The sequence below is a fragment of the Carya illinoinensis genome, chromosome 11 (genome assembly GCF_018687715.1).
Source record: "Carya illinoinensis cultivar Pawnee chromosome 11, C.illinoinensisPawnee_v1, whole genome shotgun sequence".
In the NCBI taxonomy this organism is placed as follows: domain Eukaryota; kingdom Viridiplantae; phylum Streptophyta; class Magnoliopsida; order Fagales; family Juglandaceae; genus Carya; species Carya illinoinensis.
Genome location: NC_056762.1, coordinates 34,133,126 through 34,252,428, shown reverse-complemented (window position 1 = coordinate 34,252,428; position 119,303 = coordinate 34,133,126). Strand labels below are relative to the sequence as shown.

Below are 119,303 nucleotides of genomic sequence, written 5' to 3'. Positions count from 1 at the left end.
TCATACGCTATGTGGGATAACATGTTTACATATATTATGACATGCGTGGTACATAAAAAGTGATTGTGAAATAATTGACTTTAATAATAATTTATATAAGATGCATAATGATCGTAATTCCTTATCAAATTACTTACCTTGATGTACTAATTCTTGAATCTAATTTTGTAATTCGTCACCTACATGAAGTATTAAACACCACTAAATATGTCTAGAAAATGTGTCCTAATATCCAACGTAATTAAATTTATATTATAGAGAATAATCAAATAAATATCCAGTTTAATACAAAAAAAAATGAATATTGATATTTTAAATACTAATAACCTATTCTCACTTTCAAATTATAATTAAGTAAAATATATAATCTTTATACAAATCCATTAAAACAAGTGTGAAATCTCAATTGATCAAACGGCTAAATTTTCTTATGAATAGCATAAATATCCAATTTTACAAGAAATTTAATAAATAATAATGTCATTTAATTATGCTGAACATACTTCTTTATTTTCTAATTATAACTATAATAAAATAATTTTATCAAAACTAACAAAATAACAACGAAAAATATTTTTGATATTTGATTTACTCATATTTAAAATTCAAATCCAGGAAAAACTATTAATATAATCTAATAATAATTTAAGACTAAAATCATATTACAATTTAGTAGGAAATTATATCTTATTTAAATCTATTAAATAATACTGGAGATTATTTTTATGGACTAATAATTTTTATGGTTTTTGATAGTGGTGTTAAATAGTGTTAATGGGTTATATTTAGGGTTGTTCATCCGGATTTCGGACTGGGTATATGGGTGTACCCAGTCCGAAATCCGGATTTCAAATCCGGACCGGGTTTCGGCCCGGGTACACCCGGTTATGATCCGGTCTGAAACCCGGGTGCATCCGGGTTTTTTAAAACCCGAAAATTCGGGTTCCGGGTTGTACCCGATTTTCTTCTTCTTCCTTTTTTTTTTTTTGAACTATAAAGTTACAGTCGCTGACTCGCTGGTATGCTTGTTCTTCTTCTATTTTTTTTTTTAACTTATAGCCGCTGGAAATCACGCTGGTGTGAGTAAATCCGCTACACTAGACCATCGGAGCACCGATTGAGGGCCACCGACACGACAAGCAGAAAACCACCGGAAGAAACCTCCACTGCCGCCAGTCTTCCACACCCACAACGTTACTGCACCCACAATATAGAATCTCTATTTTTAAGCATGAAAACAGAGCAACTTTGGACTCCACCGTTGCCCAGCCACCGGAAACTGCCAGGTTAGTGCTCTGTTCTGTTACACCCAAACCAAAATCCTTCTACCCTGAAAACCATCCGCCACTGCATCTTGGAAGCCACCGTACGTCCAGCAGCCCTCCACGTTTCCTTCCTCAGCCGCAGATAACGCCGGTCACCACTTCTCCCTTTTCAGGTCGTCACCGCCAGCAGAAGACGTCGGGGAATGAGCCTCCATCGTCTGACGCCGATCAGTTGAAGGTTAGCACCTTCGGATCAACCCCCCCTAACCCGCGGCTCCCACACGTTGCATGGGCCATCTCTCTCTCTCTCTCTCTCTCTCTCTCTCTCTCTCTCTCTCTCTCTCTCTCTCTCTCTCTCTCTCTCTCTCTCTCTCTCTCTCTCTCTCTCTCTCTCTCTCTCTCTCTCTCAGTATCATTCCGTTGCCTCTCTCTCAGACTAAGAGTCTCAGTGTCGTTCCACCGGAGTCTGGACGTTATGTCAATTCACTGAGCCCGGTTCCGTTGCCCTCTCATTTTAAAAGAACCCGGATATTGGGTTTAAACCCGGGTTTCGGATTTAAAATCCGGAACCCGGTCCGGATTCACCCGGATTTTAAAATGAGGGTTTCAGCCCGGACTTAACCCGGGCCGAAACCCATAACCGAATACCCGGTTATCCAGGTTCCGGTCCGGATCGGATAAAATCCGGTCTGGATGAACAGTCCTAATCATATTCGTATCGTGCCAAGGCATGTATACTATACCATATGGATAAATCCAAATCCGATATGTTAAGCTTATCGTATTAAAATATCAAACCCTAATACGACCCATTAACATAACGAGTCGTATTGTATCAACCCTGTTGAACCCAAGATTTTAAGTTTCATGTGATTATAAATCTACACATGGATTTTGATGATAACAAATGAATTCAAAGAATAAAGGAGTTTCAAACTCAAGTTGTTCACACAATGGAATCAAGCAGAACCAAGCATGAGCAAGAAGGAAACAAGTTCACATTAAAGTCATAGAGTAATGTTGTAAATCTCTTAAAATTCGAAATTAAGATTAATGCTCAAAATTAATATTTTATCATAAAGCATTAAAATACATTTTCCACATGTGCATGAATATTTTTGAAAATTAAATTTGAAAATTTTGAAAGATGATTGATTGTCATCTTTTGCATGTGTATGCCTTGATTAAAGGGTTGAACTTTGAAAATATTAAAAATGATTGATTGTCATCTTTCACATGTGCATGTTTTATTTGAATATTTTCAAAAGTGATTGATGCTTTTTTAGACTTATACAAAAGGTAGATGATTTTGTTTGAAAATTTTGAAAAGTAAAGTGTGCTCATTTTGTCATATGCAAAAAGTAAAAGATTAGGTTTGAATTTTTTGAAAAGGAAAGTGTGCTCATTTTGTCATATGTCAAAAGTAAAAGATTAGGTTTGATTTTTTTGAAAAAGTGAATGATGTTGTCTTTGACAATTGAAAAAGAAGAACCTTTTATTTGAATTTTTTGAAAAAGTGAATGATGTTGTCTTTGACATATGAATCTTTTTAAATTTGAATATGAAATCTCATATGCCTATAAATAGATCATTTGAGAGTTTCACATTCACAACACTAAGAGCATACAATATTCATTCAAAGCTTTCATTCTCTCTTCTTTAACCATTGAGCCTTAATCCTTATTCATTTTGAGAGATATAGTTTGCGCTGTACTATTCTTATTTCACTCATTGAGGAGTGTTTTCTGATAACCTACCCACTATCAGCTTTTGTATCAGAAAAAGGGTGTGTATAACCCTTGTGCGTGTAGAAAATATTCTACATGGGGAATAGTTGAATCACCACGTGTAAGGTGATTGCAAGTGTAGAGGGTGTTCTACACAGATCCTTTGTAGCGGTATTGTTCAAAGGTGTAATAGGTTTCTATCTCCACCTGAATGAGGTTGAATAGTGAATTTGGGAATCCTCAAGGGGTAGCTTGAGGCAAGGACGTAGGCAGTGGGGCTGAACCTCGTTAACATACTGAGTTTGCTTCTCTCTTACCCTTACTCTTTATATTTATTGTTATTTCATATTTTGTTTATATTTTATATTATATATTTGATTTATAATTGTTATTTTTTTAATACAACTCAATTCACCCCCCCTCTTGTGTTAGTCATCTGGGCAACAAACCCATTTATCTAAATGGATTGAATAGATCCAAAATTAATTGGTTTGACCTGATTAAATTTAGTATAATTTTATATAAATGTTAAAATCACAATATCTATAAAAATTATACTACTAACTACAAGTCTAAAATTACAATTAAAACAATACAAATATTGAAATTAAAATTCTAAAAATTTTAGGTATAAGGGTGTAATAACTTTAATTTTCTTAACTGGTCATAACAGGTTATAATGTGTCAAAATGGATTGATCCGTTATCAACCCATTAAATAATCGTATCTTAACGAGTCAACCCGTTTTGACCCGAACCAATTAAGACTAAACCAAAACTTGTTATTATCGTGTCGTGTTCATGTCAAGTTGACGAACATGTCACATATTGTCACTCTTAACTTTTACCATCTAGGCCCCTTTTGTCTAACTCCATAGCTGGTTGGGTGCTACTATGGTCACGTCTTGATAGGGAAGCCACTTGAAATTTGAAAAAAAAAATATATTACTTATTAGATGATCTAATTTTTTTAAAATTTGGTCATTTTGAAAAAAAAAAAACATTTTCTTAAAATATTATTATTAAAAAATTACATATTTTAAAAACCATTATCTTATGCAATAGATAAATAGTTTAGAGTTTGTTTTTTTAAATCGTTAGAGATGAATTGTTGAAGGCACAAGGAAGACAAATAACCGAGTAATTAAAAAATGTGAAAATAAATATTATTTGAATAAAGTAGAGAAATAATAGGGTGTGCGATATATGAAGTTTTAGAAATGTGAGGTATATAAAAAGGATGATGAATAAATTTAAAATTCCTAGAAGTATTTATCTGATCTTTTATTTAATAAAATTACCCTAACGTCCATAATTTTAGGTGATAATTAAACAAGTTGTGACATAAAGAGTGATCTAATTAACACATTATAGTTTTTATCCAAATACTGAACGCTAAAAATCATTGAAAAGACCTATATGAGATCATGCAATCTATTTTGACAATATATTGCTAGTATTTTAAGTCCGCTGATGAAGTTAACTCCCTTCTAAAGTCATACAAACTATTAAAGAAAAATCTAGATGCTGGTGATTCCGATCGGGATGCTCTTTCGCCTAAGTCAAAAGGAAAAATATGGATATAAACGATTCTGTGTATTAATATGTACATTCATCTAACGTAATTGATAAGAAAATTAGATTTTAATGAAAATTTTGATAATTTAAATTTTGAATATAAAGGTAGCAATATTAATACGCAAATTACGCAAATTCACATATACGTATCAAAATTCAAAATGAAAAATAGTGATTTATATTTTAGAAAACTATGCGCATACACTCTTTTCACAATTATTTACACAACTATATTTTAAGTAAGTGATATTTTTGTATAATAACTTATAGAAATAATATGGTTTTATAGAAATATCCTCAATTTAATAGATGATTGTATAAAGAGTTGTATATATTATGATTATTATTATTGCATTTTAGAGTGGAAAACACTACTCTGCCCCTTGCATTGTACCGCTCAAATGCACAGCTCAGTATTTTTAATTTTTTTACTTAATGATTAATTAAGTATTTTTAATGTATTTATGTATTTTTTTTATTTTTTTAATATTTAAATATGTTAAAAAATATGAAAAGAAAAAAGAAAAAAAATTGAATTTAGCCTAGGATGGTACACCCAGCATAATCGTAAGTTCTAATTTATAATAACATTATTTTATATGACATATTAAATATACTTTATAATAAAAATAAATTTACAGCTTTAAATGTGATCGGTTAAAAAATAAATTTTATTAAAAATAATGTTAATTTAAATTTTAAATATGAAACTATCAACATTAATAGACAGATTATTACGTAAGTTCGTTTGTACATAACAGAACAAAATCAACTTTGGTGGCAGTCAAGAGCTGTAAACCTTGGCACAAACAATTTGACTATAAAAAGGCAATCAAGATATATAAAAGTGTCGAGTATGACCTCATTAGATAGACTGTATCCAACAATATTACTCATCGTTCCCATTATATCCAACAATTAGATTTATGATCTATGATTTTGTTCTTTATTCATGTTGTTTTTCGTTTGTCCATTACAAAGAACAAAATCCAAAGTTTAGACTTTGTGTTAATTGTTTAGCCATTTACATTTATATTGCATTGAGAATTTCCCTTTAACAATATACAGTCTATTGTGTCATTATTCTCGAACATGACGATAATCATCGTATCAATTGAAAATGAGAATTGTAAAATATACAAAAAAATTACATAAAAATAAACTTACAAACTGACGTAATTTCACGTAATGCCTTAAATCTATTTTACATTAAAAATAATTTTATAATCTAACGTATTATATCAAATCACGTCAATTTATAAATTTACTTTTATATAATTTTTTTTTATAATTAAAGTATTTATCATTGAAAATAAAAAAAAATTATTCAGTTCACGAATATATCTTACAAAAATAAAATTTATAAGTTGATGTAATTAAATGTAATGTGTTAGATTTATTTTAAAGTAAAATAAATTTTATAATCTAATATACTATAACATACCGCACCAGTTTGTGAGTTACACGATAAAAAAATCTCTTTATACATCAAATGTTCATATAATATAGAAGGGGCTAAAAAGAGTTGGCGAGCATTGCAATTTGTATACCATTCTAGGATTGTCATTCATGGAAGGGCATGGAACGACCGCCGTATTAAGGGGGTCGTAAAAGTTAAAACTAATAAAAATCGTATTTCATGTAGGAAAGTACTAGGCGAGTGGGAACACCATACCACAGATGAATGGCCGAGATCGTCCCAACAAGAGACCTAATCCCATTGGCCGGGTGAATACATCCTCGAAACGTGATTGGTCCACGTCACCTAGAATGACATGTTCTCACAAATAGCCTTGGCTTTGCGTAAGAGACGGGAGCAGATCGGTAGAAGAAAGCGGAGGAGTCTAGACGCAGAAGCCACTCTATAAAAACGCTCAGGCCTCTCAAGCCCGGTTTCACTCAGACCAAGCAAAGGCAAATAAGCATAAGAACAACCCGCCTTGAACACCCCTTTTCTCGAGAGAGTTCCATTTGGATCGCAACAGGCTTAAGAAAGAGTAGAGAGATAGAGAGAGAGAAAGAGGCTACTTATGGCTGGCTCTTGGAGAGCGCGCGGCTCTTTGGTCGTACTGGCAATTGTTTTCTTCGGTAATTGATGCTTCTCATGGCTCAGATCTGATTTGGTTTTTTGCTTCTTCTTTCTTTCCCTTTCTGATTTTTGGCATGCTATTTGAGTTTGGTTGGAATGTAGTGGAGCCGAGTTGATTTGATAGTTTTTTTTATTCACTTTAATGTCTCGGAAAAGGTTGAAGAACCGATCGTGGCGTTAGATCTGATCAGATTTGGTGTTTTCAGTGGATCTTGATGAGGTGTTTGATAGGAAATTGGTAACTTAAGAGATCTTAGAAGCGTAGCATTGATAAATATGTGAGATGGTTGGCTAAGTCTGTAGCTGGGACTTGTTGGTTTATTCCTATTCAGTTTATTGTGTATCTGTGCTTCACGTTCTTAGAGTTTGCTGTTGAAGTGATTATATCTTATAATTTCGATCTGCTTAATGTGAATATTGGTCGTTACGTTGTTCTGATTTTTAATGAAGGGAAAGCATACATTGTTCTGAAATTGTAGATCACATGCGTAATTGCTTGAATTTTTATAATAATATGTTTCGTAGCGAAGACACTTCTGTTCCGTGTATTATGGTTGTCAATCAATTCATCAGGTTCTCGTAGGTGTCGGCACCTATCAGAATCGTGTAAACTATTGATGATCACAATCATGTAACCGGGATGGGCAAACATATATTACATTTTAGGTGGTAGTGTTCAAAATGCAGTAAACCTGGTTCGCATATTACTTATATGCAACTACTTATAAAAAAAAAAAATACTTATATACAACTTTGCGTTTGATTTTGTGCTTGTGTTTGTCTCGCACCAGGATAAACGTGGCATTAAAACCTAGACGTCGAGCAGTCTATATCCCTTTAAGTTTGAATATATTTATGATGATTTTTCTTTGCTTCAATTCCCTCCTAGACTGAATATTTTCGGAATGCACTTTTACTAGTAACTAACATGGAAAACGGTAAATGACAGGATGTCTGTTTGCAATTTCCATTGCGAAAGAGGAAGCTACCAAATTGGGAACAGTCATTGGCATTGATCTTGGGACAACGTATTCTTGTGTTGGTGTTTACAAGAACGGTCATGTTGAAATCATAGCCAATGACCAAGGAAACCGTATCACCCCTTCATGGGTTGCTTTCACTGACAGTGAGAGACTGATCGGTGAGGCTGCAAAGAACCAGGCAGCCGTCAACCCTGAAAGGACCATCTTTGACGTCAAGAGGCTTATCGGAAGAAAGTAATTCATCCTTCTCAACTTTTTGATTTCCGATTATATCCATTTGTTTGGAAATAGTACTGACAGGCTTTTCTATTGACAGATTTGATGACAAGGAGGTTCAGAAAGACATGAAGCTTGTTCCATACAAGATTGTGAACAAGGATGGAAAGCCTTACATTCAAGTGAAGATTAAGGATGGTGAGACCAAGGTTTTCAGCCCTGAGGAGATCAGTGCCATGATTCTGACCAAGATGAAGGAAACAGCTGAAGCATTCCTTGGGAAGAAAATCAAGGATGCCGTTGTGACAGTTCCTGGTGAGTAAAGAAAGTAACAACTGTGTACCTAATACTTTTACTCAATTGGTATAGAGTAATTTCTAGTTTCTTAAATCCTGTCGTTAATTTCAGTTATACTCAGTTATATTTGTTCCAACATGCAGCGTACTTTAATGATGCCCAGAGGCAGGCTACCAAGGATGCGGGTGTCATTGCTGGACTGAATGTTGCCAGAATTATCAATGAACCAACTGCTGCTGCCATCGCTTATGGTCTAGACAAGAAGGGTGGTGAAAAGAACATCCTTGTTTTTGACCTTGGTGGTGGGACATTTGATGTCAGTATCTTAACAATTGATAATGGTGTTTTTGAGGTTCTTGCCACTAATGGAGACACTCATCTTGGAGGTTAGAACATATATTCTTAGCCACTGTTTTATTGTTGTTAAGTTTTCTTTAAGAGAAGGCATGGACTAAAAGGAGCGGTATATTATATCTGTTCTTAGATGCCTATTTAAAATTTTGATTCCATCTAAAAGTTTATCCTGTCTCCTATGATTTATTCGGGTGATTTGACTACTTTGACCGCAACAAACCATAGAAGGTTTGAGATTGTGTATGAAACACTGTTGACTGATTCAGTATCTTTTATTTATCAAAAGAAAGGCAGATGGAGTATTTTGCAGGCAGCGTAAATGCCAAGTATCTGTCTTTTATGAGATGGAAGTGTTTCTATTAAGCTCCCCTATAAGTTAAAATTTAGTGCTCTAAGGAAGGTCTATTTCCTTGCAGGTGAGGATTTTGATCATAGAATTATGGACTATTTCATCAAATTGATTAAGAAAAAGTATGGCAAGGATATCAGCAAGGATAACAGAGCTCTTGGGAAGCTGAGGAGGGAAAGTGAGCGTGCCAAGAGAGCTCTTAGCAGTCAACACCAAGTCCGTGTCGAGATTGAATCACTTTTCGATGGTGTTGACTTCTCTGAACCACTGACCCGAGCTAGATTTGAGGAGCTGAACAATGATTTGTTCAGAAAGACCATGGGACCTGTTAAGAAGGCTATGGAAGATGCCGGTTTGGAGAAGAACCAAATTGATGAAATTGTGCTTGTTGGTGGAAGCACTAGGATTCCAAAGGTTCAACAGCTTCTTAAGGACTATTTTGATGGAAAGGAACCGAATAAGGGTGTGAACCCAGATGAGGCAGTTGCTTATGGTGCTGCTGTACAAGGAAGCATATTGAGTGGAGAGGGGGGTGAAGAAACTAAAGGTACTACTTTTCTTTTCATATTATATGTTTGCAATTATGTTATCCATGAGGTGGTGCTACCATAATGTAGCTGAACTATATGGGCAGCACTGACAATGTGCCTTGTGGGATTCTTGATGCAGATATCCTTCTCCTGGATGTGGCTCCACTGACCCTTGGAATTGAAACTGTTGGTGGAGTGATGACCAAGTTGATCCCAAGAAATACTGTTATCCCAACAAAGAAATCTCAGGTTTTCACTACTTATCAGGATCAGCAGACTACCGTGTCCATTCAGGTATGGTACTGGCATGTTTATTTTTTTTCCAGCGCATGAAGCATGGACAAATATTTTCCTAGTAATGTGTTAGCTTGCTTGAACAGTTAATCTAAAAGTTGGATGCTCCTATTATGATACCAGGTCTTTGAAGGTGAAAGGAGTCTTACAAAGGATTGCAGGAATCTCGGGAAATTTGATCTAAATGGAATTCCTCCAGCTCCAAGGTTTGCTTTCTGCCTTTGTAAAATGTTTATCAATAGGGTTTGCATCAACTGCTAGCTGGGACTTAATATTAATTCATTCCTCGATTCAACAGGGGAACCCCACAAATTGAAGTGACATTTGAAGTTGACGCAAATGGTATTCTAAACGTTAAGGCAGAAGACAAGGGCACTGGTAAATCAGAGAAGATTACCATCACAAATGACAAGGGTCGCCTGAGCCAGGAAGAGATTGACCGAATGGTTCGTGAGGCAGAAGAGTTTGCGGAGGAAGACAAGAAGGTGAAGGAAAAGATTGATGCCCGTAACAGCCTCGAGACCTATGTCTACAACATGAAGAATCAGATCAACGACAAGGACAAGCTTGCTGACAAGCTCGAGTCTGATGAGAAGGACAAAATTGAAACTGCAGTGAAGGATGCCCTAGAATGGCTGGATGACAACCAGAGTGCCGAGAAAGAGGACTACGATGAGAAGCTCAAAGAGGTGGAAGCCATTTGCAACCCGATCATCACTGCTGTATATCAGAGGTCAGGGGGTGCCCCCGGTGGTGGATCAGGAGAGGAGGATGAGGAGTCACATGACGAGCTGTAGACGTCTTGTTATTTCATTGAGCACTGCTGAGAAAGCAGGAATAGCTAAGTGGGGGATGAGGATACAGACTTTTTAGGCAACGAGACTGTAATATTTTTCATGATGGTTGGAAGTTACGGGAGAAGAAATTCCCTTGCTTCGCATGCGTATTTTTGGGAGTGAAGCGATACTTTTCCAGGTCTTTTATTATTTACTAGTATTATGTTCCTGTTTATGTTAAAATTTAAAGCAAACACTTTTGTTTTTTTCCCGAAAGTCTGCTTGTGAATCTATCCTGCCTGGTTGCTTGAATTCCTTCGTGGATATGCATGCGGTCTCTCTGCGCATACGTGCGGTGAATGGTCCTGAAACTTTTCTATTTCACGTGTGGATCATTCATTTCTTCAATTTTTAAGCGATTATTCATTCTAATATAAAAGTCCCTTCAAATTTTAAAACAATTTTCGGGATTTACTTAAATGGTAAAATATGGCATAAAAGATGAAGATTTTTTTCTTTTCCGATGACAACATATAGATGATTCATGATTGTGACGTCAATAGTGTGATGCGGAGATTATAGTTGAAGTGTTAGAATTAACACGATTTTTTTAAAAATTCTTGGCTTTACAGTTTGGGACATCGGTAATATTACGTGTTTTGAGGATTGTAGTCACGGTACAACTAGTTCCTTCTTTAAATGTTTAGAACCGATAAGGTCTCCTAGTAGCAAGGTAAGAACTAAGGGAAAGTTTTAGGAGATGATACGGAAATGAAATGAGATAAAACTTTTTTAGTAACTATGCCAGAAAATTTAGAGAATGTTTAAAAAATGAGATGAGATGAACATTTTATAAATAGTAATAAAATGACATGTGAATAGTAATAAAATAATTTAAATTAATATATTTTATTCAGTTTTGAAAAAAGAGAAAAAAGATGAATAAAAAGATTAAAGTTAAAATATTATCAAAATATAATTTTTGTTTTGAAATTTTAAAAAATTGTATTATTTTTTATGTTTTATTTGAAATTTTGAGAAATTTGTAATGATTATTAGATAATAATTAGATGAAAAATTGTATATTTAAAATAAAAAAATATTTATATTTAAGTGAAATTTGTGAATGAAATTATAAGAAGTTATAATATGAGATTCTATTTCATTTCCCAAACAAGCTCTTTAACGAGAGTCAATCCCACCGTCGTTCAATATTTTTGATTCGAACTTCTTGGCTGCAATGAAGAAGAGTTCTCTGGTCTATCTTTATTACCACCTTTTTTTTTTTCCCTTATAAGCTGTCTTTTTCTCCAATTTTTAAAAATGTCTCATTTTTATTTTCTTTTCTTTCTTTTTCTTTTGTGTGTACGTGTGTTCCGAGAGTTGAAAAAGAGAAAAACAAAGAATAGAACCTGATATAGAGGCAACTAGATCCCCATTCACTTGTTATTAACTACATAAACTAGAACCATGATATGTTAGCTTTAAGATGCATGAGAATGGGTTGAATGTTTTTTATTTGAATTATTGAAAGAATGCAGAGTAGCCTATACATTAGGCAATATTGATAAAGAGTGTTGGGGGTGACAATCATCCATGAAATATGGTTTTGGGAGGTACACAATTTAATTACTTAACCCATCTTGATGAGGAATAAATTAAACATAAGGTTGTTTTTATGTCAATTAAAGACCAACATTTGGGTTGCCTGCGCCTGCTGCAGCAACTCCCAGACCTCCACCATGTGACATAGGTCCCAACTTTTCATGGTCACTTGATTCTATGATGGAAACTTGGTCACCATCTAATTCTCCCACGAGTTCATCAATCTTCCGGAATTGATATGGCCATCTTGTATTGTAGAGAAATTGGCGAAGATCAAACCTATTATCCTCTGGTGAATAACTCTGCATATAGTTCAGAATAGTTTCAGCTCTTACTGGATTTAGATATATAGAATACAAGATTTTTAAGAAAATCATGCTCTACCGACCCTTCAAACTATCACTCCTTTTCCCCTACAAACTACCCCTTCACTTGTAATTTGCCCTCTCCTTTAAAATCTAACCATAAGATTGTGTTACGTCACCTATTTTTTATACAACGGTTAGATCTTAAAGAGAGTAAATTAAAACTTACGATAACTTGGTAGTTTAGTGCTCAAATTGCAAAAAAAGTTGTAGTTTGGTGGAAAAAGTGTAATGTTCCCAAGATTGTTACTAGTAGTTTCCTAGCTGCACAAATATATGATTCTGGTGTTGGCTTTTTGAGTTCAACTTACCTCAGCATGATAGGAAGGTGTCAATACAGTCATTTTATGTCGATTGATGGAATAATACTTGAAGAAGTGTTTTACTTTATCAGCCACCTCCGATGGAGTTAGTCTTGTGCCCCATCTGTAGCAGAGATTCTACAAGGAAAACAGTATGGAAAATAGAGAGGAGTTCTTAATTCTTATCACTAAATGAGCAACAAAAATGCGATAGGATTGAAGCACCAAATACATTAGTAATGCAACAAGTCATCTGTCCTCTAAAAGTGCATGTAAAGAAAATGAAAACATACCGACACTATTACTCCAATAAGTTTGTTCTATGCTTTCTTTAACAGGTAAATGTATAGAAAGATGATAAGGAGGCACAACCCAAGTATACAGGTATTGTATAGTGGATAAACACCTCAGAGAAAAGCCAAAACTAACAATAAAATTAAAAAAAATTAAAAATGAGGCAGTCTCGAGTTTACCATCTATGTGAAAAGACTTCATCATCTAAACACGTGAGCTGAAGAATGAAAAACACAACCCTTCATAGGCGTCAATTTATTTATTTATTTACTTTTCATGCCAAGGCACCAAAACAAGTATAAAGGAGGGTTTCTGCAAACGGCCAATAACAATTTTCAGAAGTCTCTGGCCCCGTTTGTAAACACCTAAAGAGACAAACTATTGATGGTAGAACATTAAAAACTCAAATGAGATTTAACCAGTCAATCTCAAACTGCACGTTCCGGGTAACATGCCCCTGCAACAATTTTTAAGACGCTTAACTTATATGCTCCATTCTTTTATCTATTGCCATGATGTTTTAGTGAAGATCCATTCTTTTGATATTGCAGATTGGATGAAGTTTAATAATTTCTGCTTTCCCTACAGATCACCATCAAGATCTGTTTAAAGACAAAACTCAAATAATAGGCACTCCAGAAAGAGTATTTCTTGATCTTCTGAAGCAAGCAAGAATAAAAAGACATAAAAGAGACCTTGAACATAGATACTGGACCACATCGGAAGATTTTCCGCAACCTTCCATAGGCTGAGAGCTCCTCATATGTCATTCCCATGTCCACTTCATCCAGCTGTTTTACACAACAAACAATTAGGCTTCCAAGCAAAAACATAACATTGACACAACTTATGATTTGACCCAAAAATAAAAGATAGATAAATGCCAAGGATATGAATGAAAATTTGAATGAAGAATGTTAACGAGTAGCACACTCAAAAGCACACCATCAACTAGGTGATGATACAAAGAGTATTGATAATAATAATAATAATAGTAAAATTTGATAATAATACTATTATTATTATTATTATTATTAACAAAAACTACAAAGATTTTGCAACAACGAAGTTCACAGTCTATATAATCTAATATTGGCGTATTGGGAGATGAAAAATCTAGAAAACTAATTATAAGACAGACGCATCCTGACAATCTAGAAAACATTCTACGATGGAACAAAGAATGTTTTGTGGTTATTCCTATCATGCTACTCTATTTACCAGGAAACAAAGGTATGCAAAAGAAAGAAAATTCATTACCTGACTGTAGTCAGAACGTATAGGCTCCAGTTCGGCAGTCGGTGGAGCTGATTCAATATCTGCCAAGGATGAGTAACCAAGATGGGTGGCAGCCCATTGCAGAAACGCCCGGAGATCCTGCTTACTAATACTTCCGATTGGATTAATATCGGCTGAGCTGCAATCATACTGCGTGAAAGTGAAACACAGGAGCTCTAACTTAATTAAAATATAACAGAATAAGATCAAAGATAAACATGAGTATCAATATAGTTAGCTATAACATTATATATATGAATTAGAGAAAATCCCCTGCAACGAACTCAGTTTTAAATACAGGCAACAAGTTGAAATTAAAACTTAAAGAACTTGAGGGGAATTATTTTTAAAAGCAAATCATATACACGCTTCATAGACATGGATCACCATTGAAAATATAGAAAAAAATATTATTATACAGTACCTTTGTTAGATAACCACGCAATCCTTCATCCACATTGGAGCTACCCAAAACAAGATAAAATCCGGGTTTGTTATGCACCCAAGGCAAGAGTGATGCTAACATAAAAGCTAGCACCATTCTGATTCGAGCTTGAATGTTCTGCAAACCTAAGTTCTCGATGTTAGATCCACCATCTACCTGTGGAAATAAAAACCAGATTGCAGAGTTACTTGAACATTATTCCTTACTCCTCTGAATCTTGTTACTTTAGGTAAAGTAAAACCCAAGGTACCGCGTGAAAAACATAAAACACGAGCTCAGATAATTGTCTACTTCCCCAACAAAAAAAGTACTAATTTAAAAGGAGAAAAGAAAACACAAGCCCTCTATAGGATTAGATCATATTTGATCAAGGAACCAAAATCATTTTGCATAAAACAAATAATATACTTGGGAGGAACCACAGCATGCCATGAACACCATCTTTTACCTTATAGCGTGGTCGCTTTCCTGTAAGCGTTTGAAACAAAGATAGAAGAGAAGAAATAACCCCATCGATGGAAACATCAAGATGCCACGAGCCAATCTCATCTGCTAGTACCTTTGCTCGTGATTTTGTGGCTTCAGAACTGCAAGGAATAGAAAGACCCTGTTAGCATTATAGTGGATGAATCTTGAAATGTGACATGTGCCGCAACAAACAAGGGAAACTAAGAAGTTAGATCAAAATTAATTGTTGTTTTGACTAAACAGTTATGGATGACATGACAACAATTAATTTAAATTGAATTGAACTACAACAATCTCAGTGTTTTGACACATATATTACTGCAAATAACTTTTGTGGTCTGGAGGTGAAAGCCCATTACTATCACAATCTTTTCCGTGTCATCATTTATAAGAAATAAATCCCAGTTGCCCATCCTTGGAGATCTCATGCAGCCTTATCACGACCTGTGGTTTTAGACAGCATGCATATGCACTCCTCGATGGGCCTCATAAGGTAACATGTTTCATGGACCAGCCAATGATAATCTGGTTTTCTTGTGATATATTTGGATGGCATTTGAGAAATATAAGCCAAAAATAAGATTATCAAGAGCTACGAAACACAATGATTTCAAATATAAGCAACACGAGAAGTTTCTGGGACTTCTCTTCAAATGTTTTTTATTTTTTATTTTTTTTTATAAGTAAAAAAGAATTTCCCTTCAAAAATGTTTTTTTGTCAAATGTATCGTCTGCAAATAATTTAAAATATTTATAGTAAGAACTCATGAATGATAAAGTTGTTAATTATGTCCTTAACGTGGAATGCTTAATGTGAAAGTTAACATAATTACAACAGCATATGAAAACTATAAGAGCATTGGTTTTGTGTACATGGACCCACCTGTTCTCAGATCCCATAAATACTGTATAAAATATGCGTTTAGCAAATTCTCTGCTGTCGGTAGGAAACTGTCCATCAGTGTAATTTCCAATTCGTATTGCATCAGCTTTGACTTGTTCATCTCCTTTTGCAATTTCTGCATGCAAATGTGCATCACATTTAATGATTTATAATCAAACCTTATGACACTAGATTCTGGGTTGTAAGATATGTCTAGCTTTCTTCCTGCCTCTGCTGCACCCATCAGCAGTTAAGGCAGTAGGCAAGGAAGTGACCACCTGGAACCCCTCATAAGTTAAACTTTCTCAGCCCTAGAACAATGGTTTCAAGCTCTGGAGAAAGTTGGAAATTGACTCAAATCAATTCAACACAAATTCTCTCAATAAAATGGGATGGTTAAAATAAGCATACAATTATTATCTTTCATATACACCCTTTGTAAAATATTTATAAGCTTCACTTCCTTACGCACCTAGTTGAGTTCTGAAGTTTGCACTCAGTCATCTATGGGTATTAAATAGCCCTGGCCACTGATTGGCTCATTGAAACTCTTTTTGGTGTTTTAACTTTTGATGAATTTAGGTATGATTAACTGTAACACAGTATTATAAGAAATGAAATTGGAAGGCTAACCAATAATAGATCTAATCTCTAACAAAAGCATATTAACAGTCACCTGCCCCAGCGGCCCAGCCACTCATCTTGAAATAATGGCCCTTTTTAACATCTAACACAGCATATAGACCATCTATTTTTTTAAATGAAAGTTGATCAAGAAGAGAAATAAGTAATGTACAATACAAGATTACAGCATCAATATGCTATGTATACTACCACTGACCTTTGACAACCAGCTGGCACATGCAGCCAACGATAGCAGCCACAGAGGAGCTATCTGCTCCACCAGAAAGAGGAAGCAAAAAACCAGAAGCTCCACTTCTTCTTAAATAATCCCATAACCAGCAACTGGGTCCAAAGGCTATTTCTTCCTCTGGACAGTGATACTTGATCTGAATCATGTAAATTTTAGCAGGAGCTTGGTGGTTAGAACAGCCATACAATGACATTTTTTATTCTTGTTAACAGAATGCTGCCCATAAACTACATAATCACCTATAAAACCAAATTAAACTCATTTCTAGAAAATCTCCTAGTCAAAACAAGCTACTAAATACTTGCTGTTCACTCAATTCTAGTAAATCCTTGATCCCATGAGCATTGAATTGGTTAAAGACCCCTTTCTGGACCAGCAACCAACCTCAAGTGGACTGGAAGGACACATCTTCAGGTTAAAAGGTTGAGAAAGCTTGTATGGTACTGCCACTGAAGGAACTTTAGTTTTGCAGCTTGCTTGCTCTTGAAAACTACTAATAGATCCTCTAAGACTAGCAACCTGCCATTAAGCAAACAGGTTAATGAATCAAGTCAATTACTTATATTTACAGCAAAGAGTTAAAATCACAAGAAATGCCATGAATTTGAACTGATAGAATGAATAACAGACTAACGGCATGAGTATCCAAGATGCCAAAGCAGACCAGTTAAGTTGTTTGCATTGGAAAACTTGCTAATAAACCATTTATTAAAAGGGTGGTCGGTAGTTATAAAAGTTCTTTAATAGTGTTGAGGCAATGCAATACATAATTGCCATTAATTCACTTTCCAAGCGACAAATTAAGTGATCAACCCAAATTGCACATTCATGCACAAGTGGAAACTTATTTTTGTGCATCAATTAGAGTAGTTTAGAAACTACATAGACACAAGGACCTGTACACATAGAGACATGCACCTGTATATGCAATACAAGGAGTGCAAGATGTTTCATACCGCATCTAGATCTACTTGAGCAACCACAATCTCAATATCCTTCAAAGAAAATTGTGAGCCTTGAGCCACCACATCTCCATTTACAGCAATGCAAGAACATCCATCTATGAGAGTTATATGTTAAATAAATTAGATAGAAGAAAATTTTCACATAAGAGAAGATGAATTTCACATAAGAGGAGAAAAGATAAACTATATCGAATAGTGGGATTAGCAGAAGAGGCAAACCAATTAAAGCACAAAGCATAAGGAAAGGTGTCTATAGATTGGAAAAATGGAAAGCTAGAGGTATTCCATGCTAAATAGAGAAACAGCAACATAAAAGTACAAGTGAAATTTCCAGAATAGATAGTATGTACCATAGTAAAGGCGGGCACCATCACATCCCTGCTGATTGCTGTACATGTAAACCCCTCCGCGAGTATGAGTAGCACCTTTAATAGCACGGAGTCGAATATCAAGCTTTCTTAGTTGGTGGTGACTTCCACTTGCATTCATGAACACCTCAACTCCATTCAATGCAAGTTCAGCATGAGGAGGAAGAGGAGTAAAAAGCTCTTCACAAACTTCGGCCGCAACAGCCCTAACAATTGGAAAAATGCTTGACATTTAACATTTCATCAAGTGTCTGATAAAGTGAGAAATCCACAAAAATGATCAATTTATTCATGCATCCTAACATGCATAAAAGCATACAACAGTGGCAGATATAATGTGGAAACTACGGCAGTTTGCATCCCCACCAAAACTTCTTTGATAATGTCCATGGGTTTTGCAGTTAGGTGATGATTTGGTGCCTAAAGGATTTTTTTTACATATATAGAAGTGCATCGTGTGTCTGAAGGAATTATCTGCAAGAAAAATTTCATCTGAAGAATGAGGATTGAAATCTTCAATCTACTATCACGATATGAAAAAAAAAATTAAGGGCGATGTGCACTGACACAATTTCCTATATCTACACTCGCACATGCCACTCTAAACTTGCACAAGTGCACAATTTCCTATATCTACACTCGCACATGCCACTCTAAACTTGCACTGCATGTAACTACAAAAGGAACAGGTGGTAGAAGTTCCTAGAAAGACCACACCTAGTAATCTTGTTACTTACGTGTCTAAAAACTGAATGAATCCATAGCCAAAAGGCGCTGTTTGCTGTGATATATGCTCTGAAATTTCAATTGGGAGCTGAAAGTCCACAAGTTGGTCTTGCTTCCATGCTGTGAACCATCGAAGCTCCCTGTAATTTCCATCATTTGCAAGCCACATCTTCGGGCGTATCATAACAATTTTTCTGTTAAAACACAGAACTTGACAATTGTAACGCTCGGACCCTTTTATAATGGGCATACCAATGCTGCAAAGGATGCCATCAGTCCAATCACCAAGTAATATATCTTTCAAACATTCCCATCTGCAAGCACATCAAACACTGCAATCAGGAAGTAATCAAAATATCCTCTTATTAAAACAAAGCGTTTTTCGTATTTCAGTTTGCCAAACAATAAGCGATTCCACAATTTCAAGATTCTAAATAAACCGAATCAGAAAAATAAGCTTTATAGCATCAGAACACAGCTATTGTGGTGTCATTCGTTCAATCATTCATCCATAAAATTCAATAACGCCCTCTTCTATTTATGTTTCTTCAAGTAATATAACCACTTGCAAACATAAAAATTCTGATATAAATTCAGTAGAAGCTTTTGTTTTTCCCTCTCTTACCACACCAATGAATATATCCATTTCCTTTGAAAAATTAAAACAAAACAATATCTGTAATCAAAATTTTATCATATACCCAAAAAAAAAAAAAAAAAAAAAGTCACAGAAAACTTACGCATGAGTAACGGTATCCAGCTCCAAAAAATGGTCATCGCAGCTATAACCGGTGACCTCGAGCTCGGGGCCTAGCCGAATCACTGCCCCGGCTTCCTTAGCCATTACTATGGACTCTTTAATGTGCTTCAAGTTGGAATCAAAATCCATAGCCCACTGGTTCAGGTTACACGTGGCCACCTTCAACAGCCTCATCTCGAATCTGCCTTCTTCTCTGAACTCAAAATCAAACAACTAAAGAAGGAAGAAAGAAGGAAGAATTCAGAACCAGCGTTGGCGAGTTGAATTGCGTGTAACAGGCCGAACTTTCTTTCACGCTCTGTTTGGTTGCTAAGAAGAGATTAGGACTTTTGTTCAACTTGACGATGTTTGTGATGAAATCGTGCAATGTGGAATTGGATTCAGCTCGAAGTTTTATAGCCTTTGAGCGACGAGTACTTGGTATTGGTAAGCAGAGTGCCTGACGGGCTAGATTCCTGGACCCTTTTACGGGTAAAACATAGAACTAGCTATAGAGCCGATATTTTGGAGTTATGACGACAAAACAGTCGATAACCCAAAACGCTGTTGCTAATGAACTCGAAACTAGCGTTACGGGAGTTGTTATTGTAGCGAAGTTCTTATTTCAACGGCGACATTTAGCGCCTCTATAAGCCTCGACGGAGTCGACTTTCTTTCCGTAAAGAAATTGTCACGCAACTTTCTACGTCTAGTTGGGAGATTTGACTTTACAAGATTGGAAAATCAAACAATTTATTTTATATAATTTTGACCGCGTCATATTTACTATTAGTCACGTTATATATAATCTTAAGGAAAATTCTTCTTGTCATCCTCACACTTCACATACTATATTTATTTTAATTTTTTTTTTTCATTTTTTCTATAATAAATATATAGTGTGTTGATGATAAATAGAATAATTTAATTAGTTTAATAAGAATAAAATAAAATAAAAAATAAAAAAAATAAAAAATAATATTTTAATATATAAAGTGTGTGGTGTGGGATGATGTGTAACATTTCTCTAATCTTAAAGCGTGTAAATCACGTACTCTCTATTTAAAAAAATTATGCCAGATTAAAAAACTTATTTTTTTAGAAATGCTCTATACACAAAAAGATTTTATAAAAATAAATGTATAAATTAACGTAGATTCATGTAATATGTTAAATTTATTTTACAATAAACGTAAATCTATAATATAACAAATTATATCAAATCACGTCAGTTTATAAATAAATTTTTATAAAATACCTTTACATTTAAAATATTTATTATTTTATGTGAATTCTAAATTTATCATTATTTTAAAATTGCGCTGAGCTAGCAAATTCTGTTTGTAATCAAACTTACAAAGGGGTAACTACAGGGATAATCGCTTTAGTTTATGTTAGGCTTTTTCTTCAACTTTTCTGTGTAATGAAAAAGAAATTGCAAAGATGGATCATATGTGCTTGTGTTAAATTTCCATATAATTCATGAACTAATATGGGAGAAAGAATACACAACTTCTACAAAGGGATAATGATTCCAATTACACATGCTGGTATCAATAAAGTCGTCTCTTCGCATTCTGCCTTACAAGAACAAGGACTGTGGTTTTGATATGAGACTTCACGTTTGCTCAAGACACACATGGGCGGAGGAAATGTCGAGATCCCAAATGGTACAAAAATTGATGCCCCCACTCATACCATAAAGTATAAACCAAATCGCTATAAAAGGCAACTCTAAAGGACCAAAATAGTAAAATAATTCGAGGTATTTTTTTCTTTTTTTTTTTTTAAAATAGAACATTTTTCAATAAACCGAAATTATAAGTGTAACTTATCAATACAGAAAAATCTAGACTATAAGCCAACCTACGCATCAGCTCTGAAGCATCCCCGTACTCGTAGTATCGGACATTGTCTTAACTTCTAAATCTTTCCTAAACGAGAGATAGAGCACTCTGTATTAACTGAGAGGAAAGACCTCCTCCATCCTCCCAAAAAGGTGGAGTACAACACGCTGTTACTATGAACCCCAAGTCCAACTGCCTAAAACTACAATATTACTAACTAAAAAGCAAACTCCCATGTAAAACAAACATAAACTAGAACTCCAAGCACAGGCCTGAACCGCGACAGCATACCTACCGCAGGCATCAGCTGCACGAGCCCAGAACGGCACGAGCACCCAGCTCGCGTATACACCCTATAGAGACCGTCCATACGACCACCAGCCATAACATCGCCCGCCACTCTCGATCAGCTCTTACTCTAGATTGTGACCAATGAAGCAGCTCATCACCTCACTTGAGTATAACACTACTGGCCCACCCAACGTGGACTTTTAAAATACTTTATCTAATATTCCATCCACTACCACTCATGACCACATGACACATGTCCTGTATTCTCCGACAGCTCATCTGCATTTTCTCTAAGCAATGCACGTTTTGCCCCCCACTGCCAACCATTTTGCAACCTGTATATGTCGTCGGTCATGCCCTGCCAATCGTTTCATCTGAGCAGCAGCCTGTATCCACTAGCTAGCCCATCTGTACAACTGTGTTTCACCTCCACTCTGAAACACTGCTGCACGCAAGCTGAGCCACCCTGGAACCACTGCTGCAGGGTAGATGGTACTCCTCCCGTTTGTCCACTGCCGTCGAGGCCTTATTTACAACCAACCAAAACAGAGTCTAAAATAGAAACTAAACACTGAAAATAGCAAAATACAATCCGTCTATAACAAAACCAGCAAACAGAAATGACAAAATAGCAAAAATGAAAAGCGAACGGAAATGAGAAAATAGCAAAAATGAAAAACCAGCGTCACCCCCAGTCCGACCACCTTCCAAGAGAAAACTTCATCACGAGTTCTGCATAACTTCACCCCTAGAAACCTCCTTAAAACCCCATGTATTCCAGCGTGCCTCCCAAACTACCTCTGTTTTCCATGGATAAAATAGAGTCAAAGAAATCCACGGGAGTACACCCTAAACCACTTGAAAATCGTAGCTTCTGAGCTCATGAAACCATGAGTCTACTCACATTGAAGCCCCTCTCCATTTCCACCACGCCCAGCTACGTGGATTCCATAATAGACCTCTTTGCATCAAAAATGCACTTCACAGCCAAACAAGTCAATCGAAACCCTCCACCTCCATCGTGTACCAAACGCCTTCATCACGTTCGAGTGAAGTAAAAATGGTAGACGGCCAAACCTTCCACCTTCATCACGTAAAAACCATCATCTCATACGAGTGAAAAAAGTGGTAGACAGATTCAAAATCCTTGACCGTGTAATGAAACTTTCGGCCACCATGGTCACTGCCAACCAACACTTATTTAATAAAGGAAAAAACATAAACAAACAAAAGGAATAGAGGGGATGAAGGGAGGGAGGAAGCCGTAGCTTCCCCCCCTTTGGATGATTTACACCTTTTTTCTTTAGAAAGAAGGAGGAGTTTCTCTCACTAGAACTTGTTCTCACTTGTTGTAACCAAGTTGAGGTATTTTATTCTTGAATCAGCATATAATATAGAATATATTAATCATATAATTTAAATAATAAAGTTTCATTTATATAATTCAAATTTTAAAATTTATTTTTTCAAATAAAATTAAATTGTACAAGCAGTTTACCATATATATACTCTTCAAGACTGCAACGTCGAAATGAAAATGGATTTTTTTAATAATTACATGAATAATATATGCGCCGGATGCGTAAATTCTAAAAATAAAATTCTATACATCATATTATATAAGATATAATATATTTATTATTATTAAATAATTTTTTATTATTTAATATATATACTATATCTTATATATATATACTATATATAATGATAATATATATACTATATCTTATATAATAAGATGAAAATAAAATATTTATATGGTGTTTATCATTATTTATCCGGAAAATTAACATAGGTAGATTGTATAACCCAGCAAACAAACAGTCCCCTTTGATCGAACGTCGTCGTTCGCACACCGTCCGTCTACACCTAGGTCTAGAGAGAGAAGCTTGCGGATAGCAAAAGCCGAGCTTTCTTCTTGCTCCGAAACTTTGCTAAGTAAAAGAAATCCACCTACGTATTCTTCATATATCTATCTATTGGAACCGTCATCTGGGAGGTCGAGCCAATGACGGAAGTCGCGAGCTCAGTGGTGCACGAGGTATTGGGCCGGAGGGCCCAGGACGTGGATGAGCCAATCATCGACTACATCATCAACGTCCTCGCGGACGAAGACTTCGATTTTGGCGTCGACGGTGAGGGCGCCTTCGACGCCATCGGAGAGATCCTCGTCAGCGCCGAATGTGTCACCGACTTCACCGAGTGTCGATCGGTGAGAGTTTTTTTTTTCGTTTTTTGTTTTTTTTTTTTTTTTTCTCTTGAAGCTTTTCGCTTTCGTCCCCGTTTGGTTGCTCGGAAAGTGTATTAAGATGCAAGAAACTCTTAGGTTTTGTGAATACTGGATTTCACATTGTTTGCGCAGCTAAAACATTGTTTTTTTTTTCCGCTTTTGGCGCCCGTCTGGTTACTCATGAAGATTTGAGATTTCAGGCTCTATGCTTTATTTTGTTGATAGGTAAAAATATTATATATATCAATAGGAGTAATCACTGGACGTATACAATAAAACACCTAAACCATACTAGAGAATATAAGAAAACATCTAGACCATACTAGAGAGTCCCTAATGACCCAAAAAGCTCGTGAAAACTACCCAAAATACACCAAGCCCGAATTGGAATGTAACACACCTCCCCAATCCCGGCCCCTTGTTTCCTGTAAAACTAATCCTCTACCCAAAAATCCCAGTACAAGAACGTCTTCATGATGCCCTCTGCTCTATGTTGTTAGATAAGTTAAAAATTTTGGATTCTAAGTTATTTCTCAGTGTCTCCATTTTTTTAAAACTTTCATTAAAATCTAATTTGTTGCACAATTGCTTTGCCGAGGCCCTGAAACAAGCTCTATTTTTTTCTTTGCCTTATTGTAATGTCTGTGGAAGTCTATGATAGGTTTGCAGCAAATTGTCTGAAAAGTTTGGAAAGCATGGGTTGGTTAAAGCTAAACCAACTGTGCGGAGCCTGGCAACTCCATTCCGAATGAATGAGGGAATGGATGAGGAGGAAGTCCCGAAGAAGAAACCTGAGGTGATGGATGGTCCTGTGCTATCTGAACGTGAGCGAGCAAAGCTAGCAAGAGACAAGAGGAAGGAGGAACGTCAAAGAGAGGTGAAATTATTATAATAAGAGGTTTTTTTGATCTAGTATGCCTGGCTCCAGCTCTTATTGGTAATGCATGAGTTTGGTGTCGTAAAGGCAGTATTTTTTCCTCATCATTTAGCCTTCTTGAGTGCTGATAATTTTAGATCGAGGCTGTGATTGGGCTGAGCCTATTCAGTGATGACATACATTGACCAACAAATTGGGTATTTAGTTTTGCTTTTGTTCTGAGTATTATCTCCTAATTATCCAGGCACAATACCAAATGCATTTGGCAGAGATGGAAGCTGCAAGAGCAGGGATGCCTGTTATATGTGTAAATCATGATAATAGAGGTGGACCAACTGTCAAGGATATCCATTTGGAGAACTTTGATATCTCTGTGGGTGGTCGCGATCTAATTGTGGAGGGTTCAGTCACACTATCATTTGGAAGGCACTATGGTGAGTTCTCTTTCTGTTACTCACAACTTTAGTGTCCCAATAAGAAAGAAGAAGGAAACTGAAATTGAGGAAGAAGAATAAACAAGTATGCATATTTTCAGTGGTGTGTTTAAACTAAAATTTATTCTAGCATCTACATTGTGGATTAACTTTTTCATTCTGCTAGTTGACACTTGACAGCATGTGTAGAGAATCGTATAAAATGTTTGTTTGAGTTGGTGATTTCCTTTTTGTCTCTTGCTACCATCGAACCCACAATAATGATTAGTCCCATTTAAGTGATTTGTGTTGTCCACGACACACCTCCTGCCAAGCCCCTGTGCCTACCCATCCAATTGGTGAAGTTTCCGTAGGGATATGAATTTAGGCTTAAACCTGAAGCTTGTGAATTTGTGATTGAATTGTGTGTTTACGTTTGGTTTCCCTTCCCATCTAATTTATCTTTGAATTAAAACCCTTATTATCAGATTTATCAACACATGGATGCCTTAAAAGGATGAAATTCACATGAGAACATGCTTATCAAAAAACAATTCACTTGAGAACATGCACCTTATAATCCACTTCAATATTTTTAGACAAATTTGCTTATCATAGAGACAAAAATATTTTGAGACATTCCAAAATCTTCAAACTCAACCTATATAGAGCTTTTATCTGTGCTTTTACACACTGCGATTTGGATGTAGGCCTTGTAGGAAGAAATGGTACAGGGAAAACAACCTTCCTTAGGTACATGGCTTTGCATGCCATTGATGGTATTCCTAACAACTGTCAGATACTGCATGTTGAGCAAGAAGTGGTTGGTGATGATACTACAGCATTGCAGTGTGTTCTTAACTCTGATGTTGAGAGAACCCAGCTTTTAGAAGAAGAAGCTAGACTGGTTGCCCAACAGGTTGAATACATGCTGTTTCATCTTGAGAACTGCATAAGTGCTGAGATTTAACTTTCTAACTGCCTCCTCTTTGTTGTTCTGCTTGTGTTGAGGTTTATGTTTTTTAGTGGACCCTGCTGACAATTTTTGTGGTTTTCCTGAAGAGAGAGTTGGAGTTTGAAGATGAAACTGTAAAGGAAAATGGGGATCTGGATAAGGTGATTGACAAAGATGCCATCTCACAAAGGCTTGAGGAGATATACAAAAGGCTCGACTTAATTGATGCTGATTCTGCAGAGTCACGTGCTGCTTCTATTCTTGCGGTCAGTTCATAACTCTTTTGCGTTATTGGTGGCTTTTTAAATATGCTTGCTTAACTTTAGCTTGAACCGGTATATAAAGTGTTGGAGCTGCAAATCAGAACTAAATTCAGCTTTTCCTTAACTTATCCGAGGATTGAACACTGAAACCAAATTAATAAAGTTGGTTTACTGTGTGGGTTGTTGACGGATAAGAAAAAGAAGTGGGATGTGGTGTTTTGCGTGTATGTTTTGTGTGAGAGAGGGTAAGGTGGGGCGCACCAAGTGGTTGTTGCTTATTTGTGGTGACCGGATGGTTCACTTGAAGTTTTCATCTTTTCGGTTTAATTATGTTGGTTGTCCAATCAGCCGATTCATGGTAAGATTGTGCTTGTTGGTAAATGAAACTTGATTAATATAATTGGGAGACTGGTTAAAAAAAAAACAATAATACATGTGTATTTATGTCACGGGGTCCATTTCTGGTGTGTGTTGATTCACAAATTTTCCTCTTATACAAGATTTATTTACTACAACCTCTTTTTAGCTTTAATATCACAGTATCAGCTCTTTTAGGAGGTATTATCATTCTGATTTCTACCATTTTCAGGGCCTGAGTTTCTCTTCAGATATGCAGAAGAAGGCCACCAAAACATTTTCTGGAGGATGGCGAATGAGAATAGCTCTTGCTCGTGCATTGTTTATAGAGCCCGATTTACTGCTACTTGATGAACCCACAGTGCGTTCTGTTTTATGTGTTCCCTTCCAGATTTTTCATTCTGCTCTATAGGATTTGGTACATACTTTTTTACTTTTAATTGTTGAAATTCAGAACCATCTCGATCTTCATGCGGTCCTATGGTTGGAATCCTACCTGGTGAAATGGCCAAAGACAGTCATAGTTGTTTCTCATGCGAGAGAATTCTTGAACACGGTAGTACCCATCGCACCTTGCTGTAGTGATTGAAGAAATTAGAATTACTAATTAATCTGGTTACTTTCCTGTGACGTGTCAAAACATTGTTTGAGGTGTCTTTTCAACTTCACGGCATTCTCAGGTAGTCACAGACATTCTTCATTTACATGGGCAAAAACTGACTGCGTACAAGGGGAATTATGATATATTTGAGAGGACGCGGGAGGAACAACTTAAGAACCAGCAGAAAGCAATTGAGGCAAATGAACGTTCCAGAGCTCATATGCAGGTGTTTTTTCCTCTATAATGATATTAAAGTATGAGTTTATGTTTGTGGGCTAATGCGTTCACTGTTATTTTAGTTATATTGTCAGAATCCATTGCATCAATCTCTGTATGTGTGTGTCGCTCCCTCCATTCCCCCCAAGGTGTTTCCAAACCATATTAACTTGTATTTGCATGCAAATATTTGTTCTTTGCTATTGCAGGCATTTATTGATAAGTTCCGCTACAATGCAAAGAGGGCATCTCTAGTCCAGTCTAGAATCAAGGTACTTATTGTTATGATTATTTTTTTCTGTCTTTAAATAAAATGCTGGAGACTTATGACAGCTGTGAATCCTTGATGCATTTTGTTTGGCCTGGTGTAGATCAGTCAAAACAATTTCAAAATTAGTGTTAAAAAGTTTGTTCTTATGTCCTTTAACTATATAGCTTGGTTTTATGCATCTTGTGTCTGAAGAGAACTCATATGGATATGCATTTCATGTTGCTTTCCACAGGCATTGGATCGGTTGGGTCACATGGATGAAATTGTCAATGACCCCGAGTATGCACAGATCTCCTTTTATGGTTAAATTACAATGGCAGAATTAATACTTTCCATGAGTTTGCTCCATGGTTCCTTTTTACCTACATATAGTTAAACTTATTTGACATTTTTTTTCAGCTACAAATTTGAGTTCCCAACTCCAGATGACAGACCAGGTCCCCCTGTGATAAGTTTCAGGTGTGCTGAGCTCAATTAGGAAAAGAGATTTTTTCAAAACTCTATGGGTTATAGGCCACTCTTGTTATTTGAAATCCTATGCTTTAATATTATTGAAGTGAAGATATTCGCTGCTGATTACTGATTACTGAATACTCTTTAACTAACTTCTAATTATGTAGAGAATTGGTATTATTATTATTATTATTTTTGCCTCTGCACACTGTACTGTAGGGCCTAGAGTGGTAGAGAGATTGACACATGAAATGGACTCTAGAACATTTATAGTTGCCCGAGTGAATTTCTCGGGCAGCATTAAATGCCTAATAATGCTATGGGGCCCTCTTCATAGGTCTATCTTTCTCTCATTCTAAATCCTAGAGTTCTTGACCGAACTCTAGGGAGTCTCTCTCCATTAGATAATGTGCTTCTTGAATTGTTTTGATGTTTCTTAAATGTGATTGCAGCGATGCATCATTTGGCTATCCTGGGGGGCCCTTATTGTTTCATAATTTGAATTTTGGAATCGATTTAGACAGCCGTGTTGCAAGTAAGTATGTTCGTCCCAAAGAATGTTCGTGTTCCTACCCTTTATCTCATAGATACCTGCCTTTTTTGGTTTATACTTTAATGCATGGAATGTTCTGTATTTCTGGTGGAAAGTGGAGATGCCATTGCATTGTTTCTCTGTTACTCATTTTGAATTTTTGGGACAATTGTTATAACAGCAAATATAAGCATTACTCGTAATTGTATAAGAAATAAGCCTCTTCAGAGCATTGCTAAGCACTCTTTAATTAGGTATACTGTTATTCCTCATTTCACATTCGGTATTTCCTTTTTCAATTCGTTATGCAGTGGTTGGCCCCAATGGCATTGGCAAATCAACTATACTCAAACTAATTGCAGGGGAACTACAACCAAGCTCGGGGACTGTTTTCCGTTCTGCTAAGGTACCTTACATCTGTCTTTGTATGACCAGTATTAAAGAACAATCTTACATTTTACTAATTTCAGATTACAAACATGTAACTGCATTCTTCTCATCTATTTACCTTCTTTGTAAGAACACAGAATGCCTATTGTTCATCTCCTCAACTAATTGCAAATTGCAAGATTGCAGTTGGTTTTATCTGCTTTGATCTGATCGGACTTTTGTTCTTGTCCACAGGTCCGAATTGCTGTTTTTAGTCAGCACCATGTTGATGGGCTTGACTTATCTTCAAATCCCCTTTTGTATATGATGCGCTGCTATCCGGTAAGTTCTCCAAGTACTCTATTTTTTTCTCCTTCCTGGATGAGTTTGAATCCACTTTCGGGTAAGGAAAGATTTACATCCTGACATATTTACATGTCATTACATGCTAATTGTAAACCTAGATGATTGGCAAGAAAATTATGATATTAGATTTTAACCTTGGTGAGAGAGAGAGAGAGAGAGCCTCAAGTGTAGTTCACCATTTCCAACCGATAGATCTTATTTGCAATGATCCCATGAGTGTGTAGTTATGTTTTGGATGCTTCAAAGGGTGTAGTTAGTGAAATGCTTTGGGTAGTTGAGACTTGAGAGTAAGTGTAGATGTATAGAAAGGGAATATGACCGAGTTGGGTGGTTTGTGATGGCGGGTTTATGGCCGAGTTTTGAGGTGTTGGAGTGATTAGGATGGGGTTCTCTAAATATTTATTGATAGAGTCGAAATTTTTTTCACTTGAGAAAGATGGAGGTTTCTTGCTTATCACAAAGGGAAGCTGGAAGGTGATGACTAAGGTGTTGTTTGGATAGTGAGTTGAGACGAGATGAGATGAATTTAGATGAAAGTTAAAAGTTGACTAAAATATTGTTAGGATATTTTTTTAATAATATTATTGTATTGAGATTTGAAAAAGTTGAATTGTTTATTATATTTGGTGTGGTAATTTGGAAAAATTGGAATGATGAGATAAGATGAGATGAAATACTTATAGCATACAAACAGAGCCTAAGTTGACACTGGGGTTCTCTACGATGCAATGGTTGGCTAAGGTAGTGGAAGATTGTCTAAAGGGAGAAAAGAAGGATTTTCACACCACTGGCAGCATCATAGTTCAGTGGTGCACCAATATCGAGGCCGTTACATGGTGTTGTTGGAATACGGTAGTTGTGGTAGGCGAAACTTTATCTTCATACCTGAAGAAAAGGAGGGTTGTGGATGGAGAAGTATTGGGGAGGCCTTGTGGGAGTTTATTTACAAATGGAGAAGCACCTACAAAAGACCATTGGTGGTGGTGATTTAGCTACCTACCTTGATAAAGAGTACATTATCTAACCTACCTACTTATTTTTTTTCTCTATTCCCAATACCAGCAAGTGTGGCAGCCCATATTGAGAAGCTCTAGCGTGATTTTTTGTGGGGGGTTTGGGGGATGAGTTCAAGTTCCACTTGGTTAAGTGGAAGCAGGTTTGTCGTTCTATCCCGGGGGGAGGTTTGAGGGTTAGAAATCTAAGGGTATTCAATCGAGCATTATTAGGCAAATGGTCAGGGAATTACTTCCACATCAAAGGAGGGGGAGAGTTGGTAGATCATCTCCTCTTGCATTGTGACATAACAAGGGTTCTCTAGAATGAGGTATTCGCTCTCTGGATATGGCCTGGGTAGTTGGCCAATCATAAGAGGCAAGCAACCGATTAAAGCGATGTGGAAGATGATCCCTCTTTGCATTATGTGGAGTTTGTGGCAGGAGCGCAGTGAGCGGACTTTGAAGACTTGGAAACATCGTTGGAGGAGCTTAAAATATTATTTTTTAGAACTCTCTGTGGCTATTGCTATGGACTTTAATGGCATGGCCCTTCATGATTTTCTCGTCTCTAATGTGCCTACCTAGTTAGGGCATCAAAGTTGTAATTCAGCCTTTGCCATTTTTTGATCAATAAAATTGTTTATTTATCCAAAAAAAAAAAAAAAATTGAAAAAGTTGTAATGATGAGATGAGATGGGTTGAGTTTTCTCAATCCAAGCAGTCTCTTAGTTGGAGTACGTAGCTGGTGGCACCTTCCATGGTGCAAAGAATGGGAAATGCATTATCCAGGTGCATAGGTAGTGATTTTAATGTTATAAGGTTCCCAAGCGACATTCTGGAGACAGTAGGTTGCGATCAGCATTCACAAAATTTTCAGTGTATTTTCGACCTAAATATGTTGGATTTTCCTCTCATGGGGGTTACTTTCATGTGGTTTAATACTCAGACTTGGTCTCAATTAGACAGATTCTTAGTCTCACTGGAATGGTAAATGCATTATTCGGATGCATAGGTGGTGATTTTAATGTTATAAGGTTCCCAAGCGAATATTCTGGAGATAGTAGGTTGCGACCAGCAATGACAGAATTTTCAGAGTGTATTTTCAGCATGAATCTAGTGGATCTTCCTCTCATGGGGGTTACTTTCACATTGTCTAATACTCAGACTTGGTCTCGATTAGACAGAATCTTAGTCTAACCAGAGTGGGAAATGCATTATCCGAATGTTTGTCAAAAGAGGTTGCCTTGCATTTGTTCGGACCATTTCCCCATCTTGCTGGATTTTGGTGGTATCCAAGGAGGGCATCAGTATTTTAAGTTCGAAAATATGTGGCTGAAAATTAACGCTTTGTCGATAGGGTAAGACAATGGTGGTCCTCATACCAGATTCATGGCACCCACAGTTTCATCCTTGCAGGTAAATTAAAAGTTTTAAAGTACGATTTAAAGCTTTGGAATACTCAATCCTTTGGAGACAGGGGAACACACGAAAACCATGTTGGAGGAGATATAGGAGTTAGAGAGGATACACGAGGTTAGGGTTCTTTCACCAAAAGAGATATCTCGGAAGACGGAGTTGGTTTCAGAATAGAGAGGGTAATATCTTTTGAGATCTCTTGGCGCCAAAAATCAAGAGCATTGTGGTTGAAAGAAGGGGACCCAAGTATGAAATTCTTTCATAGAGTAGCTAACTCTCTCATAGGAGAACTAATATCATTGAGATGCTAGATATCAATGGTGTGGATTGTATGGAGGCTCCTGTGATTCGTGGACATGTTGCTAATTTTTTTAACATTTGCTTACAAGGGTAGAGGCCAAAGCTTGATGGACTAGCTTTTGAGTCTATTGAGCCGCTAAATGCCTCTTGGTTGGAGAGGCCTTTGAAGAGGCGGAGGTTTATGGTGTGGAAAGAAGAATGGTCAAAGACAAAGCACTAGGTTCAGATGGCTTTTCTATGGGATTTTTCCAAACATGTTGGGAGGAAGTGAAGGAGGATCTAATGAAGGTGTTCCAAGAGTTGTTTTCAGTTGGAAAATTTGAGAAAAGTCTAAATGTTACTTTTATTGCATTGATTCCTAAGAAGATTGGGGCATCATAGGTAAAGGATCATAGGCCCATTAGCCTTGTCAATGGGGTGTACAAGTTCATCTCCAAGGTGCTTGCAAACGCTTAGGGGAGGTATTGGGGAAGATCATTACGAAATCACAAAATGCATTTGTACGGGGTAGGCAAATTCTGGACTCTGTTTTTATCGCCAATGAATGTTTGGATAGCAGACAATAATCTGGTTCTACAGGGATTCTAAGTAAGCTGGATATGGAGAAGGCCTATAATCACGTAAATTGGGACTTTCTACTTACTGGGGATGTGTGGATTTGGGGAAAGATGGTGTTTGTGGATCAGATAGTACATTTCAACGGCGAGATTTTCAGTTTTGATAAATGGTAGTCCAATTGGCGTTTTTAGCAGTTCGCGAGGCCTAAGACAAGGTAATCTGTTGTCCCCACTCCTTTTCGTCATTATTATGGAGGCACATAACAGGATGATATCTGCTTTGGTTATGAATGGCTTTGTGGTAGGCTTCTCGGTTGGTGACCCCCATAGGGTTATTATTAACATCTCTCACTTATTGTTTGCAGTTGACACTAGTATTTTGTGAGGCAGACCAAAACCAGCTCTGGACACTGAAGGCACTTCGGCTATGTTTTGAAGCAGCCTCAGTTTTGAAAATGAACTTTGATAAATTAGAGTTAGTGCCAATTGGTAGTGTTAGAAACATTTGGCAATTGGCCAGTATGCTTGGATGTAAGGTTTCCTCCCTTCCCATGGATTACCTTGGACTTTTGTTGGAGGCTGCCTCGAGGGCTATATCAATATGGTACATAGTGATCAAGAAGATAGAATGTAGATTAGTAGGGTGGAAGTGGCTGTACTTGTCAAAAGGTAGTTGGATTACCTTAATCAAGAGTTCTCTTTCTAACTTAACAACATATTTTGGATTGAAAAACTTCACCATGAATTCTTATGGAGTGGTGTGGGGGATGAATTCAAATTCCATCTAGTCAGTTTGGACAAAGTATGCACTCCAATCTCCTCTGATGGGTTAGGAATTAGAAATATGAGAATTTTCAATTGGGCCTTACTTGAGAAATGGTTGTGGAGATATAATATGGAACCGGAAGCTCTATGGAAGTTGGTAGTTGATTGCAAATATGGTAGTTTGTTTTTTTTTTTTTTTTTGGGGGGGGGGGGGGGGGGGCTAGTGTACTAGAGAAGTGAGTGGGGCTTATGGAGTGGGAGTTGGAAGCACATTAGACGAGGGTGGGGGGTTTTTATTCGCCATACCAAACTGATGTTGGGAGTGGGATCTAGAAAAAAATTTTGGAGTGACATATGGTGTGGAAATAATGTCCTAAAGGACTCATTTCCTTCAGTTTTCTGGTTGCATGTGATCAAAGCTTCAGTGGCGGATCTCATGGTGTTATTGGGAGATCAGGTCCAATGGGAATATCACTTCTAGTAGGGTGGCACAAGATTGGAAGGTTGGCAGCTTCGAGGATTTTTTTAGCCTAATGTATTATGCAAAATCGAGTAGACAATGATGTCAAGTTTTTATTCGCCATACCAAACTGATGTTGGAAGTGGGCTCTAGAATAAAATTTTGGAGTGACATATGGTGTGGAAATAATGTCCTAAAGGACTCATTTCCTTCAGTTTTCCGGGTTGCATGTGATCAAAGCTTCAGTGGCGGATCTCATGGTGTTATCGGGAGATCAGGTCCAATGGAATATCACTTCTAGTAGGGTGGCACAAGATTGGAAGGTTGGCAGCTTTGAGGATTTTTTTAGCCTAATGTATTCTGCAAAATCGAGTAGACAATGAGTTGACATGTTGTGGTGGGTACCTGCATGTAAGGGTACTTCTCGGTTCAATCCTTGTACAAGTCCCTCACACACTCGCCAAATAATCATTTTCCATGGCGAAGGATTTGGCTGGATGAGACGCCTCCCAAAGCGGCATTTCTTTACTTGGATAGCTTCCATGGGTAAGATTTTGACAATAGATAACCTAAGGAAACACAAGCTGTCAAGGTGATTATACTAGATTGATGTTGCATGTATAAGAAATCAAGCGAGACTGTGGATTGTCTCTTACTAAATTGTGAGATTCCTAGAGCATTGTGGAATGAAGTGTTCGGCCAAGTAGAGTTAGCTTGATAAATGCTTGCCACAATGGTTGAGTTTTTGGCCAGCTGGACGCATTCATAAGGCATTCCACAGATCAAAGCCATGAGGAAGATGGTACCTATATGTATTATTTGGTGCATGTGGCAAGAGCAAAATGACAGGACGTTTGAAGATAATGAGCGTTTACTAGTGGAACTTAATCTTTATTTTTTAGAACTCAATTCCTATTGGCCATAGCTGTAGACTTTAATGACCTTGATTTTCATGACTTTCTTGTTTTTATTGCTACGACCTAGATAGGTCTTGTCTCTTGTATATCATCTTGTGTACTTGGGCTATGCCTATCATCATTAATACAATCGTTCACTTATTAAAAAAAATATATATATTTTAACCTTGCGCCCAAAATATTCAATCTAAAAGAGAGATCAAATTGCTTTCCTCCTCTAGTGTCTATGGTATTGTTAACAGGATACTTGAAATTAAGAACATGGGTAAATTTTCTCTTATTACTGTTATTTAATTAATTATAGGTCCTTTTTAAAATTCTTAGATTCAGTCCCACCCCCAAGTTCAACATTGAGTTTGACTCAGTCTGGTGGATTGTGGCCAACCCTTATATGCTCCAGAGTTCTTATCCATAACATATTTTGGTGGTTATCTTGCTCTTCAGAATAGCAATGATTGCAATTAAAAGTCGATATTCTTATTTGAAGGTTCATTCTTGCAGGGTGTGCCTGAACAGAAGCTCCGAGCTCATTTGGGTTCGTTTGGTGTAACTGGAAATCTTGCACTTCAACCAATGTACACTTTGTCAGGTATCTTTCATTTACTATTTATGTTTAAGAATAAAAGAAGATACTTCAGTAGAGATCTTAATTGTTCTTCTAGATCTAGAACTTGACATGGACCTCAAGTATTGAGTGCTGGTTGGACTTATCAAAAAAGTATTGAGTACTGGTTGGTTATTAGGAAAAAGAAAAACTGGTTGGTTGAGTTGCATGGTTGCAAAATGACACGTGAACTTAAATACTGATTATGGATGTTAGTCACAGGGCCAATCTAAATTATGTGCTAATGAGTTCTAGCTCAATTGGGTGTTACGTAACTTATCGATCACATAAAAGAGAGCCACTATCAATTATGATCTATATCTTAATTTCTAAATACTAAACTCTTTATTTCCAGTAAGCTCTTGAAATACTAACCTCTCTAATTGCACCGAATGAAATATTAGGTGGTCAGAAAAGCAGGGTTGCATTCGCAAAGATAACATTTAAGAAACCTCACATAATATTGCTTGATGAGCCGTCCAATCATCTAGTAAGTTTTCAGCTTTTTCTCTTGACTTGATTATTTTTTTGGGCAGGGGTTGTTATTTAATTGATATCACTTGTAGTTGTAATTGATATTTGAAATTTTCAGCCCATTGCTTTTTCCTAGAAATGAAAGTTGCTTCTTGCTGAAATTTTCTAATTTTTTATTATTAATATTGCTATCCTTGCAATCTTTTTTCTTTTCAATGGGGCAATTAATTAAAAATATCTTATGATGATGCAATTCATTATAAGATCTTTTTAAATTTTTTTTATACGTCATTTTGTATATCATTGTGCAAGCTTTACCGTCATGATTAGTCACAGTTACGACTGAAGCAAATCTCCCTCCTATCCCAATTCATCACCTTCTGTATTTATATCTAGGGCGTTGCATTTTGGCCAAAATCTAAAGGCAATAGCAGTATTCCCCATCTTTCCAGACTGCATCCTTAAGATCTAGACTAGTCCTACCATTCCATGAGTCTTAATTTGCAGTCTGGATCATCTCATGATGCAGTTTTGCTTGTCATGCCTAATGTTGCGATAGACTGGTATACCATGGGATTCTCAATGTAGACTCCATTTTGTCCACTTATGCTTCTTTTTTAACATACTTTGAAACTACATTAGAGAAGTCCAGAATTTTATGATTCCATTTTGGGAGCACAATGTTATGATCACACACTCTCTCTCTCTCTCTCTCTCTCTCTCTCTCTCTCTCTCCCCTCTCTCTCTCTCTCTCTCTCTCTCGTAGTGGGTGTTTTGGATATGCTGTCTTTCTTATTCATCACAAATTATGTACTTAGCTAGACATGATGAAGTGGTTGGTTATTACGCATGTCTACATTATGAAACCTTTGTTTCCAAAAACTCGTTTTTCTCTGATATAAATTGAATTTTATTGATATGTTTTCTTGAGGGGAAACTTCAATTTAGAAGCAGAAAAAAAAAAAAAAACCTTCATTTTAGAAGCAAGTCCTGAAAGTTCTACTCTAGGATTTTGCAGCAAATGGAGGTTGATACTTTAGGGAATAAAATTTGCAAGATTTTTTCTGGTTTATTTTGTGAAACCTGACTACTTGAGGATTTGTTTTATGGCTACTAAGCTGGCTACAAATCTCTTGTTCATATACGGCAAATGATAAATAATTTCCAACATACCAGTGGCTTTTTTTTTTTTTTTTTTTTCAATCAGGAACATTCCAATGGTATTATTACACCTCACCAAACAGAACATTTTGCATTATTTCCTTTTGATTTGTATTTCTGATGTAAGACGTTAGATCTGATTGATTTAATTGATGCCTTGTAAAAGAAATATTCTTGATTGCAACTTTTGTCTCAAATGAAAATGTCAACAACTGACTGAGGATTCGTTTTCTTCATGCAACGTATAGGATTTGGATGCTGTGGAGGCACTAATTCAGGGCCTTGCTTTGTTTCAAGGAGGCATACTCATGGTATACATTACCTATGCTTTGCATGATTCCCATTCACGACAGCCCAATTTATGGAACATAAATAAGACCGCTTAAATTGTATTGTGTTTTCCTTGATTTCAGGTTAGCCACGACGAGCATCTAATATCTGGTAGTGTAGACGAACTATGGGTGGTATCCAAAGGAAAGATTTCACCATTCCATGGCAGCTTCAATGATTATAAGAAGATACTGCAGTCTTCATAGAAAAGCTGGTCAAATTCATTCTCCTCTGAGGTGTAAGTACCTTGATTGCAGTAAAATTATTGGGATGTGAGCAGAAGACTATAGAAACAAACATAGCCAATATATATATTGGGAGAAACTTCTGCTGAAAGGGTGAGTGAGGGATGGTTTCTTGGAACATATATTTCGATTTTACAATATATTTTTTTAATATTATAGTTCGATATTTAACGGGCTAGAATTTTGATAAACAGGTCCTCAATGAGCAGTCTTTATCATTACATAAGGCAAAAGTGAGAATAAATCAAGAAAGTGTGTGCATGTAATCTTTGTCCAAGCAAAAAGAAACGCTACGGCATCTATATCTCAGAAATTAGATAATTTTCACTCTTAACGTGTGAGTTCTTCTGAGTCACTCATTTATGCAAACTGGGTTTTGATATTTTTTAAGGTTTTGTTGATGTTATACCTTGTGTAATTTATTTAGTTTATCAATTCAAATTAAAGAATTATGAAATCACCACGTCGAAAGTTTGATTTTTAAACATACAACTTGTATTCTATGAATCTATTAAAGGAAAGGGAAGTAAAGTAATTGGTTCACAAAGAAGTTTCACGTAATATAACTAAAAAACAAACTCACGTGATTTCTTGTAATGCATTTTAGAAAAGATATTTGGTCTTATGAGTTTGTTAATTTAAAGTTATCGTTTAGGTATTTTATTTTATTTTATTTTTTAATTTAAAGTTATCATTTGATTCTGTTTTGAAAATGATAATTGATAAATTTTAGATGCTATGAAATCATAACCGAAAGACATTTATTCCATCCAAACTGGATTTTGCGCCGCTTAAAATCAGGGTTCTGCAGAAATATTTCGTCAGGAAATCAAGGTTTTGGATTTTATGCATTCTTTTTCGAAAATGAAAACATTCGACTTCATGTTGACCTGAACCATCTTCAAGTTATCCATTTAAATATATTAATTGAATATATATATATAAATATATATATATATAGAGAGAGAGAGAGAGAGAGAGAGAGAGAGAAATTCAAGTTTATACAAAATTACACATAGTAAAAATATTTTTTCATTTTCCAGATAATAAATATTTTTATTTTTTGGAATTTCCATAGAGAAGTCGTATACGGTATACTTATTAAGATTTAAAAAGAGGAGAGGAATAGAATTTGCAAAAGCGCGCCGCGGTTTCGGATTCCCAAAATGGAGAATAACAACAACAATACGGTATCCAGAGAGACGCTGGACCTGGTGGCGGGCTGGTTTGGTTCCACCGTTGTCTCCGCCTTCTTCTCCTCCCTCGAGCGCTTCTCTTGCCTCAATCTCTCCACCACCGACCCCGAAGATGATTACGACGACTACGACCAAGACGACCAGAACGACGTCGCCAAGAACCCCCCCGTCTGATTCTCTCTCCCTCTCCGGCCGTCGGTATTCTCCCTCTATGTTGTTGTGGAACTTGGTTTCTTCTTTAACGTATTATCGTCGTTGATGTGCCCTGTGATATTCTCTCTTGCGCGCGAATAATTGAATTATAGCTTCTTGTTGGTGGACTCCAGATCATGGTCATGATCAGATTGTTGCTTATATAAGTTTTCTTTTTTCTTTTTCCTTTTGATTCTTGATTGACGATGACTAAAGCTTGATTGAACAAATTAAGAAGCAAAAGCTGAAGACCACCTCTCTCTCCTCTCTCTCTCTCTGTTTTTTTTTTTTTTTACTCGTAAGGCTCAGATATGGGGATTTTGGTTTGTGATCTATCCCACCAGCAAAGGGGAAGTTCGCTGCCTTTTTTGTTCTTTGTTTCGGAGTCTTTTACTCGTTATTGTCGAGAAATAAACATGTTTGTTTTGCTTCTTCAACTTGAATACATTAGTTATTAGAATATAAAGCCGATACATTCTAAGCTTGGAAAGATTTTATATTCTATTATGTTATACTATATTGAGCTATATATATATATATGGCACGTTTTGTATGTATGTGATTATCATATTTGTTATGTAAAGAGTTATGTGTTGATTTCCCCACTTCATGTAATGTCAGTGTTGGAGAGGAATGCGTACATCTCAATATTTTTTTTATGAACAGATTAGGAAAACTAATTGAATTTCTCTTTTATGTACGCCGGTAATAATGGCCAAGTTCATTTGGTTCGCCACCTCATGCTTGTATCCTGCTGATTTCATGAGTTTCGTGTTCAAATTGCCGACCAGGAGAAATATTTTGCATTGATTAGGAAGCTTCAGCCCCCATCCTTTTTGTTTCTGATAAAGAGAAAGAAATTGACAAGATAAAAACATGAATAGAAGAGAAGAAAAGAGTTCAACCGTTTTTGGGGTGATAATATTAATGTTCCATTGGCCTAATTAGCTAGGTTTGCAGTACATCTCAACCATTATATTTCTTCTAATGGCACCTGAAAGTTTCTACGGTTGCTTTCACCTTATTCATTATTCTTCCCAGAAAGCAAACTTGAAATTCTGCGCTTGCGAAAGGGGAAGAAATAAAAGTGCTGCTTTCCAGAATCTGTATCACGCTGATCGTTCTGTATAGAAGAAGAGTATGCACTACTTATGGCAGTAGTTTGTTGCAAAGAGCATATTCAATCTGGTGAGTTGTAGTCATTCTTATATCAAATGCACTCTTAGTTCAAATAAGCTATCATTGAAGACAAGTTCAATTTCCAACTTCTCTGTCTAAGTAGCATTGCTGGAAAAGAGCTCCAATGTGAAATGCTTTCTTTATGGCAAGGACTAATGGCTGAAAACATTCTGATTCCTAAAACACTCAGAGTCGAGAAAATGGTAGCTACAATTTTTCCTTCTCATATATGTATTGCTCTTGAAAATCTTTAAGAGAACGTAGAAAACGAGTCAAGAGAAAATAATTGATGCATCTACAGATTTGCAAGGTGTAGAAATTTGAATTTTTCATTGCCTTCAAAATTTTACATTACTGCACCTCTCTCTCTCTCTCTCTCTCTCTCTCTCTCTCTCTCTCTCATGGAGATGTATACACTTCAGAATTGCTAGTTGCATTTATTACAATTGCTACTTATTATTAGTCTAGAAGGACCATATATAGAACGGGGAACATGCACATGAAGTGCTCAACTTTACCAGCGTTGTTAATCTTCGTTCTCTTTCCAACAAAGCAGCATGGCTATGCAACGTCGGATTATGTACAACTTTGCTCTCTTCTCCTTGAAGGTTTTCGCCTTTGGCACTCGAACCTTGGTTTGCCTTTGCTGTGAAGTAGAAAATTCCATGAACTTGGTTCTGAGACAACCCCTTGGAACCTCGTTTGTCCTAGATTGTTAGCTAGGACTTTTGAGTGTTCTTCCCTCTAGGAATCTTTTTATGTATAGGAGTTACTGTAGTTTCTTTCAGTTTTTGTCTTTTACAAAGTCAAAAAACAAAATAATTGGTAAACCTAAAAAAAGGTCTGAAAAAGCAACTCTACTGTTCTACTAAAAGTTAAGCCTGGAGTTCAATTTCTTCTCCCATATGCTGCATTAATTTACTTCTCTGTTCATAATCCGGAATTTCGGGTTAATTGTATTTGAACACCCAAATTACAGTTTTTTTTTTTTTGGTCCAGATAATTTAATAGCAAAATGACAAATTGAGCACATTAACCTTCTAGTTCTAGAAAATATTAATTAGGAATTGTGCGGCTACGAAGACAATAATTAATCAACTAACTGAATCACAACTACCGACCGCATCAGAGGTCGGTGGAGATGGCTTCACCAGTCTTATGGTTTTATTTTTCAGTTTTCTTTGTAGATATTGATAAGCTGCCATAGCCTTATTTGAAAGTATGGAATGAATCGAAATTGTCTGGTTTGGTTATATATTTTAGATGAAATGATATGAGATGTTTTATTGAAAATTAAATAAAATATTATTATAATATAATTTTTTAATATTAGTTTTGTTTTAAAATTTGAAAATATTGAATTGTTTATTATATTTTGTATAGAGATTTGAAAAAATTGTAATGATGAGATGTGATAAAATGGTTTAAATTTGAATAAATTAATGATATAGATACTGCCAGTAATCAGTTTTATTTAGGACCTCAATTTTAGATATTTTTAAAAGTTTTATTACATACAAGCACAGTCGCGCACTAATTTGTGTACCAATACTGATTTATTCATACTTAAAATTTAAACTAATATTGTTTTAAATAAAATTTACTTTTTGACCAATCACATCACATTGGTGTATAGATTAGTGCACAATTATGTTTACAACTATATTTTTTCTATTTCTAAACTAAGAGGGTATATATATAGGAGGCCTGCTACTCTGCAGTATGGAGCTTACCTCTAGTCCAAATCTAATTATCAATTTTTTTCAAATTTTATTTTTATATATTTTTATCATTTTTAAATATTTTTTAAAAATATAAAAAAATATCAATACACTAAAAATTACTTTATTAATTATTAAATAAAAATAAAAAATATATATATATTTTTGTTGAGCGGTCAAATAGGGACGACAATCTAGCTTTATTCTATAATAGTTCGGCATGTTCTTTTGGGGCAGGGCTCCAATCTCCCACCCTCCTTATTTCCTTGCCCTACCGGAAAAAATACCACTTTAGCAGTGTTCTTTAAAAGTTATTATTTTTAATTATTAAATAAAAAAACATAAAATAAAATAAAATATGCATCGACAACTTTTGTATTGCTCCATCCACCGTTTTCCAAAAGGATAATTTAACCACAAAAGGACAAATTTGGATGGCTGACACAATAATTTTTTGCATGTCCCTAAGACCCGAAGATTGACTGCTGACGGCTCCATTCCTAGTACACCTTCATGAGTAAAAAAGATTCGCATCTACTGCAGCTAAAGATATCAGATAACAAGGCTCGAGGAGAAACAGTACTTTGTGTCTCTTTGAAGTCATCATGTAGTTTGCCTTGCGATATCCATGTGCCAGCAACTTGAGTTCCTTTATGATACTAATGGCTACGTTATATTCAACTTTTTCGAGTTAGATGATCTAAAACTTTTATTTGAATTCAAGAATTTAATGCGGGAGGGATACATTTAAGCTAAGTTTGAATATTAAATTGAGTTGAGATAAATTAAATTTTTTTTATAAATAATAATAAATTAGGATAATAGAGTGAGTTTTATGAAGTTTACTTAAAATGAGTTCAGATATTAAAATGAGTTTATATGTATTTATGAGAAATTGAAAAAGATTGTGGGTCTTTTATGTAAAAGAAGTCTTGAATTGAAAAAAATTATGGGTTCCGTGTATAAAGAAGTTTTGAGTTGAATGATGTTTATGGATTTGTGAATTATATATTTAGATGTTAGGTTAAGTTAACTCGGCTGCTTCCATATTCCAAACATAGCCTTACAATTATAATGTGGATCTTATCACATTTATGATACGTTTAGATATTAATAGTATCTCAGATTATCTATCAATAATTTATAACTAGTGGTTTACTGTTTGTGAATAGTAATGAATATGTATGAATAGTAATCTATTGTTTATGAATAGTAATAAACATATTAATAATAATGAAATAGTTTGAGATGGACTCAACAGCCAAACACAACTTTAAGCTATCCAAATAAATTTATTGAGTAGCATTAAATAGTCAACTAATATTATAACTTACTTCGTAGGTTTATTTCTTTCCACTTTAAAACCTAAAATTAGTAAGAGATTCCGATCTAACTTTTTTATTGATTCAAACCTAGAGTTGAGACAAAAATAAAATTATTTAGGACGAGAAATCTTTCAAACTGATATGTAGTCAGTTTTCTTTTATATTGGATTCTTTAATTAACTTTTTTTTTTAGCATACTTTTTTTTAATTATTGGAGAATTGCCACGTTTATTTAAACTTTTTATATAATGAACAATAATTCAAACACGTTACTTTTCATAACACATCACACAATCGTATTTTAAAATAAAAGATATTTTATAAAATACCTTATAAAAATAACATCATTTTACAAAAATCTAATATAAATGATCCGTCAGGATTGATGATAAGTCTTAAAATTAGCTTTTTTTTTCCTCATATCAATAGCACGTGGTAACATAAAAAAAAAAAAAAAAAAAAAAAATGGAAACCATGCTCTCTGGTTTAACAGTAAGAAAACCACAATGACTACTCACGACGTCTACATCGTATATTCCCCATTTGCTTTGAGTTTTTTGAGCCATAGGTCTCTTTGTTTGCTTGTTTTGAATCTACAACAACTATGTTAGAGTATATATTGACTTAGTCAATGATCAGTTGCGAGAATCAAGTGATCAATTATAAGAATCAAGACAGTTTAGCAAATATGCAGCTGGCAATGATTATGAAGCAATACCTGAACCACCTGAACCATCTGCATATTCTTCTCATTTTGTTAAACCATAATCTGATTGTATTCCTTAAAATTCTCCAATTTGTTGTATGTAATCTTCTATATATTACGATTGAATATAAAGTGAAAAGTAAGCCAATAGTTCATAATATCTGGTTTCTGTTTGACTTCCTTCATTTATAATTCTTACATGGTATCAGCTGGTAAAAAGGCAAATGTCTGATCCTGCTAATATGTTTCCGCTTTCCCCAACATATTTCTTAAACAATGGCCTCAAATTCTACTCCCTCCAATGACCATACCCTTCTTCCCTATCCTACTGTTCAGGCCAATTCCCAACCTGTTTTTCAAAAATTGGTCGGCCCCAACTACTTGCTTTGGAGTGTCCAATTCATGGTTCTCCTCAGGAGTCATGATCTTGTAGATGGAGCTGTCTCTCCTCCACCACAAACTCTTTCTGATGGAACATCTAATCCAGCCTACACAGCGTAGTTAAAGAAAGACACCTGTGTCTTGAGCTGGCTGCTTGCTTCTATTACAGAGAAGCTAGTCTCCATTGTTTATGATATGAAAACTTCTCGACAAGTGTGGGATGCTCTTCACACTCAGTTTTCATCAACTTCACGGTCTAGGATTGCTTTGTTAAAGAGACAACTTCAGACCATTACTCAAGGCCATCGATCTTGTAGTGATTATATGGAGGAAGCAAAGGGCTTGGTTGATCAATTAGCAGCTGCAGGAAAAACTACTGATAATTAGGATCTTATTAGCTTTTTATTGGGAGGACTTCAACCAATCTTCAACCCTTTTGTCACTTCTTTCAATTTTGCAAGCTGTGACAAAGACCTCTCTTTTGATGACTTCCAAGCTGAGCTCTTGAGTTTTGAAACTCTCATTGACACCCAAGCCAACCCTGCCACTGATCAGCACTATGCTTTTGCAGCACACCAATAAGGAAGATCATCAAACTTTCCCAAGAAGCCAAAGTTGCAAACGCCTCTAAGATTGGACATATGGGGTTTTATAATTTATGATCTACTTTTACAATGCCTAAATCATCCAATGGAATGGCTTCATAATAAGTAAGGTTTTAGTGGTAACACTTGAATCATCTAATGGAACAAAATTTATTTATAAAAGATAATAATGTAGGGAGTTAGAAACTGATTTCGATAATTTTTAGAATGACGTTGCTACGTCCACAGATAATTTTTACAAATAACTTTTACTGATCACTTCAATACTTTTTTTTTATAGTCTTTTTTTCTTTCACCATTTTTTAAAATTATTTCGATATTTTTTAAAAATAAAAAAATTTATATATTCATTTAAAAATGTTTACTTAATCACTAAGTAAAAATAAAAAATTAAAAAAAAATTCGGTAAATGATTTGGGTATTGTGTATCTAGTGTTTTCCTTTTTTGAAGTCCAAAGACATCAACATTTCATAGCTGCTTTTGGGTATTATCAATCTTAATGAGACGTCATCTTATTATAATGAAAAATGATATATACAATTCTACGATAAGCAAATTTTGTATATTTATATTAAAAAAGTAAATAAATCTAAGATTCACATAATTTTTTTTAATTGATCACACTTTTTTCAAAATGAATACGTAAAATTTGTACACTCTAAAACTGTATGGTTGAAAATAAGTTCACACCAATTGTAATGGTTGAAAATAAGGGATGCCAACCAAGCCTTCATTGAAATTCACTCATAAATTATAACGAATTCTTATCGGGTTGTGTCATCAAATCGAATCATCACAAGACAAAATTAGACTCTACACAAAAAAATCTAATATTTATATACTGTTAAATTATATTTAATATTACTTGATCATTATTTCTTAAAATTTAGAAAAATAATCTAAAATGTCTTTGTTGAGAAAAACGTAAAAGATTTCAATCTTTTGTTATGAAGAGAAAAAACAGTATTATTATTATTTTTTTTTTGCCTATTTTACTTTATTTACAGTAGTTCAAAATCTTCAGATTTTGATTAACGTGCACTTGTTAGTCTAATTAGTTTAATTTACTTTGTTTTATTGGCGACTGAGCATTCATTAATCATGACCGTTGTACTGGTCAGGAAGAAAAAATGAAAGAAAAACTCAAGAAGAATTGATTATTGACGGTTGACTCCAAAGCAGTGCATCAGTTGACTCCAAGGAATGTGGCGGATAAACGCCAATGGTTCTAACCGTCCATCCTCGGAACCTTTTTCATTACCAAAATGCTCGCCTTTCCCAAATGCGAAATAGTCTTCCTCCTCGTCCTCACATTCAGCCATGTCTGCTCCTCTTTCCTCTCGCTGGCATCGTAATCCTTCGATCTTCTCTTACCATGGCAGGCTTTCAAGCTCTTAGCTTTAGAAACTTCTGTTCGATATCTTTTGCAATATTTTTCGGAGTACTTACAACCATGAGTGTCACAGAATCTTTGAAAGATTGCAGTTCCAACACAGCAGGCCTTGTGATCCCCACAACCCCATTGGTATACTTCCTTGAGCGTGTCCAAGAAACGGCTCTGAGCACCTTCGGAGAATCACAGTTTGACCCTGTTGAGACTATTATACCCTCTGTCTCACTACAATACCACTCACAGCAAGCTTCTAGAATAGATGAGAATATTCAAGAAGAATCAATCTGTAAATAGAAATAATGATGTGGCACAATTATGTTATGATTTACTTTCTATATATACTCTGCACTGTGCAATGTAAAAGGCAAGAAAGGTAGTGGCTAGTCATACGGATTCTGTTATTCAATTCAATAGAAACTTTTCATCAGACATGTCTTGTGCCTTTTAACTTCTTCAACACGGTATCACGAGCCTAAACAGGACTGGCATCCCTTCTTTTTTTTATCTTCTCTTTTCTGTTTTCCCATGGCACCATCCAACAAATCAAATACCACTAATATTCTGAATGCAACTTCTCATTTCATCACAATCAAACTTACCATAGATAACTATCTTCTATAGAAAGCTCAAATTGTACCTTTTTTAGAGGGTTATCAGTTATTCGGGCATGTGGATGGCTCAATTCGTATGCCTCCTTTGTCAAAAACTGACACTCCCAGTACTGAGCATACTAAGTGGGTTCTTCAAGATAAATTGATTATGTCCACTCTTAATGCTTCCCTCTCTGAGTCGGTGCTAGCACAAGTTCTTGATTGCACTACTTCCTTTGCAATCTGGAACACGCTTCAAAGCCTCTTTGCTGCCAAATGGTCCGCTCATATCGTCCACACTAAATTTCAGTTAGCTTCTTTAAAGAAAGGCCCAAAATCTGCTTCCGATTACTATAATCGGGCGAAAACTCTTGCTGCTTCGTTAAGTGCTGCAAGACATCCATTGAGTGATTCTGAATTTTCCATTGCCCTTTTTACTAGACTTGGTTCTGAGTATGAATCGTTGGTAACTTCACTTACCACACGACCAGATCATATTTCCTCTCATCATCTCTATAGTTATCTTTTGAATCATGAAGCTCGTATCTCTCATCAAACTCAAAACCTACTTCCCAACACCACTCTTGTTGTGCATAATACCACCCGTTTCTCTCCTACTCAAGTCCACACTCGTGGTCGATCTCAATCTTGTGGAGGACGACGAGGTCATTTTTCACCTCGTGGTTTCTACTCGGGACAGAGAAATTTTTCTCCTAATAATATGTCTCTTTCTCCAACTGATTCACGCCCTCAGTGTTAAGTATGCCAGAAATTTGGTCACACAACTTTGTCTTGTTATCATCGACTCACTACTCCTTTCCCAACTTCTCCTTCCTCACCTCATACAGCCAACTATAACTCTCTTTCTCAGTCTCCTTCACCAGCCACTACCTGGTTTCCGGACATTGTTGCTTCCCATCATTTTACATCTGAGTTCAATAATCTCAACTTGGAGTCGACACCGTATCAAGGACCTGACCAAGTTTGCATCGGAGATGGCTCATCATTGCCCATTCATCATTTTGGCACAGCTCAATTGCCGACCTCTTCTAGCAATTTTCTCTTAAATAATCTTCTTCACGTCCCCTCCATTTCAAATAATCTACTGTCTGTGCATCAATTTTGTAGTGATGATAGTGTATTTTTTGAATTTCACTCTACTTTATTTTTTGTGAAGGATTCACGCTCTCGGAAAGTACTCCTTTAGGGTCACGTTAAAGATGGTCTGTACGTCTTGTCACCCTCTGCTGCATTTTCTATTTCCTCTCCACAAGCTTTCTTAGGCGTTCGAACTTCAGCTTAACTGTGGCATTCGAGGCTGGGCCATCCCTCTCCATGCACCACTTCACTTATCTTGCATCATTTCAATCTTCCTCTTTCTATTACTGCTTCAATAAGTCACTGTCTTGCTTGTTCCAGTGCTAAAGCGCATGCTCTGCCTCATCCGCCTTCTTCCTCATGCTCAAATAGACCCTTTCAACTTTTGTTTCTAGATGTGTGGGGCCCTGCCCCTATGCCTTCCATGCATGGCATGTGTTATTATCTTTCTTTAGTTGATGATTTTTCGAAGTTTGTCTGGTATTTTCCTATGCAAGTTAAATCTAATGTAACAGCCTTAGTTGTGGCTTTTCTTCATTATGTGAGTAACACTTTTAATACTACAGTTGTTTTCGTTCAAACTGATTGGGGAAGTAAATTTCGCCCTCTTAAAAATATTTCTCAGTCTTGTGGTATAACTCATCGTGTCACGTGTCCTCACTCCCATCAACAAAATGGGAGTGTGGAACGTCGACATCGTCATATAGTTGAGACCGGTTTATCCCTTTTGTCTCATGCATCAGTTCCTCAAATTTATTGGGCTCAAGCATTTCAAACAGCTACTTTCTTAATAAATTTCATGCCCACTACTCTACTCCAAAATAGATCTCCCTTTGAAGTATTAATGGGGCAACTCCCTAATTATAAATCTTTTAAAGTGATTGGGTCCTCCTGTTGGCCCAATCTCAGGCCATTTAATCAACATAAATTGGACTATCGATCCAAATCCTGTTTGTTCATGGGCTATAGCCCTGATCACAAAAGCTACATTTGTCTTCATCTTCCCACGGGCCGAACATACATCTCCAGGGATGTAATCTTTGATGAGACTCATTTTCTTTTTGCCTCTCAGCCCAACTCCTCTTCCTCAAAATTTGATTCCCATTCTTGGCCTAATAACTCCTCTTAGGCCATATCTCAACCTCTCATTAGTTTTTCTTCAAACAGCCCTACTCACTCTCTCGGCCCATAACCCAGCCCACGCACACGACCCAGCCCATGCCCATGACTCAACCCACACCACCTAGGGTCCCTTCATCGTCTGTTCTTCATTCATTCTCTTCAGAATCCCAACTCGCCGTTTCTACTACAGTTCCTCCATAGAACTCTGCATCTATTCCTTCCATTGACTGCATTTCTTCCTCTCAAAATCAACTTGCATCTTCCTCCAGTCATCCGATGCTCACAAGATCAAAAACAAATATTTTCTGTCCTCTACGCCGAAATGATGGTACCATTTCTTGGCCTTCTTGCAAACCGACCATGTCTCTCACCACCTCCTCTGTTTCTACTTCTCCCCTCATTCCTGAAGAACCCACTTCATTTATAGAGGTCTCTAAATTTGTTGAGTGGCACACTGCTATGGCAACTGAGATCGATGCCCTTCTCAGCAATAAAACTTGGGATCTTGTCCCGTTTTCTCCCTCATATAACCTTCTTGGCTCCAAATGGGTTCTGAAAACTAAACGAAAATCTGATGGATCACTTGAGTGTTGCAAGGTGCGTCTAGTGGCTCAAGGGTTTCACCAACAACCCGGTTTGGACTACCATGAAACTTTCAGTTCGGTTGTCAAACCAGTTACTATACGTCTCTTGCTTTCTCTTGCTGTCACATTTAATTGGCCATTGCATCAACTCGACATACAGAATGCATTTTTGCACGGTGACCTTGAGGAGTCGGTCTACATGAGTCAACCTCTCGGTTTTGTGAATCCAGATTTTCCAGCTTATGTCTATAAGTTAAGAAAGTCTATTTATGGTTTGAAATAAGCTCCTAGAGCTTGGTTTGCTAAACTTAGTGATCGACTACTGCATCTCGGCTTCACTTGTTCTAGCTCTGATTCCTCTCTCTTTATTATGCGCACATCTACTGGTTGTCTCTATATATTGATATGTGTAGATGATATTCCGGTCATGGGTTCAAAATCTGCAATTATTTCTGAATTTATCTCTTCCTTGAAATAATACTTTCCTGTTAAAGATTTAGAGTTACTTCATTATTTTCTTGGTATAGAGGTTTGCCAAAATCAGTCTGGTTTATACTTGTTACAAACTAAGTATGTTACTGATTTGCTATTACGTACTAGTATGATCAACTCCAAGGCCGTGGCTATACCTATGTTAGTTTCTGAAAAATTAACTGCATTAGATGGGTCAACTTTTTACTGGTATCATAGTGTTGTGGGAAGTTTTCAATACCTTGCTTTCACTAGACCAGATATCACATTTGTTGTCAACCATGTGTGTCAATTTATGCACTGCCCACGTCTTCCCCAATCGGTTGCTGTCAAACGTATTCTCAGATATCTGAATAATACTTGCAACTTTGGTTTATGTTTTACTCCATCTTCTACTCATACTCTTGCTACCTTTTCTGATGTCGACTGGGTTGGTTGTCCTGATGATCGTCGTTCCACTGGAGGTTTTTGTATTTACTTTGGTTCTCATTAATTTCCTGGGGTTCTAAGAAACAACCTACTGTTGCTCGGTCTTCTACTGAAGCTGAGTATAAATCTGTTGCTAACACTGCATGTGAAGTTATTTGGTTGCAGTCTCTTTTAAAAGAACTCAACATTCAACCCTCTCATCCACCAACACTTTGGTGTGACAACCTTGGAGCCACTTATCTTACTCTTAATCCAGTTTTGCACTCAAGGACAAAGCATGTGGAGTTAGATTATCATTTTGTTTAGAAAAAAGTTGCTGCAAAATCCTTACAAGTATCCTTCATTTCAAGCAAAGATCAAATTGCTGACATCATGACTAAGCTCCTTTCTTTTCCTTGGTTTACACAGCTTCGATCCAGCCTCGCCATTGTTCCAGTGATGCATGGATCACGGGGGATATTGAGACTATTATACCCTCTGCCTCACCGCAATACCACTCACAACAAGCTTCTAGAATAGATGTGGATATTCAAGAAGAATTAATCTATAAATAGAAATAATGATGTGGCACAATTCTGTTATGATTTACTTTCTATATATACTCTGCACTGTGCAATGTAAAAGGCAAGAAAGGTAGTGGCTAGTCATACGTACTCTGTTATTCAATTCAATAGAAACTTTTCATCAAACATGTCTTGTGCTTTTTAGCTTCTTCAACAGACCCCAAGCCTTACGTTGCCATGTCACTGAAGTTCGACTTGTCAACGGCCGAGTCTGCTTTTAATAAGCTTCCAAAGTCCGAAAATGGGTCAATTTCGGTCGAGGATCTAAAAGTGTTTATGGAAAAGTACCTTGAGGGTGCAGGGGATGATATGGTGTACGTTGAGCCAGTTGATTTTGTGCCGGAGCCGGAGGGTTTCTTGCCAAAGGTGGAGAATGCGGAGGTGAGAACCTGGGCTCTGGAGGTGCATGCTTTGTGGAAGAATCTCAGTAGGAAAGTCTCCGATGAGGTCCTGAAGCGGCCGGAGTTGCATACTCTACTCCCTCTGCCAAAGCCGGTCGTGATTCCTGGTTCACGATTTAGAGAGGTCTATTACTGGGATTCTTACTGGATCATCAGGTTAGCTTTATTTTTGTTTTTTGTTTTTTGTTTTTTTTTTCCTGTGTCTTTTTTTTTTTAATTTCCAACCAACATTCCATACGTAATTGATTTTTGGCTGGCTTTTGAGTTTTTGCTATCTGAGGTAGGTAGTGCTTCTCGTGATTCAGATTATAAACCTTAGTAATTATAGATAGCTTCTGCATTTTTTTCTTCAAATCGCATGCTCAATCAAGCTCCTTTAAGTGCTAATGCTGATACCAACTTAGAAGCAAGAGTCGTTTTCTCACTCTTTTTTTCACCTGGTTCTGTCCAATTTGGAAACTACATGATCTTTTCTTCTTTATTTGCTAGTTTTTTTCAATCTCCATCCAACTTGCAACTTGTTGGGTCATAAATTATCTCTATAGAGCATTCCCAAATGGGGTTAAGGTTGATTTATGTCAGTGGTGCAGGGGATTGCTGGCAAGTAAGATGTATGAGACTGCAAAAGCAATTGTGACTAATCTTATTCACTTAATAGAAGAATATGGCCATGTCCTTAATGGGACTAGGGCTTATTGCACTAATAGAAGGTGATTATTCTTTCACTTTATGCTACTGTTGCTTCACTGTATTTTGGTGGTGCTGTAGCCTGTATTCCGCATTGATGATACTTATTCTTTTCCTCATTGAATATATAACGTTTTTATCAGCTTCTACTAAATATTTTGGTATTTATTATCGTTAGCTTTTGCTACTTAGAGCATCTCAATTGGTTAAAAGATCTCTCCCTTCTCTGGTCAAAGAGCATCACTTTTGGAGTTCAGGTACTATCTGGTATTGTTACTTAGAGGGGCCTCACTGTTGCCTTTCTTTATTGTTCAGATTACAATCATGTTTAAATTTATTTCTTAGCTTTAATTTTCTTGGCCTAAGGTTCTTTAAGTCCCTACTTTTCTGTTATTGTAGAAATACATAAGGTGACCATTCAAGATGCCCAATCTTACAATCACACTTTAAATCGATACTATGCAATGTGGAACCAACCCAGGCCTGAATCTTCAACCATTGTGTGTCCTTCTCTTCAGCTTACTTGCCTTGGCATAAGATATATTGGATATATAAATCTGGGGATAACACTAGAGGTGTGTTCTGTGACCTATTTTTATCTCACAGGACAAGCAATCTGCTTCCAAGATCACAAATATTTCTGAAAAGCAGAATTTTTACCGTGAAGTTGCCTCAACCGCTGAATCTGGCTGGGACTTCAGCACAAGGTGGATGAGGTAGATCCTTGAGAATTTTCCTGTCCAATAATCCGCCATCCTGATTGGTTTAAATCTTTTCCAGATCAATGCAAATCCTTAGAGTTTCAGCTCAAGTTTTATCGGTCAAAGTTCAAGCCACTTTCCAATCAATATCTATACAAGACTTCGATTATCGGGAATAAAAATGACCATCCAATAAGGGGAGCTTTTGAAAGCAATGACTATCCTAATTTGTGGAAAGGTTTAGTCTATTTGGGATGTTCTGAAAGCAATGGGTAAAGAAAAGAGGGTTCACGAGTGGGTTCTCATTCATGGTTGCAAGCATGAATTCTAGCCAGCAATTATTTATCAATGAAGAGAAGAAAAAGTGAGGGAAATACTTGCAAATAATGAGCTTGCAAACGAGGTCACCTAAACTCAGTTGAAAGACATGGTCTGTCCCGGTCTCATGAGATTCAAATATCAAAACTATAATGTTCCACTGACCACATGCTTGGCTTGTCTAATTCGACTTTTAAGATATTTGGAAATTGATTGATTGAAGCTGTAATCAACTAGTTTTCTTGTTGCAGTAATCACTCGGATCTGACAACATTGGCTACGGCATCAGTTTTACCTGTTGATTTAAATGCATTCATACTCAGGGTATTACTCAGAACACTTTGACATAGAATCCTTGGGATTTCTCACTTATCAAAAAAAAAAGAATCCTTGGGATTTCTTTACCAGTTAACATGACTATCTATGGTACTTGTTGATTCAAATCGAACTAGACATTGCCTTCTTGGCAAAAGTTACTGGAGATGAGAGTACTGCAGAGCACTTCTTGAAAGGTTCTCAAGCCAGAATGAAGGCATTCAAATCTATTTTCTGGAATTCAGAGATGGGGCAATGGCTTGATTATTGGCTTAATGATAGCACATGCCAGGTAGTCCTGATCAAAATTTTGTGGAACAGGATTAAATGCGAAGTGCAAAACTTGGGGGTGTTTGTAGTGTCTGACAGTTACTTGTTCTTAAACAGTTCTCCTGATTCTTCATTTTGATACTTTTAGGAACCTCAAAATTGGGAAGCTTGTAACCAGAATCAGAATGTATACGCTTCAAATTTCATTCCTTAATGGATTGAATCATTTTATTCAGGTTTGTCTTTTAATGTCCACGGGAAAACCAGGGCTAGGCTCACAAAGGGACCAAAGAATGCAACTGGCTGTACAAGCACAGCTAATAGGCTTGGGTTGAGGACTTGGTTGATTTGCTCAGCCGAATCATCTTTTTGGAGTTAATATAGATAAGGCAACATGATAGGATAATTGAACACACTAATGAAAACTATTACGGACTGTTCCTAATAGTGTATTTCTTGGATATAACTACATTGGGGACTATCAATTGCAGATTACTTTTGCAACATGTACTACAGCACTAGGTCGTGCTGCACATTGATAATACTTGCTTTTCTTGTGTAATATATATTTGAAGATACTGCCCTGGTGAAGAAAGTCATGAAAAGCTTCCAAAGTTCTGGCCTGCTTTTTCCTGCGGGCATAGCAACTTCTTTGGCCAATTCAGGACAACAATGGTTAGTAACCAGCTTTAAATTCCACGTGATTGGATCTTATGCTGGAAGAAATTTAGATACATTATAAAAGGAAGAAGTAGGGAGGGGCCGGGATTCTATGAAGGGGAGGAAGCATTTGCATGTTCGTGTTCTTCTTTGTTTAATTTGCCTACGGTCTTAGAAGATTTGCATTACAGGGACTTTCCAAATGGTTGGGCCCCGCTTCAACACATGATAGCTGAAGGTCTGGCAAGATCTGGATCAAAAGAAGCAAGGTCAGTGGCTGAAGACATTGCTGTGAGGTGGCTCAGAACCAACTATGTTGCCTACAAGAAAACGGGCACAATGCATGAAAAATATGATGTGGAAAAGTGTGGAGAATTTGGAGGTGGTGGTGAATATGCACCCCAGGTACTATGCCTTAAAAACTTTTTCTTGGAAGAATGTGTTTTCATTGATGTGGATTGTTTGCTATCTTGAATATTTCTCTTACATAAGAAATGCTCAAAAAGTGTGTTTTTTCTTTTCTCCTCCTGATCTAAATTCTTGTTGGGTATGTTGCAATATAGACTGGGTTTGGCTGGTCAAATGGAGTCGTTTTGGCTTTTCTGGAGGAGTTTGGATGGCCTCAAGACCGGAAGATACATTGCTAATCATCCATATGGCAAGCTAGCCAGCAGATAAAAGCCTTTAAAGCTACAAATACCAGTGATTTTGTTTCATAATCTTGAAATTGAAAGTGGTTGCTTAAAGAATTTTTATTTGGAAAAACTCATTTCTGGTTAACTAAACCAAGATCTCGCATGTTAGCACATATATTATCTACCGGAGCCACAAGCATGGTTTCATACGGACTCCATTAATGATTTGACATTAGAATTAATCACAACTCAACATTTAATGCCACAAGTCTATGCTCCTAAGAACTTAAAATTAGTGACCAAGACAAGTTTGGGTTTAGAAAAATGGCATTTTTCATTTAAATGTATTATCCTTAAATTATACTTTTACAATGCCTAAACCATCCAATGGAATGGCTTCATAATAAGTAAGGTTTTAGTAGTAACACTTGAACCATCTACTGGAACAAAATTTATTTATAAAAGATAATAATGTAGAAACTAATTTAGACAATTTTTGGAAGTCCAAAGATATCAACATTTCATAGCTACGTTTGGGTATTATCAATCTTGATGAGACGGCATCCTATTATAATGAAAAATGATATTTGCAATTCTACGAAATGCAAATCTTGCATATTTATATTAAAAAATAATAACAAATCTAGGATTCACAAGAAATATTATTTTTTAATAATTGATTCCATTTTTTTCCAAAATGAGTACGTAAGGTTTGCACACCCAAAAATATATTTAACATAATTCAATATTTTTCTTTTACAAGTTCAAAATGAAAATAATTAATTAATTTGCTTGTAAACAAAAGATTCACTTGGGTATCTTGTTCTCCTAAATACAGTTTTAGGATGTGTATGCCATGCGTACTTCCTTTGAAAAAAAAGATAGGTTTATCATTAAAAAAATGATTTTTTTCATGTAGATTTTAAATTTACCCATTTTCTTTAAAGGGATTGTGTTAGGGTTTCACACACTAGGACTGTAAATATTATTGTTTTGATAGAAATTACGCATGGACACAAGATTTACATGGTTTGATAATGTGTATATGTCCGAAGAGTTGTAAAGGATTTTCTTTTCTTGAATGTCGAATGCATAGTGCAGCGGTATGAAAAATACAATATATATGGCAAAACCCTAATTATGATAATTAGTGCAAAAACCTTAATTAGGAGTCGGACTGGTTCAATAGATAAACTTGATCAAAAAGTTATTTTTTTTTTCCAAGGGCCAAACTTTTATGCATTATCATTGCATGCATTCTTCTTCGTGTCTATCTGTATCGCAAAGATGGTTGATGCTAATTGTAACGGTTGATTTTTTTTTTAGAGGGGAGAATTTATTAAAAATCTATTTAAAAATTATAATAAATTCTTATCGGATTGAGTCATCAAATCGGACCATCATAAAATAAAATTAGGCTCCTTAAAAAAAATCCAACACTTGCACACCTTAAAAATATATCTAACATTACTTAATTCTTATATCTTAAAATTTAGACAAAAACTCTAAGAATTCTTTCTTGAGACATATGGAAAGATTTTGATCTTTTGTTTTGAAGAGAGAAAATACTATTATTTGCTTATTGTGCCTATTTTACTATTATTTATCGGAATTCAATATCTTCAAATTTTAATATAGAAAATCTATTTAGCTGCCGGTTTCTTTCTCTTACACTGCACAAGGTACCTTATGTGTCGAATTTAGATTAATACGAAAATTAATTCACGACTTTAGCAAAATTCTGATAAATTTAAAAGGGTAATGATACACTTACCACTCTTTTACCACTATTTTACCGCTTGTAGTGGTAAGGCTATCCTTATTCAATTTAAAATGGGCGAAATTTGTCTCTCTCTTCCCTTCCCTGTGAAAAATTCTAAGTTCCCTCCCGAGCTCTGGTCTCTCTTCCTCTCTCCCGCCTCGATTTCATCCTCTCTATCGTTGTTCTCGTGATAAAAATCGATCTCCCGTGCGTCGTCTCTCTTTTCCCTCTCCTATGAAATTTTCTAACTTCCCTCCCGAGCTCCTCTATCTTCCTCTTTCCCGTCTCGATTTCATCTTCTCTCTCGGCGTCCCGTGATCCTCTCTCTTGCGTTTGTACACCAAAATCCAGGATAACGTCAAAGAGACACCTCACCTAATTCTTGATCTGCAGCCACATCACGGTAAGCTTCCAGCGAAATCCAACTTTATGGTTCCATCCAAGACACTGAAAATGACAATGTAAGCTAGTATTTCTGGTATATATATTTACACTGATCTTGGTTGGTTAGGCATGATTGTTAACTAGTGTTGAGTGTAATTTTTTGTATGGAAGTTGCTTTGTGTTAATGTTTGCATGAACTTTTTAATATATTTTTTGTGCCCATCAATTGTTTGATGGAATTACTAAGCTAAAAGGATATTGCGTGTGTCCAAAATTTTCAGTCTACGTGAGATTGATAATAAAATTATATGAAATTGATAAGAAATTATTTTAAATTGATCAGAAATTACTTTATCTTAAAGAAAAGAAACAGATGAAAAAATCTTAATTGGTTAGAATTAAAAAAGAAACAAAATACTTTAGAAAGTATGACAAATCTAAGACTCTGAGTATTTTAACTCAATACCTATCCCAAAGTGAGTACTGACTTCATAATACCTGAGAATTAAGTAAAATCGACACTGAATCATTAGGAAAGTAATTATGAAGTTGCAAAAAAAAAAAAAAAAAAAAAAAAAAAAAAAAAAAAAAAAAAAAAGAAATACAGGAATTATGGGTGCAATTGCAACCGTGGTAATCTTTCTTTCAAGCTCTCTACCGTAACATCAGCCATAAGTTATATAGGGAGTAGATTATGTGTTGTTTCTTTCCCTTTGGCGTCTATATATTCCAAGGCATACAAAAATCTTAGAAAATTTGTATAATCTATTTTTTAGAATATGAATTTTATTCCAATGGAATGTGGCTATATATGTATAATGGTGTTGCCCACTGGTGAGCACTAGCGGACAGCACCAATCATTCACATTGATTCCATGATGAAATGCTTTACGCTTTATACTTGCAAGAACCACCAATTCATTCATTTTTTTTTTTCTTTTGCAATTGTAGTTGTTAAGATTGTTGTATTCAGCTGTGTTTGCATGTATCTGTGTTTAATGATCAAGTACTTCAGTTAGCATTAAATCTCATTGAGTTGGTTCTTCATGAAATTCAATGCTATAATAGCCACCATTTAAATCTTACTGAGATGGTTTATTCATTATTCCATTTTATCAACATGTGGTTTTTTATCATACAGTTTGACCTTTCCTATGGGTAGGGAAAACAATATATTCGATTGTGTTGGTCATAATTAATTGGTTTATAAGGTTTTTATATTCTGATAAGTTTATAAAAAGAATGAAGAAATGCAACTAGTTTATAAGATTGGTTTTTTTTTTTTTTTTTTTTTAAATTGTCCTTGGACTAAAACTTATATAATTGGTCATTTTGCTTGCTTTCATAATTACATAATTAGTACATACTTGGTTTATAATTGGTACAGACTAGTTTTAAATTCTTGAGTTGTATGCAGGGAGAAGCAAGATGTGAATTCTTCATATGGGCAAAAATACTTCAAGTTGATAGATGAGAAAATTATCACAAGGGAATATACAATTCAGAAGAGGGAGGATGATGTATTATTGCACGAGTAAACTGAGAGAGAGAGAGAGAGAGAGAGAGAGAGAGAGAGAGAGAGAGAGAGAGATATCTTTGCAAGCTTGATAGTGAATTTCGAAAGCCAATCATTGTAAATAGATATGCACATATATTATTGTATCTGTACTGGAATTTGGTTTGGATCAACAATATAGAGCATATGTCAATAGTTAGTCCACGACTCTATAGACTATAGATGGAAGGTGCTAATGTAAAATGTAGGGGTGAGAATCGGCCGGTCCGGACTGGCCAAACCGATTGGATCGGCCATTTTTGGACCAGACTAAATTCGGTTCGATCCAATTTTAGGAGGACCAACCTCGGACCGGACCGGACCGAATGAAAAAAAATTAAAAAAAATATATAATTTATATAAATAATTTTATAAATTAATTATATAATTTTTTACTAATACTAATATTTATAATTATATACTAATACTAATATCTATACTAATACTAATAATCTAATATTATAATATACTATAGTTATACTTATACTAATATAGACTATATAGTTATATTAATTACTATAAGTAATACTAATATATAGCCAAATCACTATAAGTATAACTGTATAACTATAATATATAGTACTACTATATATTAATGTATTAACATATTATAAGAGTTATCGTATAAATTATAATATAGAAATTATAAGATACTAAATTACTATAACAATATAACTAATACTAATATATAACTATACTATTAGTCTACTAATAATACTATTATATAGTTATACTTTTCATTATAATTAGTATTAATATATAGATATATAGTTGTACTAATACTACTAGTCTATTATATAGTCTAAGACTCTTAAGTCTAATATAGGCTATATGACTATAACTAATACTAATATGATTAATACTAATAATGTAGAAAATAGTTATACTAACTGATTGATTTAACATAACTAATATTACTAATACTAGTATAAGTCTATAACTGTATATATTACTAATAGTTATAGACTATTGGTATAGTCTATAAATTCTTATAGACTATACCAATAGTCTATACTAATCGTAAATTATAATACTAATACTATAAGTAATACTATACTAATTTATACCATAACTCTTATAATAAGTTAATATATTAATATATACTAGTACTATATATTATAGTTAATAGTTATACATTAAATAGTATAATAATGCATTGATACTAAATAAATATATATAGTTATAGACTTATAATGATTTAGTTATTATGAACTAACTAATCGTAAATTCATAATAACTAAATCATTATAAGTCTATAACTATATATATTTATTTAGTATCAATGCATTATTATACTATTTAATGTATAACTATTAACTATAATATATAGTACTAGTATATATTAATATATTAACATATTATAAGAGTTATGGTATAAATTATAATATATCATATATGTATAAATTTGTAATGTATTAATATAGTTAATTTAATATGCAATATGCTAGTATTAAATCGCTATAACTATATAGAGTATTAGTAATATAGTATTTAATATAACTACATAGAGTATTAGTAATAAGAGTATTAGTATTATTTAATATAGAATGACATAGAGTATTAAAAAATGTGTGGTGTTTGAAGAAATATAGTAATACTAATATATTACATATAGTATTACTATTATTACATATAGTTATTAGTTATAGTATTAGTACTAGTGTATTATTAGTTATAACAAATAAGTTGATAACTATTACTAATTTACTATATACTAATAGACTAATAGTATTAACATATTACTAATATATATAATAGTATACTATATATATTAAATATATCACAATATAATTACATAAGTATTAAACAAAATGTCATAGGATTAAAAAAAAAAAAAAAAAAAGTCAATCGTGGACCAATCGGACTGAATGGGACCGGACCGTCCAGACCCTTAGGGAGTTCGGTCCGGTCCAGGGTTTCCCACCCTGGACCGGACCGAACTCACCCCTAGTAAAATGGCTGTTAATGTATGAAGGGTAGATGTATGGTGTTAGTATAATTATATTCTCATTTCTCAGCATGGGTTCTTGTTTGTATTAAAAAGTTTTGGCCACAATATCCTACTTACTATTATGTTACTTCTCTGTATGCGAAGCGAGTCTCCCATCAAGCTCTATATTCAACTAAGTGCTACTCTTTTTTGACAAGATAACTCATGCAAGTCTAAATTGTCCACTCATGGGACGACCAGCTGCTGAAGTCTTGAATCTAAAGTATGCTATTAACATTTTACAAAATTCCTGTAAAAATAGGATCAGGGTTGTGGACTTATGTACAAATGGCTAGAAAAATCCCTCGTCCAAAAAAACCATGAGCGCAAACCAGCCCCTATAAGCGCAGGTCTATTACTATTGGACATGCCCCCAATTTTGCAACTTTCACTCCCAATAATCTTTGACCCGCCAAGTTCTTATAATAATCCAAAAGCTCAAATTGTAGTGCACCCACAAGTCTTTAAATATTGAGAATCTACTAAAATTTAGTAAACTAGACAAAATAATGCAGGACCAATAAATTTAAGAAGTGTGCAATTACAAGTGTGAATTTAAAAGAGTTACACTTGAGTTACAATTAATTTAAAAGAGTTACACTTGTATTTAATGACTGCTACACTTGAGTCCACACAGCTATTGTTGACTGCTACATTTGAGTTACAACATCCAATGGCTATAGTCCATTCATTGCCATGCCCTTCCTACATCCAACTGGCCCCTGCCCGTCCACTCCTATCTGCTATTGTTGACTGCTACACTTTAGTTACACGGTTATAAGGCTTTGATAGCTGCAGACAAAAAAAAAAAAAAAAAAAAAAAAAATGAAATCAAATGTTTGAAAACTACAACACATCCAAGTAATACTTAACCCCCAAGAATCAAAAGGCATTGCTGAGATTTTACTTTTCTTGCGAAAAGGCAATATCAACTAGCCAAATGCAGATTATCCAATCAAAGGAGTACAGTTGCTATAGAATATCCAATCCAAGTTACCGGAAAACCACTATCTTTCAATAGAGGAACAAAAACCATCGAAAGAAAGACTATCAACATACAGTTACAAAATCATTTCACACATGAAAAAATGATATATTGAAAGTACAAAACTTAAAGAAAAACCTTACAGCTTGAAGTTTCTTAACCTCTTCTCATTGTTCATATGGAACTGCATGTGAGGACGGAGATCACACCAGCCAAGTTCAGGTGAGGGAAAGAAGGTTTTTCTTGTTTATTTTTTATTTTTTTTAAATATTCTTTCTCCTGCATCAACTTTTTCCATTCATTTTTCTTCCTGGCTAATTCATCCTAAACCAGAATTCTAGCAATAATCTTGGGCAAGTCTCCTAGTTACCTACTTATATACGCAATTTTTTTTTTTTGATAAATAAACAATTTTATTGATTAAAGAATGGTAAAGCCTAAAATACAACTCTACTGCCCCACTTAGGTAGGCACACTAGAGGCAAGAAAGTCTTGAAGGGCCATGCCATTAAAATCTACAGCTATGGCCCATCTACAAAGAGTTCTAAAAAATAAGAGTTTAAGCTCCTCCAACGATCTTTCCTGGTTTTCAAGAGTCCGATCATTTCGCTCTTGCCACAAACACCACATAATGTAAATAGGGATCATCTTCCACAAAGCTTTGATCTGTTGTCTACCTCTTATACTTGGCCAACTAGCCAACGTTGCTTCCATGGTTTTAGGCATCATCTAGGCCATTGCCAAACGGGCAAAGACCTCATTCCATAGCACCCTTGCTAAGTCACAATGCAATAGAAGATGATCTACCGATTCTCCCCCACTTTTACACATGCAACATCAATCTGCAATGATGATCCTTCTTTTCCTTAGATTGTCAGTGGTGAGGATCTTACCCAGGGAAGCGGTCCATACAAAGAACGAGGCTTTGGGCGGTGCCTAGTTTTTCCAAATCCTTCTCCAAGGAAACTGATTATTGGAATCTGGGTTGAGGGCCTTATAGAAGGAGCAGACTAAAAAAATACCTTTTCTTGTTTGAGTCCACCACATGACATCCTCTTGTTGACTATCCAGTCTTATGGAGTATATGACGTTGTAAAAATGTGCAATGCTACTTATCTCCCAGTCTTGTGCCGCCCTACCGAAATTAATGTTTCAAATAATCCGTCCCCTTGATATTTCCATAACATCCGCCATTGAGACTTCCTTTGCACTCGCCAATTGGAATAGAGAAGGCTACACATCTTTTAGAGTCCTGTTTCCACACCACATGTCGCTCCAGAATTTTATCCTGGACCCTACACCCACTTGAAGCTTAGTAAGACGGTTAAACACCCCCCAACCTCTTCTAATGTGTTTCCATAACCCAACTCCACCTCTAACTTCTTTAGTACACCATTCCCCCCATAATCCACCATATTTATTCACAATAACCAACTTCCATAGAGAGTCCGGTTCCCTGGCAAATCTCCAAAACTATTTGCCTAATAATGCTCGATTGAATACCCTTAAATTCCAAACCCCCAAACCTCCCCCCGAAATAGTGCGGCACACCTGATCCCACTTAACCAGGTGGAATTTAAACTCGTCCCCCAGACCTCCCCACAAGAAATCACGTTGGAGCTTCTCAATACGGGCTGCCACACTTGTTGGAATTGGGATTACCAGTTACCAGCAAGTTCATTGGGATTACTTGTAGTTGATAGCTGGTGCAAGGTTTTAGTCATTAGTATTGTTGGGAACATTAAAAGTCTAGCAAGGATTTGCTCCAAATAAAATTAGATTCCAACAAATTTTAATGTCAATTATTTGTAAGGTATATGGGCGAGATATACAGGGGATCATAGAGTTTTTTGCAATGATTTTCATCTTGATTATCTTGGTCAGAGGGAGAAAATCAACTTAAACCATATGAATTATGATAGAATCCGTATTAGTTAATACTAATATATCTTATGTCTAGGCTACAACTGCATTGTGTATAGTTTATAAACATTTCCAACTTCATAATGGTCTGCTATGATATGTTCTTTAAGGAATTAATCATTGCTTGAAAGTCTGCTTTCTGAAATATCAAGCATGGTTGTTGATTTGGTTAGATTGTAAAATATACTGCTATTAAAAGATCAAAGTTTTTCTATTGAACCGGGCTTGAAATCGTAAGCTTATCAAATCACACAAGTGTTAAACATGTGAATTTGTGAAGTATTGCAGATCATCATTTTCTTTAATTACATATGTTCATTTATATCAATCTGTCTCGCAAATTAAAATGTTATATTTCCTTTTGCAGGAAGGAGTGGCACGGCATGCTCTTTCTCACTCCCGACAATGATTTTGCTGGCAAGGAACAGGTAGTTATTTACATTTCAAACTTATTTTCCTTTTGCTAGCAAGTTCTATAGTGATATTTTTTTTCAACTATTTACATTTTAAACTTATTTTCTTGATACAAACTCTTTATTTTGTCTCACGTTAGGTATAGGAACCGAAAAATGTCCAAAATTAGCAACCAATCAGGACCAACCATAGATCCAAGAAACAGAAAAATCAGCAACCAAAAACACATTCAAAAACTACATAAACACATAACAGAAACACAAAAACACACAACGGAGAAAAATTTAGAGATATTTACCTGGGAAATGAAATAGAGAGAGATGGTAGTTTTCATCGGCGGTAGAGGGAAAGAAGATGAAGAAAACAAACTGCTAGACCGATCTTGCTTCCGGTCAGTCGTTTTCCTAGACAGCCCTAGACGATGGCAGACATAGAAGACTCAGGTGAGATTGGTGGAGGGGAAAATGCAGAAGGATGGGCGAAGGGGAGAACGTCGGAGAAGGGGGGAAAAACTAAAAAGGGTTTTGCTACACAACCTCCCAACATCCCAACACCCCATTTTTTTTAATTTTTTAATATTTTTTTAATATTTGTTTTTGAATTTATTCTTTTTAAATTAATTTAATTAATTAATTTATTATTTATATATTAAATATTTGATAAAAAATAAAATAATAAAAATTAAAATAAAAAATAAAGTGTTGGGATGTTGAGAGGCTGTGAAGATTTTTTCAACTAAAAAGAGCTCAAAATCGAATAAGGTCTTGCGTTTTAGTGTATATATATATATATTAAAATAATAACAATAATAATACTAATAAAATGCCACGTAACGTTTGCAGGATGAAAAACTCCGACTGAGCATTCATTAATCTTGACCATTGTACTTACCAAGAAGAAATAAAAAAAGAATTGACCATTGACGGTTGACTCCAAGTCCAAAGCAATGCATCAGTTGGTTCCAAAGCGATGCGGCAGATAAACGCCAACACTTCCAACCGTCCAACGTCGGTACCTTTTTTATTATCAAAATGCCTGCCTTTCCCAAATGCCAACTAGTCTTGTTCCTCTTCCACATACTCAGCCATGTCTCCTCGTCTTTCCTCTCGCTCGCGTCGTCATCCTTCGATCTTCTCCTACCAGGGCGGGCTTTCAAGCTCTTAGCTTTAGAAACTTCTGTTCTATATCTTTTGCAATATTTTTCGGGGTACTAACAACCATGAGTGTCACAGAATCTCTGAAAGCTTGCAGTTCCAACAGTGCAGGCCTTGTGATCCCCACAACCCCTTTGGTGCACTTCCTTGAGCGTGTCCAAGAAACGGCTCTGAGCACCTTCGGAGAATCACAGTTTGACCCTAAGCCTTACGTTGACATGTCACTGAAGTTCGACTTGTCAACGTCTGAGGCTGCTTTTGATAAGCTTCCAAAGTCCGAAAATGGGTCAATTTCGGTCGAGCATCTAAAAGGGTTTATGGAAAAGTACCTTGAGGGTGCAGGCGATGATATGGTGTACGTTGAGCCAGTTGATTTTGAACCGGAGCCGGAGGGTTTCTTGCCAAAGGTGGAGAATGCGGAGGTGAGGGCCTGGGCTCTGGAGGTGCATGCGTTGTGGAAGAATCTTAGTAGGAAAGTCTCCGATGAGGTCCTGAAGCGGCCGGAGTTGCATACTCTACTCCCTCTGCCAAAGCCGGTCGTGATTCCTGGTTCACGATTTAGAGAGGTCAATTACTGGGATTCTTACTGGATCATCAGGTTAGCTTTATTTTTGTTTCTTTCTTGTTTTTTTTTTCTTTTTTCGTGCTTCGTTTTTAATTTCCAACCAACATTCTATACATAATTGATTTTTAGCGGGCTTTTGAGTTTTTACTATCAGGGGTAGGTAGTGCTTTTCGTAATTCAGATCACAATCCTTAGCAACTATAGAAAGCTTCTGCATTTTTTTCAAATCGCATGCTCGTCAAGCTCCTTTAAGTACTAATGCTGGTACCAAATTAGAAGCAAGAGTCGTTTTCTCTCTCTCTCTCTCTTTTTCACCTGGTTCTGTCAAATTTGGAAACTACATGATCTTTTCTTCTTTATTTGGTAGTTATTTTTAGTCTCCATCCAACTTGTTGGGTCATAAATTATCTCTATAGAGCATTCCCAAATGGGGTCAAGGTTGATTTATATCTGTGGTGCAGGGGATTGCTGGCAAGTAAGATGTATGAGACTGCAAAAGCAATTGTGACTAATCTTATTCACTTAATAGAAGAATATGGCCATGTCCTTAATGGTGCAAGGTCTTATTACACTAATAGAAGGTGATTATTCTTTCACTTTTTGCTACTGTTGCTTTACTGTATTTTGGTGGCGCTGTAGCCTGTATTCCGCATTGATGATACTTATTCTTTTCCTCATTGAATATAAAATATTTTTATCAACTTCTACTAAATATTTTGGTTTTCGTTAGCTTTTGCTCTTTTACATGAATTAACAAAGGTTGAAAAGATAGTTCTTTGTCATGCAGTTTCTTAATAGGCAACAAAGGTTGATGCATGATGCACTTCATGTCTCGTAACTATTCTAATGCAAACAGTAGTGCAATCAGATTGTTATACTTGAGGATGTGATGCCTAACAGCTTACAAAGTCATCTATATGTTATATTCCTGCATGGTTATCAACATTCTACATTTTCCTAGTCCATTATAGTTCAAAACTGAAATTGAACTATTTTTTGCTCTGTTTATGGTAAATCAAACTGTAATTGAAAGATACGAGGACACAATATGATTTTCATTCTTGCTTAATAATCTGACTCTCAAGTTTTCTGTTGTGATCTTCTTCACTATTTTGCTGTTCCCTTTCGCCGAGCGCGTGTGCGGGCGGCGGGGGGTGAGTAAATCATTTACAAAAATGTATAATCTCATTCAAGCAAATTTATTTCTCATATGCTGTTCTGCTTTTTAATTACTTCTATAATTGGAATTAAACAACAAACTTGGTGGGGTACCTTTCACAGCCAGCCTCCTCTCCTGAGTGCTATGATTCATGAAATCTACCATCAGACTGGAGATGTTCAATTGGTTAAAAAATCTCTCCCTTCTCTGGTCCAAGAGCATCACTTTTGGAGTTCAGGTACTATCTGGTATTGTTACTTAGAGGGGCCTCACTATTGCCTTTTTTTATTTTTCAGATTACAATCATGTTTAAATTTATTTCTTAGCTTTAATTTTCTTGGCCTAAGGTTCTTTAAATCGTTAGTTTTTTGTTTTTGTAGAAATACATAAGGTGACCATTCAAGATGCACAATCTTACAATCACACTTTAAATCGATACTATGCAATGTGGAACCAACCCAGGCCTGAATCTTCAACCATTGTGTGTCCTTCTCTTCAGCTTACTTGCCTTGGCATAAGATATGTCGGATATATAAATCTTGGATAGACCTAGAGGTGTGTTCTGAGACCTATTTTTATCTCACAGGACAAGCAATTTGCTTCCAAGATCACAAACATTTCCGAAAAACAGAAATTTTACCATGAAGTGGCCTCTACTGCTGAATCTGGCTGGGACTTCAGCACAAGGTGGATGAGGTAGTACTTAGTCCTTGAGAATTTGCCTATCCAATAATCCGCCATCCTGATTAGTTTAATTCTTTTCCACATCAATGCAAATGCTTTGAGTTTCAGCACAAGTTTTATCAGTCAAAATTCAAGCCACATTCCAATCACTATCCATACAAGACTTTGATTATTGGGAATAAAAATGGCCATCCAATAAGGGGAGCTTCTGAAAGCAATGACTATCCTAATTTGTGGAAAGGAGTTAGTCTATTGGGGATGGTTCTGAAAGCAATGGGTAAAGAAAAGAGGGTTCATGAGTGGGTTCTCATTCATGGTTGTAAGCATGAATTCTAGCCAGCAATTATTTATCAATGAAAAGAAGAAAAAGTGAGGGAAATACTTGCAAATAATGTGTTTGCAAATGAGGTCACCTAAACTCAGTTGGAAGACATGGTCTGGCCCAGTCTCATGAGATTCAAATATCAAAACTATAATGTTCCACTGACCACATGCTTGGCTTGTCTAATTCGACTTTTAAGGTATTTGGAAATCGATTGATTGTAAACAACTAGTTTTCTTGTTGCAGGAATCACTCGGATCTGACAACATTGGCTACAACATCAGTTTTACCTGTTGATTTAAATGCATTCATACTCAGAGTATTACTCGGAACACTTTGACATAGAATCCTTGGGATTTTTTTACCAGTTAACAAGATTATCTATGGTACTTGTTGATTCAGATGGAACTAGACATTGCCTTCTTGGCAAAAGTTACTGGAGATGAGAGTACTGCAGAGCACTTCTTGAAAGCTTCTCAAGCCAGAGTGAAGGCATTCAAATCTATTTTCTGGAATTCAGAGATGGGGCAATGGCTTGATTATTGGCTTAATGATAGCGCATGCCAGGTAGTCCTGATCAAAATTTTGTGGAACAGGATTAAATGCAAAGCGCAAAATTTGGGGGTGTTTGTAGTGTCTGACAGTTGCTTGTTGTTAAACAGTTCTCCTGATTCTTCATTTTGATACTTCTAGGAACCTCAAAATTGGGAAGCTTGTAACCAGAATCAGAATGTATACGCTTCAAACTTCATTCCTTTATGGATTGAATCATTTTATTCAGGTTTGTCTTTTAATGTCCACCGGACCACCAGGGCTAGGCTCACAAAGGGACCAAAGAGTGCAACTGGCTGTACAAGCACGGCTGATAGGCTTGGGTTGAGGACTTGGTTGAACATTTATATGCGAGCCTGAGCTCCAAATAATCTCAGCTGTCCTAGTCCACACTGGGATCATGTTGCTCAGCTGAATCTTCTTTTTGTAGTTAATATAGATAAGGCAACATGATAGGATAATTGAACACACTAATGAAAACTAACGGACTGTTCCTAATTGTGTATTTCTTGGATGCAACTACATTTGGAACCTCAATTGCATATTGGTTTTGCAAAATGTACTACAGTACTAGGTCGTGCTGCGCATTGATAATACTAAGATTGCTTTTCTTGTGTAATATATATTTGAAGATACTGCCCTGGTGAAGAAAGTCATGAAAAGCTTCCAAAGTTCGGGCCTGCTTTTTCCTGCGGGCATAGCAACTTCTTTGGCCAATTCAGGACAACAATGGTTAGTAACCAGCTTTAAATTCCACGTGATTGGATCTTATGCTGGAAGAAATTTAGATACATTATAAAAGGAAGAAGTAGGGAGGGGCCGGGATTCTATGAAGGGGAGGAAACATTTGCATGTTCGTGTTCTTCTTTGTTTAATTTGCCTACGGTCTTAGAAGATTTGCATTACAGGGACTTTCCAAATGGTTGGGCCCCGCTTCAACACATGATAGCTGAAGGTCTGGCAAGATCTGGATCAAAAGAAGCAAGGTCAGTGGCTGAAGACATTGCTGTGAGGTGGCTCAGAACCAACTATGTTGCCTACAAGAAGACGGGCACAATGCATGAAAAATATGATGTGGAAAAGTGTGGAGAATTTGGAGGTGGTGGTGAATATGCACCCCAGGTACCATGCCTTAAAAACTTTTTCTTGGAAGAATGTGTTTTCATTGATGTGGATTGTTTGCTACCATGAATATTTCTCTTACATAAGAAATGCTCAAAAAGTGTGTTTTTTCTCCTTCTGATCTAAATGCTTGTTGGGTTTGTTTCAATATAGACTGGTTTTGGCTGGTCAAATGGAGTCGTTTTGGCTTTTCTGGAGGAGTTCGGATGGCCTCATGACCGGAAGATACATTGCTAATCATCCATATAGCAAGCTAGCCAGCAGATAAAAGCCTTCAAAGCAACAAATACCAGTGATTTTGTTTCATAATCTTGAAATTGAATATATATTTATATATGCTTATTGTGAAGACTGAATAAATTAGTTCTCAAAACTTATTCATGAAATTCCACTGGAGCTTCCGTACTCACAGTGGAGAATTCAAGTTCGCGATTGCTAAGTAGGATCTCTAAAATATCTAGTAACTTTAGAAGATATAAATCTTCAAATTGTTAATTCTCCTACTGATCAATTTAGCGACTAAAGTTCATGGTTGTTGCTCATTACTCCTCCCAATAATTACCTGATTTTGTAACGGATTTTATTTGGGTGTGACATCTCTGAGGGACTACGTACCCGGATCGATTAGAATTCACGATCTCACCCTCTCCTTAACTAGAAATATGGGACTTTTAATTGGTGCATAAGATGATTCAAAGATGGTCAATTTTCTTAAATGACCTTTGTATATATATATATATATATGAGCTCTCTAATACATATAAATGTTTTACTTATAAAGAGATCGCATAAAAGTAAATTCACAAACCGACGTGATTTTATATAATACATTAAGATGTAAAGTTATATTTATTGTAAAGTAGATCTAATGTATCATCTGAAACCATATGATTGGTTTGTAGGTTTTCTCTTGTGTGATCTCTTTATGATTGGAACACTTCACATACACATATATATACATAGATCAGTAATTCTAATTATTATTAAAATTGTGATGCAAGAATTAGGATTCCTTTAGGAGAGAAAAATATTGGATTAACTACGTACGTATGTACAGAAAAATTAAGAAGAGGTATTGATTATCAAGACTTGATTAATGGAGCTGCGATTGCACAATAATGGCTAGAAATGGTGGGAGTTAGTTGCCGAATACTTAATTAATTTTGATGTCAACATCCACACTAATGAACTGACAAATTAAAGAGATAATCATAATGAATTAAGACCAGATTTTCAAATTAGCTATTCATAATCCAATAGATTGGCATCTTTATAGATTCATTACCTCACAAAAAGATTTCATTTCTTGTTAATTAGTGGGTAGTGGTTGGTGGGTCAGCTCACTAGTACTGATAGATCCCTTTATTTTTGCTAAGCAATTGACACTGCTAGTCGACCCTCTTTCCGATGATTGAGATCATTCTGATCTTAAAAAGCCTAATTATACGCAGCGACCTGATTGCACCAATTCCATGCTGTGATACTACTAATTTCTCTTTAATTACAGATATTTAAGAGGCTTCTTCGTTCATTGTATGCTAATATATATATTTTTTAGTTCATATAAACAATTGGGTATATATATATATATAACGAGAATGCTTTCTTTTGGAACTAAAGGGTGATAACGCGAGGTTCATGACAACCTTTTTCTACAAGAAATTAAAGTACTAAAAAATGGCACACCACTATGCATTAAATTTAGAGATATTCAAATTATCAAGGAGTTGGAAAGATGATTATTAATATCATTAGCGCAATATTAGTTTAGATCACCAAGGTATTGGAATCCCTAAACCCAACCTAATTGAATGGAAAAGGATGGCCCCACTTTAGGACTTGTGGGGCTCCCATAAAAAATAGTGGCAATCATTGAAGAACCTTAGTATTCAAATCGCACCCCTTTTTAAAATATTAACAAAATGTATTTTTTTATAAATAGATCTGCAAATGGGTTGTGGAAAGTATGACTAGCTAGTTATTCTTAATATTCTTAATAGTCAAAGAGAGTTGGCGAACCAAACACCCAAATGCGAGCAAAAGAGAGTGTCGTTTGATTAAGATAATGGCGAACAAAATCCAAGATTTGATACGGTGGGGGGGTGTACCATATATTGGAGACAAATTAAAATGAGACAACTTTAGGCTACAAATTAATGAATTAAGCTAGCTAGCTCTATCTATCTATCTTATAAGGAGTAAGGATGTCTTTATTCGAGTTATATTTTTAACTTACACTGATACCAACTTTGGTTGTTGCTTAATTTAAATTCTAAAAGGACTAACTCTACTGATCTTTTGTGCTCGAGTAATTTTTCACGCACTTAGGTGCATATATATAATATGGCACAACACGTGTTGCACGCATGCATGGTTTATATGATGTGGGACTGACTCGACCTAAGCTTGCTTACTTGCTAATTAACGTGGATCAAACATGTTCTTTTCTTTGAATATTGATTGTATATATATTATTATATATATTTCTTGTTTCTTATTCTCAACTAATGATGATAACGATTATTTTTTGTGCGTATAATTGAACTTAAAAGGAAAATCAAATATCTTTGATCAACCATGCGAAAGCTGTACTCAACAATATTGCTAGATTCATGTCCCGGACAACTCTTTTATCTTTACCGAGCCGTGTGCCAATGGCAAGTTAAAGATTAATGGTGGTTGGAGAATCTAGCTGGAGACGATCGATGATCTGCAGAGGTTGGAGAATCCATTACTAAGGATATTATATGATTACAAAATTTCCAACCTCTCTCTCTCTTACAAGCTGGTGGAGAGGGAGGAGAATGAGTGAAGATGTAAAGGAAGAAGCCGCTTTCTCCTGCATGCTTCTTTTTCTCCTTTATTATACAAGAAGTTGCTCAATATTGAGTGTGATCATTTTTTTTTTCCTTTTATTGTGTTTTCATGCACTGTGTATGAAAAACATGAGTATCCTATGTGTGTAATGAGACGAAAATAGCTTTTGTTGCTGGCACATGTCTTATCTTGTCGAATGAAAAAGAGCCTGAATATATTTTTCTTTTACAAAAATATTTTCTTTCCCCAAGCAGATCATGATGATCAAAAGGTTAAAAAATTTGGGTGAACTGAATATATTTTTTCATTTTTGTTTTCTTAATTATGTATCTGGGCTACAATGGGCAAGTGGCATGTATCATCTAAATAAAAGTTCTCGTTCTTTATAGAATGATCCCAAGCAACAAGATAAACAACAGATATTAAAACAAAAGTCTGTCAAAGCTAGTGTCAGTGTGAGAAGGCTAAGAACATTTTTTTCGTGCCGTAGCGGCCTACAATACTGGGGAAGGCTAAAGAACAAAATAGAAGATGACCAGAGCAGGGAGACAGAGAAATTTGGAGGGCCAAGGACTTTCTGATAATTATAGATGGCCAGAGATAAACGTCCTTTAAAGTTTAAAGTAATAGAACCCTATAAAGTCCACATGATCTTTCTCTTTTGATATGTGAGGGATTTGATGAACTACTGGGATTGCCTGGCGGAATCTTATGGGTAGGTCTATATGTTTCCCATGCGTGTGCTAACTAAGAGGAAAATATTCGTGGCATCCATGCATATAATCCAAACAAGATCTCATACATCAATGTCTGAAAAATAGATATAAACGGATATATGATAGGTGTGAAATTATAAAAGCCAAGAAAACAATTAGAAGTATGGAATCAAACTAACAACTGGAGCTGGTACTGTGAAAATGCTGTTTGATCTGGAAATCATGCGTGTTAAAAAGCATATCCAAAATACCAAAACGTGGGGACATTTAATATTTGATTAGCAAGAAAGTATAGAACTAGCAGGGCTGTGGAGAAACCATCAAAGTACGTAATGGGATCAAACATACATATATCCCCATAAAATATGCAGTCGTGGAAGAAGGAATATGATGTCACAGCCTCACAGGGTCCCTCTTTTGGGGCACGGCTACTCTCCAAGTGCTCCAAAAAGCTGAAACTTCGTGACTTCTTTTCTCCTTTATATACAAATCAAATACCTTTTGGCTCGTCCGGTAATAAAAGGCCCTCCTTCACCATTTCCTAAACCAAATTTAGATGTTGAGGTGATTTTAAATAATTTATAAATAGTAATAAAAAATAATGAATAATTTGTGAATAATGATGAATAATAATGATGTAATTTGAGAAGATTTCCAGCTCACTGACCAAACATAACCCACAGCCAAGATGGTATGTGAACTCATATCCCCCAGCTCCTAAAACTGCATGATTACAATTAACATATTTAAATAATTCAGTTCAGATTTATGATAATTAACATGCTCAATATTTTTCATTTAACAGATCCAATCTAATAATTTAACTTTGAGATAAAGAGACATAACATGAAGGGGTGGTTTGTTTTCAAAACAAAGTCAACTTATCTAATCATTACAATTTTTTCAAACTCTCACATAAAATATAATAAACAATTCAATTTTTTTAAATTTTAAAATAAAATTATATTAAAAAATTATATTCTAATATTATTTTATTCAACTTTAACTTTTTATATTATCCGTGTAATCAAACTAGAGTTAAATGTTTGCATGAGTTTTTTATTACTCAAATATCATACATGAACAATAACAAATATTTTACTATCCTATTCAAAAAATGAATTATCCAGATCAATCAAATAGTTGAAGAGATTCTCTTTACGCGTCTACAAAAATCTAACTAAAAAAACTAATCCAGATGAATTTTTTTTCTAAAAATAAGCATTGATTGTTCTTAGTTTTCTAAAAAAAATATAATCCAGATTAATCATGTTATATTTTAACATATTTAATTATTAAAAAAATTTAAAAATATATAATTTTATTAAGAGTCACTTTTTCAATTATCAAGTAAAATAAATTTAAAAAAATAAAAAATAATAGTAAGATAATAAACCTAATATTATTCCTATAACGAAGGAACAATCCGGGGTTTGACCGGGAATTATTTGACTGTGTAATTACTTAATTATCCCGAGGAAATGCAAGATTCGAGGCCGTGGCATTGACCGATCTGGAACACTTTGAAACCCTCACGTGCAATTCCCCTTTGACGATTCTTACATCTCGCCTCGACACTCGTGTCCTACATTGATTCTTTCATTAATCAATCGCCGACTCATCCCGTTCCCAACCAACCACCGCCCCACGTTTGCCGATCATTAATTTACCCATATCATGATCGGCATTATGCTAAGCTGTTCATTCGTCTAAACGGGGTAATTCCATGATGTTACTCCGACGAATACGGTCACATCAAAACCGAAGTGGTTTTTTAACCTTAGCCGTGTCTGGTCTAGCGACGTTCTCTACAACACCGCCGACCCGTTCTTTCTTAAATTTGGCATTTTTTTTTATAAGAGTTTATTGTTTTTTAAAAATCTTTACACATTATTTATATTACAAAATTTAATTTATAAAATTTAAATTTAAAATTTATTTTTTAAATCAAATTATGTGAGATATAAATATTTTTAAATAAATTATTAATTCAAGAAAGATGCTTTGCATTGAGATTTTACGAAAGTGATAGAGTGAATTTGACTTAATTTGATGTAATATATTAGATTGTAAAATTTTTTATAGTTTAAAGTAAATCTAACATTTTACATCTAGTCAAGGCAATTTATACATAACACTTCTATTTACTAACTTAAATATTTTCTTATAATTTAAAGAAGTGTTACATAAAGATTTACAATGTAAAAAAGAGTGATTTCTTTATATGTGTAAAGATCATAAAATAGTCATTTATGGTACTAGCTAATTCCATTTATTATTCTCTGCTAACAATTTTTAATTATTTTAAAAAGAAATACTTTAATCATAAATAGATTATACAAAAATAACTTCATAAATTGAAATAGTTTCATGTGGTTCATAATTAGATTGTAAAGTTATTTTTATTATAAAATATATTTAACAGCTCATATTAAATTACGTCAGTTTATGAGATTATTAATTTTTATATAATCTTTTTATAACTATAAGTCTCCTATTTCAAATCCACATGGACCTCTTCAAATTCGTTATAGGTCCGTCCCAATCGAAATAAGTATAGTAAACGATTCAAGCAATGGCCTTTCCATTTCCAAGATGCCAAATTGACTTCGTATTCGTTGGTACACGAGGGAAAACGATCAGGCTTGATATACAGGGGAAGGTTTTAAAAATCAGGAAAATCTTGCTTATACTTGTAAGTCAAATCCAAATTATTCAATCCAAAGATTTTTTTTCATTTTTTTAAGATTTTAAAATTATCAATTTTTATAAGGTGAGAGTTTTCATATGGGATCTCATCTAAATCCTTCTCCTGCACCAATAAAATCTTCAGTTTTCTGAATCGAGAAACTCTTTCTTCGGATTAAGTGATAGATAATTTTTTTTTTAATTATTTCATCAAGTTGGATGATGTAATATAGACAAATGTTTATGTAAAATTATCCTATATTAAATAGAGAAATGTTATTCGTCATTCATATAACATATATCAAGATATAATTTATAATTTTATTTAAATATATATTTACACGTCAATATAATTATAAAGATTTGTAAAAAAAATTACAAATTATGATTTTCTTTGTAATTTTTAAAATAAGAAAATACTATCGGATAATTAGAGAGAACCGCTAAAAAGGATAACCAGACATCTGTATTAAATCTTGGATAATACCGACTAATAAACTGCTTTAAACCCAATCATGCATCAATTTTATCCCAATCAATCCCTGACAAATATATGTAATGGTGATCCCATCCTCTCTCTCACGGATTCTCCACCCAGCTCTACATCATAAAATCCCACAAAAAGATTCCTTCCTTCGTTTGTCCTTGCAATCTCTCTCTTCCTCTCTAGATTGGTCGCAGGCGCACGGTTACAGAGGAACAGAGTAAATGCAGAGCGGCGTAGGCTGCAGAAGCCTGACATAGCACATATTTCAGACTGCAAAATAAGCCCAACACGTACTGGGTTTTTGTGACAGTCCCGACGCCTTTGTCAAGACACACCAGGGTTCTTGGTCAAGCCTACGAGCGTCCACCAAACCGTAACTTGGGGAAAGAAAAATGGTTGACACGGTTAAATACCTCATAGGTTCCGTCGGAGCAAGCGGCTACGGCTCCAAATCCACCGCAGAGCAAGTCACTAAGAGCAGCTCCGATCTGCGCTCCGTCACGGCCATTATCACAGGTAATCTTCTTGTACATCCCACATTCATAGCCGTCGAATCATCACAACCGGTGAACTGGGCCGCGCCCTTTTGGCGTTTAACGTGTGGTTTTTCTTATTTTCTTTCACCACAGGCGCTACGTCAGGGATCGGTGCCGAGACGGCTCGTGTTCTCGCCAAGGGAGGGGCGAGGCTGGTCCTCCCGGCTCGAAACCTGAAGGCTGCCGAGGAAGCCAAGGCTCGTATTGTGTCGGAGTGTCCCGAGTCGGAGATTATTGTCATGCCTCTCGATCTTAGCTCTCTTCGTTCTGTCCGAAACTTCGTCTCCGAGTTCGAGTCCCTCGATTTGCCTCTGAATCTCCTCATGTAGGTGCCTCAGAAGCTTTTTTTTTTTCTTGGTTCCTTCTATTCTTCATTGAATATTGTATGCTTGCCCAGAAAACAGAGGGATCGAAAAGAAACTCCTTTTGTTTTTTCTCTATTGGGTTTCGTTACATTTTACCTAGTTTATCGGCAGCCTGTAAGTACTGAACTGGAATAACCCAGTTTTGTACTTGATCTCAGAAACAACGCCGGCAAGTTTGCTCACGAGCATGCAATTTCTGAAGACGGAATCGAAATGACCTTTGCTACTAATTATTTAGGTAAGCCATTAAAACACATCATAGGCAATAATATTGTAGATTTTAGCAATGAATTATAGCCAACATAACGAAATATTTTTCGGTGAATTCTTGCAGGTCATTTTCTGTTGACGAAGCTGTTGCTGAACAGAATGATTGAGACGGCGAGAAACACCGGCGTTCAAGGCCGGATAGTGAACGTGTCCTCGGGCATTCACGGCTGGTTTTCCGGTGATATGATCGGATATCTTGGTCTGATAACACGAAACAAGAGGTGAATGACAAGAAAAAAATGGAAAATGAAATATTGGGAACTGTAAATTATCTGTAATAATAAGACCGATTGTATACACAAGTTGTCGTCACAAAGTACAATAACATCGGTTTTTGACTTTCTGTATAACTTGCCTCGGTTGATTCAGCCATTACGACGCGACACGTGCTTACGCGCTCTCGAAGCTCGCCAACGTTTTGCACACCAAGGAACTTGCTCGGAGACTGAAGGTATAGTTAGAGATTGCTTGATCAAGTATTATTAAAGACAGAAGAAAACAAATAAAAGAAAAAGTGAAAATTTGTTCTTTTCTTTCTTGATTTCTTCTTGTTCAGATTGTCTTGAAACAACCATTTCTTGAAACTACTATAATAATAATAATAATAATTTGCAGCAAATGGAGGCCAACGTGACTGCGAATTGTGTTCATCCGGGAATAGTGAGAACCGGACTCACTCGAGAACGTGAAGGCCTAGTCACAGGTTGAAGAAGATAATCATCATCAGTCTCTTTTTAAAACCAAAACATTCAAACCTTACTGTTTTCGTCTGAAAATTCCTGAATTTCTTTGGCATATATATGCAGATTTGGCTTTCTTCTTCGCTTCCAAGCTCTTGAAGACAATTCCTCAGGTACGTACGTAATTGGAGATCGATGTTATCAGATTCCAAAAAAACTTATCCTTTGCTAGCTTTACAGTGGTTTCTGGGAAAACCATATTATATATATATATATATATATAATGGGTGGGGTGCGATATGTATTATATTGTAGGCTGCTGCTACGACTTGTTACGTTGCGACTCATCCGAGACTTTTGAATGTGTCCGGGAAGTACTTTGCCGACTGCAACGAAGCTTCAACATCGAAACTGGGAAACAACTCAGCCGAAGCTGCACGGCTATGGTCTGCTTCCGAGATCATGGTTTCTGAAGACCCTAAATTAGTTTTTGATCCTCTCAACGCCCTAGTTTAAAAGCATATATATATTTATATATATATATATATATATAAGAGTAGAGCAAGATTATTAACTAAGGAAAAAGAAAGACAGAGAGAGGAAAATACACTCTAGAATCTAGATCAAGAAATATATGTTGTAGACAGCTGTGTAAGGTATAGATAATTAGATATGATCCTTCATTTGTATGTATAAAGATATATATATATATATATATTATATGGGCTTCTTGATTGGTAGCTCTCCATATGTGTTAAAGCTAAGGTTGTTTAGGTTTATCATGAAATGGGTTCGGGTTAGAATAATAATAATAATGCTGGTGTTAGATTCGACCATTGCTATAATGACACAATGATTATGGGAGAGAGAGAGAAAGGGAGAGAGAGATGTTAATGAGGTTTTGATTGGAAAAGGAAAGTGCTTGGAAACCTTAACTTTGTTGTCAATAATACAGAAATAGTACACAGATATTTGTTACTTGAAAGAAAATATGTTTTCTAAATGGAAGGTGAAAGGAAAAAAGAAAGGAGCAACAAGAAGATGGGGTCTATTAGTACCAATGTGGTGGTTGATTTTTGATAAGAGTATCTTAGGAGGTGTTGGCCTGCTTGGGGTCCTACCTATAACGTGCTCCGGCGGGTGGGGGATGGGAAGACCCACGCGTTTTAGGAAAGGAAAATCAAAGAGCATTTGGTTGTGTACGTACGCATGTGTGTACCTCTTGCGTCATCGGTCATACTCAATTATCCTCACAACAAAATTGTAATTAATCTTTTTTTTTTTTTCCCCCGCTGTAGAACACGCCATTTAATTTATTTTATTGTAATATTTGATTTATAAATTTTAAATTTTATATTTTAAATTAAATTATATTTTGTAAATATTTTATTATATGTACTTTACACACTATTTTAAAAATAGATTTTTTTTTTTTTAATGATATGAGTGGGAGAATTTGGATTATAAGAGATGAATATCTTTAAGAATATTGGAGTTTTAAAAATTATGATTTTGTATTGTGTCAGGACCCGCTCAATATATTTTGGGGCCTAAGGCTAAAATTTTGATTGCATTTTTATTTAAAAATAACACATATAGTTTTGCAAAATATAATTACTAATTAAGATTTTATACCACATTTTGAACTGATAACTCATTATATTAGAAATATTTTTATTTAGAAAGGATTTTATCAAATTTAGTTCTACAATACGCCTTTTAGACTCTTCATGCCTGCTAGGAAACATAACTTTTTTTAGATATTCTTAAATATTTTCAAATTCAACTTTTTCTTTCTCATTTCACAAAATTTAATAAAACATCTAAACTCAAACTATCTCACTACTATTTATGGATATTTTGAGATATTCTTAATATTCAAATAAGCCTTAAAAGTAAATATAATCATTATTGTCAATAAAGTTCTATAAACAACTTATATATTTGGAAAAAAGTGGGCTCTTGCCTCTTCAAAGGACTATACAAAAATTTTTATGAAAACTCAAAAATTAGATTTTGCTATTTATAATTTTTACACTATATATATTAAATTACTAATGACATATTCTTAGAATGAGAGCACCTGATATAATTATTATGTGTGATACTTTTAAAACTAATAATGACATAATATCTATTTAATATTTTTGATCTTCTCTCATTGAATTAATTAATTTTTTTAATTAGATATTTTTTTTCTTTTTAAAAAATTATATTTATTTATTTATTTTTTTACTCATTTTTCCACTAAGAGCCTTGGGCAATTACCTAACTTGCCTAATGGAAGAGTCGGCCCTGTATTGTGTATTATCAACTCCGTGGCATAGACTGAGTTTTTTCCTTAATAAAAAAAAAAAAGCGCGGTAAGTTTTCAAGAATAAAAATGAAATAAAAATTAAAAATAAAATAAACAACCAAAATTACTATTAAAATCAACTAAATTTAAAAAACAACTTAAAAATGAAATTAAAAAAAAAACAAACAAACAAAATGGGATCCTTCTTGTGAGGGTCAACTAGAGGTTGGTAACCAAGGTCTCGCCTTTCTTAATTTTTAGCTTTTAGATAAATTTTAAGTCTACATTACTCTCCTCCATCACTACGAAGGGTTACTAACATTATAAAGTCTTCTTTATTGCTGTACTCAAGCGTAATTAGTTCTCACGAATCCTTAAACATTTTTAGACAATCATTGATGTATTGTTTTCTAGCATGTGTACATTGAAGTTGACTGCGTGAAACAGGTATATCTAACCTACACCATGGCTTAAAAGGCCCTCTTGAATACTATAATATTTGATTGAATAATTCTATTTGCAGTCTCCAAATAATTCTTAAGAGAAAAAGTTTCTAAAATTTATTTGTTGTAACAATTATGTCTACCAATGGGTTGTAAAGATTTCAACAATGCAATGGTTTTGGAATTTTGAACACACATTCATTGCTATTGATGGTAAGTTTATTTACAAAATTGAATGAACTATGTAAGGAAATTTACAGCCTATCGGTTAGACGTTACAATGTATTAAACTAAGGAATTTACAACAGAATCAGAAAATTGCTTCTTGAATCATGTTTGACACAAATCTTGGTGAATATTGCTGCTTCCGTTAACTCTTAGTTGTCACCAGAATATCTTGTGTATCTTCTTTGATATGCCCCCACAAGAATGCAGGGCTACCGTCAGTGAGGTTGATCTTGTTTTTTAGATGATCAGTACGTTTACGTGATAGAGACTTGGTTAATAAATCAGCAAGTTGATCATTAGTATGAACACGACAAATATGAATTGCATTTTTCTGGACCAAGTCTCAAATAAAATGAAGATCAATTTGAATATACTTCATTCTTGGATGCTAAACAGGATTAAAACTGAGATGGGTTGCACCAAAATTACCACATAACAACAACGGTGGCTTTGAGAGTGTAAACTTTAGTTCATGGAAGAGGAAAAGTATCCATATGGACTCAACTGCAACTGTGGCTAGAGCTCTGTATTCAGCTTCAGTAGACCACAATGCAATGACTTATTTTTTTTAGCTCCATGAGATGAGTGTTGTGCCTAGTGAAACAAGATATGCAAATGTTGAAATTCTATTATCCAAGTTACTTGCCCAATTCGCATCCAAGAAGCATGTGAGTGCTGGATTTGTTATTTTTCTAATGGTGATGCCATGAAAAATGGTGTTCTTCAAATATCTCAACAGTCTCTTAGTTGCTGTCCAATGATTTGTTATTGGATAGTGCATGAATTGAGAGAGTTTATTAACTACAAAACTAATGTTAGGTCGAGTTAGTGATAGATATTGCAAAGCACCAATAACTCAACAATATTCAGTGGAATCAAATGATGGAGATCCATTATCGAACTTTAATGGAACTAAAGTTGACAATGGCGTTGTCACATCCTTTGCACCATCCATACTAGTTTTTGCAAGGAGTTCATGGATGTATTTGTGCTGAGATAAGAACAACAATCCTTCTTTTGTAGGGATTACCTCAATACAAATTTAGGGGCCCCAAATCCTTAAGAGAGCCTTTTTGACCAAGTTGATCAATAATGCTTGCCACAAATGTCGATTTATTTTATGTGATGACTAAATTATTGACATATACCAAGCAATAGACAGGTATTGAGTCATGATGGTACAAAAATAAAGAGGAATTAGATTTAACATTCACACAACCAAAATCAATCAAGGCTTGTTTTCGAGTTGAGTACCAAGCACCTCGTGCTTGTTTAAGTCCATATATTGCATTTTGAAGGCAGCACACATGATCTAGTTTTTCTAAATTCCAAAAGCTTGGTGGTTGTTCCATATAGACTCTCTCCGTTATATGACCATGAAGGAACGCATTGTTTACGTCTAGTTGTCTTAGTAGCCATCCCTGCATCACAATTAGAGACAAAACTATGTGAATTGTAAATGGTTTGACTATAGGGCTAAATGTTTCTTTGTAGTCCAAACCAGGTCTTTGATTAAAGCCTTTAGCCACTAATCTCACTTTAAACCAATTGATTGACCCATCAGCATTCCTTTTAACCCAAAATACTCATTTGCATCCTATAATGTTATAACCTTGGGTGGGGGAAACAATTGCCATGTGTCATGGTGCATAAGTGCAATTAACTCAGAGGACATGGCATCACGCCATCTAGAGTCAAAGAGTGCCTCATTGACATGGGTGGGTTTTGAGGAAGGGAGTATTGGATGGCTTGGTGAGCAAAAAAGATTTTTTTGGTCTGTAAATATTGTTCATGGAGCGAATGACTATATTGTGAGTATGCAATATAGGGTGAGATGGTGACACAGACTCATTTTGGTCATGAACAGATCCTTGAATTTCTCAGGTGTGTGATGATTAAATTTCTTGTGGAACAAAATTTAAGGATGAAGAGAGACATATCTGAGAAGGATTCGGCGTGGGAGAGTTCACTAACCCATGCGATGGATGATTGCTAGTACCTAGTGTTAGAGAGTTTGGCAGCGGTTCAGTGTTAATTTTCAGCAAGGAGACCATCACACCAGAAGATTGTTCACCTGAGTTCAAATCTGATTATGCTGGAATGTTAGGGTTGGAATTCTAGAAGGGAAAGTTCCCTTCATTGAACAACACATGCCGAGATTGAAACATGCGATGTGTTTTTGGCTCAAGACACAAGTAAGCATTCTGTGAAAGTGAATAGCCCACAAATATGCAGGGCTTTACTTTGGGCTCAAGTTTATTGTGATTGTAGGGCCTGGTTAATGGGTAACACAAACACCTGAATTGTTTAAGTTTGAGATAATTTGAAATTTACTTGAACAGGTTTTCAAATAGAGTTTTATTTTGCAGTGTAAAACTGGGCATCTTGTTTATTAAGTAAGTAGCAGTTTGAAATGCATAGGGCCAGTATGAATGAGGCATATGAGCATCAGTGAAAAAGGTGAGTCCAGTTTCAACAAGATGACAATGTCATCTTTCAGACACGCCATTTTGTTGTGAAGTGTGGGGAGCAGTTGTGTAGTAACCAATTATGTGAACGGAAAGATAAGACTTTAGCCCAATATATTCTCCACTATTGTCAGAGTATAGGCTCTTAATTTTAGTAAATCTATTTTCCACGAGATGTTGAAATTGAGGGAAAATAGTTTAAACACTTGACTTAGTTTACATAGGATAGAGCCAAATATATTTGGTATAATGGTCAATAAAAATAATGTAATATTTTGAATCATCAATACCAATATCAGGACAAGGACCCCAAGCATTTGTATAAATTAATTCCAATGGGGATGTGCTATTTAAACCATGAGAATGAAAATGGTTGATGATGAACTTTATTTTGAGAACATGAATTACAAAGAGAGGAATGTCCATTTTTTTTTTTTTTTTTTGTAGGTAAAGAAGAAGTACAAATAAGATGATTGAAAATTTTTGAAAAGGGATGCCCAAGTCTTTTATGGCAACCATTAATTGATGTACGTTCATGAACATAAGCAACAACCTTTTTGGAAACCATAGCTAGTGAGTCCGGTAAAGGGTACATGCCATCTTCACATTCACCTCTGACTAGTGTCGTCCCTGTGATCCAATCCTTCACCAAGAAATAAGATGGGTGAAATTCCAAAAAAACATTATTGTGTTCGTAAAATGATGGACCGAAAAGAGATTTTTTTTAATGGTAGGAACACAAAGGATATCATGCAGATGAAATACATGATTAGATGAAATAAAAGATAATGAGTCAACATGAGAGACAAGCAAACCTGAGTCATCATCAATTACCACCTTATCAGTACCATTATACTCAGAGTGTATTGAGAGATTGGAGAGATCTGCAGTCATCTTGTGCGATGCAGCAAAGTCAACAAGCCATTTTTTATTTTTTCCTTGTGAGGAGGTTGCACAATTTGCTGCAAGTTCATTTGAATTGAACTTGGGGTAGCTTTTGGATGTATGGCCTGTTTGTTGTGTCTGTGACCCATATTTGAGAATGAACGATCATTGCTTGAGATGCCTCCTTTCCAGTGACTGTAGTTCACTGTAGTAATCAAGTTGGATGCCAATTGGTTTTCCATTCGGCGAATATAATTCTCATGACCAACCAGCAGGTCATGTATTTCTTCAAACTTCAAAGATGTTTCTTTAGCACGGATTGGTGCTGCAATGTCCCTGAACTCGGGACCTAGGCCATTCAATATGTAAAGTATCAAGTCATCATCCGAAATAGGATGATCAATAATTGCAAGTTCATAAGCTATTATTTTCATAGCTTGAAGGAATTCAATGACAGAGCGACTGCTACGAGTACTCAAGGTTAAATCTTCCTTAAGTTGCATTGTACGTGTTCGATATTTTCCCTTATAAAGACAGGTAAGGGCTGCCCAGGCCTCATGAGAAGTTTTGCAAGAAGTAAGAAATGAGGTGATTGTTGTGGAAATGGAAACAAGAATGGCATGGAGAATTAATTTATCTTGACGAATCCAATAGAAATTCACTGCTTTGGAGGTGGCAGACTTAGTTCCATCAATGGCAAGGCATTGATGTTTACTGGTGACAAAATCGATTAGATCATAACCTATTAGTAGTGCTTCAAATTGGGCTCTCCATTGAGGGAAGGTCGCAGGGGTGAGTTTTTCATTGATGGTGGTGGTAGTATTGATAGTGATGATGGGATTATATGAAGATGAACCAGTAATGGCAACCATTTCAAAGGAAGGAAAAATGTTCTCGTTAAAGTGCCGGCTCTACTAATACCATGTAAAGATTTCAGCACTACAATGGTTTTAGAATTTTGAACACACATTCATTGCTATTGATGGTAAGTTTATATACAGAATTGAATGAGCTATGTAAGGAAATTTATAGCCTATCGGCTAGATGTTACAATGTATTAAACTAAGGAATTTACAATAGAATCAAATTTACAACAGAATCAGAAAACCGCTCGTTGAATCACGTCTGGCACAAATCTTAGTGAATATTGCTGCTTCTGTTAACTCTTAGTTGTCACTAGAGTATCTTGTGTATCTTCCTTGATATGGGTATCCCCCATTCCATACATGGACACAACAGACAAGCATACATGAGATTACAAACAACTCCCACAAAGCAAACACTGATATTCACAATTGAGAGTATTAGGCATAAATTGAGTTCTAGTATTGTTTTTAAATGATACTATCTTCGCATTAAATCATCATTGAATTCGAGTTCTCCAGCCATCTTGACAAAGGGAAAGAGCACTGAGTCATCCACTAGATCGGGGTTGCATGTAACGATCCTTGTGTGGTCAAAAACCAATGTGGTGGAGGAGAAAATGAAGTTGACGCCATTGGTAGTGGAAGAGGCTGACGATGGTGAACGACACCACTACTACTTGAGTCGTGTCGGGAATGAAGTGAGGATAGTGGGAAATTCTTGAGTCCATTTCGAGTTCAAAATTTCACATTTTGAATTGAATGATGGATATTGTTGTAATACCAAAAAAAAAAAAAAAAAAAATTGAAGGACAATAATGTCCAGGCTTGCACGTTCAGTCCAATTAGTAGAACTGTACGTAGACAAACTCTTTATGTAAGTTAAAAAAAAAAAAAAAAAACAGAGACTCGTAGTGTTCCCAATATCAAACTCAAAAGACTCTACCCTTAAAATTTATGAAATAATCTTCCTAGTAAAAGGTTGTTGAAGAAGGCTAACAAAAGAAACACTTAATATTTGATTAAAAAATAAAATAAAAGTAATGCCATATGCTATACTTTAATCCTACTTCTATTTTATTTCAGAACTGCTACATACCCCCGGGAAATAACCCCGCCGCGTCCCCATGACTGACGTGGCAACTGCCATGTCAGAAAAAAATGAAAAAGCAGAAACAAAATGCGGGAAAGAGAAAAATTCATTTTGAAGTAGAGTTGCAAAGCACCAAAACCTGAGCTACAGATTGCCCTCGCTAAAGTGTTGTCTTTGTTCGCCGTGTTTCATTGCTGTTGCCGTCGTCACGTACCCGTAGCTCTGAGTGGTAATGAAAATGAACCTATGGTTCAGTGAACTTGACTCCTTGGCAAGCTGCGAGATTGTGTTCCATGTACCCGAAAACCAAGTAAAGACTACAAGACATTGTGGAAGTCACCAAGCCTTCGAGCTTAACCACATTAGGGTGATCAAGGCGGCACAGAACAAGAATCTCTTTGGCCATGAATCTTATACTCTCAGGCTCTAAATTATCGAATCTAACCTTCTTCAGAGCAACTATTTTCCCAGTTATTAGATCCTTTGCTTTATATACATTGCTATAAGTCCCTTGCCTGATCTCAACAAAAAAAAAACTCCAAAAATGATATATTTCAACAATTATAATAATAAGGGCATTTTGATTTCAATATACCAAATTGGGAGAAAACCAAAATTTAAACTTGAACTTATTACAATGGATAATGGAATCAAAATTGGGGATTTTTGAGAACCTTGGCGAGCTTCTCGAATATGTTGGCGTGGCGAGGAATCCAATCCTTGATGGCGTTGCCGGCAAATGCAATGTCCTGGCGAGGCTTCTGGCGATCTGGTGCTGGGAAGTCGCCGGTGTATCTCGTCTTATTCTACCTACCTTTCTCGATAGCATCCTCCCTGGCCCTACTGGTGGGGACGCCGTTGGTGATGAGAATATCCTTGGTGCTGCGGTGACGTCTGTGGTTGTCTCCATTGAGGGTAGGTCGGTGTTCGGTAGCGGATGTGCTGAGAAGACAACCCATCCGTCAGGGCATCGATGTCGAGTAGTGTTGGTGGCGGCGCATCGAGAATGAAGAGATGAACGCTCAACCAACATCGTGAAACCACTGGTTAGGATCTTCAAAGTTGGTGATTCGCGCAGCAGAGTGCAACGATGTCGTATTTAATAACTGCGGCGAGAGAGATGGTGGTGGCGGTTCTCTTCTCAGGCGAGTGTACGGAACAGAGCGGATGAAGAAGGAGAAAGATAAGAAAGGTATGCAAAGACTATGCAAGATCGGGGGTGAGGATGAAGGGGATGAGCTTCGCGGGGTCGGGAAGAAGAGAGAACACAGAGGGAAATCGATCGATGGAGTTTCTCGGGATCCTGATGGGATGAGAGAACACAGATATCGAAGGAGAGGGATGAGAGAAAACAGAGGAAAATTGAAGGTTTCTGAAAATGGAATAGAGAAGAAGAAGGAATTTTGAAGAGAAGATAACGACGCCGTTTTGTTTTTATCCACGTAGGACAAGAGGACGCGGTGGGGATACCGCGCGGTTGTACATAGAGTTTTCCATTTTATTTTGTGAACACGACACTTTCAATTACCCGATCTTAAAAAAGATAGTGATGGTTTGAATTTCCCACTGATAAAAAAAGTGAACCCGGGCCTGTGATATTTGCGATTTGGTTAGGATTCCTTGGGTCGAGCTGATGAATCTGGAGCACAGAACAAGCCTAGCTTGGTTCACCTGTGACCATATATCGGCCCATCAATAAAATATCGGATTCTCTTCAAGCCCGAAACCCCTAAAACCCTACTCTGCCCAAAACTCAATCACCCAGAAGATTCATGAACAGCTAAAAACAGACCTGCTCTTTCGCGCAGCATCACCAACGAAGGACTAAGAAACTCCTCCATCCCCACCAAGAAAATGGCGAGTTTTTTACCCGAGACCTCCCGAAAAATCTTCACCCCTGAAGGCCTCCGCTCCGCTGCCAAACAGTCCCAGCGCTGCCTCGTCGTCCCCGTCCGCCTCCGCCGAGCCATCAAGAAATACCTTCGAGGTACACTCATTTCCTGATACGTCTACGAATACTACACTTATCTGTAATTAGAATCTAATTGTTTTTATTTTTATGTGTGATTTGCAGAGCAAGATGAGCCGCACGTGAAGAGGAAGGTGCTGCGGCTGTCGGAGTCGCTCAATGCAATCAAGGACGTGAACTCGCAGCTGGTGACGACGTCGTCTAGAGAGCTTGTAGAGGACCCGCTGAAATCTTCGGAGCAGTCAAAGCAGCGGTGGAAGATCAAGAGCTCCTATGGCGACATTGGGTTCAAGTATAGGGACGATGAGACCATTGCCTACGTCGCGTCGAGAATGCCCGCCGTGTTCTCCGCTTGTCACCGGGTTCTCAAGGAGGTATATATTATCGTGTGGTGCAGAGTTAAAGAAAGAAGATTTATTGAAATGGGTGGTTATGCGGGTCAAAAGTTGTGGTTCTTCATTTTTCTGTTTGGTTGCTGAGAAAATTGTGAAATGAGGAGGGAAGTTTGGATTTTGATTCTTATGTACTTGCTTTCTTTTTGAGAATAGTTAAGAACGGCACTTTTTATTTTTTATATATAAGTTAGTTAAAAGCTGAACTTAAACTGAGTCATAGAGTTGAATTAGGCTTACTGGGTGAAAGGTTTTAGTTGTTTCGAGTCCTATTTGTTTTGGAAGTCAATCAAGCTTTTGAGATTTGAATATTTGAGTTATTCGTCTGTTATAATTTGGTATGCCTTTTGTTTTTTAGGTTCGTAGAAGGCTACCGGGTTTCTCTCCGGCTAGAGTGTTGGATTTTGGTGCTGGAACGGGTTCAGCTTTCTGGTGAAAGCTCGTTTAATTTTTTTCCCAATATGGTTACCTGCATACTGAGGTGCATATTTAATTTCATCGTTAGTAGCTGAGTTTGTGGTGACATCAGACATGAACAAACATTGTTGCAGGGCACTGCGAGAAGTCTGGCCAGAGTCTCTGCAGAAAATTAATTTAGTAGAGCCATCCCAGTCTATGCAGCGTGCTGGCCGGAGCCTCATAAAAGGTAACTGATGCTTTTATCTTTTTGAATAGTTGACGTTTCCTTGAGATCATTATATTATTTACATTTCAAAGACGGTTGGTTTTGGAAACTATGAAAAATCAATATTTCCATAGTGAATAACAATAAAATTTAATAGCTTACAATGAAAATCATGAATCGGAATAGGTCATAACGATTCGCTCTAGGTGTGCATTGCGTGTAAAACTTTTATGTAGTCATATTGCTTACTGTTTAATGGATCCTGATTTCTTTTTGCTTCCAATTTCAAAACTTTAAATCTCCAAATAATGATGATGAGGATGATATTATCTAACTTATCAAAAATAACAAAATAATGATGATGGTGACCCAATAGCATGGTCCTGAAACCCTGAATGTCATTCTTGAATAGTTTTGCTTCGATTGATATTTTTCCAAAAAAATGTTAAGTTAGCAGTATAAGCAGGTTTCTTTTGATTAAGGTGGTTTTACTAGGTTTCTCTTTGTGCCGATCCTTTGATATTACTAGAACAAAAGAGGATTCCCTGGAAGTTCATGTAATCAAGAGGGTCATTTGCCCAAGCAAAACTCTGTGCTTTATATGTTAAAGTTCTTATAGGTCTGAAGAACCTGCCTCTTATTCATGGTTATGATAGCATTCAAGCGCTTACTAAAAGTATCAAAAAGTCAGAGAGAGAACATGACCTTGTAATTGCTGTAAGTATTATTCTTCAACTTTTCTTCATGATAAAGTTTTAGCAAGTTATTTGTATTTGCCTTGTCATGACTATAGGAAGTAGCATGTTTGTATTTTAAGTACTGTACTTAGGTAATCTTTCATCACATGCGGCCTTCTCCTGGTTCTAATTCATGTTTAATGTCCCTTACTCGGGTGAAGTCCTACGTGCTTGGGGAGATACCATCACTGAAGGATAGAATTACTTTAGTACGCCAGCTTTGGGATCTCACACAGGATCTTTTGGTATGATTTCTGGCTTATTGAAAGTTTCATATTTCATGCATGCATGGCACATAGATGATGATGATGATCTTACATTACTGATGAGTTTATTAATTTAATTTATTTCACTGAATTATTTTTTTTAATTTAGTTTTTATTTTGGAAATTGTCACATTGTCAGCATTCAAGTCTAATTTTCTCCATTGTTTTTTTTTTCCCTTCAAATCCAAATGTGAACAGGTTTTAGTTGAGCCTGGAACACCTCATGGATATAACATCATATCTCAAATGCGATCTCATATATTATGGATGGAGAATAGGGTAATCTGATATGTTAGTTTTCTATTGAATATTTGTTGCAGAAATCATTTGTTTCTGATTTGATATTGTGCCTCTTTTTATCCCTGCTCATATATGGTGGCATATTCATGACTTCTTAGAAATGCCGTAAATCTAAAGCTGCAAACATAGCTTCAAAGGACTTGGTGGTGGCTCAAAAAAGTAGTGCATTCATAGTTGCTCCTGTGAGTATGATAGTTCTCTGTCTCTCTCTGTCTGTCTGTGTCTCTTTTTATCTCTCTCATAAAGTCCTCTTGATGCAGTGTCCTCATGATGGGCCATGTCCATTGGTAAAAACTAGTAAATACTGTCATTTTGTCCAGCGCTTGGAGAGGACATCATCACAACGTGCCTACAAGGTTCCTCCCTAAATCATCTTTATGCTACACTCTTTACCCCTGAAAGATTTATTTGGCTACCATTAATTGAATTGTCAATATAGATGTTGTGGTTGGCACATGTTCAAGCATCACATCTAGTCAGTTTTCTAGTTTTTTTTTTTTTTTTGCCTAAAAAAGTTGTTCAAGTGCCACTTTTTCTTTTGAGAAATTCTAGGATATCTCTATGCACCATATCATGCTCACTATGAGTGGGTACTCATTTTAAATACATGTCAATGAGAAAAAAAACTTTGAACAAACTAGGAAGTCAGTCCTATGTTCCTTTGCTTAGTTAAGCTATTTGAAGTGGGCCAATCTATCGCTTCATTTTTTCCTAGTATGAGATGTCGTATTTTGGCCACAGCTTCCTAGCACTTCTCAATTTTTAGTGTGAAATTGATTGTAGATCTATGTCGTAGTGGTAGTGGCAGATCAAGAGCGGTCAATGGATGAGCTTAGAAACTTATTTTTCATTACTTTACTCCATTGGTCGGTTGTAATTGATTTTCATGGCATGACTTTTCATGAATTCCTTGTATCACTAAACTAGCATGCTTTGGTGTTACTCTTGTATATTTCCCGTATACTTGGACACTTGCCTATTCCTATAATCAATAAAATCTTGTCTAACGGTAAAAAAGCAAGATCTATGCGGTAGTTGTTATAGATTCATCTGAGAACTTGGACAATTTGTATTGTTCTCTCCCCATGTGTAAATTGTTTTATACTTTTTATTTATGCTATGCTTCTAGTTCTCAGAAGCAATACCTTTTAAAAAATTAAGTAAACTGAGGGCATTAAGGGAATCAATATGTCACTAATGTTACCTTCTTTCTTATCAATGACTTTTTGTAGCGTTCCAAGGGGGAGCCACCTTTACGAGGCTTTGAGGATGAGAAATTTTGTTTTGTTGTTATCAGACGAGGACAAAGACCAAGGTGACTAGGCATATATATATGCATAATAAACCATTTAGTTAATGATTTTTTTTCCTGAGAATGAAAGGAAGTTTTATAACATTTTTATACCAAGTTGATTATTGATTACAGGTTCTTTCTGTAATCTTTATGATAAGCATATCTACACGGAATTGCGCAAATCCAATTCCTCAATTTTTTATTTATTTTTTAATGTCACCCATCCTGCAGCTCCTTCAAGGCCTTAGTATTTTATGTGACTGTTTAATCTGATCAGGGAACCTTGGCCTCTTGATGGCACGGAATTTGAGACATTGAAGGAGCAGCAGGCGAAGAGAAATCCAGAAGATCTTGAAATTGAATATGGTACATCTGGACACTGTATTTCCCATGCAAATCTCTCTAAGAACTTCATAATCGGAACATCTCAATCAGAACCTGTCTTTTGCTATGATGCGATTACTAATTTACTAGCATGCATGTGTTTATCAACTTGCATACACAGTATTGAAGTGCATTCTAGGAATTTTTGAATTTTGATTTCAATTTCTCTGACGGTTATTCTCTGATCTTGATAGAGGACCTAATTAAGTTACGACAAGAAGCTGATGATAATCCATATGACGAAGTGGATCCATCTACATATGATTCTGATGCTATGGAAAGCGATGCTCGTGAAGAGGATGAAGGAGAAGAAGAAGAGGAAGAAGAACAAGAACAAGAAGAAACAACCTCTGCTGATCTTGGGGGTGGATGGGGCAGGATTATCTTTCCATCTGTTCGACGGGGCCGGCAGGTTACAATGGACATCTGTAGATCAACCAAACGAGATTGCTCTGAGGGTTCATTCGAGCGTTTGGTCATCACAAAGAGTAAGAATCCTACATTACATCACCAGGCCCGCAAGTCTCTCTGGGGTGACTTGTGGCCCTTTTGAAGTTATGAAGTGTATTTACTTTTTTGGCTCGGTAATCTCTAAATCGAATGCAAACCAAATTTTGATGTTGAGTCTTATGTTCATTTTCTAGTTGCCCTTTGTATAGTCATAAGATGGGAAACCAAAAAAAAAAAAAAATGTATGTAATTGAGGACAGGGTTAGATTAGATGATCATGTTGGAAACAAAAAGATTAGATGTATCAAACTAAAGGCATTCGTCTTACAAGTTTTCATTGTGCAGTAGAATTCATTTTTCTCTTTTTGGGAAGTATTTGTGTTTTGGGCTTCGATGACGAAGTTTAAAAGGCTGTCCCAGCATTCCTTCCTTCGGCATGTTGGTGCCAAACCAAGATGCTTGGTTACAACTCCAAAGCGATCCGGAATCCGGATTTTCCAAGTTTGAAGCCAAGATTTTTCAATCGAGTTTTGTTACGTACAAGTAAGATCGTATACTAATCTGCGTATCAATATTGATTTTTTATATTTAAAATTTAAATTAAATATTATTTTTAATAAAATTTATTTTTTAATCAATCAATTGATATATATATTAATGAACAGTTATATTTATAATTAGATTTATCGTTTTCAATATCAACAGTGTTGGGAAGCTTTTCGTTGGCAGTTTCCCACTGTTACCGTATGGTCCTGGTTAAGATTTCAACTCAGCTGTGGGAAGAATCATGATTCGAGGCTGAGGCCGGACCATCATAAATGGAAATAAATACAATATTTTTTATCTTTTACATTAAACATCACTATATAATTTATCATTTTTATCTTTTTATTTAAACATATATATTTAGGTATCAATATATTGATGCGAAGCTAGATTACCCACGTCAGACAGTGATATCTGTCACTGAACTACCACAACAACACGCAGATACGCAGAGGGCATCTAACAATATCTAAGTAGCAGTAATCTTATAATAATTGTCCTTGAGTTGCTCTCCTTTGTTTCTCGAATGTCAATGCCTAAAAGTTCACTCATCCAACGCCCCTCCCGACAATTACATCAAAGGAAATTATAGCTTCTATCAACTCGTGCCTGTAATGACTTATAAGTAATTATTATATGCGACAAAAACCCAAATCGTTCACTAACTGTGCAAAGCTTAGAAAAATTACCCAACAACGCGTAAGCAGTAAGTGCAAATAAGAGACGTACTGGAGATTTCAGCAGCTACCTCATCCAAAACAGTAATATATAATAATTAATTAATTAGAATTGCAGCGCAGGATTCATAATTTAGGTGGCGGTAATTGGTAACCCCATTAAATGAATGAGCTACGTTAGTTAAAGACGGTACCCTGCGCGCAGTAGCGTTGCGTGGCTGATATCGATCATAATGTTGCAGAACACATACAACTAAATCTGCATGAAGTTGATTGCTCATATTGATGGGTACGGTCCGTATTTTCAGATGGGTACAGTACGTCTTTTGGACACAATATATAATGAATGCTAGCTGCATTATAGACCAGGTTTGTCACTATCCTTTTGTTTATCTCCAAGGATGGTCATTTCCTTCTTTTTTTAGCATCTAAATACAGTAACAAGGGACTGAGTTCCTGGCCTATGACGAGGTGAAGTCGGCAAGTAATAAATTTACGAATTCCTTCCGTGGTAACTTTTGACATGAACATGATCACTTTGACGAATGGGATAAAAGCCATTGTAAGATCAGTAAGCTTAATTATTTGTCAAGTAGCTGCATGCATGCATTAGCATGAAACACGTACGCATAACGCATGCACGGTACGTAGGTTAGGACGTTGAGAAGTTGAGAAGATCGATGATGTTAATTGATGATCATGGATTCATGGGCCCATGAATGAACATGTTCAAGCTTTGTTAATGTTAGAGAAAACCAGGTTTAATTAATCAAAGCTCAAGTCATTCTCGATCGAGCTCAAAACTCAACTGATTTATGACGCGCGCGCGCGCGCTACGCATAGACGTACGCTCAAGCTTGCTAAAGCTAGCTTGCACGATAACACATGCAGTAGTTGAGACAAGCGGTAGTCATCCCTAGCTTTCTTCATGATGCTTTGGTTGCCCTAATTTGTTCAAGTACTATGCTTTTATAATTATATGCTAACTTACATTACATGATATATCTGTTTCGGATGAATGAGTGATCTTGATCAAGTGAATAGAATGGGAAATTCAGACCAATGACATATATACTGACAGTTTGTGATTGAGGCCGATATATACGGTCCTTGGCCGGGCAACCGTGTGTTACCCCTTTAGGCTCATTTGGTTATATACAAACCATCTCATTTCATCATTACAACTTTTTTAAACTCCCACACAAGATAATAAACAGTTCAACTTTTTCAAATTTCAAAATTAAAATTATATTCTAATAATATTTTATTCAACTTTCATCTCATCTGATTTCATCTGTATAATTAAACGAGGCCTAAGTATTAATTATGCATGATGCCCCTTTAATTTAGTTCATAGCAAACATTTTAATTATGTAATGAACTGTGATTCATTAATTTCTTTCCATTACTTATATAAAAGATCGATTTTGTACAAATTAACCACTGTACTGTTAATGTTGTGAAATGTACAACAATTGCTGATAAATTATACGGAATGATCAAGAGAAGAAAAATAAAAATCGACACAAATTTAACGTGATTCGGTAATGTGTCTACATCCATAAGGAACGAGCGGCGCGAATTCACTATCAATCAATTAGGGTTACATAATTTATATATATTAACCCTAACCATACGGACATATTTAAGAAAATTACAAATACTTTCAGTGTATTTATACGCTTCTACATCTGCCTACTTTCACTACATAAGCCATGTATTTCAACGGTTAATATACAAGTTATATATAATTTACTGCACACGAAAAAACTTGTATAATATTAAAGATATTATATATATATATATATATAATAAGATAAGTTGGGATCGAGTTCTCACATACCTAATAATTATTAAATAAAAAAAATGCATGATAGTAGATCAATATAATACACTGAATACCAAACATATATTGCTGTTATACAATAATCAAATCAACAAGGAATCAACGAATGAATCCAAAGAGAGTTGATTTTCTGCTTTGAGCAGCTGCTGATATTCCTCGAAAATCTTGTCCAGCATGTGATCATCTTTTGTGGGTTCAGAAATCTGGCATGAAGGATCACCGCCATCATAATTATTATCCGCAAATTCACGATCTTTGTCACAAGCCATCTGATCCTGCTCTCCACCATTAATGCAGACATCTTTGAGATCAGACCAACCCTTCAAAATCTCTGCCTGATAAATTCCATTGTTTCCACCTGCATGACTAGATGACCCACTTCCCATACTATCCATACTATAATATAATTTCCTTGAAATTGAAAGTGGTGAAACCCTCATGGGCTTTGGCAGATGAACTTTGGTCTTTACTATTGTTTCCCTATTTGCAGTACTGTCTTGGTTATGGTTCTTTTGATTCTTTGGATCATCTCTACCACGTTTCGACTCTCTTTTTTGGTTGTTTTTGTCGACTTTTCCTGTGTTCTTGAACCTTTTGCCTAGATGAGAGTTCCAATAGTTCTTTATCTCATTGTCAGTACGACCTGGCAATCTTCCGGCAATAAGAGACCAGCGGTTGCCAAGGAGAGAGTGAAGCCGGATAATAAGTTCTTCCTCATCAGATGTGATGTCTCCTCGCTTGATATCTGGCCGGAGATAGTTCATCCATCTTAGCCTACAGCTCTTCCCACATCTAAGTAGCCCTTGACCAAGCACAAAACCATGTATAGAACAACAACACTGAAAGTTCAACTTGCATGCATGCGTGCTTAGATCAAAATATTCAATTAATATACATAACCAAAAAATGCAGACAAAGTAAGAAATTAACAGAAACATGAGTACTTATATAGTCCATGTATTTGAGGTCTTGACTCAGAGGAATACCTGCTTTTTTAGGTAAAGATCTCCAATGGCCCTCACCATGAGCCTGGATATAGTTAATGAGCAAAGTGTCTTCAGTGGCAGTCCAAGGACCTCTTTGTAAACCCACTTTTGAACAGCATGGAGCTCTTCCCATTTCTCTCCCTCCCGGCCTTCTATGCCTTGCAAATATGGTACTTGGCTCGGAATATATAAGAAATACTTTAACCAAACTACGTTAAATTTATAAACCGATGCGGTGTGATACAGTATATTGTATTATAAAATTATTTTTATTATAAAATAGATTCAACAGATGACATGAGGTCACATTAATTAATTTATAGATTTATTTTGATCCATATAATTTTTGTAAGAATTATTGTATAATGTAATAGTCAAAGATCGCATGACGCGTAATAGCATTACGTACTATAATTATGAAAATCTGGCTCAACATTTGTTTTTTCTTCTGAATAATATTTTAATTAAAAAATTATATAAAAATAAATTTATTAATTCACATAAAATTGATATAGAATAAATTTATTTTTATTATGAATAGATCTAACGGATCATATATATATATATATATATAATTAAATCAATTTATAAATTTATTTTTATATAATCTCTTCCTATTTATAACATTCTCATTTTTCTTTCTTCTCAAAATAAATCTCATAATTTGTATTATTAATGAATGAATAAATATGTACAGAAGTTACAAATGTGGGGCGGGGGAATATATACGTACATGCTAGAATCCTAGTAAAATATTTTTTTACACAATGCTCTAGCAAAATGTTTTTTTTTTTAAAAAAAAAAAATTCAAACACACCAAGTAAAAAGTATTAAAAAATATATTTTTTATTAATTAATTGTATAAAATGAAAAATATAATAAGAGATAAAGCATAAAGTCACTTAAAAAAAAAAAAAAAAGAGTGATGAGATCAGGGGTGAGAAATCAGAGACATGAATGTAGTAGCCATAACTAGTAGGTCCTAAAAGTTCCATAATTAATAATTAATGGAGCATAGCTTATTAGAGCACTCTTAATGGAATATGCATAGACACAAAAAAAGAGTCCCTTTTGGCTATTACAGATCAAAAGTTGGCTGCAATAGATTATGTAAAGTCAAAAAGTTTGGCTAAGTCAAAAAGTTTAGCTTTTAGCTACAGTATTTGTAAAAGTAAAGTCAAATTTGATATGAACGGTTAAATGACCAAATGTTTAGTTTATTATTTTTTTTGTAACACTCTCTCTCTTCCCTCAATATTTTCTCAGAAAAATCTCAGTTTCTTTAGCTATTACTGTAGCAATTGATGTCAACAAGGATAACAAGGATTATTACCATTATATTGAATTTATTCTTTGGCATTTATATTGAATTTTAGATAAATTTAATTAGACATTTGTGGTTATTAATATTAAATAACCATTAAAAATATGATTTTTTAACCAATAATTTAATTAGAATATAATTACTAATTAACATATAATTAATATAATGGTAAAATATGATATAAATAAATATATTAAAAATATATTAAATTAATATTATTTTATTATTATATAAAAAAATAAATAGATAATTCAATGTGGGGACTTTTTTTTTTTTTTTATAAGAGTGGAAGGTCACATGTCCATGAGTGACCCCCTCCCATATTTATTAAAAACCTTTACTTTTAGCAGAGGAATACCATGGAAACAAAACGAAACCCAAGAAAAACCAAAAGAACCACACCGCAAAAACAAAAACAACGACAGACCTATAAGACAAGAAAAAAACCAAACCTAACATCTTAAAGATGGGAGGCCTAAACTGTCCAAGCGGATCAACCCTCACAAAAACCGAGGCATATTACAATGAGTATAGAACACCAACTCCTCCCCTGAAGCCTCAGATTTGGCTAACCAATCTGCCACTCTATTACCTTCCCGCAAAACATGTTGAAATTGGCATTGTATGGTTCGGGTCAACTCAATAATTTCCTCCCAAAAATCCTCTAGATACCAAACACCACATCTTCCTCTCATCCACCAAGAAATAACTACCTGTGAATCCATTTCAACAATCACCTTAGTGATATTTAAAGTTTTGCAAATCCTCAAACCTTGAAGAAGCGCCATAAGTTCTGCTTTATTATTAGAGCCAAAACCAACATGTGAAGCATAAGCCTGGACATGTCGTCCTGACTCGTTGCGAATTACCCCCCAATATCACATGAACCTGGATTGCCAAGACTGCTACCATTTGTATTTAATTTATGCCACCCCAATGGTGGCTTAGTCCACCTAACTACTCTGCAAGAAGGGACATTCAGGGCAACCGGTTTTATCCTCAAAGCCCAAGAATCATACCATCTCGATGAGACAACCATTTGGGCCGTTTAATCATCTGACAAAGAGAACCAAGCCATACACAAATAGAATGGACAATACTGTTATGGGACTCCATAATATCTTCCATCCAAGCTAGACATCTTCTCCTCCACAACCGCCAAGAAACAATGATGGGCATAATACCCACAATAACGCCCACCTGTGTAGATGCATTAGCTCGCCTGAACCAAATCCCTACATTCTGTTTCCAACCACTTCCAATAGGAATACCAAATATAGTGGCAAAAAAGGACCATATTTTTTTAGGGAAATCACCCTCAAATAACACATGATTCAAATCTTCAATATGACCTGCCATACAACAATCACATTTGGAAGCAGTAGAAATACCAAAACGTTGCAATCTATCATCCACACTCAAGGCCATATGCGAAGCCCTCCAAAAATGTATAGACATTTTTAATGAAATATATTTATTCCAAATCCAAGTATGCCAATCAAGAGAAGATCCCCTAACATGAATACATTTCCAGGCAGATTTAGTAGTAAACATACCTGTCTCCATCGGAGTCCAAATCAAAGCATCCTTTCCAGAATTAGGCCTTGATAATGAAATTAAAATCTTATCCACCTTCCCCCTACTAAACTTTCTAACATATCCACATCCCAACTGTCTAATAACCGACAATTTTTTATTTTAAGCAAAGGTGAGCCAATTGGGGACATATCATTTATAAGCGGGCCATTCTCCCTCCATTTATCATTCCAGAAATAAATATCACCTTCTCTAATATTCCACTTCGAATTATTCAACAACAATGGTATACAATTTGCAACCATTCTCCAAAATCTAGACCCTTTTGGGGCTTGAATTAAGCTCCAAGGTGTTGTGCCCACATGTTTTTCTTTGAAAAAGTTGGCCCATAAAGAATTACCTTGAATAAGATTCCACGCAAAACGCATATGCAAAGCTTTCTGACAGTCCTAAAGGGCCCGCAAACCAAGCCCCCCTTCTTCCACCGGATTGCAAATATATCTCCATGCCACCCATTTTCTTTTATCCCGCCCATCTGATTCTCCCCAAAAGAAAGAACTCATCAACTGGTGAATTTTGGAAATGATAACTTGAGGAACCTGTAAAACAGCAAATAGGTGAATTGTCATACTAGAAATAACATGTCGTAACAAAATGAGCTTTCCACCAGAAGATAGAAGCCTCATTTTCCAACCACTAATTTTTTGCCTCACTTTATTCAACATATCTTCTAAGTGAACCTGTTTAAGTTTTCCCAAAATAATCGGCACCCTCAAGTATTTGAAAGGAAAAGTCCCCTCTCTGAATCTCGTGCTCCGTAACAATCTACGCTTCCTTCTAAAGGAAATTTTATTCGAACAATATAATGCTGATTTCTGTATATTGATAGCCTGACCCGACCACCTCTCATATTGGCTCAAAATTTGCTGCAGGACTCTAACTGATCTTTGGCTACCATTGGAAAAAATCATGACATCATTAGCATACATCAAATGAGAAACAATAGGTGTACCACGGGCCTGTGAGAACAAGCCAAACTTATGCTCATGAACACTTCTTTGGATCAACCGGGATAAGACCTCTTGTTGTATGATAAATAAATAAGGTGACAGCGGATCACCTTGACGAAGACCTCAGCCTCCCGGAAAGAAGCCCTTAACTATACCATTCATCATTATCGAATACTAAGGACTAGAAATAAAAAAATGTACCAAATCACAAAATTGAGTAGAGAAACCAAACCTGCGCAAGACTTTGATTAGAAAGGCCCAGTCCACACGATCATAGGCTTTTGCCATATCTACTTTTAGCATAATATTACCCCCATGAATTCTTCTATTAATGGAGTGAACCATTTCCTGAGTGAGGCTAATGTTCTCAAAGATGCTTTTTCCAGGAATAAAAGCACCTTGCTCCAGAGAAATCAGGCGAGGCAATAAACCTGTTAAACGAGATACAATAATCTTGGAGCAAATTTTATAAAAAACAGAGCAAAGGCTAATGGGTCGGAACTTATCAAAACCTGTTGGCGACTCCACCTTTGGTATTAAAACCAAATATGAAGCCGTAAAATACTTGGGAAGATTCTTTGACACAAAAAATTCCTTCACTGCCCTCCAAATGTCACCTTTAACAATCTCCCAACAAGATGTATAAAAGCCCGACCCAAATCCATCTGGGCCCGGTGAACTCTGAGATGGAATAGAAGACACAGCCTCAAACACTTCCTCTATAGTGGGAGGACGAATGAGGGAGATATTTTCCTCCTCTGAAATGACAGGAGCAATATAATCTTCAAGACTAGGCTGCTCTCTGCAGGTGACTCCCCATGAAAAATAGAAGTGAAGTACTCTACTGCCCCTTGGTGAATACTTTCTGGCATCTCAAAAACCACCCCATTTGACCGCATATGTAGGACTTTTTTCCTTTTTTTATTAGCAAGGCAAGCATGATAGAATTTGGTATTCCGATCCCCCTCCATCTTCCATTTTAACTTAGTCATCTGAGCCAATCTCACCTCTTCCCGACGTCTCCAAAGAGCCAAATTTGAAACTGCCTCTTGTAATTCGTTCCCCAAATTGTCTTCCCAAGATATTTGCAATTGCTGCTCAATATTCTCAATCTGATTTTCAAGAGTCTCAATACGACTTAAAGTATGGCCAAAGACCTTTTTGTTCCATTCTCGAAGAGCCACCTTTGTCATTTTTAATTTTCTAATCAGATTATAGATAGCCGACCCATCCATATGGACCTCCCAAGCTGACCAAACACAATCTAAAAAATCATGATGGTCCACCCACATCTGTTGGAAACGGAACGAAGCAAGGCCATAGGAGAAAGGATCCTGCATAAGTTCAATAAACATGGGAGCATGATCTAAAGTCGAACACGGTAAATAAGAACAACAAGCATTAGGAAACAAAGCCAAGAAAGAACTATCCATGAGAGCGCAATCAAGGCGCGCCCAAGAACGAGCAAGCCCCATTCGTCCATTACACCAAGAAAAACCACTCCCTTTCGTCACCATCTCCATCAAACCTCCTTGATGAATCCAATTATTAAAATCCTCTATAGTCATTATAGTCCGAGGCCTACCACCTCTTCTTTCTGAATCATTCCGTATAATATTAAAATCACCCACAAACATACAAGAGTCGAAACCCATATTATTAATGCTAAGGTCCTCCCAAAGGAGCCGTCTCTCCGCCAACGTACACTTGGCATAAATAACAGTAAGCAAGAATGTGCTATTACCTTCTCCAACCATAATTGAAATAAATTGCATATCCATCCGAACAACATGCACCATATGAGTGTTTTTCCAAAAAATCCATATTTTACCCCCCTCACCCTCATTAGAAATAAAGTTGTCAAAATTCAGCCTTCAAGCCAATTGACGTGCACCCTCTTCATTTTGAAAAGGTTCCAAAAGAGCAACTATTTTTTGTTTCAATTTTCCAATCAACTTCTTTAATCTATTTTGAGAGGTGCCAACCCCCCTAATATTCCATACAAAGATGGACTCAATCATAGGTTAAGTTTAGAAACTCGGGCATGAGCCCGTGAAGAACTTCGCAATTTAACAAACATCTTCTTCTTATATTTTTTCTTACCTTCATTTGCCTCCGAATCCATAAGATCGTCTTTCTCTTGATTGAAAACTACTGCTTGAATCTCTGGCTTTGGCTCCGAAACTGCATTATCAATCTCAACTGATTCCTCATCTCTTGGATTTTCGGTTTCCTCTTCACCCACCCTCTCCGGTTGCACTTCAACCAAACCTGTCCCATCAAATTGCACCTCCAGGAGAGGCACATTCTGATCTGTGTTTATCATAGTCTGTTCCTCGAGATCACCACACATAACAGAATCCACATTTTCGGTCCTCCTCGCACTACCTCTGTTTTCTTCATTAGCAGTTTCCACACGTAGCAAATCCTGTACAGCCTCCGGTTCTATAACTTCCACTCCGTTTTCAACCTGGTTAGGCACCAACACATTATTATTTTGAGTTTCCACCATCCCCACAGGTTCATCACATATCGGAATCACCTCCATAGATGCAGACAACGGACATAATTCCACCGTAGTCCTCTCTTCCACTGGACCCGTTTGCTCCTTGCCGCTGCTCTGCATATGTTCCACACTAACAACAGACCTAATTATTTCCATTTCTTTTTCTTTCATTCCCTCTCCATTAACAGCAACTGGTTGCCCTTTCTCCTGCTTATCCTTCGTCCCTTTACGTCCATACCCGTGCTGCGCAGATTTTCCTCTGTATGTCCGAGTATTGTGTCCCTACATTTTACACGAATTGCAATATGCTAGGAGAGTCTCATAAATCACCTCTTGCTTGCGGCTAGATGGTAACCCTGGAGCCCCAATCCAGAAATGAGAAAGAAGAGGTTTTGCAGCATCAACTTCTACACATAAACGTGCTCCATCCGTACGTGTAGCACACCTGGTTGGGTTGTCACGCCGGATAAAATTCCCTATCGGCATCATGAGGATATTCAAGAAAGATTCTTGATAGAAGTTCGGAGGAAGACCTGGAAGATAAACCTAGACCGGCACTCTTGAAGGTTCTGCATCTTCATCAAAATCTGGGGACCACCGAAACGGACAGTAAAAGCTTCCATTAATTTCACACACCTCCCTCGATAACGCTTTCATGAAATCGGCTTCAGATATCATACGAACAAACACATTCCGAGGACGCCACATGGAAGATACAACCAGATTGGAAGAGAGTCCCCATCGGCTATGAATGAAAGATCGAACGGCATCCAACGAAGGTCTATGTTTCAGAAACTTCAGAACTACAGAGAATCGGAAAGGCTCCGCAGACCTTGCGATTTCTTCTTTGGTGAATTGAAAGAACACCTCACCATCAACTATCTTAGGAATCCTAGGAGCAAGAACCATCTCAGGGATGGGTTGCGGGACGGCAACCACCAGATCGGCAAAAGAGGGTCGACTGGAGCCACCCTCAATGGCTGCCATGCAGCCTCACGTAAACCAGGACACGACTGAAACCAGGAACCCTATTCCGTAGAGAGAAAAAGGGTAAAACTGTCTATTAATTCAATGTGGGGACTTGTTTGAATGGAATAGCCAAAAGTTAAATTCATCTCATATTCATCAAAAGTGTCTTTTAATTTTAACTAATCCATTGAGAAGAGCTTACCTAAGTTCTATTTTTCCCCTCTTCGTAATGGCCAATGGTGCTAATGGGAATGTATCATTTTCATAATCCGGTATGCAACAAAATGACAAATCATGTAGTTTTGTCACACTCGTTCGTTAATCAGAAAGAGAAAACTGATTATTTGCTGATGATTATTTCATGTTAAAATAATTAATTTTTTTTATCAAATTGAATATATTTTCATCACAAATAATTCATCATAAATGTTTATTATTTTTATAATATAAATTGTGTTAAAAGTATTTGTAAAAAGATTATATATATATATAAGTAAAGGACCGTGCTACAAGGATCAAGACTTTAATCGAAGAACTCGACCGATAAGTGTGAATGTACTTTTTTTTAAAATCTTTTTTCTTCTTTTTCTATAATCATATTTTATACATCTTTAAACATTTTTAGAAAATAAAAGAAAAACAGAAATGCTATAGACAGGGAAGTTGGCACAAGAATTGCACACACCTCCCACTGCCTCATTTTTTACGTGCGCAATTCCTGCACCAAAACACCTGCATCAATCATTTTTCAAAGAAAAAATATCAATTCACTAATATTCAATTACTTTTATTCTATCCATCACTTTTATCGATTTAACTAGTATTTTCTTTAAATAAATTCATAACTTGATATGATTGTAAATCTATTACTTTTTCTTTAAAATTATCTATTATTAGTAGACCTTATGCATGGATTGAAAGAGACAACATCTTTCAAGTGAAATGCAAAGTTGACTTTTGAAGTGTATTAATAAAAGTTAGTCTTACATAATTAGTTAAATGCAAATTAGTATGATAAATACATTATGAGAGTAGCTACCGACGATTCCTCTTGAGGAATTGTCCCAATTATTGTACTTGGTCTTATTCTTCTTTTTTTCATACGTTTAAGCATTTAAAAAAAAAATCACAATATTATTAAAAAAATATTACCTTTATCTTTAAATTAAAAAAATAATTGAATCAAAAACATGTCTCGAGACCACCTCTCAGTAGCGAAAACATTTTCCACATTATAAAGAACTTTCCTCGTTAGAACATCGTTTTGTGTTTTAGAAAAGCTGCTTAATTAGCGGGCGACAATGCCATGCACCCTTGTTACGCAATGCCCATGCGAAAGGAATTCTAATGAGTTTTAGATGCAATTCAAACCTACACATCTGACATCGTTGTGAACAGTACTTCCCATATTTGTGTTTTCTGTACACTTGACAGCAACTTCTTTAGTAACCACAACAGAGTGTGGACCCGACAAGTTTTTCTGTCCTCGGTTACAGAGACTTACAGGCTGTCTTCTTCTTCCTCTGATTTCTTACCACTCTGTAAAAATCTCATGTAAGAGTTTGGTAAAAGGTAGTTGAACTACCTGCAGTTTTTATTATTTTTGTAGTTTGATCTTTGGAAAGACCCTATGTTGCTAGTACGTACGGGATCTGAACGACGACAACCATTCACTGACTAAACCTACTCTCTGCTTCAATCTCATAATAAGTTAAAAAGGAAGACCAACATCTCTGAGAACTTCATGAGTCCCATACATGCCATTCTTCTCTTTTTTGCTAAAGATCTAAGGCTTATGCTACTATGGTTTTTTTGGTAAACATCTAAAGCTATCTTCATTATCATCGCCTGCCTGTATCTGCAGGCTGTTGCAAGAGTTAGAGAACACGTGAGCGTGAGAAATTATTACCATTCATTAAATCTTTGTTGGACAACTTGGACCCACATAATTTTTTTGGTCCAACATAATTTTTTCTTCATTAATTAAATCCCTGCTGCAAGGTTATCAGCACTTGTAAACTGTGCAATGTCACACAATTATTTTTAAAAATATGAATAAATATAAAATTTATATAAAAATAATATTAATTTTTTAATAATAAATTTTTTTCTTTTTTTAAACGATTACACAACACTTACATTCTTTATAATTATATATTATATTACTCAAATAATTTTAACAGCGAATGGCATTGAGTCCAAACTCCTGAGCTTCTCTCTTCATTGGGAGATTCTCAATAACTAACCAATTTTTAATGAGAAATATTATTTCGAATGATTTTTTATTTAAATAATTGACTTATGAAACGAGACCATTTGGTCTCAGCTTCACTAAAAATCTTTATTTTGATAAAGGTTTACATGGATGACAATCTGAGTGGCCCTACCTAATGAACACCCACACAAATAAACATCAACTCTGCCAAAGAAGGCCTTGGGTCTCACCAGGAACAAAGAAATTAAGCCAAGATGCCTTCCACATCGAACTACAACAAATAATTTTTTTTTTCAATAATTATTACAACAAATAAAATCAAATTAGCCGAGAGAAGTTGCTCCCATCTCACAAAAACTCACTTTTCAATGAACAAAATTTTAGCTACATCACTATAGATATAGGTCCATAAAGGAAACCACAGAGATGCTGGTGACAACGCCAGAAATCTAAAAATACATCATCCTCAGGAGACCATAAAGCACGTGGAACTCCATAAATTTAGACCGACATTACTTAAAAAACAAATCAAAGAATCGTATAATTTACCTGTATATTAGAATCCAACACAAAAGCAGTCCTTAGGCTCCTTTTGACGCCTAGGCTGGACTGCAGTCAGATCAGTAAAGCTTTGCCACATGGCATGCCCTGACTGGAGTATAATACACTTAGTAATCTATGAGGGCCCATAATTGAAATCCCAAAAATATTTAGAAAACCATATAGCTATCATGTATACCACAGCACATGCAAGAATCATTTGTTTCAGTTGTTGGACACTAAAGATAAGTGATTCTCCTTGTTAAAGAATTGCACGGGCTCTTCAAATCTTGTCCTCGGATCTGCAACAGCACGCTGCAAATCTGTTTGCACGGCCCGACCATCTTGCCAAACCCTATTTTCAAAGACGCATAGGCAACCCATAATTGTGGTACGTCCTAATCCGCCCGTCCCAACCTGCAGTCACAACCACAAGACCCCACATGTGGGGAGAACTGAACATGCTCTGGCAAGCACTCCTCAAGATTTTGTACTCGGATTTGCACATTGCAGGGGAAATAGTTATTGGACCTGAATTAGAAAGTTTCTCCTCAGGCCAAGTGGCAGATCCCTTTGGTAAAGACTCCAATAAAAAGCCACGGCCAAGAGAGAAAAAATCGGAAGAGAGACTCAAGTTTTCACTTGAATGCTCATCCAAGTTGCGGAGTTTCCACCCACTTTTTATGCTACTTCCCCGAAAATCTGCACTCAATCTTGGCGACAGAAGTGTTCCAGACATGGTTTGAATGCCAGTCCAAGGAATAGCAATGGATGCATTGTGGGACTGGAAACTCTCACTACACCAAACAGTCCTTGCTCGAGAAGAAGTCCTGTCCTGGTGTGTAAAGTTCCAGGTGTAGACATTTGAATCATCGCTTGCTGATACAATATGAGTTCCATCTAAGGTGAAAGAAGCAGACAACTGGCTTCCAGCATTTCGAATACCTAAAAATGGAGGACAAAAGAAGAATTAAGATTGAAAGTAACGCAAACTCATCTGCAAAATTATTGAAAATAAGTGTTTTCCAAGCAGCTAAAAGAACTTTTCAAACTGAAGAATAAAAAGAAGTGCAAGTTCGGCTAAAGACACAAAGCCTACCCTTGAATTTGCAAATGACATCAACTCCTGAAAGAATACGGACAACTGAATCAGCAGAAGTGACCATTACTTTGCTCGGGTCACTTGGGGAAAACTAACAAGTCAGGTTGTAATAATTAGGTTAGTATCGTAAGATAAATGAGTGAATATAGTAGGAATTATACGAAGAAAGTATGACCATAATTCAACAACCTGAAAGCCAGTTATCCTCTTTCCTGGTGACTTCTTTTTGCCCTGTAAACATATTTGAGCATCCAGTTGCAGACAAGTATCTGAAACCAAACAAAAACAAGATAAGCTAGCACTCAATGACGTCATCTTTTTCGAACCAGATAGAATACGTTGATTAATTGTGATACATCCATTTACATCGAGAGAACTATATTTTTGAGGTTATAAATTTTCAAAATGCACAATTCCGATAGAGCACCAATGTCCTGCAGTTAAAACCCCACCAAGAAGCATTTCAGCCTATGAATCCAATCAACCAATTCATCTTATCTGACACAGCCTTGAAAAAAAAAAAAAAATTGCCATGCATATACTGACCTGACTTCATGCAAGGCCAAAAGAGGGTATCTTCACCCTTTCCATACATAATTGGGATTACTGTAACATGTTTAATATTATGCTGGTCAGAAACTGTCTCAATATTCTCATCTCCCAATATTTTCAAGTTGAGCTCCATAACCTTTTCCCAAAAACATGCTTAACAAGAATAAATAAAGTCACTTTGTACGAGCCAATTTTGGTAATATAGAGTTTTTGTTGCATGGGACCCATCACAATGTCTAATGGATGTGAGATTTGTATGAATTTATAGATTGAGCCACTAATAGTGTGGGGTTGAATCAGTGTTGATTTGTTGTTCATTTTAAAACTTACGGTTAGTTTTGTAATGATGGATGGATAAAGAGTTTTTCACAACTCCAGTAGATCGAGGATATTTTAGTGAGTTGAGTCTAGCACTTCTAAGGAGCTTCGAAGCATCTTCGGTTTTTGTTTTTGTTTTTGTTTTTTTGTTTTTTTGTTTTTTTTCTTGAATCCAGGTTAGTCTATTATTGCTTTATTGGATCTGTAGTTTAATAATAAAATTAGAAGTCCAACTCCTAATAGGTCAAGAGATGGTTAACTAAGTCTTTATAAATAAGCTTGATGGGCTTTTCCGTGGGATCAAGGAATGCAGCTGAGCTTTTGATCTCTCGTTTGTTGTTTGCATATGACACTTCAATTGTCTGAGATGCAAATGCTGACCATCTCCAAAATAAGGTTTATGCTCTTATGATTTGAAGCCATTTCTGATTTAAAGATCACTCTGGCCAAATCTAAATTGCTCTCTGTTGATCTTAATGAGGGATGTTAATAGTTTTCCTAACGTTTGGTGTTCTAATGAAGCACGGGGGTTTATGGTACAGGTCTTTGGAATTTCATTAGAAAGGGCTGGGAGAGTTTTGCCGGCCATGTTAGTTATGATGTTGGAGAGGGATCTAGGATCCATTTCTGGCTTGACATTTGGTGTGGTGATCGAGCCCTCAATGGGGTGTTTCCAGCTATTTTTTGGTTGGCTTCAGATTGGTATGCCGCTGTATCTGATCTGCTTGTTCGCTCTAATGGCTCGCTTCAGTGGGATGTTTGCTTCACTAGAGCTGTTCAGGATTGGGAGATTGGCGAGGTTTCAGCTTTCATCAATTTTTTATACTCTTTGAGGCTTGATGGTAATGATGGGGATAAGGATGTTTGGAAGTCCAAGGGGAGCAAAAAGTTCACTGTTCACTCGTACTATAAGCTGTTAACTTCTCATGTGGAGGTCTCACGTGCCTTCCAAAGTTGCTTTTTCATATGGACTGCCTCTCTAGGAAAGATTTTGACATTGGACAATTTAAGAGGGTATTATAGTTATGGATTAATGTTTCATGTGTAAAAAGCATGGGGAAACTGTGGATTATTTACTTTTGCATTGTGAAGTGCCAAGGGCCTTGTGGGATGGCATTTTTTGTAGAATCAGCTTGGCTTGTGTGATGCCTTTGAGAGTGGTAGGTCTTCTTGCATGTGGGAACAGGCTTCATGGTTGTTCTCAAGTGGATGCGGTTTGGAAGATGGTTTCTTTGTGTCTTATGTGGTGCAACTTTTTTTGCACTCTTTATTGCCAAAAAAAGACAAGGAGCGTACTTTGGAGCAACTTTTTTGCAACTTTGTGGTGTCTTATGTGGTGCGTTTGGATGGAAAGGAATGAGCGGTGTTTTAACAATAAGGAGAATACTTTGGAGCAACTTTTTTTGCACTCTTTATTGCTTTGGTTTTCTACTTTAGCGATGAACATAGCTTCTGTTCATGATTTTCTGTTGTCGCTTTCTGTTAGAATGTATTTAGGTGTTTTCTTTGGTATAATTCCTGTGTACATGGGTTTTGCCTACACATTTATTTCTAATAAAATTACTTCTTATTAAAAAAAATAGTTTTCCTTAAAAGGTTCTCCCATGGAGACCCAAATAGGTCATGTGCAACAAGGCAACCTACCACCCTTGGTGGGAATAGATGCTAGTTTTATCAGCAGCACAAGATTGGAACATGGAGATCATTAGTTCATTTTGAATCGCTTGTATTTCATTCGGTTGAGATAGGGTGGTGAGGTCAACCTTTGTTAAGGCCCTACAAAACTTAGGGTGGTTGAAGTGAAATCATTCCACAATATTCCATCTTCCTATAATGGTCTCTCAATCCCATCAAAGACCATTTGGTTAAATAAGGACCTTTTGAGAGTGACATTCTTTGTGTAATCAACTATTTTAGAGAGGATTCTCACATTGGATAATTTTTTCTTAGATCAGTAGATGGTAGTTTTATTGATTAGAAATAGACATACCCCAAGTACACAAGATACATACAAGAGCAAAGCCTAGGCATGACTGACACATTGGACAATTTAAGGAAGAGGAAGATTATTATTATGGATTGTTGTTGGTGCACGTGTAGAAGAAATGGATCAGATTGATATCTTTTCTTGCATTGTGAGGTGGCTAGTGTTTTCTCAAAAAGCGTAGCATTGTGGAAGATTGTTCCCGCCTTGTTTGTTGTGATGCATTTGGAGAAAGAGAAAATATCAGAGTTTTGAAGATAGTGAGAAGACAGTGTATGAGCTCAAAGACTTCTTTGAAGGCCATTAACACTGGATCCTTGCTCATTTCAATTTTTCTATTTTTTATGCTCTTTTCTCTTTTTCTACCACAGTGTATCTAATGTATATGTCTTGTGTAGTAGGGCAACACCTCTTTTGAGCATAAATAAAGTTTAAATTATCAAAAAGAATATCATTGATTTTGCTCAAATGACAAATACTTGATTAATCTCTCCCTCCCTCCCTCCTTTTCTTCTACTTCTTCAGCACACTATTACCATTTACGTGAGTTCACATAGCCCCTGGACAGCAACAAATTTCTCTTCTTTTCTACTTTGAAAACCCCAAATTATATCCTTCTCCATATATTTCAGAATAAAAAATCCCACATACTTCCTCAACCAAACAGCTACCAAACAAGCCTTGGAATCCCAAACACACCGGCGGGTCTTATTCTATCTCAAACTTGGATTAGGAAGAGTGCCCTTAAAGTTCTGTCTGAAAATAGGTTTGATTTGCTTCACACATGAGAATTTCTACCAATTCTTCTTATATTCATCACAGCTCATTCTAGTCTCCGTCGAGATTACCAGACTTTGGGATGCTCGTACAGTGGCTTATAAAGCTGCTTACAAGTGCTTTCCAGTGGCTTAGGCTTGCTGAAGGATGGCCATAAGCTGGCTTTTTTGGAGCTTAGCCAAGGATAGTACCAGAAAGGGTACTATCGCCATCCAGAGTTTCCCAACTCTCCAAAGAAACCACTCTTATTCTTATTCTTCATGTATTCAAAACCCTAGTTCACAAATTTTCCTAACCTCAAATCCACACATTTACACAGACAGATTTCCTAAAGCATCCCATGTCTTGATCCCAACAATAAATGGGAAGTGAAACAATTGATTTAAAGCAGACAATGTATTTAAAATAATCACGACAGCCAACACGAACATTTTTAAGGCTCAAATCCTCTTGGGTGCAAACAATCTCTAAGGGCTATTAGACTAGAGGATTTTTCCCGTGAATTACCCGAAGTGCACTTGTGAAAAACTCCTTGCCGAGAGCCTGTGCAATCCCGAGATTAGTCGGGACGCTGTTCTCAGACACCCGGTGCCAATAAAAAAAAAACATGAATATTTTTACATGATGCCACTAATGCGACCTAAAAAATAAAAAATGCTAGAAATGTTAAGGTGAGCCTCTTGCTAATTGTTTGCTTGTATCTTTTAGATATACTAGCTCACCGCTGTGGTTTGTGTTGGTTACTCTATATTGGTGTGATCTCAGTTTGTTCTCCTATTTTAACCCTTCTTGTTTCCCGGAAACTCATGATGGATCACTAAAACAACTTAATGAGCAACATAAAATAAAAATAATAGAAATAATTAATAGTGCAACACTTCCTTAATCCAATATAGAGTCAACCACCCTGTCATGTAGTTGTTGACCAAAGCGTAAATAAGGGTTAACCAAATAAACTTCACATCTCATTTTTTGTGCAAACATTGTTTCTTTCTCTACCCACGGACTACAAAGCTTAATAAGCTGCAGAGATGAACAAAAATAAAAAAATCATTTCCACTTTTTTGGTATATCCAGGAAAAGAAAACGCATGTTTGTGTCTAGTTTTTTAAGCATTAGCATGTCTTGTGTAACATTTTACTGCAGTTAGCTATTTCTATTAGCATTTTCCCATCCAAGACATAAGACTAATAACCATATGTGTCATTATACACTATTGAGAGAGATTCATTTTGCTCAGAAAAGAGAGAAAAATTAAAAATTAGCCTGGTCATATACATACCAATGATATCATAAAAACGACAGTTCCCAGTCATGGTGCCCACAATTCCTCCCTGTAAAAGTCGATTGCTTGAGAATTTCATGTTAAATATTCACAGTGAAAAGTTAAGAGAACACAAAATATAATCTGTTACTTAGAGAGAGAGAGAGAGAGAGAGAGAGAGAGAGAGAGAACACAAAATTCATCAGACCTTTCCATCAGGCCGATGACACACAGCAGTGACTATCTCCCTGGTATCAATATAATCAACAACCTTACAGCCAACAGTTTCCCAGATGCGAACTTTTCCATCAATTGAACCGCTTATGAAGTAATCATCATCCACAGGGTTAAAATCAACACATGTTACTGCATCAATCATAGAAATAAAAGGATCAGTGTGAATGATTCAAACCAAAATGGGAGAACAGACTGAGATCACACCAATATAGATAGCTAACACCTGCAAATCACAGCAGCATGGAAGATGACTCCTACATGCCTACTGTGGTGCATTTAGCAGGAAAGGAATGACCGGAACTTCAAATATAAGGAGCACTCAATGGAAGAACTCAGAAGTTTCTCTTTCAACACTTTATTTCTTTTGTATAGGTAAAGTAAAGTTTTATTAATAGAAGAGAATAGGCATAGCCCAAGTACATGGGAGTTATACAAAGAGAACGCCTATCTACCTCTTTCAACACTTTATTTCTCTGGGTAATTGCTATGGATTTCAATCGGCTTAGCTTTCTTGATCTACTTGTATCTATTTTTTCATAACTTATTTTCTTGTATCTATTTTTAACTAGATGTTCTTGTATAAATCCTGTGTACTTAGGCTCGCCTATTGCTCTAAACGTATTAACAAACCACAACGTTAAACAAGTACATGTAAAAGATAGTATTAAACAATCAGCAAGACACTCACCATAATTATTATGAGAAAAGATCCGTAGGCATCTGTCACATCCCACTTGCCATAGACGAACCGTCCTATCAACAGAGGAGGACAGCAGAAACTGTGGCAACCATAAAAAAGATGAAAAAGGCTTTAATGTTCACAAGTTCAGGAATCCAATATGATAGCAATGTAACAACAGATGATGAAGAAGTCCAAGTATACTTGCATAATTCCAAATCATACTAACCCCTTTTGTGGACCATGAGAGATCTAAGACGTCTCCACTATGTCCTTGGAACTCATGTAGAGGCTTCTCTAATATCTGGAAGACCTTTGGTGGGAAAATGACACAAACAGAATCTGATGATTTCCTCAATTTCTCCATCTTTCCTAGTTTTCCTCTATCCATCTCAAGAGGAGCCAATTCAGAAAGATTATTCATTGTGAAGTATACACACGAAGGATCCATTTCTGGAAAATTGAAGTTGTCTGATCTCTCATTTTCAATCACCTTCCACACACGAACAATTCTATCTTCCCCTGCGCTTGCCAAGTACTGCCCATCAGGACTGAACTTCATCGTCAATATTGATCCTTCATGTGCTAAAAATTCCTGTCCAGCAAAAAGGGAAGACAGTTCCTTGGAACGCTTTCTACAAGGATGAACCCGAACTCTTCGCATCCCCATCTCTAATGTTGGTTCCAGATCACGAGGATTTAAAGCAGCAGTATCAACAATACAGGCTGCTGCACCTAGTGTCCTTAGCCAATCCCTCTTAACTTTCTTTTTTGCATTAACTAGATACCTTGCCTCATCAACTTCTCTCCGCAAGTGCTGCTGAACCAAAGGAGATGGCCCAAAAATTCTCTGAAATTCTTCAAAACTCACAGATCGATTGGAATGCACTTCACGTAGTCTGCTAAGCATTCCATTGCGATCCAATTCATCCACAAGGAACTCGGTTCCATCATCCAAATTCCTGATTGTACACATAATACTATCTTCTGGATCACCATTTTCTAACTTCTGTGACACTTCATCTGACATGGTACACTTACTTAATGGACACCCTTGCTCAAAACCTGAAGTTCTCAGTACCGCCCCACTGTTTTCCAGGACTCTGTCAATGCCCATTTCAATTCTGTGGCCTGGTTCACCGCCCAAATCCTCTCTCATAACCGAATCCCAATCTAAGCTTAAGCCCATCCATTTTAAGAGTCTACGTCGGCGCTCTTGTACACTTTCCGGGTTCTTAGTCCAATTCTCATCCCAAAAACTACCCAAAACACTATCTATGTGCCCAATACCGGAGCTACTGTCCTCGGAGAAATCCAGTCCCCAATCCGATACAGAAGAGATCTCCTCGCGTGAATCATAAAATTGATCATCTTCCTCTTCAGAGCAACTCCCCATATTTTGCTTTCAACCCATTATAACCTAATTCCCGCCAAGAATAGGAAAAACTAAAATTTAGACTCGCAATTGTGTTCTAAATTCAGTATATGGAACAAATGTTTTCAAAATAAAACAAGAAAAAAACTAAAAGCTAAAAACCTAACACCACCCAGACTCTCGACTCCGTGAATTGGAGAACATAATTTCCCCAGCATAGGTCTCTTGCAGCAATCTAATATTTTCAGCAGAAAAATATGACCAAACTACGGAGACTAAATCGAATCAAAGCATAGCATTCAACTCAAAAGATTGTTTATCAAATCAAATCCGCAAAAGATTGTTTTGGAGAAAACACAGAAATCACCCCAACTACAATTGCAACCAAAAAGGGAGAGTTTATCTCACCATGGTCACGATGAAATCTCGGTCAAACCCCAGAATCCAATAGGGATTTCCACTTTTGCTTCGCAATACACACACTCTCTCTCGCTGCCCTCATCCACAGAAGTTCCCACTAGGGGAGGCAAAGAATGGTAGAAAACACTATAAACTAAGATCAAACAGATAAAATATCTGATAAGAATAAAAAACAAACCAAAAAAAGAGGGTGAACTCTGCCTCGATATGAGCGTTGGTACGAAGAAGAGGCACGGCCCGAGGGGCGAGAGTGGAAGTTGCCTCTCGTTTCAGCGCTCGCACCTCTCTCTCTCTCTCTCTCTCTCTATCTCTCTGTTCGATTCGTAAATGGGTAGCACTTGTCCTTGTTCGTACTTGGTTTGGGTGCCGACGACTTCATAATTACGATTGTACCACCTACTTTTGGTTGGGCCAACGGAGTGCAAGCGTCACTGTCCCCAATGAAAACTAGCCACAACATATTATAATATTTTTCATATATTTGTTAATATTTATTAAAATAATATATTTTAAGTGAATTTATATAAAATTAAACTTATAATATATATATTACATAAATTGTGAATTTGGGGTAATGGGATATTAATGTGCTTTATCTATGAATTATCAAAATTTGTGAATTTTTATATGAAACTATCACTTCTGTAAATTTACACCATGCTCAGAGACTGTATCATGTGTCACATTTTTCATTTATTTTACATCAAAAATGCACTTTTCCTACACAAATTGTAAATTTTCTACTTACCTCATCATCCTATCAGTCTTTTTAGCATTTCTCCTTTTTAAGACACTCAAGAGATATTATTACAAAAGATGCTTTCTCTCATTTTGTTTTTAGTCCAAAAGAAAGAAAGAAAGCAAGGTTAGAATTGATTCCACGTCTCATCTGGAGACTTCTAATGCCAAAAAGACACTCTCAAGTTCCCAAAGCAAAAATACTTTTTAGTGTAATCATCGATGCATCCCACTATCCAATCATACATCTAATCATTTTTTTGTCTTCATATTAAATTTTAATAATAAAACCCACGCACACTTTCAGGTTTAATAATAAATAATTTAATTTTTTTAAATTTTAAAATAATAATAATATTTAACTTTTATTTAAAATTATCTCATTTCAATATCTAATTTATCTCTTATTGATCATCCTAAAATACACATTGCATTTAATTTTTTAATATTTTTTAATTTTAATTTTATTAAATTAAAAAAAAATTTCTACTTATTATTTATATACTACTTGTTTGTTAAAAATTAAAATTAAAAATTAAAAAATCAAATATAATGTATAATATATAAATGGTGAGTAAAATTTTTCTCCAAAAGCTATCCAAGTTGGAGCACTCCCGGCCTCCATTTATAATAACATTTTCAAAGGTTTTTTTTTTTTATCTAATTTTCTTTTTATAATTTTGAAAAGAGTTGATAATAATCTATAAATTAAGATTATATTTAGTGATCATACGGGAGAGAATACTTGTATAATATGGAGGACAATGATGTTAAACAACAAGCATAATCTTAGGCCTCGTTTGGATTGGAAGATCCTTTCATCTCATTTCATCATATATAATCTCAACATTCAAGAAATAAAAATGAAAATACTTTTCAATTTTAAATTTTTAATTTTTTTATCTAATCATTATATAATTATTATAACTTTCTCAAACTTCTAAAAAAAATAAAAAAAAAATTAAAATTTTCAAATCTCAAAATAAAAATAATATTAAAAAATAATAATATAATAATATTTTAATTTTATAATATTTTTATTCAAGTTTTTCTCTTTTATTTTTCAAAGTTCTGTAAAATATCTTAACTCAAATAATTTTATTATTGTTCATAAATTGTTTTATTATTATTTATAAATTATTCATCTCATTTTAATTTACTATTCAAACAAGAGCTTATATGACGGCAAAGAAGAAGGCTGAAGAATGAAGAATAACCAAAAATAGAGATAGACAATGGTAAAAACAGAACTGCTTTGGAGCAATCGGTCTGCTATTCCCCCATAAACAGCTCCTTGTTGTGCGTTTGGCACCTCAACTCAATTTATGTCATTTAATCATTACAACTTTTCCAACTTTCAATACAAAATATAATAAATAATTCAATTTTTTTCAAATTTCAAAACAATAATAATATTAAAAAATAATATTCTAAACTTTCAGCTCAACTCATTTCAACTCAACTCACTATCCAAAAATAATGTGTTGCCCAGATGACTAACACAAGAGGGGGTGTGAATTGAGTTGTATTAAAAAAAATAACAATTATAAATCAAATATATAATATAAAATATAAACAAAATATGAAATAACAATAAATATAAAGAGTAAGGGTAAGAGAGAAGCAAACTCAGTATGTTAACGAGGTTCGGCCCCACTGCCTACGTCCTCGCCTCAAGCTACCCCTTGAGGACTCCCAAATTCACTATTCAACCTCTTTCAGGTGGAGATAGAAACCTATTACACCTTTGAACAATACCGCTACAAAAGATCCGTGTAGAACACCCTCTACACTTGCAATCACCTTACACGTGGTGATTCAACTATTCCCCGTGTAGAATACTTTCTACACGCACAAGGGTTATACACACCCTTTTTCTGATACAAAAGCTGATAGTGGGTAGGTTATCAGAAAACACTCCTCAATGAGTGAAATAAGAACAATATAGCACAAACTATATCTCTTAAAATGAACAAGGATTAAGGCTCAATGCTTAGAGAAGAGAGAATGAAAGTTTTGAATGAATGTTATATGCTCTTGGTGTTGTAAATGTGAAGCTCTCAAATGATCTATTTATAGGCATATGAGACTTCATATTCAAATTAAAAAAGATTCACATATCAAAAACAAAATCATTCACTTTTTCAAAAAATTCAAATAAAAGATTCTTCTTTTTCAATTGTCAAAGACAACATCATTCACTTTTTCAAAAAAATCAAATCTAATATTTTACTTTTGGCATATGACAAAAGGAGCACACTTTCCTTTTCAAAAAATTCAAACCTAATCTTTTACTTTTTGT

The 119,303-nt window shown here is 35.8% G+C and overlaps 10 protein-coding genes, 3 long non-coding RNA genes and 1 pseudogene across 18 annotated transcripts; 9 read left to right on the top strand and 5 right to left on the bottom strand.

Moving 5' to 3' along the window:
• The first annotated feature begins 6,395 nt into the window (after nucleotides 1–6,395).
• Nucleotides 6,396–10,733, top strand: LOC122281232 (endoplasmic reticulum chaperone BiP). The gene is made up of 8 exons (XM_043092587.1): nucleotides 6,396–6,657; nucleotides 7,608–7,875; nucleotides 7,958–8,172; nucleotides 8,298–8,540; nucleotides 8,925–9,404; nucleotides 9,527–9,681; nucleotides 9,805–9,887; nucleotides 9,980–10,733. The coding sequence occupies exons 1-8, from the start codon at nucleotides 6,600–6,602 to the stop codon at nucleotides 10,476–10,478; spliced, it is 2,001 nt and encodes a 666-aa protein (XP_042948521.1). The 5' UTR covers nucleotides 6,396–6,599; the 3' UTR covers nucleotides 10,479–10,733.
• A 1,214-nt stretch (nucleotides 10,734–11,947) lies between these two features.
• Nucleotides 11,948–20,277, bottom strand: LOC122281904 (glutamine-dependent NAD(+) synthetase). Its single transcript, XM_043093769.1, has 13 exons — nucleotides 19,771–20,277; nucleotides 19,042–19,344; nucleotides 18,287–18,510; nucleotides 17,928–18,031; nucleotides 17,356–17,490; nucleotides 16,939–17,107; nucleotides 16,098–16,233; nucleotides 15,195–15,333; nucleotides 14,726–14,902; nucleotides 14,284–14,451; nucleotides 13,719–13,814; nucleotides 12,739–12,867; nucleotides 11,948–12,364 (listed from the first exon to the last, which is right to left on the bottom strand). The coding sequence occupies exons 1-13, from the start codon at nucleotides 19,962–19,964 to the stop codon at nucleotides 12,143–12,145; spliced, it is 2,196 nt and encodes a 731-aa protein (XP_042949703.1). The 5' UTR covers nucleotides 19,965–20,277; the 3' UTR covers nucleotides 11,948–12,142.
• A 3,500-nt stretch (nucleotides 20,278–23,777) lies between these two features.
• On the top strand, nucleotides 23,778–38,267 carry LOC122281454 (ABC transporter F family member 3). Of its 2 annotated transcripts, XR_006230223.1 has the most exons (19): nucleotides 23,778–24,119; nucleotides 24,799–25,014; nucleotides 25,259–25,448; nucleotides 26,138–26,346; nucleotides 26,490–26,648; nucleotides 27,235–27,363; nucleotides 27,457–27,558; nucleotides 27,683–27,829; nucleotides 28,029–28,091; nucleotides 28,323–28,369; nucleotides 28,490–28,549; nucleotides 28,996–29,078; nucleotides 29,387–29,481; nucleotides 29,700–29,786; nucleotides 35,722–35,809; nucleotides 36,229–36,314; nucleotides 37,708–37,770; nucleotides 37,873–38,127; nucleotides 38,229–38,267. XR_006230223.1 is itself a non-coding variant. In XM_043092940.1 (18 exons), the coding sequence occupies exons 1-18, from the start codon at nucleotides 23,916–23,918 to the stop codon at nucleotides 37,993–37,995; spliced, it is 2,151 nt and encodes a 716-aa protein (XP_042948874.1). In that variant the 5' UTR covers nucleotides 23,778–23,915; the 3' UTR covers nucleotides 37,996–38,267. The 2 variants fall into 2 exon arrangements, 1 of the variants encoding a protein (XP_042948874.1); XM_043092940.1 differs by having other exon boundaries at nucleotides 37,873–38,267.
• A 1,143-nt stretch (nucleotides 38,268–39,410) lies between these two features.
• Nucleotides 39,411–41,599, top strand: LOC122281459. Of its 2 annotated transcripts, none has more exons than XR_006230225.1 (2): nucleotides 39,411–40,610; nucleotides 41,158–41,599. It is a non-coding gene; the product is annotated as an uncharacterized LOC122281459 (long non-coding RNA). The 2 variants fall into 2 exon arrangements; XR_006230226.1 differs by having other exon boundaries at nucleotides 40,705–41,599.
• A 4,948-nt stretch (nucleotides 41,600–46,547) lies between these two features.
• Nucleotides 46,548–55,750, top strand: LOC122281457 (annotated as a pseudogene).
• On the top strand, nucleotides 49,675–51,772 carry LOC122281456 (uncharacterized mitochondrial protein AtMg00820-like). Its single transcript, XM_043092943.1, has 2 exons — nucleotides 49,675–50,140; nucleotides 51,436–51,772. The coding sequence occupies exons 1-2, from the start codon at nucleotides 49,820–49,822 to the stop codon at nucleotides 51,544–51,546; spliced, it is 432 nt and encodes a 143-aa protein (XP_042948877.1). The 5' UTR covers nucleotides 49,675–49,819; the 3' UTR covers nucleotides 51,547–51,772.
• Nucleotides 55,751–57,271: 1,521 nt separating the features above from the next.
• On the top strand, nucleotides 57,272–59,438 carry LOC122281458. The gene is made up of 2 exons (XR_006230224.1): nucleotides 57,272–57,742; nucleotides 59,141–59,438. It is a non-coding gene; the product is annotated as an uncharacterized LOC122281458 (long non-coding RNA).
• Nucleotides 59,439–61,766: 2,328 nt separating this feature from the next.
• On the bottom strand, nucleotides 61,767–65,098 carry LOC122281460. The gene is made up of 2 exons (XR_006230227.1): nucleotides 64,889–65,098; nucleotides 61,767–62,060 (listed from the first exon to the last, which is right to left on the bottom strand). It is a non-coding gene; the product is annotated as an uncharacterized LOC122281460 (long non-coding RNA).
• Nucleotides 65,099–65,589: 491 nt separating this feature from the next.
• Nucleotides 65,590–70,690, top strand: LOC122281455 (probable trehalase). The gene is made up of 11 exons (XM_043092942.1): nucleotides 65,590–66,342; nucleotides 66,771–66,890; nucleotides 67,591–67,706; nucleotides 67,849–67,949; nucleotides 68,055–68,164; nucleotides 68,721–68,793; nucleotides 68,877–69,041; nucleotides 69,168–69,255; nucleotides 69,659–69,758; nucleotides 69,935–70,148; nucleotides 70,302–70,690. Exons 1-11 carry the CDS (start codon nucleotides 65,639–65,641, stop codon nucleotides 70,383–70,385), a joined length of 1,875 nt encoding a protein of 624 aa, XP_042948876.1. The 5' UTR covers nucleotides 65,590–65,638; the 3' UTR covers nucleotides 70,386–70,690.
• A 6,207-nt stretch (nucleotides 70,691–76,897) lies between these two features.
• LOC122280793 (short-chain dehydrogenase TIC 32 A, chloroplastic) lies at nucleotides 76,898–79,453 on the top strand. Its single transcript, XM_043091820.1, has 8 exons — nucleotides 76,898–77,372; nucleotides 77,486–77,717; nucleotides 77,916–77,995; nucleotides 78,092–78,248; nucleotides 78,397–78,478; nucleotides 78,643–78,730; nucleotides 78,834–78,880; nucleotides 79,023–79,453. The coding sequence occupies exons 1-8, from the start codon at nucleotides 77,249–77,251 to the stop codon at nucleotides 79,221–79,223; spliced, it is 1,011 nt and encodes a 336-aa protein (XP_042947754.1). The 5' UTR covers nucleotides 76,898–77,248; the 3' UTR covers nucleotides 79,224–79,453.
• Nucleotides 79,454–85,032: 5,579 nt separating this feature from the next.
• Nucleotides 85,033–85,899, bottom strand: LOC122282414. Its single transcript, XM_043094366.1, has one exon. It carries the CDS (start codon nucleotides 85,897–85,899, stop codon nucleotides 85,033–85,035), a length of 867 nt encoding a protein of 288 aa, XP_042950300.1.
• A 2,817-nt stretch (nucleotides 85,900–88,716) lies between these two features.
• LOC122282641 (methyltransferase-like protein 17, mitochondrial) lies at nucleotides 88,717–93,772 on the top strand. Of its 2 annotated transcripts, XM_043094583.1 has the most exons (12): nucleotides 88,717–88,970; nucleotides 89,058–89,326; nucleotides 89,703–89,776; nucleotides 89,896–89,990; nucleotides 90,589–90,686; nucleotides 90,868–90,951; nucleotides 91,171–91,251; nucleotides 91,371–91,454; nucleotides 91,533–91,628; nucleotides 92,505–92,587; nucleotides 92,844–92,932; nucleotides 93,145–93,772. In XM_043094583.1, exons 1-12 carry the CDS (start codon nucleotides 88,838–88,840, stop codon nucleotides 93,501–93,503), a joined length of 1,545 nt encoding a protein of 514 aa, XP_042950517.1. In that variant the 5' UTR covers nucleotides 88,717–88,837; the 3' UTR covers nucleotides 93,504–93,772. The 2 variants fall into 2 exon arrangements, with proteins under 2 accessions (XP_042950517.1, XP_042950518.1); XM_043094584.1 differs by lacking the exon at nucleotides 88,717–88,970 and having other exon boundaries at nucleotides 89,073–89,326; nucleotides 89,703–89,825.
• Nucleotides 93,773–96,455: 2,683 nt separating this feature from the next.
• On the bottom strand, nucleotides 96,456–97,623 carry LOC122282642 (transcription repressor MYB5-like). The gene is made up of 2 exons (XM_043094585.1): nucleotides 97,456–97,623; nucleotides 96,456–97,271 (listed from the first exon to the last, which is right to left on the bottom strand). Exons 1-2 carry the CDS (start codon nucleotides 97,586–97,588, stop codon nucleotides 96,553–96,555), a joined length of 852 nt encoding a protein of 283 aa, XP_042950519.1. The 5' UTR covers nucleotides 97,589–97,623; the 3' UTR covers nucleotides 96,456–96,552.
• A 9,740-nt stretch (nucleotides 97,624–107,363) lies between these two features.
• On the bottom strand, nucleotides 107,364–116,600 carry LOC122281414. Of its 3 annotated transcripts, none has more exons than XM_043092865.1 (8): nucleotides 116,252–116,600; nucleotides 114,698–115,888; nucleotides 114,478–114,568; nucleotides 113,761–113,918; nucleotides 113,571–113,622; nucleotides 108,847–108,926; nucleotides 108,655–108,748; nucleotides 107,364–108,500 (listed from the first exon to the last, which is right to left on the bottom strand). In XM_043092865.1, exons 2-8 carry the CDS (start codon nucleotides 115,862–115,864, stop codon nucleotides 107,917–107,919), a joined length of 2,226 nt encoding a protein of 741 aa, XP_042948799.1. In that variant the 5' UTR covers nucleotides 115,865–115,888; nucleotides 116,252–116,600; the 3' UTR covers nucleotides 107,364–107,916. The 3 variants fall into 3 exon arrangements, with proteins under 3 accessions (XP_042948799.1, XP_042948800.1, XP_042948801.1); XM_043092866.1 differs by having other exon boundaries at nucleotides 116,442–116,600; XM_043092867.1 differs by having other exon boundaries at nucleotides 116,465–116,597.
• Nucleotides 116,601–119,303: the final 2,703 nt, after the last annotated feature.

Excerpts from the sequence above, each read along its gene's own strand:
- LOC122281232 (XM_043092587.1), top strand. The coding sequence starts at position 6,600 with ATGGCTGGCTCTTGGAGAGCGCGCGGCTCTTTGGTCGTACTGGCAATT. Across the intron at positions 9,682-9,804 it reads AGACTACCGTGTCCATTCAG|GTCTTTGAAGGTGAAAGGAG; the intron begins GTATGGTACTGG and ends TTATGATACCAG. Across the intron at positions 9,888-9,979 it reads GGAATTCCTCCAGCTCCAAG|GGGAACCCCACAAATTGAAG; the intron begins GTTTGCTTTCTG and ends TCGATTCAACAG.
- LOC122281904 (XM_043093769.1), bottom strand. The coding sequence starts at position 19,964 with ATGAGGCTGTTGAAGGTGGCCACGTGTAACCTGAACCAGTGGGCTATG. Across the intron at positions 18,032-18,286 it reads TGGTGCCCGCCTTTACTATG|ATGGATGTTCTTGCATTGCT; the intron begins GTACATACTATC and ends TAACTCTCATAG. Across the intron at positions 12,868-13,718 it reads GTCCAGTATCTATGTTCAAG|AATCTCTGCTACAGATGGGG; the intron begins GTCTCTTTTATG and ends TTTTCCTTGTAG.
- LOC122281454 (XM_043092940.1), top strand. The coding sequence starts at position 23,916 with ATGACGGAAGTCGCGAGCTCAGTGGTGCACGAGGTATTGGGCCGGAGG. Across the intron at positions 27,559-27,682 it reads CGAGAGAATTCTTGAACACG|GTAGTCACAGACATTCTTCA; the intron begins GTAGTACCCATC and ends CGGCATTCTCAG. Across the intron at positions 28,092-28,322 it reads TAGTCCAGTCTAGAATCAAG|GCATTGGATCGGTTGGGTCA; the intron begins GTACTTATTGTT and ends TGCTTTCCACAG.
- LOC122281456 (XM_043092943.1), top strand. The coding sequence starts at position 49,820 with ATGCTCACAAGATCAAAAACAAATATTTTCTGTCCTCTACGCCGAAAT. Across the intron at positions 50,141-51,435 it reads GATCACTTGAGTGTTGCAAG|CTTCGATCCAGCCTCGCCAT; the intron begins GTGCGTCTAGTG and ends TGGTTTACACAG.
- LOC122281455 (XM_043092942.1), top strand. The coding sequence starts at position 65,639 with ATGCCAACTAGTCTTGTTCCTCTTCCACATACTCAGCCATGTCTCCTC. Across the intron at positions 68,165-68,720 it reads TTCAGCACAAGGTGGATGAG|GAATCACTCGGATCTGACAA; the intron begins GTAGTACTTAGT and ends TTCTTGTTGCAG. Across the intron at positions 69,042-69,167 it reads TTAATGATAGCGCATGCCAG|GAACCTCAAAATTGGGAAGC; the intron begins GTAGTCCTGATC and ends TGATACTTCTAG.
- LOC122280793 (XM_043091820.1), top strand. The coding sequence starts at position 77,249 with ATGGTTGACACGGTTAAATACCTCATAGGTTCCGTCGGAGCAAGCGGC. Across the intron at positions 77,718-77,915 it reads TTGCCTCTGAATCTCCTCAT|AAACAACGCCGGCAAGTTTG; the intron begins GTAGGTGCCTCA and ends ACTTGATCTCAG. Across the intron at positions 78,249-78,396 it reads CTGATAACACGAAACAAGAG|CCATTACGACGCGACACGTG; the intron begins GTGAATGACAAG and ends CGGTTGATTCAG.
- LOC122282414 (XM_043094366.1), bottom strand. The coding sequence starts at position 85,899 with ATGGTTGCCATTACTGGTTCATCTTCATATAATCCCATCATCACTATC.
- LOC122282641 (XM_043094583.1), top strand. The coding sequence starts at position 88,838 with ATGGCGAGTTTTTTACCCGAGACCTCCCGAAAAATCTTCACCCCTGAA. Across the intron at positions 89,327-89,702 it reads GTCACCGGGTTCTCAAGGAG|GTTCGTAGAAGGCTACCGGG; the intron begins GTATATATTATC and ends TTTGTTTTTTAG. Across the intron at positions 92,933-93,144 it reads AGATCTTGAAATTGAATATG|AGGACCTAATTAAGTTACGA; the intron begins GTACATCTGGAC and ends TGATCTTGATAG.
- LOC122282642 (XM_043094585.1), bottom strand. The coding sequence starts at position 97,588 with ATGGGAAGAGCTCCATGCTGTTCAAAAGTGGGTTTACAAAGAGGTCCT. Across the intron at positions 97,272-97,455 it reads ATCTTTACCTAAAAAAGCAG|GGCTACTTAGATGTGGGAAG; the intron begins GTATTCCTCTGA and ends TGCTTGGTCAAG.
- LOC122281414 (XM_043092865.1), bottom strand. The coding sequence starts at position 115,864 with ATGGGGAGTTGCTCTGAAGAGGAAGATGATCAATTTTATGATTCACGC. Across the intron at positions 113,623-113,760 it reads GTCATCGGCCTGATGGAAAG|GGAGGAATTGTGGGCACCAT; the intron begins GTCTGATGAATT and ends CGACTTTTACAG. Across the intron at positions 108,927-113,570 it reads TCGTTTTTATGATATCATTG|ATACTTGTCTGCAACTGGAT; the intron begins GTATGTATATGA and ends GTTTGGTTTCAG.